The sequence below is a fragment of the Saccoglossus kowalevskii genome, chromosome 3 (assembly GCF_978046115.1).
Source record: "Saccoglossus kowalevskii chromosome 3, keSacKowa6.1, whole genome shotgun sequence".
Lineage (NCBI taxonomy): Eukaryota > Metazoa > Hemichordata > Enteropneusta > Harrimaniidae > Saccoglossus > Saccoglossus kowalevskii.
In genome coordinates this window covers 4304817-4448995 of record NC_140643.1, presented here as the reverse complement: position 1 = coordinate 4448995, position 144179 = coordinate 4304817, and the positions used below count along the sequence as shown (strand labels likewise).

General features: G+C 40.1%; 1 protein-coding gene across 1 annotated transcript; it reads left to right on the top strand.

The window, feature by feature from the left end:
- Window positions 1-53514: 53514 nt before the first annotated feature.
- On the top strand, window positions 53515-143858 carry LOC144353147 (cortactin-binding protein 2-like). The gene is made up of 23 exons (XM_085496645.1): window positions 53515-53833; window positions 54147-54257; window positions 87668-87898; window positions 96309-96416; window positions 100189-101457; window positions 101790-101820; window positions 111834-112004; window positions 112311-112410; window positions 112733-112883; window positions 113662-113949; window positions 114311-114428; window positions 118368-118549; window positions 122354-122474; window positions 122654-122823; window positions 127097-127183; window positions 127324-127423; window positions 132065-132226; window positions 132438-132516; window positions 132897-133193; window positions 133902-134065; window positions 140541-140750; window positions 143075-143156; window positions 143492-143858. The coding sequence occupies exons 1-23, from the start codon at window positions 53780-53782 to the stop codon at window positions 143847-143849; spliced, it is 4644 nt and encodes a 1547-aa protein (XP_085352771.1). The 5' UTR covers window positions 53515-53779; the 3' UTR covers window positions 143850-143858.
- The last annotated feature ends 321 nt before the right edge of the window (window positions 143859-144179 follow it).

Below are 144179 nucleotides of genomic sequence, written 5' to 3'. Positions count from 1 at the left end.
TGTTATTATCCGATCTACTGCCATGAACGCTGTCATTATCCGATCTACTGCCATTCACGCTCTCATTATCCGATATACTGCCATGCATGCTGTCATTATCCGATCTACAGCCATGCACGCTGTCATTATCTGATCTACTGCCAAGCACGCTGTCATTATCTGATCTACTGCCAAGCACGCTGTCATTATCTGATCTACTGCCATGCATGCTGTCATTATCTGATCTACTGCCATGCACGCTCTCATTATCTGATCTACTGCTATGCACGCTTTCATTATATGATCTACTGCCATGCACGCTCTCATTATCTGATATACTGCCATGAACGCTGGCATTATCTGATCTACTGCCATGCGCGCTCTCCTTATCAGATCTACTGCCATGCACGCTCTCATTATCCGATCTACTGCCATGCACGCTGTCATTATCTGATCTACTGCCAAGCACGCACTCATTATCCGGTCTACTGCCATGCACGCTCTCATTATCCGATCTACTGCCATGAATGCTGTCATTATCTGATCTACTGCCATGCATGCTGTCATTATCTGATCTACTGCTATGCACGCTTTCATTATATGATCTACTGCCATGCACGCTCTCATTATCTGATATACTGCCATGAACGCTGGCATTATCTTATCTACTGCCATGTGCGTTCTCCTTATCCGATCTACTGCCATACACGCTCTCATTATCCGATCTACTGCCATGCACGCTGTCATTATCTGATCTACTGCCAAGCACGCTCTCATTATCCGGTCTACTGCCATGCACGCTCTCATTATCTGATATACTGCCATGAACGCTGTCATTATCTGATCTACTGCCATGCGCGCTCTCCTTATCCGATCTACTGCCATGCACGCCCTCATTATCTGATATACTGCCATGAAAGCTGTCATTATCTGATCTACTGCCATGCCCGCTCTCCTTATCAGATCTACTGCCATGCACGCTCTCATTATCCGACCTACTGCCATGCACGCTGTCATTATCTGATCTACTGCCAAGCACGCACTCATTATCCGGTCTACTGCCATGCACGCTCTCATTATCCGATCTACTGCCATGCAGGCTGTCATTATCAGATCTACTGCCATGTGCGTAGTCATTATCTGATCTATTGCCAGACACGCTGTCATTATCCGATGTACTGCCAAGCACGCTGTCATAATCCGATCTACTGCCATGCACGCTGTCATTATCTAATCTACTTACTACCATGCATGCTCTCATTATCCGATCTACTGCCATGTACGCTGTCATTATCTAATCTACTGCCATGCACGCTGTCATTATCTGATCTACTGCAATACACGCTGACATTATCTAATCTACTGCTATGCACGCTGTCATAATCTGACCTACTAACATACACGCTGTCATTATCTGATCTAATGCCATACACGCTGTCATTATCTGATCTACTGCCGTGTACGCTGTCATTATCTGATCTACTGCCATGCACGCTCTCATTATCCGATCTACTGCAATGCACGCTGTCATTATCTGATTTAATGCCATGCACGCTGTCATTATCTGATCTATTGCCATACACGCTGTCATTATCTGATCAACTGCCGTGTACGCTGTCATTATCTGATCTACTGCCATACATGCTGTCATTATTCGATCCACTGCCATGCACGCTGTCATTATCCGATCTACATTCCATGCACGCTGTCATTATCCGATCTACTGCCATGCACGCTATCATTATCCGATCTACTGCCATGCACACTGTCATTATCAGATCTACTGCCATGTGCGTAGTCATTATCTGATCTACTGCCAGACACGCTGTCATTATCCGATGTACTGCCAAGCACGCTGTCATAATCCGATCTACTGCCCTGCACGCTGTCATTATCTGATCTACTTACTGCCACGCACGCTCTCATTATCCGATCTACTGCCATGTATGCTGTCATTATCTGATCTACTGCCATGCACGCTGTCATTATCTGATCTACTGCCATGCACGCTGTCATTATCCGATCTACTACCATGCACGCTGTCATTATCTGATCTACTGCCATGCACGCTCTCATTATCCGATCTACTGCCATGGACGCTGTCATTATCTGATCTACTGCCATGCACGCTATCATTATCTGATCTACTGCCATACACGCTGTCATTATCTGATATACTGCCATGCATGCTGTCATAATCTGACCTACTGACATACACGCTGTCATTATCTGATATACTGCCATACATGCTGTCATTATCTGATCTACTGCCATGTACGCTGTCATTATCTGATCTACTGCCATGCACGCTGTCATGATTCCATCTACTGCCATGCACGATGTCATTATCCGTTCTACTGCCGAGCCTGCTGTCATTATCCGATCTACTGCCATGCACGCTGTTATTATCCGATGTACTGCCATGCACGCTGTTATTATCTGATCTATTGCCATGCACGCTGTTATTATCCGATCTACTGCCATTCACGCTCTCATTATCCGATATACTGCCATGCATACTGTCATTATCCGATCTACTGCCATGCATGCTGTCATTATCTGATCTACTGCCAAGCACGCTGTCATTATCTGATCTACTGCCAAGCACGCTGTCATTATCTGATCTACTGCCATGCACGCTGTCATTATCTGATCTACTGCCATGCACGCTCTCATTATCTGATCTACTGCTATGCACGCTTTCATTATATGATCTACTGCCATGCACGCTCTCATTATCAGATATACTGCCATGAACGCTGGCATTATCTGATCTACTGCCATGCGCGCTCTCCTTATCCGATCTACTGCCATACACGCTCTCATTATCCGATCTATTGCCATGCACGCTGTCATTATCTGATCTACTGCCAAGCACGTTGTCATTATCCGGTCTACTGCCATGTACGCTCTCATTATCTGATATACTGCCATGAACGCTGTCATTATCTGATCTACTGCCATGCGCGCTCTCCTTATCCGATCTACTGCCATGCACGCCCTCATTATCTTATAAACTGCCATGAAAGCTGTCATTATCTGATCTACTGCCATGCACGCTGTCATTATCTGATCTACTGCCAAGCACGCTGTCATTATCTGATCTACTGCCATGCACGCTCTCATTATCCGATCTACTGCCATGGACGCTGTCATTATCTGATCTACTGCCATGCACGCTGTCATTATCTGATCTACTGCCATACACGCAGTCATTATCTGATATACTGCCATGCATGCTCTCATTATCCGATCTACTGCCATGGACGCTGTCATTATCTGATCTACTGCCATGTACGCTGTCATTATCTGATCTACTGCCATGCACGCTGTCATGATTCCATCTACTGCCATGCACGATGTCATTATCCGTTCTACTGCCGAGCCTGCTGTCATTATCCGATCTACTGCCATGCACGCTGTTATTATCCGATGTACTGCCATGCACGCTGTTATTATCTGATCTACTGCCATGCACGCTGTTATTATCCGATCTACTGCCATGCACGCTGTCATTATCTGATCTACTGTCAAGCACGCTGTCATTATCTGATCTACTGCCAAGCACGCTGTCATTATCTGATCTACTGCCATGCACGCTGTCATTATCTGATCTACTGCCATGCACGCTCTCATTATCTGATCTACTGCTATGCACGATTTCATTATATGATCTACTGCCATGCACGCTCTCATTATCTGATATACTGCCATGAACGCTGGCATTATCTGATCTACTGCCATGCGCGTTCTCCTTATCCGATCTACTGCCATACACGCTCTCATTATCCGATCTACTGCCATGCACGCTGTCATTATCTGATCTACTGCCAAGCACGCTCTCATTATCCGGTCTACTGCCATGCACACACTCATTATCTGATATACTGCCATGAACGCTGTCATTATCTGATCTACTGCCATGCGCACTCTCCTTATCCGATCTACTGCCATGCACGCCCTCATTATCTGATATACTGCCATGAAAGCTGTCATTATCTGATCTACTGCCATGCCCGCTCTCCTTATCAGATCTACTGCCATGCACGCTCTCATTATCCGACCTACTGCCATGCACGCTGTCATTATCTGATCTACTGCCAAGCACGCACTCATTATCCGGTCTACTGCCATGCACGCTCTCATTATCCGATCTACTGCCATGCAGGCTGTCATTATCAGATCTACTGCCATGTGCGTAGTCATTATCTGATCTACTGCCAGACACGCTGTCATTATCTGATATACTGCCATACACGCGCTCATTATCTGATCTACTGCCATGTACGCTGTCATTATCTGATCTACTGCCATGCACGCTGTCATGATTCGATCTACTGCCATGCACGATGTCATTATCTATTCTACTGCCGAGCCCACTGTCATTATCCGATCTACTGCCATGCACGCTGTTATTATCCGATGTACTGCCAAGCACGCACTCATTATCCGGTCTACTGCCATGCACGCTCTCATTATCCGATCTACTGCCATGCACACTGTCATTATCAGATCTACTGCCATGTGCGTAGTCATTATCTGATCTACTGCCAGACACGCTGTCATTATCCGATGTACTGCCATGCACGCTGTCATAATCCGATCTACTGCCCTGCACGCTGTCATTATCTGATCTACTTACTGCCATGCACGCTCTCATTATCCGATCTACTGCCATGTATGCTGTCATTATCTGATCTACTGCCATGCACGCTGTCATTATCCGATGTACTGCCAAGCACGCTGTCATAATCCGATCTACTTACTGCCATGCACGCTGTCATTATCTGATCTACTTACTGCCATGCACGCTCTCATTATCCCATCTACTGCCATGGACGCTGTCATTATCTGATCTACTGCCATGCAAGCTGTCATTATCCGATCTACTGCCATACACGCTGTCATTATCTGATATAATGCCATGCATGCTGTCATAATCTGACCTACTGACATACACGCTGTCATTATCTGATATACTGCCATACATGCTGTCATTATCTGATCTACTGCCATGTACGCTGTCATTATCTGATCTACTGCCATGCACGCTGTCATGATTCCATCTACTGCCATGCACGATGTCATTATCCGTTCTACTGCCGAGCCTGCTGTCATTATCCGATCTACTGCCATGCACGCTGTTATTATCCGATGTACTGCCATGCACGCTGTTATTGTCTGATCTACTGCCATGCACGCTGTTATTATCCGATCTACTGCCATGAACGCTGTCATTATCCGATCTACTGCCATTCACGCTCTCATTATCCGATATACTGCCATGCATGCTGTCATTATCCGATCTACAGCCATGCACGCTGTCATTATCTGATCTACTGCCAAGCACGCTGTCATTATCTGATCTACTGCCAAGCACGCTGTCATTATCTGATCTACTGCCATGCATGCTGTCATTATCTGATCTACTGCCATGCACGCTCTCATTATCTGATCTACTGCTATGCACGCTTTCATTATATGATCTACTGCCATGCACGCTCTCATTATCTGATATACTGCCATGAACGCTGGCATTATCTGATCTACTGCCATGCGCGCTCTCCTTATCAGATCTACTGCCATGCACGCTCTCATTATCCGATCTACTGCCATGCACGCTGTCATTATCTGATCTACTGCCAAGCACGCACTCATTATCCGGTCTACTGCCATGCACGCTCTCATTATCCGATCTACTGCCATGAATGCTGTCATTATCAGATCTACTGCCATGTGCGTAGTCATTATCTGATCTACTGCCAGACACGCTGTCATTATCCGATGTACTGCCAAGCACGCTGTCATAATCCGATCTACTTACTGCCATGCACGCTGTCATTATCTGATCTACTTACTGCCATGCTCGCTCTCATTATCCGATCTACTGCCATGTACGCTGTCATTATCTGATCTACTGCCATGCACGCTGTCATTATCTGATCTACTGCCATGCACGCACTCATTATCCGATCTACTGCCATGCACGCTGTCATTATCTGATCTACTTACTGCCATGCACGCTCTCATTATCCGATCTACTGCCATGCACGCTGCCATTATCAGATCTACTGCCATGTGCGTAGTCATTATCTGATCTACTGCCAGACACGCTGTCATTATCCGATGTACTGCCAAGCACGCTGTCATTATCCGATCTACTGCCATGCACGCTGTCATTATCTGATCTACTGCCATGTACGCTGTCATTATCTGATCTACTGCCATGCACGGTGTCATTATCTGATCTACTGCCATGCAAGCTGTCATTATCCGATCTACTGCCATACACGCTGTCATTATCTGATATAATGCCATGCATGCTGTCATAATCTGACCTACTGACATACACGCTGTCATTATCTGATATACTGCCATACATGCTGTCATTATCTGATCTACTGCCATGTACGCTGTCGTTATCTGATCTACTGCCATGCACGCTGTCATGATTCCATCTACTGCCATGCACGATGTCATTATCCGTTCTACTGCCGAGCCTGCTGTCATTATCCGATCTACTGCCATGCACGCTGTTATTATCCGATGTACTGCCATGCACGCTGTTATTGTCTGATCTACTGCCATGCACGCTGTTATTATCCGATCTACTGCCATGAACGCTGTCATTATCCGATCTACTGCCATTCACGCTCTCATTATCCGATATACTGCCATGCATGCTGTCATTATCCGATCTACAGCCATGCACGCTGTCATTATCTGATCTACTGCCAAGCACGCTGTCATTATCTGATCTACTGCCAAGCACGCTGTCATTATCTGATCTACTGCCATGCATGCTGTCATTATCTGATCTACTGCCATGCACGCTCTCATTATCTGATCTACTGCCATGCACGCTTTCATTATATGATCTACTGCCATGCACGATGTCATTATCCGTTCTACTGCCGAGCCTGCTGTCATTATCCGATCTACTGCCATGCACGCTGTTATTATCCGATCTACTGTCATGCACGCTGTCATTATCTGATTTACTGCCATGCACTCTCTCATTATCCGATCTACTGCCATGCACGCTGTCATTATCTGATCTACTGCCATGCACGGTGTCATTATCTGATCTACTGCCATGCAAGCTGTCATTATCCGATCTACTGCCATACACGCTGTCATTATCTGATATAATGCCATGCATGCTGTCATAATCTGACCTACTGACATACACGCTGTCATTATCTGATATACTGCCATACATGCTGTCATTATCTGATCTACTGCCATGTACGCTGTCATTATCTGATCTACTGCCATGCACGCTGTCATGATTCCATCTACTGCCATGCACGATGTCATTATCCGTTCTACTGCCGAGCCTGCTGTCATTATCCGATCTACTGCCATGCACGCTGTTATTATCCGATGTACTGCCATGCACACTGTTATTGTCTGATCTACTGCCATGCACGCTGTTATTATCCGATCTACTGCCATTCACGCTCTCATTATCCGATATACTGCCATGCACGCTTTCATTATATGATCTACTGCCATGCACGCTCTCATTATCTGATATACTGCCATGAACGCTGGCATTATCTGATCTACTGCCATGCGCGCTCTCCTTATCAGATCTACTGCCATGCACGCTCTCATTATCCGATCTACTGCCATGCACGCTGTCATTATCTGATCTACTGCCAAGCACGCACTCATTATCCGGTCTACTGCCATGCACGCTCTCATTATCCGATCTACTGCCATGTACGCTGTCATTATCTGATCTACTGCCATGCACGCTGTCATTATCTGATCTACTGCCATGCACGCACTCATTATCCGATCTACTGCCATGCACGCTGTCATTATCTGATCTACTTACTGCCATGCACGCTCTCATTATCCGATCTACTGCCATGCACGCTGCCATTATCAGATCTACTGCCATGTGCGTAGTCATTATCTGATCTACTGCCAGACACGCTGTCATTATCCGATGTACTGCCAAGCACGCTGTCATTATCCGATCTACTGCCATGCACGCTGTCATTATCTGATCTACTGCCATGTACGCTGTCATTATCTGATCTACTGCCATGCACGGTGTCATTATCTGATCTACTGCCATGCAAGCTGTCATTATCCGATCTACTGCCATACACGCTGTCATTATCTGATATAATGCCATGCATGCTGTCATAATCTGACCTACTGACATACACGCTGTCATTATCTGATATACTGCCATACATGCTGTCATTATCTGATCTACTGCCATGTACGCTGTCGTTATCTGATCTACTGCCATGCACGCTGTCATGATTCCATCTACTGCCATGCACGATGTCATTATCCGTTCTACTGCCGAGCCTGCTGTCATTATCCGATCTACTGCCATGCACGCTGTTATTATCCGATGTACTGCCATGCACGCTGTTATTGTCTGATCTACTGCCATGCACGCTGTTATTATCCGATCTACTGCCATGAACGCTGTCATTATCCGATCTACTGCCATTCACGCTCTCATTATCCGATATACTGCCATGCATGCTGTCATTATCCGATCTACAGCCATGCACGCTGTCATTATCTGATCTACTGCCAAGCACGCTGTCATTATCTGATCTACTGCCAAGCACGCTGTCATTATCTGATCTACTGCCATGCATGCTGTCATTATCTGATCTACTGCCATGCACGCTCTCATTATCTGATCTACTGCCATGCACGCTTTCATTATATGATCTACTGCCATGCACGATGTCATTATCCGTTCTACTGCCGAGCCTGCTGTCATTATCCGATCTACTGCCATGCACGCTGTTATTATCCGATCTACTGTCATGCACGCTGTCATTATCTGATTTACTGCCATGCACTCTCTCATTATCCGATCTACTGCCATGCACGCTGTCATTATCTGATCTACTGCCATGCACGGTGTCATTATCTGATCTACTGCCATGCAAGCTGTCATTATCCGATCTACTGCCATACACGCTGTCATTATCTGATATAATGCCATGCATGCTGTCATAATCTGACCTACTGACATACACGCTGTCATTATCTGATATACTGCCATACATGCTGTCATTATCTGATCTACTGCCATGTACGCTGTCATTATCTGATCTACTGCCATGCACGCTGTCATGATTCCATCTACTGCCATGCACGATGTCATTATCCGTTCTACTGCCGAGCCTGCTGTCATTATCCGATCTACTGCCATGCACGCTGTTATTATCCGATGTACTGCCATGCACACTGTTATTGTCTGATCTACTGCCATGCACGCTGTTATTATCCGATCTACTGCCATTCACGCTCTCATTATCCGATATACTGCCATGCACGCTTTCATTATATGATCTACTGCCATGCACGCTCTCATTATCTGATATACTGCCATGAACGCTGGCATTATCTGATCTACTGCCATGCGCGCTCTCCTTATCAGATCTACTGCCATGCACGCTCTCATTATCCGATCTACTGCCATGCACGCTGTCATTATCTGATCTACTGCCAAGCACGCACTCATTATCCGGTCTACTGCCATGCACGCTCTCATTATCCGATCTACTGCCATGAATGCTGTCATTATCAGATCTACTGCCATGTGCGTAGTCATTATCTGATCTACTGCCAGACACGCTGTCATTATCCGATGTACTGCCAAGCACGCTGTCATAATCCGATCTACTTACTGCCATGCACGCTGTCATTATCTGATCTACTTACTGCCATGCACGCTCTCATTATCCGATCTACTGCCATGTACGCTGTCATTATCTGATCTACTGCCATGCACGCTGTCATTATCTGATCTACTGCCATGCACGCACTCATTATCCGATCTACTGCCATGCACGCTGTCATTATCTGATCTACTTACTGCCATGCACGCTCTCATTATCCGATCTACTGCCATGCACGCTGCCATTATCAGATCTACTGCCATGTGCGTAGTCATTATCTGATCTACTGCCAGACACGCTGTCATTATCCGATGTACTGCCAAGCACGCTGTCATAATCCGATCTACTGCCATGCACGCTGTCATTATCTGATCTACTGCCATGTACGCTGTCATTATCTGATCTACTGCCATGCACGGTGTCATTATCTGATCTACTGCCATGCAAGCTGTCATTATCCGATCTACTGCCATACACGCTGTCATTATCTGATATAATGCCATGCATGCTGTCATAATCTGACCTACTGACATACACGCTGTCATTATCTGATATACTGCCATACATGCTGTCATTATCTGATCTACTGCCATGTACGCTGTCATTATCTGATCTACTGCCATGCACGCTGTCATGATTCCATCTACTGCCATGCACGATGTCATTATCCGTTCTACTGCCGAGCCTGCTGTCATTATCCGATCTACTGCCATGCACGCTGTTATTATCCGATCTACTGTCATGCACGCTGTCATTATCTGATTTACTGCCATGCACTCTCTCATTATCCGATCTACTGCCATGCACGCTGTCATTATCTGATCTACTGCCATGCACGGTGTCATTATCTGATCTACTGCCATGCAAGCTGTCATTATCCGATCTACTGCCATACACGCTGTCATTATCTGATATAATGCCATGCATGCTGTCATAATCTGACCTACTGACATACACGCTGTCATTATCTGATATACTGCCATACATGCTGTCATTATCTGATCTACTGCCATGTACGCTGTCATAATCTGACCTACTGACATACACGCTGTCATTATCTGATATACTGCCATACATGCTGTCATTATCTGATCTACTGCCATGTACGCTGTCATTATCTGATCTACTGCCATGCACGATGTCATGATTCCATCTACTGCCATGCACGATGTCATTATCCGTTCTACTGCCGAGCCTGCTGTCATTATCCGATCTACTGCCATGCACGCTGTTATTATCCGATGTACTGCCATGCACGCTGTTATTGTCTGATCTACTGCCATGCACGCTGTTATTATCCGATCTACTGCCATGCACGCTGTCATTATCTGATCTACTGCCAAGCACGCTGTCATTATCTGATCTACTGCCAAGCACGCTGTCATTATCTGATCTACTGCCATGCATGCTGTCATTTTCTGATCTACTGCCATGCACGCTCTCATTATCTGATCTACTGCTATGCACGCTTTCATTATATGATCTACTGCCATGCACGCTCTCATTATCTGATATACTGCCATGAACGCTGGCATTATCTGATCTACTGCCATGCGCGCTCTCCTTATCAGATCTACTGCCATGCACGCTCTCATTATCCGATCTACTGCCATGCACGCTGTCATTATCTGATCTACTGCCAAGCACGCACTCATTATCCGGTCTACTGCCATGCACGCTCTCATTATCCGATCTACTGCCATGAATGCTGTCATTATCAGATCTACTGCCATGTGCGTAGTCATTATCTGATCTACTGCCAGAGACGCTGTCATTATCCGATGTACTGCCAAGCACGCTGTCATAATCCGATCTACTTACTGCCATGCACGCTGTCATTATCTGATCTATTTACTGCCATGCACGCTCTCATTATCCGATCTACTGCCATGTACGCTGTCATTATCTGATCTACTGCCATGCACGCTGTCATTATCTGATCTACTGCCATGCACGCACTCATTATCCGATCTACTGCCATGCACGCTGTCATTATCTGATCTACTTACTGCCATGCACGCTCTCATTATCCGATCTACTGCCATGCACGCTGCCATTATCAGATCTACTGCCATGTGCGTAGTCATTATCTGATCTACTGCCAGACACGCTGTCATTATCCGATGTACTGCCAAGCACGCTGTCATAATCCGATCTACTGCCATGCACGCTGTCATTATCTGATCTACTGCCATGTACGCTGTCATTATCTGATCTACTGCCATGCACGGTGTCATTATCTGATCTACTGCCATGCAAGCTGTCATTATCCGATCTACTGCCATACACGCTGTCATTATCTGATATAATGCCATGCATGCTGTCATAATCTGACCTACTGACATACACGCTGTCATTATCTGATATACTGCCATACATGCTGTCATTATCTGATCTACTGCCATGTACGCTGTCATTATCTGATCTACTGCCATGCACGCTGTCATGATTCCATCTACTGCCATGCACGATGTCATTATCCGTTCTACTGCCGAGCCTGCTGTCATTATCCGATCTACTGCCATGCACGCTGTTATTATCCGATGTACTGCCATGCACGCTGTTATTGTCTGATCTACTGCCATGCACGCTGTTATTATCCGATCTACTGCCATGAACGCTGTCATTATCCGATCTACTGCCATTCACGCTCTCATTATCCGATATACTGCCATGCATGCTGTCATTATCCGATCTACAGCCATGCACGCTGTCATTATCTGATCTACTGCCAAGCACGCTGTCATTATCAGATCTACTGCCAAGCACGCTGTCATTATCTGATCTACTGCCATGCATGCTGTCATTATCTGATCTACTGCCATGCACGCTCTCATTATCTGATCTACTGCTATGCACGCTTTCATTATATGATCTACTGCCATGCACGCTCTCATTATCTGATATACTGCCATGAACGCTGGCATTATCTGATCTACTGCCATGCGCGCTCTCCTTATCAGATCTACTGCCATGCACGCTCTCATTATCCGATCTACTGCCATGCACGCTGTCATTATCTGATCTACTGCCAAGCACGCACTCATTATCCGGTCTACTGCCATGCACGCTCTCATTATCCGATCTACTGCCATGAATGCTGTCATTATCAGATCTACTGCCATGTGCGTAGTCATTATCTGATCTACTGCCAGACACGCTGTCATTATCCGATGTACTGCCAAGCACGCTGTCATAATCCGATCTACTTACTGCCATGCACGCTGTCATTATCTGATCTACTTACTGCCATGCACGCTCTCAATATCCGATCTACTGCCATGTACGCTGTCATTATCTGATCTACTGCCATGCAAGCTGTCATTATCCGATCTACTGCCATACACGCTGTCATTATCTGATATAATGCCATGCATGCTGTCATAATCTGACCTACTGACATACACGCTGTCATTATCTGATATACTGCCATACATGCTGTCATTATCTGATCTACTGCCATGTACGCTGTCATTATCTGATATACTGCCATGCACGCTGTCATGATTCCATCTACTGCCATGCACGATGTCATTATCCGTTCTACTGCCGAGCCTGCTGTCATTATCCGATCTACTGCCATGCACGCTGTTATTATCCGATGTACTGCCATGCACGCTGTTATTGTCTGATCTACTGCCATGCACGCTGTTATTATCCGATCTACTGCCATGAACGCTGTCATTATCCGATCTACTGCCATTCACGCTCTCATTATCCGATATACTGCCATGCATGCTGTCATTATCCGATCTACAGCCATGCACGCTGTCATTATCTGATCTACTGCCAAGCACGCTGTCATTATCTGATCTACTGCCAAGCACGCTGTCATTATCTGATCTACTGCCATGCATGCTGTCATTATCTGATCTACTGCCATGCACGCTCTCATTATCTGATCTACTGCTATGCACGCTTTCATTATATGATCTACTGCCATGCACGCTCTCATTATCTGATATACTGCCATGAACGCTGGCATTATCTGATCTACTGCCATGCGCGCTCTCCTTATCAGATCTACTGCCATGCACGCTCTCATTATCCGATCTACTGCCATGCACGCTGTCATTATCTGATCTACTGCCAAGCACGCACTCATTATCCGGTCTACTGCCATGAATGCTGTCATTATCAGATCTACTGCCATGTGCGTAGTCATTATCTGATCTACTGCCAGACACGCTGTCATTATCCGATGTACTGCCAAGCACGCTGTCATAATCCGATCTACTTACTGCCATGCACGCTGTCATTATCTGATCTACTTACTGCCATGCACGCTCTCATTATCCGATCTACTGCCATGTACGCTGTCATTATCTGATCTACTGCCATGCACGCTGTCATTATCTGATCTACTGCCATGCACGCACTCATTATCCGATCTACTGCCATGCACGCTGTCATTATCTGATCTACTTACTGCCATGCACGCTCTCATTATCCGATCTACTGCCATGCACGCTGCCATTATCAGATCTACTGCCATGTGCGTAGTCATTATCTGATCTACTGCCAGACACGCTGTCATTATCCGATGTACTGCCAAGCACGCTGTCATAATCCGATCTACTGCCATGCACGCTGTCATTATCTGATCTACTGCCATGTACGCTGTCATTATCTGATCTACTGCCATGCACGGTGTCATTATCTGATCTACTGCCATGCAAGCTGTCATTATCCGATCTACTGCCATACACGCTGTCATTATCTGATATAATGCCATGCATGCTGTCATAATCTGACCTACTGACATACACGCTGTCATTATCTGATATACTGCCATACATGCTGTCATTATCTGATCTACTGCCATGTACGCTGTCATTATCTGATCTACTGCCATGCACGCTGTCATGATTCCATCTACTGCCATGCACGATGTCATTATCCGTTCTACTGCCGAGCCTGCTGTCATTATCCGATCTACTGCCATGCACGCTGTTATTATCCGATGTACTGCCATGCACGCTGTTATTGTCTGATCTACTGCCATGCACGCTGTTATTATCCGATCTACTGCCATGAACGCTGTCATTATCCGATCTACTGCCATTCACGCTCTCATTATCCGATATACTGCCATGCATGCTGTCATTATCCGATCTACAGCCATGCACGCTGTCATTATCTGATCTACTGCCAAGCACGCTGTCATTATCTGATCTACTGCCAAGCACGCTGTCATTATCTGATCTACTGCCATGCATGCTGTCATTATCTGATCTACTGCCATGCACGCTCTCATTATCTGATCTACTGCTATGCACGCTTTCATTATATGATCTACTGCCATGCACGCTCTCATTATCTGATATACTGCCATGAACGCTGGCATTATCTGATCTACTGCCATGCGCGCTCTCCTTATCAGATCTACTGCCATGCACGCTCTCATTATCCGATCTACTGCCATGCACGCTGTCATTATCTGATCTACTGCCAAGCACGCACTCATTATCCGGTCTACTGCCATGCACGCTCTCATTATCCGATCTACTGCCATGAATGCTGTCATTATCAGATCTACTGCCATGTGCGTAGTCATTATCTGATCTACTGCCAGACACGCTGTCATTATCCGATGTACTGCCAAGCACGCTGTCATAATCCGATCTACTTACTGCCATGCACGCTGTCATTATCTGATCTACTTACTGCCATTCACGCTCTCATTATCCGATCTACTGCCATGTACGCTGTCATTATCTGATCTACTGCCATGCAAGCTGTCATTATCCGATCTACTGCCATACACGCTGTCATTATCTGATATAATGCCATGCATGCTGTCATAATCTGACCTACTGACATACACGCTGTCATTATCTGATATACTGCCATACATGCTGTCATTATCTGATCTACTGCCATGTACGCTGTCATTATCTGATCTACTGTCATGCACGCTGTCATGATTCCATCTACTGCCATGCACGATGTCATTATCCGTTCCACTGCCGAGCCTGCTGTCATTATCCGATCTACTGCCATGCACGCTGTTATTATCCGATGTACTGCCATGCACACTGTTATTGTCTGATCTACTGCCATGCACGCTGTTATTATCCGATCTACTGCCATGAACGCTGTCATTATCCGATCTACTGCCATTCACGCTCTCATTATCCGATATACTGCCATGCATGCTGTCATTATCCGATCTACAGCCATGCACGCTGTCATTATCTGATCTACTGCCAAGCACGCTGTCATTATCTGATCTACTGCCAAGCACGCTGTCATTATCTGATCTACTGCCATGCATGCTGTCATTATCTGATCTACTGCCATGCACGCTCTCATTATCTGATCTACTGCTATGCACGCTTTCATTATATGATCTAATGCCATGCACGCTCTCATTATCTGATATACTGCCATGAACGCTGGCATTATCTGATCTACTGCCATGCGCGCACTCCTTATCAGATCTACTGCCATGCACGCTCTCATTATCCGATCTACTGCCATGCACGCTGTCATTATCTGATCTACTGCCAAGCACGCACTCATTATCCGGTCTACTGCCATGCACGCTCTCATTATCCGATCTACTGCCATGAATGCTGTCATTATCAGATCTACTGCCATGTGCGTAGTCATTATCTGATCTACTGCCAGACACGCTGTCATTATCCGATGTACTGCCAAGCACGCTGTCATAATCCGATCTACTTACTGCCATGCATGCTGTCATTATCTGATCTACTTACTGCCATGCACGCTCTCATTATCCGATCTACTGCCATGTACGCTGTCATTATCTGATCTACTGCCATGCACGCTGTCATTATCTGATCTACTGCCATGCACGCACTCATTATCCGATCTACTGCCATGCACGCTGTCATTATCTGATCTACTTACTGCCATGCACGCTCTCATTATCCGATCTACTGCCATGCACGCTGCCATTATCAGATCTACTGCCATGTGCGTAGTCATTATCTGATCTACTGCCAGACACGCTGTCATTATCCGATGTACTGCCAAGCACGCTGTCATAATCCGATCTACTGCCATGCACGCTGTCATTATCTGATCTACTGCCATGTACGCTGTCATTATCTGATCTACTGCCATGCACGGTGTCATTATCTGATCTACTGCCATGCAAGCTGTCATTATCCGATCTACTGCCATACACGCTGTCATTATCTGATATAATGCCATGCATGCTGTCATAATCTGACCTACTGACATACACGCTGTCATTATCTGATATACTGCCATACATGCTGTCATTATCTGATCTACTGCCATGTACGCTGTCATTATCTGATCTACTGCCATGCACGCTGTCATGATTCCATCTACTGCCATGCACGATGTCATTATCCGTTCTACTGCCGAGCCTGCTGTCATTATCCGATCTACTGCCATGCACGCTGTTATTATCCGATGTACTGCCATGCACGCTGTTATTGTCTGATCTACTGCCATGCACGCTGTTATTATCCGATCTACTGCCATAAACGCTGTCATTATCCGATCTACTGCCATTCACGCTCTCATTATCCGATATACTGCCATGCATGCTGTCATTATCCGATCTACAGCCATGCACGCTGTCATTATCTGATCTACTGCCAAGCACGCTGTCATTATCTGATCTACTGCCAAGCACGCTGTCATTATCTGATCTACTGCCATGCATGCTGTCATTATCTGATCTACTGCCATGCACGCTCTCATTATCTGATCTGCTGCTATGCACGCTTTCATTATATGATCTACTGCCATGCACGCTCTCATTATCTGATATACTGCCATGCACGCTGGCATTATCTGATCTACTGCCAAGCACGCTGTCATTATCTGATCTACTGCCAAGCACGCTGTCATTATCTGATCTACTGCCATGCATGCTGTCATTTTCTGATCTACTGCCATGCACGCTCTCATTATCTGATCTACTGCTATGCACGCTTTCATTATATGATCTACTGCCATGCACGCTCTCATTATCTGATATACTGCCATGAACGCTGGCATTATCTGATCTACTGCCATGCGCGCTCTCCTTATCAGATCTACTGCCATGCACGCTCTCATTATCCGATCTACTGCCATGCACGCTGTCATTATCTGATCTACTGCCAAGCACGCACTCATTATCCGGTCTACTGCCATGCACGCTCTCATTATCCGATCTACTGCCATGAATGCTGTCATTATCAGATCTACTGCCATGTGCGTAGTCATTATCTGATCTACTGCCAGAGACGCTGTCATTATCCGATGTACTGCCAAGCACGCTGTCATAATCCGATCTACTTACTGCCATGCACGCTGTCATTATCTGATCTATTTACTGCCATGCACGCTCTCATTATCCGATCTACTGCCATGTACGCTGTCATTATCTGATCTACTGCCATGCACGCTGTCATTATCTGATCTACTGCCATGCACGCACTCATTATCCGATCTACTGCCATGCACGCTGTCATTATCTGATCTACTTACTGCCATGCACGCTCTCATTATCCGATCTACTGCCATGCACGCTGCCATTATCAGATCTACTGCCATGTGCGTAGTCATTATCTGATCTACTGCCAGACACGCTGTCATTATCCGATGTACTGCCAAGCACGCTGTCATAATCCGATCTACTGCCATGCACGCTGTCATTATCTGATCTACTGCCATGTACGCTGTCATTATCTGATCTACTGCCATGCACGGTGTCATTATCTGATCTACTGCCATGCAAGCTGTCATTATCCGATCTACTGCCATACACGCTGTCATTATCTGATATAATGCCATGCATGCTGTCATAATCTGACCTACTGACATACACGCTGTCATTATCTGATATACTGCCATACATGCTGTCATTATCTGATCTACTGCCATGTACGCTGTCATTATCTGATCTACTGCCATGCACGCTGTCATGATTCCATCTACTGCCATGCACGATGTCATTATCCGTTCTACTGCCGAGCCTGCTGTCATTATCCGATCTACTGCCATGCACGCTGTTATTATCCGATGTACTGCCATGCACGCTGTTATTGTCTGATCTACTGCCATGCACGCTGTTATTATCCGATCTACTGCCATGAACGCTGTCATTATCCGATCTACTGCCATTCACGCTCTCATTATCCGATATACTGCCATGCATGCTGTCATTATCCGATCTACAGCCATGCACGCTGTCATTATCTGATCTACTGCCAAGCACGCTGTCATTATCTGATCTACTGCCAAGCACGCTGTCATTATCTGATCTACTGCCATGCATGCTGTCATTATCTGATCTACTGCCATGCACGCTCTCATTATCTGATCTACTGCTATGCACGCTTTCATTATATGATCTACTGCCATGCACGCTCTCATTATCTGATATACTGCCATGAACGCTGGCATTATCTGATCTACTGCCATGCGCGCTCTCCTTATCAGATCTACTGCCATGCACGCTCTCATTATCCGATCTACTGCCATGCACGCTGTCATTATCTGATCTACTGCCAAGCACGCACTCATTATCCGGTCTACTGCCATGCACGCTCTCATTATCCGATCTACTGCCATGAATGCTGTCATTATCAGATCTACTGCCATGTGCGTAGTCATTATCTGATCTACTGCCAGACACGCTGTCATTATCCGATGTACTGCCAAGCACGCTGTCATAATCCGATCTACTTACTGCCATGCACGCTGTCATTATCTGATCTACTTACTGCCATGCACGCTCTCAATATCCGATCTACTGCCATGTACGCTGTCATTATCTGATCTACTGCCATGCAAGCTGTCATTATCCGATCTACTGCCATACACGCTGTCATTATCTGATATAATGCCATGCATGCTGTCATAATCTGACCTACTGACATACACGCTGTCATTATCTGATATACTGCCATACATGCTGTCATTATCTGATCTACTGCCATGTACGCTGTCATTATCTGATATACTGCCATGCACGCTGTCATGATTCCATCTACTGCCATGCACGATGTCATTATCCGTTCTACTGCCGAGCCTGCTGTCATTATCCGATCTACTGCCATGCACGCTGTTATTATCCGATGTACTGCCATGCACGCTGTTATTGTCTGATCTACTGCCATGCACGCTGTTATTATCCGATCTACTGCCATGAACGCTGTCATTATCCGATCTACTGCCATTCACGCTCTCATTATCCGATATACTGCCATGCATGCTGTCATTATCCGATCTACAGCCATGCACGCTGTCATTATCTGATCTACTGCCAAGCACGCTGTCATTATCTGATCTACTGCCAAGCACGCTGTCATTATCTGATCTACTGCCATGCATGCTGTCATTATCTGATCTACTGCCATGCACGCTCTCATTATCTGATCTACTGCTATGCACGCTTTCATTATATGATCTACTGCCATGCACGCTCTCATTATCTGATATACTGCCATGAACGCTGGCATTATCTGATCTACTGCCATGCGCGCTCTCCTTATCAGATCTACTGCCATGCACGCTCTCATTATCCGATCTACTGCCATGCACGCTGTCATTATCTGATCTACTGCCAAGCACGCACTCATTATCCGGTCTACTGCCATGAATGCTGTCATTATCAGATCTACTGCCATGTGCGTAGTCATTATCTGATCTACTGCCAGACACGCTGTCATTATCCGATGTACTGCCAAGCACGCTGTCATAATCCGATCTACTTACTGCCATGCACGCTGTCATTATCTGATCTACTTACTGCCATGCACGCTCTCATTATCCGATCTACTGCCATGTACGCTGTCATTATCTGATCTACTGCCATGCACGCTGTCATTATCTGATCTACTGCCATGCACGCACTCATTATCCGATCTACTGCCATGCACGCTGTCATTATCTGATCTACTTACTGCCATGCACGCTCTCATTATCCGATCTACTGCCATGCACGCTGCCATTATCAGATCTACTGCCATGTGCGTAGTCATTATCTGATCTACTGCCAGACACGCTGTCATTATCCGATGTACTGCCAAGCACGCTGTCATAATCCGATCTACTGCCATGCACGCTGTCATTATCTGATCTACTGCCATGTACGCTGTCATTATCTGATCTACTGCCATGCACGGTGTCATTATCTGATCTACTGCCATGCAAGCTGTCATTATCCGATCTACTGCCATACACGCTGTCATTATCTGATATAATGCCATGCATGCTGTCATAATCTGACCTACTGACATACACGCTGTCATTATCTGATATACTGCCATACATGCTGTCATTATCTGATCTACTGCCATGTACGCTGTCATTATCTGATCTACTGCCATGCACGCTGTCATGATTCCATCTACTGCCATGCACGATGTCATTATCCGTTCTACTGCCGAGCCTGCTGTCATTATCCGATCTACTGCCATGCACGCTGTTATTATCCGATGTACTGCCATGCACGCTGTTATTGTCTGATCTACTGCCATGCACGCTGTTATTATCCGATCTACTGCCATGAACGCTGTCATTATCCGATCTACTGCCATTCACGCTCTCATTATCCGATATACTGCCATGCATGCTGTCATTATCCGATCTACAGCCATGCACGCTGTCATTATCTGATCTACTGCCAAGCACGCTGTCATTATCTGATCTACTGCCAAGCACGCTGTCATTATCTGATCTACTGCCATGCATGCTGTCATTATCTGATCTACTGCCATGCACGCTCTCATTATCTGATCTACTGCTATGCACGCTTTCATTATATGATCTACTGCCATGCACGCTCTCATTATCTGATATACTGCCATGAACGCTGGCATTATCTGATCTACTGCCATGCGCGCTCTCCTTATCAGATCTACTGCCATGCACGCTCTCATTATCCGATCTACTGCCATGCACGCTGTCATTATCTGATCTACTGCCAAGCACGCACTCATTATCCGGTCTACTGCCATGCACGCTCTCATTATCCGATCTACTGCCATGAATGCTGTCATTATCAGATCTACTGCCATGTGCGTAGTCATTATCTGATCTACTGCCAGACACGCTGTCATTATCCGATGTACTGCCAAGCACGCTGTCATAATCCGATCTACTTACTGCCATGCACGCTGTCATTATCTGATCTACTTACTGCCATTCACGCTCTCATTATCCGATCTACTGCCATGTACGCTGTCATTATCTGATCTACTGCCATGCAAGCTGTCATTATCCGATCTACTGCCATACACGCTGTCATTATCTGATATAATGCCATGCATGCTGTCATAATCTGACCTACTGACATACACGCTGTCATTATCTGATATACTGCCATACATGCTGTCATTATCTGATCTACTGCCATGTACGCTGTCATTATCTGATCTACTGTCATGCACGCTGTCATGATTCCATCTACTGCCATGCACGATGTCATTATCCGTTCCACTGCCGAGCCTGCTGTCATTATCCGATCTACTGCCATGCACGCTGTTATTATCCGATGTACTGCCATGCACACTGTTATTGTCTGATCTACTGCCATGCACGCTGTTATTATCCGATCTACTGCCATGAACGCTGTCATTATCCGATCTACTGCCATTCACGCTCTCATTATCCGATATACTGCCATGCATGCTGTCATTATCCGATCTACAGCCATGCACGCTGTCATTATCTGATCTACTGCCAAGCACGCTGTCATTATCTGATCTACTGCCAAGCACGCTGTCATTATCTGATCTACTGCCATGCATGCTGTCATTATCTGATCTACTGCCATGCACGCTCTCATTATCTGATCTACTGCTATGCACGCTTTCATTATATGATCTAATGCCATGCACGCTCTCATTATCTGATATACTGCCATGAACGCTGGCATTATCTGATCTACTGCCATGCGCGCACTCCTTATCAGATCTACTGCCATGCACGCTCTCATTATCCGATCTACTGCCATGCACGCTGTCATTATCTGATCTACTGCCAAGCACGCACTCATTATCCGGTCTACTGCCATGCACGCTCTCATTATCCGATCTACTGCCATGAATGCTGTCATTATCAAATCTACTGCCATGTGCGTAGTCATTATCTGATCTACTGCCAGACACGCTGTCATTATCCGATGTACTGCCAAGCACGCTGTCATAATCCGATCTACTTACTGCCATGCATGCTGTCATTATCTGATCTACTTACTGCCATGCACGCTCTCATTATCCGATCTACTGCCATGTACGCTGTCATTATCTGATCTACTGCCATGCACGCTGTCATTATCTGATCTACTGCCATGCACGCACTCATTATCCGATCTACTGCCATGCACGCTGTCATTATCTGATCTACTTACTGCCATGCACGCTCTCATTATCCGATCTACTGCCATGCACGCTGCCATTATCAGATCTACTGCCATGTGCGTAGTCATTATCTGATCTACTGCCAGACACGCTGTCATTATCCGATGTACTGCCAAGCACGCTGTCATAATCCGATCTACTGCCATGCACGCTGTCATTATCTGATCTACTGCCATGTACGCTGTCATTATCTGATCTACTGCCATGCACGGTGTCATTATCTGATCTACTGCCATGCAAGCTGTCATTATCCGATCTACTGCCATACACGCTGTCATTATCTGATATAATGCCATGCATGCTGTCATAATCTGACCTACTGACATACACGCTGTCATTATCTGATATACTGCCATACATGCTGTCATTATCTGATCTACTGCCATGTACGCTGTCATTATCTGATCTACTGCCATGCACGCTGTCATGATTCCATCTACTGCCATGCACGATGTCATTATCCGTTCTACTGCCGAGCCTGCTGTCATTATCCGATCTACTGCCATGCACGCTGTTATTATCCGATGTACTGCCATGCACGCTGTTATTGTCTGATCTACTGCCATGCACGCTGTTATTATCCGATCTACTGCCGTAAACGCTGTCATTATCCGATCTACTGCCATTCACGCTCTCATTATCCGATATACTGCCATGCATGCTGTCATTATCCGATCTACAGCCATGCACGCTGTCATTATCTGATCTACTGCCAAGCACGCTGTCATTATCTGATCTACTGCCAAGCACGCTGTCATTATCTGATCTACTGCCATGCATGCTGTCATTATCTGATCTACTGCCATGCACGCTCTCATTATCTGATCTGCTGCTATGCACGCTTTCATTATATGATCTACTGCCATGCACGCTCTCATTATCTGATATACTGCCATGAACGCTGGCATTATCTGATCTACTGCCATGCGCGCTCTCCTTATCAGATCTACTGTCATGCACGCTCTCATTATCCGATCTACTGCCATGCACGCTGTCATTATCTGATCTACTGCCAAGCACGCACTCATTATCCGGTCTACTGCCATGCACGCTCTCATTATCCGATCTACTGCCATGAATGCTGTCATTATCAGATCTACTGCCATGTGCGTAGTCATTATCTGATCTACTGCCAGACACGCTGTCATTATCCGATGTACTGCCAAGCACGCTGTCATAATCCGATCTACTTACCGCCATGCACGCTGTCATTATCTGATCTACTTACTGCCATGCACGCTCTCATTATCCGATCTACTGCCATGTACGCTGTCATTATCTGATCTACTGCCATGCACGCTGTCATTATCTGATCTACTGCCATGCACGCACTCATTATCCGATCTACTGCCATGCACGCTGTCATTATCTGATCTACTTACTGCCATGCACGCTCTCATTATCCGATTTACTGCCATGCACGCTGCCATTATCAGATCTACTGCCATGTGCGTAGTCATTATCTGATCTACTGCCAGACACGCTGTCATTATCCGATGTACTGCCAAGCACGCTGTCATAATCCGATCTACTGCCATGCACGCTGTCATTATCTGATCTACTGCCATGTACGCTGTCATTATCTGATCTACTGCCATGCACGGTGTCATTATCTGATCTACTGCCATGCAAGCTGTCATTATCCGATCTACTGCCATACACGCTGTCATTATCTGATATAATGCCATGCATGCTGTCATAATCTGACCTACTGACATACACGCTGTCATTATCTGATATACTGCCATACATGCTGTCATTATCTGATCTACTGCCATGTACGCTGTCATTATCTGATCTACTGCCATGCACGCTGTCATGATTCCATCTACTGCCATGCACGATGTCATTATCCGTTCTACTGCCGAGCCTGCTGTCATTATCCGATCTACTGCCATGCACGCTGTTATTATCCGATCTACTGTCATGCACGCTGTCATTATCTGATTTACTGCCATGCACTCTCTCATTATCCGATCTACTGCCATGCACGCTGTCATTATCTGATCTACTGCCATGCACGGTGTCATTATCTGATCTACTGCCATGCAAGCTGTCATTATCCGATCTACTGCCATACACGCTGTCATTATCTGATATAATGCCATGCATGCTGTCATAATCTGACCTACTGACATACACGCTGTCATTATCTGACCTACTGACATACACGCTGTCATTATCTGATATACTGCCATACATGCTGTCATAATCTGACCTACTGACATACACGCTGTCATTATCTGATATACTGTCATACATGCTGTCATTATCTGATCTACTGCCATGTACGCTGTCATTATCTGATCTACTGCCATGCACGCTGTCATGATTCCATCTACTGCCATGCACGATGTCATTATCCGTTCTACTGCCGAGCCTGCTGTCATTATCCGATCTACTGCCATGCACGCTGTTATTATCCGATGTACTGCCATGCACGCTGTTATTGTCTGATCTACTGCCATGCACGCTGTTATTATCCGATCTACTGCCATGAACGCTGTCATTATCCGATCTACTGCCATTCACGCTCTCATTATCCGATATACTGCCATGCACGCTTTCATTATATGATCTACTGCCATGCACGCTCTCATTATCTGATATACTGCCATGAACGCTGGCATTATCTGATCTACTGCCATGCGCGCTCTCCTTATCAGATCTACTGCCATGCACGCTCTCATTATCCGATCTACTGCCATGCACGCTGTCATTATCTGATCTACTGCCCAGCACGCACTCATTATCCGGTCTACTGCCATGCACGCTCTCATTATCCGATCTACTGCCATGAATGCTGTCATTATCAGATCTACTGCCATGTGCGTAGTCATTATCTGATCTACTGCCAGACACGCTGTCATTATCCGATGTACTGCCAAGCACGCTGTCATAATCCGATCTACTTACTGCCATGCACGCTGTCATTATCTGATCTACTTACTGCCATGCACGCTCTCATTATCCGATCTACTGCCATGTACGCTGTCATTATCTGATCTACTGCCATGCACGCTGTCATTATCTGATCTACTGCCATGCACGCACTCATTATCCGATCTACTGCCATGCACGCTGTCATTATCTGATCTACTTACTGCCATGCACGCGCTCATTATCCGATCTACTGCCATGCACGCTGCCATTATCAGATCTACTGCCATGTGCGTAGTCATTATCTGATCTACTGCCAGACTCGCTGTCATTATCCGATGTACTGCCAAGCACGCTGTCATAATCCGATCTACTGCCATGCACGCTGTCATTATCTGATCTACTGCCATGTACGCTGTCATTATCTGATCTACTGCCATGCACGGTGTCATTATCTGATCTACTGCCATGCAAGCTGTCATTATCCGATCTACTGCCATACACGCTGTCATTATCTGATATAATGCCATGCATGCTGTCATAATCTGACCTACTGACATACACGCTGTCATTATCTGATATACTGCCATACATGCTGTCATTATCTGATCTACTGCCATGTACGCTGTCATTATCTGATCTACTGCCATGCACGCTGTCATGATTCCATCTACTGCCATGCACGATGTCATTATCCGTTCTACTGCCGAGCCTGCTGTCATTATCCGATCTACTGCCATGCACGCTGTTATTATCCGATCTACTGTCATGCACGCTGTCATTATCTGATTTACTGCCATGCACTCTCTCATTATCCGATCTACTGCCATGCACGCTGTCATTATCTGATCTACTGCCATGCACGGTGTCATTATCTGATCTACTGCCATGCAAGCTGTCATTATCCGATCTACTGCCATACACGCTGTCATTATCTGATATAATGCCATGCATGCTGTCATAATCTGACCTACTGACATACACGCTGTCATTATCTGATATACTGCCATACATGCTGTCATTATCTGATCTACTGCCATGTACGCTGTCATTATCTGATCTACTGCCATGCACGCTGTCATGATTCCATCTACTGCCATGCACGATGTCATTATCCGTTCTACTGCCGAGCCTGCTGTCATTATCCGATCTACTGCCATGCACGCTGTTATTATCCGATCTACTGCCAAGCACGCACTCATTATCCGGTCTACTGCCATGCACGCTCTCATTATCCGATCTACTGCCATGAATGCTGTCATTATCAGATCTACTGCCATGTGCGTAGTCATTATCTGATCTACTGCCAGACACGCTGTCATTATCCGATGTACTGCCAAGCACGCTGTCATAATCCGATCTACTTACTGCCATGCACGCTGTCATTATCTGATCTACTTACTGCCATGCACGCTCTCATTATCCGATCTACTGCCATGTACGCTGTCATTATCTGATCTACTGCCATGCACGCTGTCATTATCTGATCTACTGCCATGCACGCACTCATTATCCGATCTACTGCCATGCACGCTGTCATTATCTGATCTACTTACTGCCATGCACGCTCTCATTATCCGATCTACTGCCATGCACGCTGCCATTATCAGATCTACTGCCATGTGCGTAGTCATTATCTGATCTACTGCCAGACACGCTGTCATTATCCGATGTACTGCCAAGCACGCTGTCATAATCCGATCTACTGCCATGCACGCTGTCATTATCTGATCTACTGCCATGTACGCTGTCATTATCTGATCTACTGCCATGCACGGTGTCATTATCTGATCTACTGCCATGCAAGCTGTCATTATCCGATCTACTGCCATACACGCTGTCATTATCTGATATAATGCCATGCATGCTGTCATAATCTGACCTACTGACATACACGCTGTCATTATCTGATATACTGCCATACATGCTGTCATTATCTGATCTACTGCCATGTACGCTGTCATTATCTGATCTACTGCCATGCACGCTGTCATGATTCCATCTACTGCCATGCACGATGTCATTATCCGTTCTACTGCCGAGCCTGCTGTCATTATCCGATCTACTGCCATGCACGCTGTTATTATCCGATCTACTGTCATGCACGCTGTCATTATCTGATTTACTGCCATGCACTCTCTCATTATCCGATCTACTGCCATGCACGCTGTCATTATCTGATCTACTGCCATGCACGGTGTCATTATCTGATCTACTGCCATGCAAGCTGTCATTATCCGATCTACTGCCATACACGCTGTCATTATCTGATATAATGCCATGCATGCTGTCATAATCTGACCTACTGACATACACGCTGTCATTATCTGATATACTGCCATACATGCTGTCATTATCTGATCTACTGCCATGTACGCTGTCATTATCTGATCTACTGCCATGCACGCTGTCATGATTCCATCTACTGCCATGCACGATGTCATTATCCGTTCTACTGCCGAGCCTGCTGTCATTATCCGATCTACTGCCATGCACGCTGTTATTATCCGATGTACTGCCATGCACGCTGTTATTGTCTGATCTACTGCCATGCACGCTGTTATTATCCGATCTACTGCCATGAACGCTGTCATTATCCGATCTACTGCCATTCACGCTCTCATTATCCGATATACTGCCATGCATGCTGTCATTATCCGATCTACAGCCATGCACGCTGTCATTATCTGATCTACTGCCAAGCACGCTGTCATTATCTGATCTACTGCCAAGCACGCTGTCATTATCTGATCTACTGCCATGCATGCTGTCATTATCTGATCTACTGCCATGCACGCTCTCATTATCTGATCTACTGCTATGCACGCTTTCATTATATGATCTACTGCCATGCACGCTCTCATTATCTGATATACTGCCATGAACGCTGGCATTATCTGATCTACTGCCATGCGCGCTCTCCTTATCAGATATACTGCCATGCACGCTCTCATTATCCGATCTACTGCCATGCACGCTGTCATTATCTGATCTACTGCCAAGCACGCACTCATTATCCGGTCTACTGCCATGCACGCTCTCATTATCCGATCTACTGCCATGAATGCTGTCATTATCAGATCTACTGCCATGTGCGTAGTCATTATCTGATCTACTGCCAGACACGCTGTCATTATCCGATGTACAGCCAAGCACGCTGTCATAATCCGATCTACTTACTGCCATGCACGCTGTCATTATCTGATCTACTTACTGCCATGCACGCTCTCATTATCCGATCTACTGCCATGTACGCTGTCATTATCTGATCTACTGCCATGCACGCTGTCATTATCTGATCTACTGCCATGCACGCACTCATTATCCGATCTACTGCCATGCACGCTGTCATTATCTGATCTACTTACTGCCATGCACGCTCTCATTATCCGATCTACTGCCATGCACGCTGCCATTATCAGATCTACTGCCATGTGCGTAGTCATTATCTGATCTACTGCCAGACACGCTGTCATTATCCGATGTACTGCCAAGCACGCTGTCATAATCCGATCTACTGCCATGCACGCTGTCATTATCTGATCTACTGCCATGTACGCTGTCATTATCTGATCTACTACCATGCACGGTGTCATTATCTGATCTACTGCCATGCAAGCTGTCATTATCCGATCTACTGCCATACACGCTGTCATTATCTGATATAATGCCATGCATGCTGTCATAATCTGACCTACTGACATACACGCTGTCATTATCTGATATACTGCCATACATGCTGTCATTATCTGATCTACTGCCATGTACGCTGTCATTATCTGATCTACTGCCATGCACGCTGTCATGATTCCATCTACTGCCATGCACGATGTCATTATCCGTTCTACTGCCGAGCCTGCTGTCATTATCCGATCTACTGCCATGCACGCTGTTATTATCCGATGTACTGCCATGCACGCTGTTATTGTCTGATCTACTGCCATGCACGCTGTTATTATCCGATCTACTGCCATGAACGCTGTCATTATCCGATCTACTGCCATTCACGCTCTCATTATCCGATATACTGCCATGCATGCTGTCATTATCCGATCTACAGCCATGCACGCTGTCATTATCTGATCTACTGCCAAGCACGCTGTCATTATCTGATCTACTGCCAAGCACGCTGTCATTATCTGATCTACTGCCATGCATGCTGTCATTATCTGATCTACTGCCATGCACGCTCTCATTATCTGATCTACTGCTATGCACGCTTTCATTATATGATCTACTGCCATGCACGCTCTCATTATCTGATATACTGCCATGAACGCTGGCATTATCTGATCTACTGCCATGCACGCTCTCCTTATCAGATCTACTGCCATGCACGCTCTCATTATCCGATCTACTGCCATGCACGCTGTCATTATCTGATCTACTGCCAAGCACGCACTCATTATCCGGTCTACTGCCATGCACGCTCTCATTATCCGATCTACTGCCATGAATGCTGTCATTATCAGATCTACTGCCATGTGCGTAGTCATTATCTGATCTACTGCCAGACACGCTGTCATTATCCGATGTACTGCCAAGCACGCTGTCATAATCCGATCTACTTACTGCCATGCACGCTGTCATTATCTGATCTACTTACTGCCATGCACGCTCTCATTATCTGATCTACTGCCATGCACGCTGTCATTATCTGATCTACTGCCATGCACGCACTCATTATCCGATCTACTGCCATGCACGCTGTCATTATCTGATCTACTTACTGCCATGCACGCTCTCATTATCCGATCTACTGCCATGCACGCTGCCATTATCAGATCTACTGCCATGTGCGTAGTCATTATCTGATCTACTGCCAGACACGCTGTCATTATCCGATGTACTGCCAAGCACGCTGTCATAATCCAATCTACTGCCATGCACGCTGTCATTATCTGATCTACTGCCATGTACGCTGTCATTATCTGATCTACTGCCATGCACGGTGTCATTATCTGATCTACTGCCATGCAAGCTGTCATTATCCGATCTACTGCCATACACGCTGTCATTATCTGATATAATGCCATGCATGCTGTCATAATCTGACCTACTGACATACACGCTGTCATTATCTGATATACTGCCATACATGCTGTCATTATCTGATCTACTGCCATGTACGCTGTCATTATCTGATCTACTGCCATGCACGCTGTCATGATTCCATCTACTGCCATGCACGATGTCATTATCCGTTCTACTGCCGAGCCTGCTGTCATTATCCGATCTACTGCCATGCACGCTGTTATTATCCGATCTACTGTCATGCACGCTGTCATTATCTGATTTACTGCCATGCACTCTCTCATTATCCGATCTACTGCCATGCACGCTGTCATTATCTGATCTACTGCCATGCACGGTGTCATTATCTGATCTACTGCCATGCAAGCTGTCATTATCCGATCTACTGCCATACACGCTGTCATTATCTGATATAATGCCATGCATGCTGTCATAATCTGACCTACTGACATACACGCTGTCATTATCTGATATACTGCCATACATGCTGTCATTATCTGATCTACTGCCATGTACGCTGTCATTATCTGATCTACTGCCATGCACGCTGTCATGATTCCATCTACTGCCATGCACGATGTCATTATCCGTTCTACTGCCGAGCCTGCTGTCATTATCCGATCTACTGCCATGCACGCTGTTATTATCCGATGTACTGCCATGCACGCTGTTATTGTCTGATCTACTGCCATGCACGCTGTTATTATCCGATCTACTGCCATGAACGCTGTCATTATCCGATCTACTGCCATTCACGCTGTTATTATCCGATGTACTGCCATGCACGCTGTTATTGTCTGATCTACTGCCATGCACGCTGTTATTATCCGATCTACTGCCATGCACGCTGTCATTATCTGATCTACTGCCATGCACGGTGTCATTATCTGATCTACTGCCATGCAAGCTGTCATTATCCGATCTACTGCCATACACGCTGTCATTATCTGATATAATGCCATGCATGCTGTCATAATCTGACCTACTGACATACACGCTGTCATTATCTGATATACTGCCATACATGCTGTCATTATCTGATCTACTGCCATGTACGCTGTCATTATCTGATCTACTGCCATGCACGCTGTCATGATTCCATCTACTGCCATGCACGATGTCATTATCCGTTCTACTGCCGAGCCTGCTGTCATTATCCGATCTACTGCCATGCACGCTGTTATTATCCGATGTACTGCCATGCACGCTGTTATTGTCTGATCTACTGCCATGCACGCTGTTATTATCCGATCTACTGCCATGAACGCTGTCATTATCCGATCTACTGCCATTCACGCTGTTATTATCCGATGTACTGCCATGCACGCTGTTATTGTCTGATCTACTGCCATGCACGCTGTTATTATCCGATCTACTGCCATGAACGCTGTCATTATCCGATCTACTGCCATTCACGCTCTCATTATCCGATATACTGCCATGCATGCTGTCATTATCGGATCTACAGCCATGCACGCTGTCATTATCTGATCTACTGCCAAGCACGCTGTCATTATCTGATCTACTGCCATGCATGCTGTCATTATCTGATCTACTGCCATGCACGCTCTCATTATCTGATCTACTGCTATGCACGCTTTCATTATATGATCTACTGCCATGCACGCTCTCATTATCTGATATACTGCCATGAACGCTGGCATTATCTGATCTACTGCCATGCGCGCTCTCCTTATCAGATCTACTGCCATGCACGCTCTCATTATCCGATCTACTGCCATGCACGCTGTCATTATCTGATCTACTGCCAAGCACGCACTCATTATCCGGTCTACTGCCATGCACGCTCTCATTATCCGATCTACTGCCATGAATGCTGTCATTATCAGATCTACTGCCATGTGCGTAGTCATTATCTGATCTACTGCCAGACACGCTGTCATTATCCGATGTACTGCCAAGCACGCTGTCATAATCCGATCTACACCCTGCCATGCACGCTGTCATTATCTGATCTACTTACTGCCATGCACGCTCTCATTATCCGATCTACTGCCATGTACGCTGTCATTATCTGATCTACTGCCATGCACGCTGTCATTATCTGATCTACTGCCATGCACGCACTCATTATCCGATCTACTGCCATGCACGCTGCCATTATCAGATCTACTGCCATGTGCGTAGTCATTATCTGATCTACTGCCAGACACGCTGTCATTATCTGATCTACTGCCATGTACGCTGTCATTATCTGATCTACTGCCATGCACGCTGTCATGATTCCATCTACTGCCATGCACGATGTCATTATCCGTTCTACTGCCGAGCCTGCTGTCATTATCCGATCTACTGCCATGCACGCTGTTATTATCCGATGTACTGCCATGCACGCTGTTATTGTCTGATCTACTGCCATGCACGCTGTTATTATCCGATCTACTGCCATGAACGCTGTCATTATCCGATCTACTGCCATTCACGCTCTCATTATCCGATATACTGCCATGCATGCTGTCATTATCCGATCTACAGCCATGCACGCTGTCATTATCTGATCTACTGCCAAGCACGCTGTCATTATCTGATCTACTGCCAAGCACACTGTCATTATCTGATCTACTGCCATGCATGCTGTCATTATCTGATCTACTGCCATGCACGCTCTCATTATCTGATCTACTGCTATGCACGCTTTCATTATATGATCTACTGCCATGCACGCTCTCATTATCTGATATACTGCCATGAACGCTGGCATTATCTGATCTACTGCCATGCGCGCTCTCCTTATCAGATCTACTGCCATGCACGCTCTCATTATCCGATCTACTGCCATGCACGCTGTCATTATCTGATCTACTGCCAAGCACGCACTCATTATCCGGTCTACTGCCATGCACGCTCTCATTATCCGATCTACTGCCATGAATGCTGTCATTATCAGATCTACTGCCATGTGCGTAGTCATTATCTGATCTACTGCCAGACACGCTGTCATTATCCGATGTACTGCCAAGCACGCTGTCATAATCCGATCTACTTACTGCCATGCACGCTGTCATTATCTGATCTACTTACTGCCATGCACGCTCTCATTATCCGATCTACTGCCATGTACGCTGTCATTATCTGATCTACTGCCATGCACGCTGTCATTATCTGATCTACTGCCATGCACGCACTCATTATCCGATCTACTGCCATGCACGCTGTCATTATCTGATCTACTTACTGCCATGCACGCTCTCATTATCCGATCTACTGCCATGCACGCTGCCATTATCAGATCTACTGCCATGTGCGTAGTCATTATCTGATCTACTGCCAGACACGCTGTCATTATCCGATGTACTGCCAAGCACGCTGTCATAATCCGATCTACTGCCATGCACGCTGTCATTATCTGTTCTACTGCCATGTACGCTGTCATTATCTGATCTACTGCCATGCACGGTGTCATTATCTGATCTACTGCCATGCAAGCTGTCATTATCCGATCTACTGCCATACACGCTGTCATTATCTGATATAATGCCATGCATGCTGTCATAATCTGACCTACTGACATACACGCTGTCATTATCTGATATACTGCCATACATGCTGTCATTATCTGATCTACTGCCATGTACGCTGTCATTATCTGATCTACTGCCATGCACGCTGTCATGATTCCATCTACTGCCATGCACGATGTCATTATCCGTTCTACTGCCGAGCCTGCTGTCATTATCCGATCTACTGCCATGCACGCTGTTATTATCCGATGTACTGCCATGCACGCTGTTATTGTCTGATCTACTGCCATGCACGCTGTTATTATCCGATCTACTGCCATGAACGCTGTCATTATCCGATCTACTGCCATTCACGCTCTCATTATCCGATATACTGCCATGCATGCTGTCATTATCCGATCTACAGCCATGCACGCTGTCATTATCTGATCTACTGCCAAGCACGCTGTCATTATCTGATCTACTGCCAAGCACGCTGTCATTATCTGATCTACTGCCATGCATGCTGTCATTATCTGATCTACTGCCATGCACGCTCTCATTATCTGATCTACTGCTATGCACGCTTTCATTATATGATCTACTGCCATGCACGCTCTCATTATCTGATATACTGCCATGAACGCTGGCATTATCTGATCTACTGCCATGCGCGCTCTCCTTATCAGATCTACTGCCATGCACGCTCTCATTATCCGATCTACTGCCATGCACGCTGTCATTATCTGATCTACTGCCAAGCACGCACTCATTATCCGGTCTACTGCCATGCACGCTCTCATTATCCGATCTACTGCCATGAATGCTGTCATTATCAGATCTACTGCCATGTGCGTAGTCATTATCTGATCTACTGCCAGACACGCTGTCATTATCCGATGTACTGCCAAGCACGCTGTCATAATCCGATCTACTTACTGCCATGCACGCTGTCATTATCTGATCTACTTACTGCCATGCACGCTCTCATTATCCGATCTACTGCCATGTACGCTGTCATTATCTGATCTACTGCCATGCACGCTGTCATTATCTGATCTACTGCCATGCACGCACTCATTATCCGATCTACTGCCATGCACGCTGTCATTATCTGATCTACTTACTGCCATGCACGCTCTCATTATCCGATCTACTGCCATGCACGCTGCCATTATCAGATCTACTGCCATGTGCGTAGTCATTATCTGATCTACTGCCAGACACGCTGTCATTATCCGATGTACTGCCAAGCACGCTGTCATAATCCGATCTACTGCCATGCACGCTGTCATTATCTGATCTACTGCCATGTACGCTGTCATTATCTGATCTACTGCCATACACGGTGTCATTATCTGATCTACTGCCATGCAAGCTGTCATTATCCGATCTACTGCCATACACGCTGTCATTATCTGATATAATGCCATGCATGCTGTCATAATCTGACCTACTGACATACACGCTGTCATTATCCGATCTACTGCCATGCACGCTGTCATTATCTGATCTACTTACTGCCATGCACGCTCTCATTATCCGATCTACTGCCATGCACGCTGCCATTATCAGATCTACTGCCATGTGCGTAGTCATTATCTGATCTACTGCCAGACACGCTGTCATTATCCGATGTACTGCCAAGCACGCTGTCATAATCCGATCTACTGCCATGCACGCTGTCATTATCTGATCTACTGCCAAGCACGCTGTCATTATCTGATCTACTGCCATGCATGCTGTCATTATCTGATCTACTGCCATGCACGCTCTCATTATCTGATCTACTGCTCTGCACGCTTTCATTATATGATCTACTGCCATGCACGCTCTCATTATCTGATATACTGCCATGAACGCTGGCATTATCTGATCTACTGCCATGCGCGCTCTCCTTATCAGATCTACTGCCATGCACGCTCTCATTATCCGATCTACTGCCATGCACGCTGTCATTATCTGATCTACTGCCAAGCACGCACTCATTATCCGGTCTACTGCCATGCACGCTCTCATTATCCGATCTACTGCCATGAATGCTGTCATTATCAGATCTACTGCCATGTGCGTAGTCATTATCTGATCTACTGCCAGACACGCTGTCATTATCCGATGTACTGCCAAGCACGCTGTCATAATCCGATCTACTTACTGCCATGCACGCTGTCATTATCTGATCTACTTACTGCCATGCACGCTCTCATTATCCGATCTACTGCCATGTACGCTGTCATTATCTGATCTACTGCCATGCACGCTGTCATTATCTGATCTACTGCCATGCACGCACTCATTATCCGATCTACTGCCATGCACGCTGTCATTATCTGATCTACTTACTGCCATGCACGCTCTCATTATCCGATCTACTGCCATGCACGCTGCCATTATCAGATCTACTGCCATGTGCGTAGTCATTATCTGATCTACTGCCAGACACGCTGTCATTATCCGATGTACTGCCAAGCACGCTGTCATAATCCGATCTACTGCCATGCACGCTGTCATTATCTGATCTACTGCCATGTACGCTGTCATTATCTGATCTACTACCATGCACGGTGTCATTATCTGATCTACTGCCATGCAAGCTGTCATTATCCGATCTACTGCCATACACGCTGTCATTATCTGATATAATGCCATGCATGCTGTCATAATCTGACCTACTGACATACACGCTGTCATTATCTGATATACTGCCATACATGCTGTCATTATCTGATCTACTGCCATGTACGCTGTCATTATCTGATCTACTGCCATGCACGATGTCATTATCCGTTCTACTGCCGAGCCTGCTGTCATTATCCGATCTACTGCCATGCACGCTGTTATTATCCGATGTACTGCCATGCACGCTGTTATTGTCTGATCTACTGCCATGCACGCTGTTATTATCCGATCTACTGCCATGAACGCTGTCATTATCCGATCTACTGCCATTCACGCTCTCATTATCCGATATACTGCCATGCATGCTGTCATTATCCGATCTACAGCCATGCACGCTGTCATTATCTGATCTACTGCCAAGCACGCTGTCATTATCTGATCTACTGCCATGCATGCTGTCATTATCTGATCTACTGCCATGCACGCTCTCATTATCTGATCTACTGCTATGCACGCTTTCATTATATGATCTACTGCCATGCACGCTCTCATTATCTGATATACTGCCATGAACGCTGGCATTATCTGATCTACTGCCATGCGCGCTCTCCTTATCAGATCTACTGCCATGCACGCTCTCATTATCCGATCTACTGCCATGCACGCTGTCATTATCTGATCTACTGCCAAGCACGCACTCATTATCCGGTCTACTGCCATGCACGCTCTCATTATCCGATCTACTGCCATGAATGCTGTCATTGTCAGATCTACTGCCATGTGCGTAGTCATTATCTGATCTACTGCCAGACACGCTGTCATTATCCGATGTACTGCCAAGCACGCTGTCATAATCCGATCTACTTACTGCCATGCACGCTGTCATTATCTGATCTACTTACTGCCATGCACGCTCTCATTATCCGATCTACTGCCATGTACGCTGTCATTATCTGATCTACTGCCATGCACGCTGTCATTATCTGATCTACTGCCATGCACGCACTCATTATCCGATCTACTGCCATGCACGCTGTCATTATCTGATCTACTTACTGCCATGCACGCTCTCATTATCCGATCTACTGCCATGCACGCTGCCATTATCAGATCTACTGCCATGTGCGTAGTCATTATCTGATCTACTGCCAGACACGCTGTCATTATCCGATGTACTGCCAAGCACGCTGTCATAATCCGATCTACTGCCATGCACGCTGTCATTATCTGATCTACTGCCATGTACGCTGTCATTATCTGATCTACTACCATGCATGGTGTCATTATCTGATCTACTGCCATGCAAGCTGTCATTATCCGATCTACTGCCATACACGCTGTCATTATCTGATATAATGCCATGCATGCTGTCATAATCTGACCTACTGACATACACGCTGTCATTATCTGATATACTGCCATACATGCTGTCATTATCTGATCTACTGCCATGTACGCTGTCATTATCTGATCTACTGCCATGCACGCTGTCATGATTCCATCTACTGCCATGCACGATGTCATTATCCGTTCTACTGCCGAGCCTGCTGTCATTATCCGATCTACTGCCATGCACGCTGTTATTATCCGATGTACTGCCATGCACGCTGTTATTGTCTGATCTACTGCCATGCACGCTGTTATTATCCGATCTACTGCCATGAACGCTGTCATTATCCGATCTACTGTCATTCACGCTCTCATTATCCGATATACTGCCATGCATGCTGTCATTATCCGATCTACAGCCATGCACGCTGTCATTATCTGATCTACTGCCAAGCACGCTGTCATTATCTGATCTACTGCCAAGCACGCTGTCATTATCTGATCTACTGCCATGCATGCTGTCATTATCTGATCTACTGCCATGCACGCTCTCATTATCTGATCTACTGCTATGCACGCTTTCATTATATGATCTACTGCCATGCACGCTCTCATTATCTGATATACTGCCATGAACGCTGGCATTATCTGATCTACTGCCATGCGCGCTCTCCTTATCAGATCTACTGCCATGCACGCTCTCATTATCCGATCTACTGCCATGCACGCTGTCATTATCTGATCTACTGCCAAGCACGCACTCATTATCCGGTCTACTGCCATGCACGCTCTCATTATCCGATCTACTGCCATGAATGCTGTCATTATCAGATCTACTGCCATGTGCGTAGTCATTATCTGATCTACTGCCAGACACGCTGTCATTATCCGATGTACTGCCAAGCACGCTGTCATAATCCGATCTACTTACTGCCATGCACGCTGTCATTATCTGATCTACTTACTGCCATGCACGCTCTCATTATCCGATCTACTGCCATGTACGCTGTCATTATCTGATCTACTGCCATGCACGCTGTCATTATCTGATCTACTGCCATGCACGCACTCATTATCCGATCTACTGCCATGCACGCTGTCATTATCTGATCTACTTACTGCCATGCACGCTCTCATTATCCGATCTACTGCCATGCACGCTGCCATTATCAGATCTACTGCCATGTGCGTAGTCATTATCTGATCTACTGCCAGACACGCTGTCATTATCCGATGTACTGCCAAGCACGCTGTCATAATCCGATCTACTGCCATGCACGCTGTCATTATCTGATCTACTGCCATGTACGCTCTCATTATCTGATCTACTGCCATGCACGGTGTCATTATCTGATCTACTGCCATGCAAGCTGTCATTATCCGATCTACTGCCATACACGCTGTCATTATCTGATATAATGCCATGCATGCTGTCATAATCTGACCTACTGACATACACGCTGTCATTATCTGATATACTGCCATACATGCTGTCATTATCTGATCTACTGCCATGTACGCTGTCATTATCTGATCTACTGCCATGCACGCTGTCATGATTCCATCTACTGCCATGCACGATGTTATTGTCTGATCTACTGCCATGCACGCTGTTATTATCCGATCTACTGCCATGAACGCTGTCATTATCCGATCTACTGCCATTCACGCTCTCATTATCCGATATACTGCCATGCATGCTGTCATTATCCGATCTACAGCCATGCACGCTGTCATTATCTGATCTACTGCCAAGCACGCTGTCATTATCTGATCTACTGCCAAGCACGCTGTCATTATCTGATCTACTGCCATGCATGCTGTCATTATCTGATCTACTGCCATGCACGCTCTCATTATCTGATCTACTGCTATGCACGCTTTCATTATATGATCTACTGCCATGCACGCTCTCATTATCTGATATACTGCCATGAACGCTGGCATTATCTGATCTACTGCCATGCGCGCTCTCCTTATCAGATCTACTGCCATGCACGCTCTCATTATCCGATCTACTGCCATGCACGCTGTCATTATCTGATCTACTGCCAAGCACGCACTCATTATCCGGTCTACTGCCATGCACGCTCTCATTATCCGATCTACTGCCATGAATGCTGTCATTATCAGATCTACTGCCATGTGCGTAGTCATTATCTGATCTACTGCCAGACACGCTGTCATTATCCGATGTACTGCCAAGCACGCTGTCATAATCCGATCTACTTACTGCCATGCACGCTGTCATTATCTGATCTACTTACTGCCATGCACGCTCTCATTATCCGATCTACTGCCATGTACGCTGTCATTATCTGATCTACTGCCATGCACGCTGTCATTATCTGATCTACTGCCATGCACGCACTCATTATCCGATCTACTGCCATGCACGCTGTCATTATCTGATCTACTTACTGCCATGCACGCTCTCATTATCCGATCTACTGCCATGCACGCTGCCATTATCAGATCTACTGCCATGTGCGTAGTCATTATCTGATCTACTGCCAGACACGCTGTCATTATCCGATGTACTGCCAAGCACGCTGTCATAATCCGATCTACTGCCATGCACGCTGTCATTATCTGATCTACTGCCATGTACGCTGTCATTATCTGATCTACTGCCATGCACGGTGTCATTATCTGATCTACTGCCATGCAAGCTGTCATTATCCGATCTACTGCCATACACGCTGTCATTATCTGATATAATGCCATGCATGCTGTCATAATCTGACCTACTGACATACACGCTGTCATTATCTGATATACTGCCATACATGCTGTCATTATCTGATCTACTGCCATGTACGCTGTCATTATCTGATCTACTGCCATGCACGCTGTCATGATTCCATCTACTGCCATGCACGATGTCATTATCCGTTCTACTGCCGAGCCTGCTGTCATTATCCGATCTACTGCCATGCACGCTGTTATTATCCGATGTACTGCCATGCACGCTGTTATTGTCTGATCTACTGCCATGCACGCTGTTATTATCCGATCTACTGCCATGAACGCTGTCATTATCCGATCTACTGCCATTCACGCTCTCATTATCCGATATACTGCCATGCATGCTGTCATTATCCGATCTACAGCCATGCACGCTGTCATTATCCGATATACTGCCATGCATGCTGTCATTATCTGATCTACTGCCAAGCACGCTGTCATTATCTGATCTACTGCCAAGCACGCTGTCATTATCTGATCTACTGCCATGCATGCTGTCATTATCTGATCTACTGCCATGCACGCTCTCATTATCTGATCTACTGCTATGCACGCTTTCATTATATGATCTACTGCCATGCACGCTCTCATTATCTGATATACTGCCATGAACGCTGGCATTATCTGATCTACTGCCATGCGCGCTCTCCTTATCAGATCTACTGCCATGCACGCTCTCATTATCCTATCTACTGCCATGCACGCTGTCATTATCTGATCTACTGCCAAGCACGCACTCATTATCCGGTCTACTGCCATGCACGCTCTCATTATCCGATCTACTGCCATGAATGCTGTCATTATCAGATCTACTGCCATGTGCGTAGTCATTATCTGATCTACTGCCAGACACGCTGTCATTATCCGATGTACTGCCAAGCACGCTGTCATAATCCGATCTACTTACTGCCATGCACGCTGTCATTATCTGATCTACTTACTGCCATGCACGCTCTCATTATCCGATCTACTGCCATGTACGCTGTCATTATCTGATCTACTGCCATGCACGCTGTCATTATCTGATCTACTGCCATGCACGCACTCATTATCCGATCTACTGCCATGCACGCTGTCATTATCTGATCTACTTACTGCCATGCACGCTCTCATTATCCGATCTACTGCCATGCACGCTGCCATTATCAGATCTACTGCCATGTGCGTAGTCATTATCTGATCTACTGCCAGACACGCTGTCATTATCCGATGTACTGCCAAGCACGCTGTCATAATCCGATCTACTGCCATGCACGCTGTCATTATCTGATCTACTGCCATGTACGCTGTCATTATCTGATATAATGCCATGCATGCTGTCATAATCTGACCTACTGACATACACGCTGTCATTATCTGATATACTGCCATACATGCTGTCATTATCTGATCTACTGCCATGTACGCTGTCATTATCTGATCTACTGCCATGCACGCTGTCATGATTCCATCTACTGCCATGCACGATGTCATTATCCGTTCTACTGCCGAGCCTGCTGTCATTATCCGATCTACTGCCATGCACGCTGTTATTATCCGATGTACTGCCATGCACGCTGTTATTGTCTGATCTACTGCCATGCACGCTGTTATTATCCGATCTACTGCCATGAACGCTGTCATTATCCGATCTACAGCCATTCACGCTCTCATTATCCGATATACTGCCATGCATGCTGTCATTATCCGATCTACAGCCATGCACGCTGTCATTATCTGATCTACTGCCAAGCACGCTGTCATTATCTGATCTACTGCCAAGCACGCTGTCATTATCTGATCTACTGCCATGCATGCTGTCATTATCTGATCTACTGCCATGCACGCTCTCATTATCTGATCTACTGCTATGCACGCTTTCATTATATGATCTACTGCCATGCACGCTCTCATTATCTGATATACTGCCATGAACGCTGGCATTATCTGATCTACTGCCATGCGCGCTCTCCTTATCCGATCTACTGCCATACACGCTCTCATTATCCGATCTACTGCCATGCGCGCTCTCCTTATCCGATCTACTGCCATGCACGCCCTCATTATCTGATATACTGCCATGAAAGCTGTCATTATCTGATCTACTGCCAAGCACGCACTCATTATCTGGTCTACTGCCAGGCACGCTATCATTATCCGATCTACTGCCATGCAGGCTGTCATTATCAAATCTACTGCCATGTGCGTAGTCATTATCTGATCTACTGCCAGACACGCTGTCATTATCCGATGTACTGCCAAGCACGCTGTCATAATCCGATCTACTGCCATGCACGCTGTCATTATCTGATCTACTTACTGCCATGCACGCTCTCATTATCCGATCTACTGCTATGCACGCTGTCATTATCTGATCTACTTACTGCCATGCACGCTGTCATTATCCGATGTACTGCCAAGCACGCTGTCATAATCCGATCTACTGCCATGCACGCTGTCATTATCTGATCTACTTACTGCCATGCACGCTCTCATTATCCGATCTACTGCTATGCACGCTGTCATTATATGATCTAATGCCATGCACGCTCTCATTATCTGATATACTGCCATGAACGCTGTCATTATCTGATCTACTGCCATGCGCGCTCTCCTTATCCGATCAATTACCATACACGCTCTCATTATCCGATCTACTGCCATGCACGCTGTCATTATCTGACCTACTGCCATGCACGCTGTCATTATCTGATCTACTGCCATGCACGCTGTCATTATCAGGTCTACTGCCATACACGCTGTCATTATCCGATCTACTGCCATGCACGCTGTCATTATCTGATCTACTGATATACACGCTCTCAATATCCGATCTACTGCCATGCACGTTGGCATTATCCGATCTACTGCCATGCACACTGTCATTATCTGATGTAATGCCATGTACGCTGTCATTATCCGATCTACTGCCATACACGCTGTCATTATCTGATCTACTGCCATACACACTCTCATTATCCGATCTACTGCCATGCACGCTGTCATTGTCAGATCTACTGCCATGCACGCTCTCATTATCTGATCTACTGCCAAGCACGCTGTCATTATCGGATCTACTGCCATGCACGCTGTCATTATCTGATCTACTGCCATGCACGCTCACATTATCCGATCTACTGCCATGCACGCTGTCATTATCTGATCTACTGCCATGCACGCTGTCAATATCTGATCTACTGCCATACATGCTCTCAATATCCGATCTACTGCCATGCACGTTGTCATTATCCCATCTACTGCCATGCACGCTGCCATTATCTGATTTAATGCCATGCACACTGTCATTATCTGATCTACTGCCATGCACGCTGTCATTATCTGATCTACTGCCATGCACACTGTCATTATCTGATCTACTGCCATGTACGCTGTCATTATCCGATCTACTGCCATGCACGCTCTCATTCTCTGATGTACTGCCATGCACACTCTCATTATCCGATCTACTGCCATGCACGCTCTCATCATCCGATCTACTGCCATGCACCTTGTCATTATCCGATTTACTGCCATGCACGCTGTCATTATCTGATTTAATGCCATGCACGCGGTCATTATCTGATCTACTTCCATGCACGCTGTCATTATCTGATCTACTGCAATGCACGCTGTCATTATGAGGTCTACTGCCATACACGCTGTCATTATCCGATCTACTGCCATGCACGCTGTCATTATCTGATCTACTGCCATATACGCTCTCAATATCCGATCTACTGCCATGCACGCGGTCATTATCTGATCTACTTCCATGCACGCTGTCATTACCTGATTTAATGCCATGCACGCTGTCATTATCCGATCTACTGCCATGCGCGCTCTCCTTATCCGATCTACTGCCATGCACGCCCTCATTATCTGATATACTGCCATGAAAGCTGTCATTATCTGATCTACTGCCAAGCACGCACTCATTATCTGGTCTACTGCCAGGCACGCTCTTATTATCCGATCTACTGCCATGCAGGCTGTCATTATCAAATCTACTGCCATGTGCGTAGTCATTATCTGATCTACTGCCAGACACGCTGTCATTATCCGATGTACTGCCAAGCACGCTGTCATAATCCGATCTACTGCCATGCACGCTGTCATTATCTGATCTACTTACTGCCATGCACGCTCTCATTATCCGATCTACTGCTATGCACGCTGTCATTATCTGATCTACTTACTGCCATGCACGCTGTCATTATCCGATGTACTGCCAAGCACGCTGTCATAATCCGATCTACTGCCATGCACGCTGTCATTATCTGATCTACTTACTGCCATGCACGCTCTCATTATCCGATCTACTGCTATGCACGCTGTCATTATATGATCTAATGCCATGCACGCTCTCATTATCTGATATACTGCCATGAACGCTGTCATTATCTGATCTACTGCCATGCGCGCTCTCCTTATCCGATCAATTACCATACACGCTCTCATTATCCGATCTACTGCCATGCACGCTGTCATTATCTGACCTACTGCCATGCACGCTGTCATTATCTGATCTACTGCCATGCACGCTGTCATTATCAGGTCTACTGCCATACACGCTGTCATTATCCGATCTACTGCCATGCACGCTGTCATTATCTGATCTACTGATATACACGCTCTCAATATCCGATCTACTGCCATGCACGTTGGCATTATCCGATCTACTGCCATGCACACTGTCATTGTCTGATGTAATGCCATGTACGCTGTCATTATCCGATCTACTGCCATACACGCTGTCATTATCTGATCTACTGCCATACACACTCTCATTATCCGATCTACTGCCATGCACGCTGTCATTGTCAGATCTACTGCCATGCACGCTCTCATTATCTGATCTACTGCCAAGCACGCTCTCATTATCGGATCTACTGCCATGCACGCCGTCATTATCTGATCTACTGCCATGCACGCTCACATTATCCGATCTACTGCCATGCACGCTGTCATTATCTGATCTACTGCCATGCACGCTGTCAATATCTGATCTACTGCCATACATGCTCTCAATATCTGATCTACTGCCATGCACGTTGTCATTATCCCATCTACTGCCATGCACGCTGCCATAATCTGATTTAATGCCATGCACACTGTCATTATCTGATCTACTGCCATGCACGCTGTCATTATCTGATCTACTGCCATGCACACTGTCATTATCTGATCTACTGCCATGTACGCTGTCATTATCCGATCTACTGCCATGCACGCTGTCATTATCCGATCTACTGCCATGCACGCTCTCATTCTCTGATGTACTGCCATGCACTCTCTCATTATCCGATCTACTGCCATGCACGCTCTCATTATCCGATCTACTGCCATGCACCTTGTCATTATCCGATTTACTGCCATGCACGCTGTCATTATCTGATTTAATGCCATGCACGCGGTCATTATCTGATCTACTTCCATGCACGCTGTCATTATCTGATCTACTGCAATGCACGCTGTCATTATGAGGTCTACTGCCATACACGCTGTCATTATCCGATCTACTGCCATGCACACTGTCATTATCTGATCTACTGCCATATACGCTCTCAATATCCGATCTACTGCCATGCACGCGGTCATTATCTGATCTACTTCCATGCACGCTGTCATTACCTGATTTAATGCCATGCACGCTGTCATTATCTGATCTACTGTCATGCACGCTGTCATTATCTGATTTAATGCCATGCACGCTTTCATTATCTGATCTACTGCCATGCACACTGTCATAATCTGACCTACTGCCATACACGCTGTCATTATTTGATCTACTGCCATACACGCTGTCATTATCTTGTCTACTGCCATGTACGCTGTCATTATATGATCTACTGCCATGCACGCTGTCATTATCTGATCTACCTTCATGAACGCTGTGTCACCAATCTGACGTGGTACCCGCATACACGTATGACATGGCAATGGCATTCAATTGTCTATGTCAATACGTGTTAACTTTCCCATGCTTATTACTTTAATGTTCACATTCCTACACCTATATGTAATATCTAATGTATTGTTTAAAGCCTAAACCATATTAACACTTTTATACACGCCGTGTCAAACGTCACCATGACTGTCTAGCACTCCTTATTTGGCATGTTAGTAAGTTCTAACCAATCACGTTGACTTGTGCTAGGCGTCGTAGTGACGTCACGATATCACGTGGTTTCACTTATAAACAGGGGGAGCTGAGGTTATACGTGAGGTTATACGGGAGGTCTGTCTCTAGGCGTGGCTGTAAAGCCATCGCCTGGAAACCAAGTTTACACTTCACTGTATTATCACTGTATCTGATGTCTCCACGAATAAATATCCTGATTGTATCACCACTACCCTCATCAGTTTAAAATATGAGTCTGTTACAGCTGTCATTATTCGATCTGCTGCCATGCACACTGTCATTATCCGATCTACTGCCATGCACGCTGCCATAATCCGATCTACTGCCATGCACGCTGTCATTATCCGATCTACTGCCATACACGCTGTCATTATCCGATCTACTGCCATGCAGGCTGTCATTATCCGATCTACTGCCAAGCACGCTGTCATTATCCGATCTACTGCCATACATGCTGTCATTATCGATCTACTGTCATGCACGCTCTCATTATCCGATCTACTGTCATGCACGCTGTCATTATCTGATCTACTGCCATGCACGCTCTCATTATCCGATCTACTGCCACGCACGCTGTCATTATCTGATCTACTGCCATGCACGCTGTCCATATCTGATCTACTGCCATACACGCTCTCAATATCCGATCTACTGCCATGCACGTTGTCATTATCCGATCTACTGCCATGCACGCTGTCATTATCTGATTTAATGCCATGCACGCTGTCATTATCTGATCTACTGCCATGCACGCTGTCATTATCAGGTCTACTGCCATACACGCTGTCATTATCCGATCTACTGCCATGCACGCTGTCATTATCTGATCTACTGCCATACACGCTCTCAATATCCGATCTACTACCATGCACGTTGTTATTATCCGATCTACTGCCATGCACACTGTCATTATCTGATTTAATGTCATGCACGCTGTCATTATCCGATCTACTGCCATGCACGTTGTCATTATCCGATCTACTGCCATGCACGCTCTCATTATCCGATCTACTGTCATGCACGCTGTCATTATCTGATCTACTGCCATGCACGCTCTCATTATCCGATCTACTGCCACGCACGCTGTCATTATCTGATCTACTGCCATGCACGCTGTCAATATCTGATCTACTGCCATACACGCTCTCAATATCCGATCTACTGCCATGCACGTTGTCATTATCCGATCTACTGCCATGTACGCTGTCATTATCTGATTTAATGCCATGCACGCTGTCATTATCTGATCTACTGCCATGCACGCTGTCATTATCTGATCTACTGCCATGCACGGTGTCATTATCAGGTCTACTGCCATTCACGCTGTCATTATCCGATCTACTGCCATGCACGCTGTCATTATCTGATCTACTGCCATACACGCTCTCAATATCCGATCTACTGCCATGCACGTTGTCATTATCCGATCTACTGCCATGCACACTCTCATTATCTGATTTAATGTCATGCACGCTGTCATTATCCGATCTACTGTCATGCACGTTGTCATTATCCGATCTACTGTCATGCACGCTGTCATTATCTGATTTAATGTCATGCACGCTTTCATTATCCGTTCTACTGCCATGCGCGCTGTCATTATCCAATCTACTGCTATGCACGCTGTCATTATCCGGTCTACTGCCATGCACGCTTACATTATCCGATCTACTGTCATGCACGCTGTCATTATCTGATCTACTGCCATGCACGCTGTCATTATCTGATCTACTGCCATGCATGCTGTCATTATCCGATCTACTGCCATGCACGCTATCAATATCATATCTACTGCCATGCATGCTGTCATTATCTGATCTACTGCCATGCGTGCTGTCATTATCCGATCTACTGCCATGCACGCTGTCATTATCTGATCTACTGCCATGCACGCTCTCATTATCCGATCTACTGCCATGCACGCTGTCATTTTCTGATCTACTGCCATGCACGCTGTCATTATCTGATCTACTGCAATACACGCTGTCATTATCTGATCTACTGCCATGCACCCTGTCATAATCTGACCTACTGCCATACACGCTGTCATTATCTGATCTACTGCTATGCACCCTGTCATAATCTGACCTACTGCCATGCACTCTGTCATTATTCGATCTACTGCCATGCACGCTGTCATTATTCGATCTACTGCCATGCACGCTGCCATAATCCGATCTACTGCCATGCACGCTGTCATTATTCGATCTACTGCCATGCACGCTGTCATTATCCGATCTACTGCCATGCACGCTGTCATTATCTGATCTACTGCCAAGCACGCTGTCATTATCCGATCTACTGCCATACATGCTGTCATTATCGATCTACTGCCATGCACGCTGTCATTATCCGATCTACTGTCATGCACGCTGTCATTATCATATCTACTGCCATGCACGCTGTCATTATCTGATCTACTGCCATGCACCCTGTCATTATCTGATCTACTGCCATGCACGCTGTCATTCTCCGATCTACTGCCATGCACGCTGTCATTATCCGATCTACTGCCATGCACGCTCTCATTATCTGATCTAGTGCCATGCACGCTCTCATTATCCGATCTACTGCCATGCACGCTCTCATTATCCGATCTACTGTCATGCACGCTGTCATTATCTGATTTACTGCCATGCACTCTCTCATTATCCGATCTACTGCCATGCACGCTGTCATTATCTGATCTATTGCCATGCACGCTGTCAATATCTGATCTACTGCCATACACGCTCTCATTATCCGATCTACTGCCATGCAGGCTGTCATTATCTGATCTACTGCCAAGCACGCTGTCATTATCCGATCTACTGCCATACATGCTGTCGTTATCGATCTACTGTCATGCACGCTGTCATTGTCCGATCTACTGCCATGCACGCTGTCATTATCATATCTACTGCCATGCACGCTGTCATTATCTGATCTACTGCCATGCACACTGTCATTATCTGATCTACTGCCATGCACGCTGTCATTATCCGATCTACTGCCATGCCCGCTGTCATTATCCGATCTACTGCCATGCACGCTCTCATTATCTGATCTACTGCCATGTACGCTCTCATTATCCGATCTACTGCCATGCACGCTCTCATTATCCGATCTACTGTCATGCACGCTGTCATTATCTGATCTACTGCCATGCACGCTCTCATTATCCGATCTACTGCCACGCACGCTGTCGTTATCTGATCTACTGCCAAGCACGCTGTCATTATCCGATCTACTGCCATGCACGCTGTCATTATCTGATCTACTGCCATACACGCTGTCATTATCTGATCTACTGCCATGCACGCTCTCATTATCTGATCTACTGCCATGCACGCTGTCATTATCTGATCTACTGCCATGCTCGCTGTCATTATCTGATCTAGTGCCAAGCACGCTGCCATTACCTGATCTACTGCCATGCACGATGTCATTATCTGATCTACTGCCATGCACGCTGTCATTATCTCATCTACTGCCATGCACGCTGTCACATTATCTGATCTACTGGCATGCACGCTGTCATTATCTCATCTACTGCCATGCACGCTGTCATTATCTGATCTACTGCCATACACGTGAAAGATATTACATATGGACAATATGTTGCTCTTTAAGGTATTGTGATTGGTAGAGTTGTTTTCAACCGTCATTTGACAATTATATAAAAATTTGTTGGCTCTTTATCGATAGCATAGATAGCATAGATTTTCTTCTATGCTATCGATAAAGAGCCATTGCTCGAAATGTCTAGCTATTTTTAATAGTTATTTAGGACTACGATTACCAAATATTATCTTCTAATCTTAATACACACGCGCAAAAAACTCGTTCGCTTTATAGTTTAGTACATGAAAGGAGACGTGACTTGTTGTGATTAAAACAATTTAACGATATTTGCATTGATTTTGAGAAGAAGAATTGCATCATGATTGTGTTAACCGCAAAGTTCGCAAAACCGTTCAATTCGGTCTCAGTTGTACTGCACTTGATATGCACCATCGTTTCTACTACAATACTGAACGTAAAAGTCGTCGACCTTATTGACAGCACTGAACTATTAAAAGTCTCTATTTCAACAAATCTCCCTCAAATCTTTCAAGTATCTGAATATAAAGAAAACTAGTATTTATATTTTAAATCGAGTAGTGTGACGTGCGCAGTTCGTCGAAGGTCGGCGAGAAGTATTTTCGTAAGCTGTAATCAATTGTTTTTATTTGAAATTCGTACTAATGATGTAATTTAAATAAATGAAACAATTAAATTCGTAGACATAGGAAAGGTGCTTTGCTTTATCTGTAAAGTGTAAAAACCTTTTTTTTTTACAGTAAATGGAACTTTCATTTTATTTTCTGTAAAAACGTACAATGCCGTTTTTAGTTCATGTAACCTGTACCAGCTACCCCCCTTCCCTCCCTCTAGTAACTCAAATATCATTTGTAGTCTTGTGGAAGCAGTTCTGTTTTTTGAAAACCATTCAAGTTGTTGTACTGGTATTTTTCGAGCAACCCATCTGAAAAATGTCTCTACATTCCCGTGTGCGATGTTTACAGTCAAAAACTAGTGAAGTACTTATACCAGTATTGTGACGGGTTTACTGTGACTGGGAGTTAAATTGTAAAACATTTAACACTACAAAGTAAACATATGTTGTTTTATTGCAATGAACATGTATGTTTTGAGCTTTTCACTAATAGTATCTGAATAGGCGAATGAGACCCCTGGAAATATCACTTAAACGAAAAGGTTTTAATACTCCATAATATGACTTGTTTTTGACTGTATGTATGCGTATTTTGGTCCGACTTGCCATGGATATCACGTCCATCTATATAATGGACTGCGTTTTTAGCATTCATACACTATAACAGTTCTAAATCGTACAGGAAGACTAGACTACCTTGATTATGGAGAAATTCGCGTGTGTTGTCACGGCCGGCGACAGCTGATTTACGAACCAACAAGATGCAACTTTTGTTGACAAAATCCAACTACGTATCACATGGCGTAAACTTTGCCTGTCAAAGTATTATTATCACTGATTATACAATAATTCACGAAGACAAACATACGTTTCAAATTTAAATGATAGAGAATGGGATATTCTAATCACAGAATGTAAACTTTAAATACAGGAAAGGCAGACAATATATGCAAAGAATGAAGATAATAAAGAATAAAGATAAACTTTTGGTGCTAATAAGACTTAAACAGAAAGCTTTAGAAATTAAAAAAAAAAGAAATCTAATCCACAATGTGGAAATATTCGCCATTTCCGGTTTTCTTTTTTAAAGCTTTAATTGGCCATAGAATCAAAAAATGGCAATTAATCTTCACGGTGTAAATACAGCAAACATTCCACTCCGTAATACGCTTTCCCTGACTGCATTCGTTAAACAGCGCCACCATATGACCAATATAAGTAAGAAAACTTGGTATTCCTGTGTACAATATTTACATTACGCTTATAGAATTTATCATATCTGTGTTTATATGTTTTGTGCTAGGCAACAGTTCTGGACAGTGAATGTCACTGTTGTCTCTCCTGACTTTTTTTTCTAATGTGCAATTTTCAAATGCCGATGCTGGCGTTTTGCCACAGACTGACCATATTCATTTGGGACCACGTAAAAAGGTTCCGTGAAAATCTTTGTGAATCATATAAACCCTAGTCAAATAGTAGACCGATACTGTATTTTAGCTAAAAACGACTATGAGCATCCTAGACTATGTTAACCATATTGTTGTAAAAGCATATGTATTTATGTTAGGCCATGGAACTAATGTTTAGTTCCATGGTTAGACCGGCACCCTAAAATTCACGTAAAAAAAAACCCTAAAATCAACGAAATAGTTGTTATATGGTAGACCTTGGTGTGACATGGTTATATTGAGTATTTGTCACAAACCATAATTTGAAATTGTTATTTCAAGGACAATTCCCAGTTTATTTTAAACCTATTTTATAAACTGTGATTTTAAAATAATAAAGGTAGTCATAATATTCGACAAACGTATTTCAATCTTTATTTGCAGATATAACAACAAAACCGACACATTGCTACAATATTATTAATTTATACTTGGTTGGTTGAATATAGCGCCCCCATTTATACGTAAAATTATATTGTGATGACAAGTTCGCTATACTAGACATGGTCTAATTGAAATTTATAAGAAATAAATGGAAACGAGTGTCAGTAATCTAATTGTTGCTGCAGATGTCCACATTCATTTGTTTAACGTGCACCACGCGAATGCAAATGTGATTGATCGTTGTTTACCTTAATTGTCACGTGATCTCCCTGATGTAAACAACCTGGAAGTCGCCGCCATTTTGTGCAGACACTCAAAAAAGCTTTCAATGGAATTTGCGAAGTTGTATATATTGTCCGTTTCAAATTCCTAGACAATTTTGATGGATTTTTCCCAGAGATTTTGGACGAGCTCGCCTAGATGACGAACCCATGTTGTATAGTCAAAGAAGAAAGACTGGAAAGTGGCTGTTGGTGGTGATTTGGTGTATTTTTTAGTGCTACGACTACCCGCCGCATATTTGCGGCATATTTTGATGCCAACAACATGGCTGAGCTCGGGTTAGCAAATAGAGAAATGCGGAAACCGAAAGTTCAGAAGGTATTGTTATTTTGAGTTTTGACTTAAGTTAAACAAACTTTTTACAATTAATTGATTGCGATGTTATGTGGAATTTAGTCGACATTGTCGTTTTTGCTGTATACTTATCTGTATACTTATATGCGTTTGTTGATGCACGGACAATATTTTGAACTCGATGACAATCTTGGGCGACCATTGATTTTGACAGTTCATTAATTTTTCATTGGTCTCATCATGTGTTCAGTGTCCATTTAACTTTGATTGAAATGACAATAACTATGATGCTTCTTTGTCTAATTGATCCCTCTTTGTTTTATTCTGCGTGTTACAGAGTGTAATATCCAAAATACCACAAAACTTGACGAAAGAAGACTTACTAAAGTTACTCAGTTTGTTGGAAGGGGAACTACAAGCTAGAGATATCGTTATTTTGAACATGAAGGTAAGATTGTATGTCTTCATGCAATTGTTACGTTCTCTGGTGATAATATGTACATCCCTTGCCATATATACTAATCCTATTTTTATGTAGATTCGATCTTGTTTTAACACTTTGAGTACGTATGTAGTTTATTTCAGCTCCATTCTCTGAAATATAAACTAAGAACTGTGTTTTCATTGGATTTAGGACAGATACTACTGAAATATTGCATTCACTGGATGGCTGGCTTATGCCAATTGGACGGACACAGTCCTTAGTGATCCCACTGGTCCACTAGTACATGTATAACATATATCTCACAAGCACATTTAGTTTAAAATAATTACAATGAAAGATCACTTTGGCTAAAATATGAAATAATGCTTCATTTTGCTCTGCAGTTTACTGATTGCATTGTATTTTTGATTATTTGACTTTCATTAAAATTTATCTTTGCTGAAAACAAGTATTAAAATTAAGACCTCTATTTTTTAGCTGATTTGTCATAAATTACATCAAGATAATTGTATTTTCCCCTTGCAAGTTATTTGGCTAATTTATCCCTTTATTGAAAATAATTTGACAGTTTTTAGTTGTTCATACTGAAGCACAGTTTTTGGTTTCGTACTGGCATTCCATCGTAATACTTGACCTGTTGGTAGAGTTATACTACTGCACGTGGCTTGAACTGAACCCTTTTGTGTAATCAAAGTTCACAATATATAAATTGGTGGATTCTTGCACGTTCTCTTAGTGTATGATATGGAATATTGAATTATATGCTTTTCTATTTGTACATGATATGGAATAGGGTTTGACTTGTAAACTCACTTGTCCCAAATGTTTATTGTCTGTATCTATTGTAAAAGGCAAGTGACTTACTGTTCAGTTGTCTGAATGCTAGTTTTACTTGTCTGGGGCTATAGGACTAAGTGTAAATCCCTGTGAAGTATTATGCGCTTCCTAAAGCTTGTGCCTGAAATCATCACTGTAAGAAACACTAAATAGTTCAACAAAATGTCCACTAATTTAGTTATAGTACTTACACACATGTAGGACTTGCTGTGAATAAGCATGACAATTCTTCTGTGCACTGTTCTTGAGATTATGGGCTTGGGTGTTATACAATCAGTAGGGCAGAAGAAACAAACAATTCCAACAACCATTCCTCTTTTTATCAAAACTATTTTTTTTTATTTAATGCAAATTACTCCCTAGAATTTTTGCATAGAATCGCAGCTAATTTGCATAAATTAACACATTGTTTGGCATAAAAAATAGGGAAATAAAACAAAACCAGTTTTTTCTTTTTTTTTACTATTTATTTTATGTACAATCTATCACTCTTGTATCCAACAAAAGTGCACTGCATGTTTAGTATTGCAAATGTCTTACAGAAATACTGAGTTTTCTGTTTCTTTGCTTGGCTCATAAATCAGCAACGTTATAAAACCCTGTTCGACCCCGGTAAATTAAACATTGGGTTGATAATTCTCCCTGCTTGTTTTCCGTTTCTGTTGTTTTCCGGTTAAGTACAACAACTGTTATGAGTCACGATACTTATGCTACTATGTTCGAGCATGGATATACATGTACATCCATGGTTCGAGCATGGATATACATCCATGGTTCGAGCAATAATAGTTTTTTCTGGCTGAAATTATCCATATTTATGTCATTTTTTTATTCATTGATATTGTTCAACACAATTATGAACAAGTCAGACAAGGAGGTCTTAATTACGAATCGTCGCCATTGTTATACCACGTGAAAATTGAGGCCTTTCCTCCAAGAAATAACACTCCAAGTTTTACGTTTTTTGATTAGAATTCCTGGTTTCTTGATAAATATATTATTTTCCATTATGCTTCACTTAATTCATTCTGATCTGAGCATGATATGCGATCCGAGTGGGAAGTTCACGCTCGCTGGATCTTACGTGGGTGATGTCATTTTGAATTCACGATCACGAGGTCAAAATTGTTTACATCATAAATATATATTTTTTCACATTTTTATCTCAAAAAACAAATACATTATCAAAAATACTGACAAAAATCAAAACCTAGAATAATAGTACAATTACATTTCTAAAACACTGGAAACATGTTTCTTTTGACCCCAAGTGTGACTGTATCATTTGCATATGAATATACGTTTGGCAAAGTACGTTTGTCACCGGGGCTTACGGCTTTGTCTTTATAGAACTGCTTTGTTTTTTAAAATGATATCCAACCAATGAGAAACAACAAGGAATCCTGGGAAATTGGCGTTAATACCATGCATTTGTGGATTTAAACCATAGACCTTAGAATGAGAAGGTCTATGACTTAACTAGTTAGCCAGAAAACTTTACAGTCTGTGAGAGACTGAAGAAATCAGATAAATAATAGCATCGCGGAGGAAACGCATAGCGTCACGGGCAAATCCCATAGCGCCGCGGGCCGCGACGCTATTTTGGCCTGGGGAGAACACTGACTACTTGTATGTTCTACTCAAAAAAATGATTTTATTCATTTATTCATGACTGCTAGGAAATCCACTATAATGACAAATCTGCAAATCTTAAGTCTTAAGTGGATGATTGTGATGAAAATAAATAAATTAAAAAATATAAAAAATAGTTTGAAAAATTACCTGCCTACACAGTATTTTGTTACTGGAAACATAGGGCTTAATGAGTGTTATTCTAATCCTTATATGAGTTTATTATAGTGGACAGAACCAAAATTTAATCTGTTTAAATCAAGATACCAATGAGAATAGGATTTTGAAAAAAATATACACAAAATAAGTAAAATTTTGTAATTTTGTATGTTATATATCATGGGTTTCATTGTGTGTTTGTCAGACCAATAAAACCTGTGGTCATATCTGACTGTTAGCAAATCATAAAAGATTTGCTATTACAAGAATACTCAAGTGCAGTGTAAGCAAACATGGCAAGATAGATGTTTATGCATCAAACAAGTAAATTCTTGCCAGAGGTTATCTTGATGTCTGCTAAGGGTAAAATTGGTTATTACTATATTGGCTTTTTCAGCTAATTTCAAACTGGTTTAGCCAATAGGAAGATGAAAAATCATGAATTTGTCAGAAAATGCATTACTCTTAATATACACTTTACACATGTACATGTACCAAGCAATATGTTTTCCAGATGTTCAAGGTACATGGTAATGACATGTTTTAAAATTACTATTTTATCAGAATAATTCATGGTTTCAAACTAGCCATTGGTGATGAAAGTTGCCCAATCTTGCAGTCAAATCTAAATAAAATTCACCATTGGTGACTGGCGAAAGGTTAGCTAAAAACCAACTTATCATGTACATATTAATTTTTATTTGACACAGACAACACTGTTTTAATTCCTACCAGTAATATAGCACATGAGCATGAATAGAATATGGCCGTCACCTGTTGTCAGTATTTGTGGGCTTTGTTTTCGTCATCCAAATAGAATGGTATGTTCAGTAAGCTTTGGGTGAAGTTGAATGCTACTGTAATTATTGTATATCTTCAGTCAACCATAATGACTTAGCTGAGCTCTGATCTCTACACCAGTTTCTACTACTCTAATGTATAAATGTACTTTCTAGATATGGTTTTGAAGTTACCGTACTCGACCGTGTTAGCGCCCATGCCCGGGCAAGCGCCCCCCCCCCACTTTTGTGCAATTTTTGACTCCCATGTGCGAAGCACATAATGGGAGTCTTTGCAGTTAGTGTGTCTGTATGTGTATGTATGTGTGTGTGTGTGTGTGTGTATGTGTTTCCAACTGTTCCACTGCTATCTCAAGAACCATACATTGATGAAACTTGGTGCATAGATGCTCTGGGTCGATGCGCAGATTTGATTAGGTTTTGGTAAAAATTCATGCTCGTTAATTACCTAATTTGCATGATAATTAGCTATTTTTTAGTGGTTCCATGACTGTTCCACTGATATCTAAACAACCACTCATTGGATTTTGATGAAACTTGGTACATAGATGCTCTGAACTAATGCTAGGTTTTGATTAGTTTTTGGTAATAATCCGTGGATACTAATTACCTAATTTGCATAATGATTAGTCAATTTTTGGTTTTTTCACTGATATCTCAAGTACTAATCATCACATTTCAATGAAACTTGGTACATAGATGTCATATGACACTGCACAGACCTGATAGTTTTTATGGTAATATCAGTACATATAATTACCTAATTTGCATAATTAATTAATTTTCAGCTTTTGATATAAGTAGTGAGCATTACATTTCAATGGTACTTACATACTCAAAGACTATGCAGAGATTGATTGTTTCGGATAAATATTTGTGCATATTAATCACCTAATTTGCATAATTAGTTAATTTTCAGCTTTTCCACGGGTATCTCAAGTACTAATCATCGCATTTCAATGAAACTTGGTACATAGATCCTTTAGGACTATGCAGAGATCTGATTAGTTTTAGGCTAAATAATTGTGCATATTAATTACCTAATTTGCATAATTAATTTTCAGTTTTCTACTGATATCTCAGGTACTGATCATCACATATCAATGAATGTTTGTACATGGATGCTGTAGGACAATAGACAGACCTTGATAATTGTGTGTTAAAATCTGTACATATTAATTACCTAATTTGCATAATTAACCAATTTTAAGCTTTCACACTGATATCTAAAGTACTAATTATTCCATTTCAATGAAACTTAGTACAAAGATGCTCTAGGACAATGTACAAACCTAATTAGTTTGGGGTAAAAATCTGTTCATATTAATTCCCTAATTAGCGTAATAATTCATAATTTGTTGGTTCTAATCAAATTTCAATTAAACTTGGTACATAGATTTTCTGTTACATTGTGCAGACCTCATTAGTTTTACACTAAAATCTGTTCATATTAATTTTCTGATTTGCATACTTAGTTTTCAGCGAAGTAATTCAGAATTATTTTTAATGTGTTACAATACTCTCAGCACATGGGAGTTCTTTCTAAGCTTTCTTTGATTATATTTGTGGTCACATTCGGCAAAGTGCCCACCCCTTCAAAATGCAACTAATTTAAAACTTGGTCTTGCGTAACGAATCTTGGTAATCGTTTTTATATGATACAGCGTGGATATCGACTGCTGTGAACATGTTGTGAATGCGTAGAACACAGTAACCGTGAGTAAACTACGCTTCGACAATGACCTGTTAATACAAAAGAGGTAAATATTTCATGCCATATTCAGTTTACCTCTCAAAAATGGCTAGTTACTAGTTTTTTGGGAAAAACCATGTTGTTTATTTCGCTGAAATCAATTCTCACAGATCGTACTTCGACATCGAAGAATTGCGTCAGTACAACACAGCATTCTGATTGGTTAATAACCAACTTGACCCATTAGGTCAAAGGACGCTGCTGCAGGTCAAATCTGCAAATGCATCGTGGCGGAAAGTTTGCGTACAATCCAACACCTTCGTCAGTGGAGATAATATGACAATTTTGACTTGACTGTGTTCCAACAGACTCAAATGTTTTTAATTTCATAAATTCTGGTGGTACGTAATTAATATTGTAATAAAATGTGCATATTTTTTGTGATCATTTCTGTTTCTTCATTGTGAAAATCAATGACGACTCAACTAATTTCGTAATTTGATTTTCCCTCAAAGACGTAATCTGTCACTTGATGAATCAAATTTTTCATTTGCACTCTTTTTCGGGGGGGAGGGGTGCTCGGGTAAGCGCCCACCTCAAAAAAATCGTGATTTTCTGAGTTGAGGCCTCTGGGCGCTAACGCGGTTGAGTACGATATTATCATTGATCATTCAAATAAATATACATTATCTGCAATGGCATGGCATAGTGGTGGTGGTGGTGGGGGCGGCCAGCCATGGCATAGTGGTGGTGGGGGCGGCCAGCCATGGCATAGTGATGGTTGGGTAGTCAGCCATGGCATAGTGGTGGTGGGGCAGTCAGCCATGGCATAGTGATGGTTGGGCAGTCAGCCATGGCATAGTGATGGTTGGGCAGTCAGCCATGGCATAGTGATGGTTGGGCAGTCAGCCATGGCATAGTGGTGGTGGGGCAGTCAGCCATGGCATAGTGATGACGGGGATTTTGATGATTTTTATTATCACATATTTGTATCGGAGTAATCATTTTAATATTATACTTTTAGTAGTTTTGTTATTGTAGTAACAGCTACAAGGTTGATGCTACTCTGTTCTATCCATTGTTTGTACTGCCCATAGATGAAAGCACTGAAATGTTCATTCAAGCATTCCTATAAAGTAGGGTTTGTTCATCAAATCACTAACATAAATTCTAGCATACAAGTTGTTCAATTATCTCTAATTTCCTGTGTGCTAGCTGTGAAAGCCTTTATGTCCTTGGAGTTGTACAGCCTGACTCCTGACCTTTTAACTGCAAATTGATAATCCAGATTATTGTATATAAATGACCCGATCTGATGGTTGGAGAATGTGAATACCGGTACTGAGGTCAATGTGTGAGTCAGCTGTAGTCATTGTTGACTGGTTACATAGATTTATAAGATACGCTCATGCAACTTTATTATTCATGTATAGTGATTCACAATATAACAAGGACTTGTAAGGACATGTAACATGATGTGATGTGCGATATAATTGCCAAAAAAATAATCTGTTTCGGGTCCAAAGTTTCTATTATAAAATATCAATAAAGTCAGTCTTTTGAGTTCCATGTACTTGTCATTGAATGTATGTTTACTAATGGCATCCCAGAACACAGCGAAAATGTTTACAGAAATGTGCTTATCGGTGCATTTCAAAATAAAATACACATGCAACACATGCATTGCAAATGAGCAAATACTTCAGCTGAACAGACTGAGAAAAACATTAACTAGTTCATTGACAGACTCACTCATTTGAATTAATATTTTCATTTATGTCTTGCAATTTGGATCCTCATCTCGCATCATTCCACATGTAATCATTTTACAAATCCTTGATATTACAGATATGTATCTTGAGTTATGTCAAAGCATGATAAAATCATATAGCAACTAGTAAATGCTCAACAATTTTAATATGGTAATTCTCTCAATAATATGCTTCAACACTAATAGCTGACAATAAATGCTTTGTTTACACTAGTGGTAAGATAGTTGCCACATCCATGTTTACATTGGGTTATTTTAGCTAAATAACTGAAAGTTTGTTACATTTTTTTCACTAAAAAAACACATTATTTTCGCTGAATCGAAATGGTAATTGCTCAAGATGTTCCCAAACAACCACTGTAAAAAAAGTAATGATTTTCATTGTTCTCCCCAGTAATTTAAACCACTGTGGTGGACTAATTTGCATATCATTTGCATACCATTTACATAATAATAATAATAATAGAGATTGACCAAAGCACATTTACACCCACACAACAAATAACATATATTTTCAAAAACAAAGTGGCACATATTTATTTGCTTCATACAGTATTATAAACACTTTTCTTTTGTAATATTAATTAGTTCGGTCACAGTGCAAATATTTCTACGTTTCAGCCGGGAATATGTTCACGACTTTCATGATCTTATTTATTACAAAAACATTCTTCTTCAAAAAATTGTTGTTCATTATTCGTACCATCAGTTTCTACAACGTTTACCGTATTTATCCGGGTATAAGCCCAGGGTCCTGAACATGGAAAATTGCCAAAAAGAAGGGGTGGGCGTTTGCCAGGAGATCCCCGGCAAAAATTAAAGGAAAATTCGCGAAAATTTACAACACGCAGATCAAACTGCGGCAGGGAATAGAACGGCAAATGAAAACATGCAACGGAAATAAATGAACAATATGCAACACTAGAAGTAAAACAAAAATAATGTATTGCTTATAATGTGACAAATAAACCAGAAATAATAAAAATCGACAGTGAGGAATCATTTGAATTAAGATTTTCCCGCCGACAAACACGCCCAATACGCGTGAACTCAAAATGAATTAAAATGTCAGGGGTTAAACTGCGTAAAATGATTTCCGGTCTCGACAAATTATGAATCAACCGTCATACAAGATCAATAATAATTTACAAATTTACACAGTAAAAATTATAAAAATTCATAGCTGTTTGAAAAAAACTTCTCAGATCTTTATTTGTACGTTCATTGCCATCTTCGTCAAACTCAAAACCTTCAAATGTCCAAGTCGGCGTCACTGTAGCCGTCGAACAAAATCCCTACAACTTATTCCTGAAGTTCGTCGATATCGTCCCACACAATTTGGACTTAGCATTTTTAATCCATGGATTTCGCAGTCTGCCAGCTTGGCACTTTTCATTCATGTCTAATCATAATAAAGAGACAAGAAAAATGGGGTCGCTCTGCTGCGATGGCACACGATGCTTTTGTTTACAGTCTAGCAATCATCTTTGACCTTTACGCATCTGCTTGGCTAAGAATGACATCTGCTTATCTGATTGGCTAAGAATGACATCACTACTAGTATTTCATCATAAAGGTCAAATCGTGACATTGCTTTCTTATCAGACTCGACGCTTATTAATCACGGTGAAAGTTATCATTCAGCAATTTCCGGCGGTTGGAATGTCTCACTATATGGATATCGCGGTGGACTTGAAATAGAAAGGTTTTTTTTTATCCAACGACAGAAGAATAGTTTTCATGACAGAAATGCAATAGCGGTGATAAAAGATGGTAAAAAAGTTGTCAGTCATCGGCGTGACATTGCAAAATTGCTGGCCCCAGTTATGGATTGGCAAGCTGCTACAAAATATTTATAAAGCCAAAATAACGTGATTTGAACCATTCTCCCAGGTACGGGTTGCTACAATATTGCAACATTGTTTTCATTGTCGACGACGCCAAAGCTAAACGAGTGCGACACTTGCTTAGCGGTTCTCCTTATACGATTTGCTTGAATCGTTTCTAAGGAAGCACAAACCAAACGGTCGTCCCTTTTTAGGGCCACGACATATTTTAAAAAGAGAACTATCGTTTCTGCTTTAATATTTTTTATAGACTTGCTGACTGTTATGATTTTGAAAAAAATCAGCGGTGAACGAGCTGCCCTGAAGGCAGAGTAAGTCACAATGTGACATATAACTCAATTCACTATATTCAATTACCCACTATAGACTCCAGTCAGTCAAAATGACTATTTTGAAATGTAGGCATTAATCAGCGATTCTGCCAATGACGGAGAGATAAAATCTAGGTCAGGGGAAACCCCATGACCTCAAGATTTGTTTTTCTCTTACGTCACGAAGCACGTGACCGAGGTAATGTGGCCGCGCCATCTTACCCTGATATTCACTCTTTTGTTATCTCCGCACCGATGGGGATGAAGTCTACTAGTAGCGACTCTGCCTGGAAAGCCTGCCTTTTCCTGTCCAGGTTTCTGGCTTGGGTTGGCCGCGGGAGCCGACACTGTGGCTGTGGCCCATTTCGATTTCCCCCTTTGTGTGTATAATTTTTCACAACAAAGAAATTAAAACCTGGCGACACAGGTTAACCACGATGTTTGTTTTTTCTGCATCACCTTTACCAACTGTATTTCGCTTCCCTCATGCATGTTGTGTTCATTTTATGCTTTACCAATGTATTTAGAAATGGATAAATGTAATGACAGCAACTGAGGCTCGCCGCCAGTTTTGTCTCCTTGTTTTTTCGAGGCGGCTGTGCAGTGGTTATAATCAGAATTTACCAGCATAGAACCCGCATCCGAAATACTATTTTTGCCGTGACTGTATGCGGGGTTCAAGGTTTTTGCCTTGAAGGCACTTGTTTTTCACTGGAGTTCTGAGGCCTGGAATGTTTTCCAGAGCCATGAAAAATTGCTGAGACTGACCGTGTCGCTCGTATTTTCACAGCAAGGTAAAAATCGGTTAAAGTGAGTTGTGTGTTGGTATGAGTGGAAAGTCCTCACGCTCGACTACCGGAGATGTCGAGTAGGAGGCCTGACGGTGGAGGTACCGAGTGGGACGCAGGGCGCGCAGACGGTGTTGATGGGCGAACGTTAATCAGCCGAGGAGGAGGTAACACTTAAGGCCTCTGGGTGGGGGAAATCTTATTCAACGCTTTCCGTTGGACCAAGCGCTACCCGGTCGGTGTAGTTTCGGGATCAGACCCCAAAGGGTGGGATGAGACCAAACGCCCCCAACTGGATCCCAAGGCTCCTTCCCCAGACCCCGGTACCACAAATTTCTGTTTGGCAAACCGGATAAAGGAGGACGGCCGTGTTCCATGAGCCTTCTTGAGTTGCCAGCTCAGTCTGAGAAGATCCATCACGCTGCTGTAGTTGCTGGAGCGCATTATTGTGCACGCCCAGGACTCTCAGACCTCAGAGGCAGAGCGCACCAGCCTCCTAGACCTGGCAACACATTTACTGGTGGGTCACCGCACAGCTACGTGCGACATCCCCCAGTGTCACCTGGCTCTTCTGGCCGTGGCTACTACTGTGCAACGAGATGCAGTCTTAGACACGTGTGAGTCTGGGAGTACATCACCACCTCAGTTACGCAGACTGGAAATCTTCCACCCTATTTCATGGGGAGATAGCGGGTGCAGTCTCGGAGCTTCGGAGTGCAACGAACCAGATGGTTCAGACCGAATCCGCTAACCAGTTGGCCACTGCCAAGGGTAAACAGAGGGCGCCCCAAGCACAGAACACAGAGTCAGCCAGGAGGCAAGTGCTCATACCCTTCCGCGGGAGGGTAAAGTAGCGGCGCGACCCCATGGCAGAAGGAACCAGGTGGTGGCTCCTCATCCTCCTCGGTCTATCGTCCACCCCGGCAGCGGGGGAAGCATATTTGCTGATAGCTACGTATTTCGTTCTTTATTTTCGTAATACAGTTCATATGATAAACAGTCGTCACCCTTGCATATTTATGTGCTGCTGCAACAGGGTTTTTTTTGCAACGTTCATGTGTACGATGACCTGTAATAAATACCATAACAGCAAATAGATATAATTTCAATATAGTAATTCTTATCATCATCATATGCGTATAATTTTTCATGTTTGGATCATACATTGTATATCAGATCATTAAATGAGGGCTTGATTTTGACACAAGCCAAGTCGGTCTCAAGTGGGTCCCGACTAACATAAACGCAAGTGCTGTAAATGTGCTGCACGTGCAGAGATCCATAACATGAATGTAGCAATCGTTTCAGGTTATGGAATTGAAAAAAAGTAATCTCAAGATGATATAAAAACCAGTGGTAATTCTAAATGAATTCTGAAAACAACATTTTGAATTGCAATGAAATCGAGCAAGATAAAAGCAAAGCATGGTTGTTTTCTTAGTTTGCTCAACTGTTGATAACAGTAGACAGAAAGTCTGCAACTATTGTTTTGTGTATGTGTATTTTGAATAAAAAATGCACTAACAAATGTTCAATTCGATCTAACCAAATATACATATATGCTATGTTCATTTTTTATCCCAAACCTGGGTCTCGCATCCTTAATATTTTACTTTATCAATCCCTATAATGTATTTCAGTTACCCGAAATAAATAATTAAAGGGAACCTCAATCCAAACAACATAATGACCCCTAAAGAAAAAGCTCCACAAATGTAGGAGAATGCAATTTACAGTTTTGTTGTATCACTTCTCATTCTCTAGATATTCCATTTTTCATCAGTATTACGTAGTCAGCCATCTTGATTTTCGAGCAAAGGATTATTGGTAAAGTATGACATCATAGAATCTGTTGTCAGAAATTGAGAAAATGATTTCATCTATAAATTCAAAAGTTGAACTTCAAATTGGCTGAAAGTTTAGAAATTGGTAGCATACATGTACTGGTGCCATCCATGCTTATAAAATAGTTGTCATGGAAACAGAACTGAAAATATTTATTTTTATGTTTTTCTACCAAATGCTAAAATTTCCTTATATTGTATACAATTTACCAACGTGAGTAGGTTATATAGGTGATATATCACATGTTGAGTACAAAAGAGGACAAAAAAGTGACATTCTATATTTCACAACTAAAATATTGATTTTTATTTTTTTAACGTTTTCAACAATATCTTCACTTTATGTGTATTTGTAAAATTCCCATTTCCATTACTATATTTATATACATGAGTAATATGTACAACGAAAATTTGAACTAATTCGCATCAGTATTTCTCTTGTTATAGATGAAATAATTTTCTCAATTTCTGACAACAGATTCTATGATGTCATACTTTACCCATAATCCTTTGCTTGTGAATCAAGATGGCTGACTACTTATTAACGATGAAAAGTTGAATATCTAGAGAATGAAAACTGTTATAAAAGAAGTGTAAATTGCATTCTCCTACATTTGTGGAGTTTTTTCTTTAGGGGCTATTATGTTGTTTGGATTGAGGTTCCCTTTAACATGCAAGCACTAACTTTAGTTAAAGTTTAAAGAAAAAAGCTTGTTAAATTAACTAACCCATTTATTATTCTTAAGTTCCGGACATTGAAAGTCACTGTTCTCTCTCCTGACTTTTTTTTGTAAGTGCAATTTGCAAGTGCTAGTGCTGACACAGAAGTCAGTTCTTGTTTGGGACTACATGACAGGGCTGTGTGGCCATCTCCCTATCAAATGGCAATTTTAATGCGCTGTCCTGGTGTCAGCCAGGCTCGGTCGAACACGAGCACCTGTGGACCTTACCAAGGTTCCCCCATTCGTTAGTAAATGAATCTCAGCCAGTGGAATTGGCCTTCCCATTGAGTCTGTGGCACACTCACCCAGGGTAAGGGTTGATCCTTTGATGTTCAGCCTAAGCTAGGATTTGAACTTGGGTCTATTGTTCTTAAGTTGGTATTTTGGCTGTCACCTTGCATGATTTTGTATACGATGGTATAAAAAGGAAAAGACGAAAAGAGCAAACGCAATAAATAATTACATTGTGCCATATTTTATTAGCTAAAAAACATTGTATAGTTGGTAACACATAGCTTGGATAAACATTTCTTTTGACTTTTTTTGTAATTTTCATGTTTTCCTTGTTAATGCTGTTGGTACATGTATAGATGTAAATGTTGTGTATGAAGTGTCAGTGTTTATATACAAGCTATACTGGTACCTCACAAGCTCACATCTGTTTTGTTTCACTCATCCTGTCAAACCACCATTATGGATATATATCCTTGGGATATCAAATGATGGTACTCTTGTACATGTATATCACACCCAAAGGCATTAACCTCCAACATACCAGCCAACAAATTGCACCAAAATAGAAAGAAACATCATAATGTCCCAGGGTAGCCCTTATTAACAAAAACGGTGCATTTAAACTGTAGTCTGTTCTAATTAATTAAAAATTAATTTAAAAAACAAACAAATTTTATATTTCTCGTAACCTTACTATGATTGGACAAATTGAAATGTTTATTTTATGAAAATAAGCTCAAAATAATTTATTTCTACTTAGCTATGGTCATTCTACCAATGTTGTGTTTTTTAGCTCTGCTGTCGACTTTGTCGAGCGGAGCTTATCATATGAGTGATTGTCCGTCGTCTCCGTCGTCGTCGTCCGTGTCAATGTTTTACTTTTTCGACTTCTTCTTGAAAACTACAAGCCTGAATGCTTTGATACTTGGTGTATATGTACCTTGGGTAGACCTCTCTCAGATTTGTTCATTTCATGATGATATCTTCAATTCTCTAATTTTGGTGAATATTTTTGTCATTTTTAGTAAAAAGTGATATTTTCGACTTCTTGTTGAAAACCGCAAGTGCAATTGCTTTGATATTACATATATAGGTACTACATGTGGACCTCTCTCAGATTTGTTCATTTTGTAATGATATCTTTAATTCTCTAATTTTGGTGAATATTTTTGTCATTTTTGGTAAAAAGTGATATTTTCGACTTCTTGTTGAAAACCGCAAGTCCAATTGCTTTGATATTACATATATAGGTACTACATGTCGACCTCTCTCAGATTTGTTCAATTTGTAATGATATCTTCAATTCTCTAATTTTGGTGAATATTTTTGTAATTTTTGGTAAAAAGTGATATTTTCGACTTCTTGTTGAAAACCGCAAGTGCAATTGCTTTGATATTACATATATAGGTACTACATGTGGACCTCTCTCAGATTTGTTCATTTTGTAATGATATCTTTAATTCTCTAATTTTGGTGAATATTTTTGTAATTTTTGGTAAAAAGTGATATTTTCGACTTCTTGTTGAAAACCGCAAGTCCAATTGCTTTGATATTACATATATAAGTACTACATGTGGACCTCTCTCAGATTTGTTCATTTTGTAATGATATCTTTAATTCTCTAATTTCGGTGAATATTTTTGTAATTTTTGGTAAAAAGTGATATTTTCGACTTCTTGTTGAAAACCGCAAGTCCAATTGCTTTGATAATACATATATAGGTACTACATGTGGACCTCTCTCAGATTTGTTCATTTCATAATGATATCTTTAATTCTCTAATTTTGATGAATATTTTTGTAATTTTTGGTAAAAAGTGATATTTTCGACTTCTTGTTGAAAACCGCAAATCCAATTGCTTTGATATATTATACATATAGGTACTACATGTGGACCTCTCTCAGATTTGTTCATTTTCTAATGATATCTTCTGTTCTTTAATTGCCATGTGCATTGCTAACAGTGGAGCTATCTCAGCCGACAGGCTGCTTGTTTGATTTTATGCTCTTACTTCCAGTACTAACTTAGATGTCATTTTTCATGTCTGTAAGTTAAATGATGATTAGTCCATCAGGGCCATGTCAGCCACTCATATCTCGTAGTCTGACCAATAACTCTACAGGGCCATGTCAGACACTCATATCTCACGCTCTGACCAAGAACTCTACCAGGGCCATGTCAGGCTCTCATATCTCACGCTCTGACCAATAACTCTACCAGGGCCATGTCAGGCTCTCATATCTCACGCTCTGACCAATAACTCTACCAGGGCCATGTCAGGCTCTCATATCTCACGCTCTGACCAATAACTCTACCAGGGCCATGTCAGACACTTGTATCTCGCACTCTGACCAATAACTCTACCAGGGCCATGTCAGACACTCATATCTCACGCTCTGACCAATAACTCTACCAGGGTCATGTCAGACATTCATATCTCACGCTCTGACCAATAACTCTACCAGGGCCATGTCAGACACTCATATCTGACGCTCTGACCAATAACTCTATCAGGGCCATGTCAGACACTCGTATCTCGCACTCTGACCAATAACTCTACCAGGGCCATGTCAGACACTCATATCTGACGCTCTGACCAATAACTCTACCAGGGCCATGTCAGACACTCGTATCTCACGCTCTGACCAATAACTATCAGGGCCATGTCATGTTGTGAACATATAATTGGCTGTTTCTTTTGCTGGTTATGACTGGTTATGAACATAGAATTAGCTATTACTTTTGCTGGTTATGACTGGTTGTTAACATAGAATTAGCTGTTTTTTTGCAGGTTATGAACATGGAATTGGCTATTTCTTTTACTGGTTATGACTAGTTGTGAACATAGAATTGGCTATTTCTTTTGCGGGTTATGACTGGTTGTGAACATAGAATTAGCTATTACTTTTGCTGGTTATGACTGGTTGTTAATATAGAATTGGCCATTTCTTTTGCTGGTTATGACTGGTTATGAACATAGAATTGGCTATTTCTTTTGCTGGTTGTGAACATAGAATTGGCTAATTTTTTTGCTGGTTATGACTGGTTGTGAACATGGAATCGTCTTATTTACATGGTGGTGAATGAGCGGTTGTGAATGTGCAACACAATGTGCTTCTGTGTGTTCGTGCGTGCGTCCAAACCTGTTTCTTAGAAATGCCTGGACCAATCACAATCAAACTTCACATATACATGTCATCATACACGATATTATTTATATGCACATCAATTGTTTTCACGATCAGATTCAAGATGGCCGAATGGCTGCCATTTTTGTTCTAAAAATCATCAAAATCACATTATAGGACCTTGACATACATCATTTTGTTTTCAGATAAAATTCAAGATGGCCGACTGGTGGCCATTTTGTTTTAATAAATGTGGGTCTAGTGCCATATCTCCGACTTGCTGTGACTGATTATGTTCAAATTTTAAATATTAATTATACATCATGTCATAGATATACAGATATATTGGTTTGAAGATCCCATTAAAAATGGCCAAATGGTGGCCATTTTTGTGCCAAAAAAACATCAAATATCAAGCATTTCTGGCATTTATAGATGGATTTTGTTCAAACTTGGTACATACATTAGACATTAAGGGTTCCTGATGCTCGTTATTTTATTTTTTAGATCGGATTCAGAATGGCTGACTAGTGGCCATTTTGTTTTAATGAATGGGCTTCTAGAGCCATATCTCTGACATGCTTTGACTGACTATGTTCAAATTTTATATATTCATTATACATGTATTCAAAATGGCTGATTTTGTTTGCTGTTCCAGAGTAATATCTCTCAATACTCGTTTGACGATCAGATACAAATGTAATCATATTCCTGACATCTTTATATGTCAGCTATATTACTATAAACAAAACTATATATCTTAAATTTGATAACTAACTGGGAATGTGCCATGCATGGCTTGTTTTATAATTAATATGAATTTGTATAATGTGATTAGTCATGTAGAATGACAGTTCTTACCACCTGTTAAAAATACAGAAATGGAATTGTTCTTATCAATAGTTCCTTAGCAACTCCTGTTGCTAATGGTGGAATGTTCATGAGGTCACAATTGAAGAATGTTTATATAGTAACACTTAACATTATAACAGTCACCCAACAGGGATGTTTGTACAGTGTGTGTATGGAAGGGGGCTGAGCAGGGTACATGTGAGTGTTTGTGTTGAATATTACTGTCATGCATTCATAGGAGGTTAACATAGATACATAAATTATGCATTCACCAGCTGCTTGTTAATATGTCAACTAAATGTCAGTATAATATGATCTACAATATAAGCATCCATGTATATGCCTAAATCATGTTTATTATTCTGAATATATAGCATTCAACCATGGCTCTGATAAATACAAAGTTATCACCTGTCATGATCAACGTCATGATGTAACCACAGAGCAAGATGACAACTTTTAAACTTTAAAATGAATGTTGCTATAGTCTGTTAAAACAAGTAAATTACTATTCAGTTCCAGTCAAAATGGCAGTTTTACTTGTACATGTACTACCATGTACTGCTCTCATTTCATTAATATCACTAGCTTTTCTGGACAGTGTTACAATGTACCATTCTCATTTGTATTTCACTTAATTAACAACCAGTTTACCAGTATTATTGGTGTTGTCATATGTAGTGGAAGCGTTAAATGGAATATTATACTATGACATGTATATGCACACAGTTTAAAGAATTGCTGGTAGCCTTTAAATATTTCTGTACCATGTCAGAGATGTCTGTGGATGACATGCATACGTATGCAAGACAACATTGCAATTCTATCATTCTCTGTGTTGACATCATTATTGTTGCAGTCTGAAAACATGGACTTATGGATTGACCTTTGTGTGTGTACAAAATGTATGTGTGTGTGAATATCTCTACCACATTCAAAATTCACAGTTACATCATACAGCTTGGGATACATATGCATGTGTATTCATTTCATGATCTGATTCAAGATAACAGAATGGCAGCCATTTTAATATTAAAATTCATCAAAATCGAGCATTTCTGCCATTCTGGAGCCGGGTCTCAGTTGTGTATGGATGGATTCATTCAAACTTAGTATGTACATTAGACATAATGAGACATATATGCAAGTCATTTTGTTTTTCACAGATGGGCATCCATTGACATGCCTTGACCAATAATGTTCAAACTTTATAGGCACATCACTCATTTGTTTGAAGATCAGCTTTAAGATAGCCAATTAGTCCACATTTTAATGTTAAAATTCTTCAAAATCAAACATTTCTGCCATTTTGGATCCAGATCTTGGTTATACATGGGCTGGTATTGTCCATCGTGGTACGTACAATGAACATACATGTATATATAACAAGACCATATTTTTCAGATAGGATTCAATATGGCTGAATGCAAATTGTGTTCTAGAGCCGTGTCTCTGACATACATGTACATTGACTGATTGCTATCAAACTTTACAACAACATGACATGAAAAGAAAGAAATAGAATTTTCTCATCCTCTTACTTCCTTACTCTCATGTAATTTTGATTCAAAATGGCTGACTTTTAGTTTTTTAGCTCCGCTGTCGACTTTGTCGAGCGGAGCTTATCATATGAGTGATTGTCCGTCGTCTCCGTCGTCGTCGTCCGTGTCAATGTTTTACTTTTTCGACTTCTTCTTGAAAACTACAAGCCTAAATGCTTTGATACTTGGTGTATATGTACCTTGGGTAGACCTCTCTTAGGTTTGTTCATTTCATGTTGATATCTTTAATTCTCTAATTTTGGTGAATATTTTTGTCATTTTTGGTAAAAACTGATATTTTCGACTTCTTGTTAAAAACCGCAAGTGCAATTGCTTTGATATTACATTTATAGGTACTACATGTGGACCTCTCTCAGATTTGTTAATTTTGTAATGATATCTTTAATTCTTTAATTTTGGTGAATATTTTTGTCTTTTTTGGTAAAAACTGATATTTTCGTCTTCTTGTTAAAAACCGCAAGTGCAATTGCTTTGATATTACATATATAGGTACTACATGTGGACCTCTCTCAGTTTTGTTCATTTTGTAATGATATCTTTAATTCTCTAATTTTGGTGAATATTTTTGTCATTTTTGGTAAAAACTGATATTTTCGACTTCTTGTTAAAAACCGCAAGTGCAATTGCTTTGATATTACATATATAGGTACTACATGTGGACCTCTCTCAGATTTGTTCATTTTGTAATGATATCTTTAATTCTCTAATTTTGGTGAATATTTTTGTCATTTTTTGGTGAAAAGTGATATTTTCGACTTCTTGTTAAAAACCGCAAGTCCAATTGCTTTGATACTACATATATAGGTACTACATGTGGACCTCTCTCAGATTTGTTTATTTCGTGATGATATCTTCAATTCTCTAATTTTGGTGAATATTTTTGTCATTTTTGGTAAAAAGTGATATTTTTGACTTCTTGTTAAAAACCGCAAGTCCGATTGCTTTGATATTACATATATAGGTACTACATGTGGACCTCTCTCAGATTTGTTCATTTTGTGATGATATCTTCAATTCTCTAATTTTGGTGAATATTTTTGTCATTTTTGGTAAAAAGTGATATTTTCGACTTCTTGTTGAAAACTGTAAGTCCGATTGCTTTGATATTACATATATAGGTACTACATGTGGACCTCTCTCAGATTTGTTCGTTTTGTGATATCTTCAATTCTCTAATTAATTTATTTTGGTGAATATTTTTGTAATTTTTGCTAAAAAGTGATATTTTCGACTTCTTGTTAAAAACTGTAAGTCCGATTGCTTTGATACTATTCATATTGTTCATTTTCTAATGATGTCTTCAGTTCTTTAATTGAAATGTGCATTGCTAACAGAGGAGCTATCTCAGCCGATAGGCTGCTTGTTTCATTATTTAAGGTAGAGATGCAGTTTATTTGGCTTGCTTTTTAATTGAGTAATTAGACAATGAAGATGGTATTATATATCCAGCATGTTATATATTTTCTGAAAGCTTATTATACAAACTTTGTAAAACTTGTCTTTATTTTAAATATCCAGAATGCGTTTTTGATTTTGGGTCAAAAATATGCTTTTTTGGACAAAAGTGGTTTAAAAAAAATTAGCTCAAAAACTTCAAGTCCGGTAAAATTACATCACTGGATACCTTGGTATACTACTAATTCAAATGCGTCCACTCATCTCTCTAACGGCTTTCAAAGTCGCACAGCATGACCTCAAAGTTCACTCTTTTCTATTTTTGCATAATTTATATATCCATGTTAATTGCGGACTTGTTATTTTTGTTCCACTCGCAGTAATAAACTGTCCGGACGCATTTTGAAGGGGGAACACCTTGTCAATAATGTGTGAACATTTCGAGGCAAATGGCCAAAGCGTCTATCAGCTATTTTAATTTAAACCCCAAGAATTCATCAAAAATAGAAGACGAGAAAAGGGCTAATTTGCATATTTGCGCGTTAAACCGGGAATTACTGCTTTGTCATACTTTGTCATACTTTCTAGACTATTGAAATTGAAAGTTAACGTATAGACATAGACATTTTATGTAAATTTGTTGGACCAGAACAACTGCTCTTGAATATATAAATCAGAAACACGTCATTTATACATTTGTACCAGTGTTTTGATGGGGTCGGTAAAAACACGTGTCAATGCCCAGTAAACATGACGTCATCTCATGAATAATTAAACAGGGGGCGGTCCTAGGAAGGTGACTTTTTATCACGATCAAAACAGCATGGCTTCTCTTCGATGTATTTTCAATAACAAATCTACGAGTATTTCAGAGCCTATGGTTTACCGTGAAGAGTACAAAGTGGGATATTAAATTAATTATCCTTGATGATTTTTATGTAGTATTTAGAACCAACTCCAGGAAGCGAACGCACAATAATGAATAATTGCGTAATCCTCGAATCGAAACGCGAGGCACAGAAGTTTTGTTCAGCGTTTCCAATCCCATTTTCCCACTGCAACATATTTGTTAAAAGAAATATTTGAATTCTGTTCGTTTTTTAAGGAGGCAATTTTTTTTTTTTTTTTCCGATTTTGGTAACGCCTTATTCAGGGATTTTCTAAGACAGTCGCAGGCAATCAGCGCACGGATGTACGTACTAGTACAAAACATGCTGTTGTACTACCGGCGACGGTCGCTGCAAGGAGAGAGCTCCAGTTTTAAAATTTCGACCGGTTTTAAATAATTTGTGTTGGAAATCTGACATGACATGAGTGCAAAATTAAGGTGCATTTTCGAGCGGTCGAATTTTTCTGAATAGAAATCAGCAAATGAAAAAAAATAGAAGTGCTAAACAGTGTGCTCGTTAGTTTAAAAAAAAATGGAATGTCCGTCAAATTGACGTAAACTTCCCCATTTTTCACGGAAAAAGCAAAGGTCGTGGTTGAGTTGCAGGCTAAAGAACTCAAAAATCAAAACAAAATCATCAATCAGTAAGTATTATGACAAGGAAAACAAAACATCAGACGCGGAGAAGCGTCAGCGAGAAGCGTCAGCGTGTCAAAAGAGTTGTTAATGTATCAAGTTACCTCTCTCTGTGATTTATTTTTCATTGAAATTATTTGGTTGTTTTCAATTAATTTTAGCGTACCTCTGCAATTTATTTTAGCATTGTCAGTTGTTTGTTTCATTGAATTAAACGGAGTTCGTCCGGTTGCAAACAAAGCTGTCTCGCACCACCTAGCACCTAGCATTGGACAAAAGATACACGAAAGTTTGTATCTCCCTGACCCAGTGCAATATATCCGGTTAGAATCAAAGCTCACGTGTCCCGTATTTGAGGGACCAGATTCTGCCGTAAATTCGGGATGGGATTTAGAAAAAAAAAATAGGACTTTTAATGTGTATTTTGGCGCCATTTTCGGACATTTCAATCATTCCTGATGCCTAGCTAATATAGAGTCTAAGTTTTACCGTAGTCATTGACGCCTATTCAAGAGTATGATGTTTATTGTGACTAGCGTGAATGGGTAAGCTTCGTTTCGACAATGAGCTGTTATCACTGTGAACAATGTTAAATTATTCTTCACATGCTCAGTTTATTTTTTGAGAACAATTATTTAAAAATAAAATCTCTCAGTCAATCAGAAACTCGGATTCACGCCTTCAGGGAAAGTCACGTTTAGACGCTCACATCGATTTTGTTTTTCGTTCGGCGGGCTGATGCCTTCAGTGTAGCTTTTGCCTCTTCCGACATAGAAATCATCTGAATCTTCTTTCTACCTCTCTTTCTTTTCACACCACGCATAATGTAATGATAAAAATTAGGAAAAAACGCTGAGGAAATATAATGTTTGGTTTGCTAGCGAGCGATAACTGATTCGAGAATAATTGCACATGCGCGTGAATTGAATGAACTATGACCCGTACAATCTCGATATGCATATTGTCAATCAAAGGTCCTGTTATTTGCTTACTCATGCAAATTAGGCAATTGGACATAAACATTGCCACGTGTGAGTGTTTTTTATTTTTAACCAGAAAATAAACAGCAATTTTAATGGTGTTCCAATAAGAATTCATTGGTCAAATTTTCACAGAATGTTCTTTAGATAAAAATCTATATAAAAAACGAAAAAAACTATTTTTGATTGAAATTCACAAATAAACTGCATCTCTACCTTAACTAACAGGGTCTGACTTGTTATATATACCAGTTAGTACTGTATCTGCTCCATTGGTATATTATAAGTAGGACAAATAAGTCATATTTTAACGTTTTAGAACACAAGCAATGTTCGGCTTTTATGCACTTCTGTGCCTAAAACATAGCAAATACTGTTTGCGTATTTGCTTTCTCTGGATCTGATCTTGTAGTTTAGTGAGTAGCATACAGGTCAGAAAATAGTATCCCTTAATACCAACTCAAGTATATATCCAACTTTGTAGTGTAGCTATAATGGCAGTAATCTTAGAACTCTTCTATGATTTATGATATTTAGAAGATTTTGGCACATCACAAAATAAAGAACTGATCAAAATTGGTCAAATTTGTATTCTGTCCACTTTACTGAGTGGCTGTTATAGCATATTGCTGGCTGGGTCCTATGTCACAGGGTACCGAAAGCAGACTCTTCTTTCATATCTACTGTCTTTGCTTTATACTGTTAATGGTTTTGGTGAAGAGGTTAAATCCTCTGCACTATAGAGATTGCATCTAAACATTACTAGTCATCGTCCGAATCGCACAGTTTCGCTAAAAGCCGGTCATTCATAACCGGTCCAGGAACCCGTCTGTGATCGTGTTAGGAAAAGCTGTATTTCACTGCAGCTAAACTGAGTCATTTGATTGGACTCGCCAAGGTGCTGGCGCCACCAATCAGAGTTGCTGTATCATAAATGTGAAGATCGGGGAGCTCATCACAGATTAAAACAATGGCCGCGTGTACGCTTTGCGCTGAGTCAAGAATACATGTAGGTCTATATTTGTTGACACGTTTCCAAAATTTCTTATTCCAATGTTGAATATTGTTTGTGGCCAAGTGATCGAATGAGGACGATGGAATGTCTAAATATTTGTGCAAACTGTGTTTTAGTAAACTAACAAAACTGTCGAAACTGATAACATATCGACTTGCCCGATTCGATCTTCGTTGCAACACAGTCGAGGGACTGTGTTTGCAACAACCACGTCATTTTCCTCAGATACAGCACTAAGCGCTTTCTTTTGATGATCAGTAAGCTCGATCAGAGAAAAGCTAGCAACACGTTTATTTGATTCCGCCATTTTAATTTTACCAAGTAATGTGTAGTTTCTTTCATGAGTTCTGATTGGGTGATGCAAATGAGCCGAAGTGAATATTATAATCATTCTGAGGGTGTGCGACATACAGTAAATCGTGGTGAAATCTGCCAAGGGTTAATGTTGAGGCTTCAGCCGATTAAATTGTCGAAGATGATTACTAGTATGTATTGTTGTTTTCAAGCTAAAGGAAAAATGGAAATCTTGGTGATCCCTAAAATATTGGAAAGCTACTGTCTGTTCTGATGGAACTGTTTTTAATTATGCAATCAATTGAAAAATACATCATACTGTATACTACGGTTTTCTATGTTCAAATGTGAATAACACACAATAGGGGTAATATTTTGTGAAACAAACAGAATAAAGAACATTGCAACCCTGTGGTATTTTGGGTTCAAATGGGATGCATTGGAAAATTTATTTTTCTTGGCTCACTCAAGAATCTGGAAGTTTTGTTTATTCTCAAAACATAATCAGGCACAGTTGCAGTATAGCACTAGTTGGTTTTTAAATGATATCCATTGAGACTATTTTACACATAGCAACACTGTCGCAAACAAGAAACTACTTGAATACCAGTAAACCTCACAAAGTCAAAAGGCATGGGGAAATTTTCTCCACTGCTTGATGTGTCTATAATTGCTGTATGCCTGTTCTAGGGCCATTTTTTACATTTTGGGTGCTTTATCACATACATGTACATGTATGGACATGGTTTTTGATGCTCTACAGTTATTTGCATGTCTCAGAATTACATTTAGTGTAATATAATGGTAATAAACCATCATCCAAGTCAGATACATGTATACCACAAGATTTTGCACAATCTATGACATATATACTCAGCGTTAGTATATATCCAGGTCGTGGGGTCAGTTACTGATATTACATTTCAAATTCATACATATGGTAGGCTGCGGTGATTATTATTCACCCACATAGGGATTTCATTATCTAAAAATAGTCTGGTTCCGATGGTACATGTACAAACAGTCACAATTATAATATGATACCCTGATCTCATTTTACGTTGTTTATTTTTCCCAATGATTATACTTTCAAGTGTCTTCCCCGTGTATCTCAAGAATGTTTATTTATTATGTTCTTTTAAAATTACAAAACTAGGACAAAGAATATGCTCTTTTGGCCATGCAATATTGCGTTTTAACATTTCTGAATTTAATTTGTGCTGTTTTGTTGTATTTGAGCCAGATGTTTATGCAATATTACATGGTTGCATGCATATTCAGTTTTACTTGCAATTATCTGTCAATGTTTTGGAGTTTACACAGTTATATCTGGTGATGTTTTGCATTGTGTCTTGCCCTTTGTTTTACTCATTGATTTGATAGACTTCATATTTTCTCAAAATCTGTATGTCTAAACTGAATCTGTATGTGCAAGAGGTACGTTTGCAGCTTGTGATAGTGTAATCATATTCATAGCATATACATGTGAGATGGAAGAAATCTTGCAACTCAGCTTTGCAATGAAATTGCAAGGTCTGCTGATCCATCACCATTGTTAAGTCTTATCAGAAATGACTATGGAAACCAAAATGTACTGTAGTGTATGCACCTTTGGTTTCATTCTATGTATTTCCTTCTACAGTGTATGAAGTAAATGACTAGGAAAAATATGAAAACTAACTTATGTAATTTGTCATATCTGCAGTTAAAGCATGATAATGGTCTCACAAAATCCTAATAGTACAACTCATTGGAAAAAATGAAATTAAAAAAGTAAAACATTATAACAATTTTTTAAGATCATTACCTGAAACAGCAAGTTTTATTTATTTGGCCTTATATCTGTGCTATGGGGAGCTGGGAATTTCAAGAGATTGATCTAAAGACAGCTGACAGTTTTCCATTGACTTTTAAACTTGCCTTAACCTAGCAATGAGTGATATCACACAGCAGGAATTCTGGCAAGACACATTAAAGTGAATACCACACCCTTGTAAGTAGTTTATTAATCTGATAACACCATACAGAGTTACCAGCATATTCAGTTTCATAGTGGGCTTCTGATGGTGCCTCATACAAAAATGTAATCGCAGTGTTACAGATTCAAGTATTAAATTTAAATATAGTTCTGTAACATACTTTTATTTAACAGTATATTTGGCATTATCGTAATAACTCGATTAATTTGTGGTCTCTATTATTTCGCACACCCATTTTATTTTCGAACGCTAATTTTTAAATGTATTCTTTTAATTCGCAGCATTCGAAAACATGTTTGAAATTGTATCCTATTAATTCGCGGGCCAGAATAAAGTGGATAGCTCTGAATATATTGCATGAAGACATTAAAAATATACATTTTGTGTTTGAGTTTTTATGTTATCAGTATTTGGTGTAGCCGCAATCGCAGACGATCTCCCTCATCACAGCCTTTCAGTTAGCAAGCAGTTTAGGTTCGGTAAAGATTTGACCTGAAAACAATCATTCCCCCATGACACTACAGATGGGCAATTTATTACTTTGATAAATATTCATCGGTTAGCACATCGATTACGAATTTCTGTGATGGAAAGCTTAGTACAGGGCTATTCGTTGCTGGTCCACAGGGTTGCATTGACCATGTGTTCGCCATTTTGGAAAGTGATTTTATTCTGTGGCATAAACCGCCTTATGCATAAATTGACGTTTTTGATTGGTCGGGCGATTGACCTCGTGTCACATTTTTATTTTAGATGAAAGTGCTTGACGAAAAAAACAACAACAATCAGGTAAACAATGGCTACAAAGTAGCCGTTAGCTTGGGCTGTTTTTATTTCTTGGGCAGTACCTGATTCTGCCGTAAATTCACCCATCCACATTGGTGGGCTCGCATTTGGGGTTCAAATTTTCAAAAAATGATCATAGGATATTTTTAGGGGGCTTATATTTTCATTGAAAAATTCACCTACACCTATTTTCAACGCCGGCAGTTGGACCACCCAAAACGAAAGAAACTATTGCAGAAGCTAATCTAAAATTTTATACATTTTTTTTCTTGCTGGATTAAAAAGTAGAACGCGCATCTTTCTCCTACAAAATCACATTAACGAACCTCATGCGCCAAATACAATTATTTGGTTTCATTTTATTAGTGACGAAAGTATATTCTAAAAGAAGTTTCAAATAAAAAAAAAACCCAACTGCATTCAAGTCGCTTAGTAGCAAATGGTCGCCTCCGGTCATGCTGCGTTTCACAATTGTTGATTATTATCTAGTAATGATTGTAATAACGTGCAAAAAATAAATTCGTTGAATTGTTATGAAATGCAAATAAATTTCAACTTAGTTCCATCATAAGCGAATGACTCCGATCACATTTCCAATGCTCGATGCTGTAGAAATGAATATCCACCATGTTTTGACCTGGACGGTGTTTTTTAACCTGACAGGTCAAAAGTATCCAATTCCAAATGTAATTGGCCATTGCTGACTGAATTTAATTAAAGTAAAGTCTCGTAGGGAACATGTGTGAACTGCACTCTTTGTAAAGCACAAACTACTAATTTAAAATGAACGTATTTACATAGGACTACATAACTCATGTACAAAATGACCATTTAACAGAAATCCTTTCTCAGTCAGTCCATGTCATGTTCCCTATACTTGTACAAGAAACAAATCGAGTTGTAGTATATAAGAGAAACTAAAACTGTCTTTATGTATGATGACAGTGTGAATTGAATATGATGAAAACTAAATGTACATAAAGTAGAGAAATTTAGTTGAATTAATGCTATTTTGTCTGTTACTGAAACCCTGCAACACTATTATTTTACATCTTCACACCCACACAACACTAGCACATTCCTACTCCCACATTACATAAATGGTTATGTATAGCAGTACGTGTGAAAGATAACTAAACTATTGGTACTACAGCTAGGTAAAGGTGGAAGGCCTTGCCAAATGCTAATGACTTTTTGTATATGATGGATTGAGTGAGTGCCTCTGATAAACTGGGAAAATAGTTACCTTCAATAGAATATTAAGTGCTTTCCTGATTGCCAGTATTAGCTCTGTTGAGTGTTGACAGGAGGGCTAAGATCAGTTGTGCAATCTACATGTTTTATTATCTATAGATTGTAGTTCCCTGCAGATGGAGGGTTTATTAAATGATGATTCATCAACATTGATTGTATACATTGCCTTTTATTTTTGAACTGACCACAACTCATATTTCATACATGTGTATGTAGCCTACATGTACTGACAGTAAGTAGACTGGCATAGTGACAATCAGGTATTCACTGCATGTACCAGTTATTGAAAATACATTTTTAGTGTAGATTCATTATATGTAAAATGTCATTTCAAGATTTGCCAAATGTGTATTTTTTGGGTATTTCCATGTCTAACAATGTGTACTATACACATTTAATGATTGTCAATTTTGTATGCTATATTCTCCTCCAAAAGCCCAGCAGTTTAATATTGAGCTATAAAAAACAAATTCAAGTTCAAAATGAAATTATTTGATTTTTGCAGCAGATGTTTGGTGCCTTCCATCTCACAGTAGAAAATAACCTATTGTGCTAGTTGTGAATTATGTGCGCTTGAAAATATGTGGAAACAGAATAGCCTTTTCACTTGTTTGTCAACTTTTTACTTTTTCAACTTCTTGGAAACTACAAGCCTGAATGCTTTGATACTTGGTGTATATGTACCTTGGGTAGACCTCTCTTAGGTTTGTTCATTTCATGTTGATATCTTCAATTCTCTAATTTTGGTGAATATTTTTGTCATTTTTGGTAAAAAGTGATATTTTCGACTTCTTGTTAAAAACCGCAAGTGCAATTGCTTTGATATTACATATATAGGTACTACATGTGGACCTCTCTCAGATTTGTTCATTTTGTAATGATATCTTTAATTCTCTAATTTTGGTGAATATTTTTGTCATTTTTGGTAAAAAGTGATATTTTCGACTTCTTGTTAAAAACCGCAAGTGCAATTGCTTTGATATTACATATATAGGTACTGCATGTGGACCTCTCTCAGATTTGTTAATTTTGTAATGATATCTTTAATTCTCTAATTTTGGTGAATATTTTTGTCATTTTTGGTAAAAAGTGATATTTTTGACTTCTTGTTAAAAACCGCAAGTGCAATTGCTTTGATATTACATATATAGGTACTACATGTGGACCTCTCTCAGAATTGTTCATTTTGTAATGATATCTTTAATTCTCTAATTTTGGTGAATATTTTTATCATTTTTGGTAAAAAGTGATATTTTCGACTTTTTGTTAAAAACCGCAAGTCCAATTGCTTTGATACTACATATATAGGTACTACATGTGGACCTCTCTCAGATTTGTTCATTTTGTGATGATATCTTCAATTCTCTAATTTTGGTGAATATTTTGGTAATTTTTGGTAAAAACTGATATTTTCGACTTCTTGTTAAAAACCGCAAGTGCAATTGCTTTGATATTACATATATAGGTACTACATGTGGACCTCTCTCAGATTTGTTCATTTCATGATGATGTCTTCAATTCTCTAATTTTCGTGAATATTTTTGTAATTTTTGGTAAAAAGTGATATTTTTGACTTCTTGTTAAAAACCAATAGTTCAATTGCTTTGATATTACATATTTAGATACTACATGTAGACCTTTCTCAGATTTGTTCATTTCGTGATGATATCTTGGATTCTATAATTTTGGTGAATATTTTTGTCATATTTGGTAAAAAGTGATATTTTCGACTTCTTGTTAAAAACCAAAAGTTCAATTGCTTTGATATTACATATATAGATACTACATGTAGACCTTTCTCAGATTTGTTCATTTCGTGATGATATCTTCAATTCTCTAATTTTGGTGAATATTTTGGTCATTTTTGGTAGAAAGTGATATTTTCGACTTCTTGTTAAAAACTGTAAGTCCAATTGCTTTGATACTATACATATTGTTCATTTTCTGATGATGTCTTCAGTTCTTTAATTGAAATGTGCATTTCTAACAGCGGAGCTATCTCAGCCAATAGGCTGCTTGTTTACCATCTTTCATCACAGCTATTGCATTTCTGTCATGGAAATTATTCAAGCCCACCGCGATATCCATAGTGAGACATTCAAACCACCGAAACTTGCTGAATGGTAACTTTCACCATGATTGATTAACGCCTAGGCTAATAAGGAAGCGGTGTTGAGTTGACCTCTATAATGGAACACTAGTAGTGATGTCATTCTTAACCAATCGGTAAAGCGAATGCTTAAAGGTCAAAGATGATTGCCAGAAGGTAAACAAAGGCATCGTGCAACCCCATTTTTCTTGTCTCTTTATTCTGATTAGACGTGAATTAAAAGTGCCGAGCTGACAGATAGCGAAATTCGTGGATTAAATATGCTAAGTCCAAATTGTGAGGGACGACATTGAAGAACTCAAGACAAAGCTGTAGGGATTTTGTTCGTTCACCAGAGTGACTCCAACTTGAACTTTCAAGGTTTTCACTTTTACGAAGATAGCAATGAACATACAAATAGAGATCTGATATGTTTTTTTCAAACAACTATGAACTTTCGTGATTTTACTGCGTAAATTATTATTGATCTTGTATGGCTGTTAATGCAGTATTTGTCAAAACCGGAAATAATTCACGCATATGGGGCCGTGTTTGTCGGCAGGGAAATTGAAATGATCCTTCACTGTCGATTTTTATTTTTTTTGGTTTATTTGTCACATTCTAAGCAATAAATTATTTCTTGTTACACTTCTAATGCTGTATATTGTTCATTTATTTCTGTTGCATGTTTTCATTTGCCGTTCTATTCCCTGTCGCAGTTCGATCTGCGTGTTGCCAATTTTCTCAATTTTTCGTGTTTTTTTTGCCGGGGATATCCAGACAAACACCCACCCCTTCTTTTTGGTGATTTTCCTTGTTCAAGACCCTGGGCTCTTACCCGGATAAATACGGTATAATAAAAGCCAATGTGGCTTAAACTGTTTTATCCTTAGCGTCAGCCCAGCATTGGTAACTACTAGTAGAATAGTGTTTTGGTTTGTCATGTCTGACTCATATTTGATATTACCATGAATCATCATGACCTTTATGATGTTGGAAGCAAACGTGAAAGATATTAACATTAATTACGATCTCACCTCTCGCCTCTCAGCCTCTGCATTCTTCCTGTTCTTTTTGTGTTCATATTTCAAAGACTGCATTTGCTTAAAAAATTGCATTAAATTTAATTTTATTCTATGCTAGATCATTTAAATATGATTTATTTTGACCAGAGACGCACATGTATCTTATTTGCATGCATTGTTGTAAATATGTATGTTATACAAAAAGTTGCAGTCTGTGTCTATTCTATTAAAATGCTAGTTACTCATGCTGTGGAAGTGGGAGGGGTATCATCACCTGCACAATTAGGTAATAGTATGGTGGCATAAAAACAGATGTAAAAAAAAAAAAGAGGTTTGAATGTAATCTTAATACATATACATGTACAATTTTAATACATATATCATAGCTGATTGAATGTGTTTTATCTGTTAATGCTTGGTTTACTGATTATTCATTTGTTGAAGTCTTAATTCATCAGTATAAATAGAACTATAAGCATGAGTTTGTGGGTATGTCAAGGTCTCAATTCCAGTGTGTCAACCAAGAAGGTGTTGAAGAGTTAATATTGTGAATAAAAATTGAGACAATGTATTAAATCTTTACCATAGTATGGTGTGTTACATATAGATGCCTAAACGGTCAGTTAACCATAGTGGAAAAAGAAGTCAGTCTGTGAATGGGGAATATAAGTATTGTGTAGATGAGTGTTTGTAAACGTTACAATCATTGGGTATATTAGACTAAAAGATGTCTATAATTGGCTAATTAACAACCTTAAAGTCCTCCAACTGTTTTGACAAATATGTGTGGTATTTAAAGTGTAGGACTAATATCTACTTCAATCTGTTATGACTTGTTGGAGTTCATATCTTTCTTTGTCTATGAATTAAAGGATTTCACCTCAAATGGCCTTAAGTTGACTGATCAGCAGCTGTTTGCCATAAATTGATGTATATGTGGAATGGGCGGTTTAACATAAATGTGTAGAGACTGCACATGTGTGCTTGATTATCCAAGGACACACATTTTGATTTACATTGTCTTCTCTGTGCTGAAAATAATTCATGACAGCGAGATAGCTCATTTGATTTTTGTACATAATTTTCTATTTATGTACATTATATTAGATGTCGGTGTATAATTCCAAATATGGAATGATTACGCACGTAAAAACAAACATGGCAGCCACCAGAGTTTGACCGGACTCCACACAAAGAAATTTGCTGATTCTGTTCTAAACTTTTTGGATTTCAGCATTCTCATGATATATATTAATAAGATGTATAATAATAATAATACCTCAAGTATGCACTCAGACAGTACGTCGTCGCATCGACCTCAGCTGCGCATCAGTTGGTACTTCCTCTGTACTGTCTTTATGCATACTTTGAGGTATCCTCGCAATAACCTCATATTTATTTCATACCAAGCACTAAAAATAATACAATTTACCATTTCGTAAAAATCTTTTCTGCATTCATACAAATTTTTGGGAGTAAACTATGTTGCCAACTGGAACATATTCTTGGTATTGGCATCAGTAAGGTAAAACTGACATATTTCATAATTGTCTAAACATTTTGTTTGTTTTCATTTGACACAGAAGCTCTGTAGAATCCCACAATTGATCACAAGTATGATAGTATTTTGCGGTATGATACTGGTGTGCTGAAAATGAAGTTTTCTCTTGCATGCATTGAGCATTTTTGGTCAAACCATGTACAAAGGATTGGAATATATATTCTACTTTCATTTTATGGTGGTCCATGCATTTGTAGGTTGTATTTTTGACACACCACAAAATGACTGTACTATAATTCAGTTTGAGAATGACTCATAATATCATCATAACCTGTGACTTGGATTTTAATAAAAAATATCCTGTAAGCAGTATACCGGTAGATTACATATGTTAGATGATCAACCTACTCATGATCTAGCAGGCGTACGTGCTATAGCACACATTAATTAAATGCTAGTGTATTGCACAATATTAAAAATGTTTTGTCCTAAAGTACGCGCACTGTGCTCTCTGATGTTACTAACCTTGGCCTTCTAATTTTCATGTTTTCATGGTCAGTATAAAGATTTACTTGCTGATACCCTTGCATGTATGATAAAGAGGTCATTTGCATTATTATAAGAGCATACATGTAGTTCTATATGTGTTCTATTCTTTTGAGTGCTTAAGGCTAAAGTCAACCTTAGGCACCATCCACAAAATAGTTAGTATAATATATTATATTTCCGTTATATTCTGATTTTGACATGAACATTTGATAGAAACTTTTCATCACTCCCCATTGAATTATTTTTACCATGGAAACCAATGATAAATTGCTCAAAAATCTCTATTTCCTACTGATATGACCTGTGTCTTGTAATAGTAGTTTGCTGATCATATTATGATTATGGTGCTAATAATTTCCAGCTGCGAGACGTATTTCCCATATATGCTCTGACAACCTAATGTAGAATGCTACTCGCAAGTTTTTTACATGTCCGCATATTTTATATAAATATGGCATTATTCTATTTAGTATTAGTCAGTCAACAGTACGTACACTTTTTTTGGTTCACTGTCAATCTGCTTTTTGAGAAAAATGGTAAAATAATATGCATAAAATGTTATTTTAGCAGCGGTTTCCATAATGATAAATTAGTTAAAACTTCTAGTACATGTCACTGTGCTAAATTTTGATATGTATTAGTTTCCTAGAAAACAATGGTAAAATGCCCTAAAACAGAAAAAAATCCATTTTGTACATTGATTTGTCTGAACAGAGTATGGTGACCCCATATTTTTATTCCATATATATAAATGTGAAGAAAATGACAATATTTTTACTTCTGTGTTGCATTCTACCTTAAATACAATGTGATCCATTAATTATCTATCCATATATTTCAGGCCGATAAAGAACGCCTATCACAAGCAAAACTGAAATATGGTAAATTTAGCTTTGGCAACCCATTTACTGCCTTACAAAGAGACACAGATGAGGGCGCTGTTGCTGGTACTAAGAATACCAATATGCCATGCAGTCCTATGGTACACCTAGAAGCACTGATGGAGCAACACCAGAAAGCAAAAGATAAAATGGTAAAACAGCTAAAGGAACTTGATGAAAGCCATGCTAAGGTACACATCTTTGGTATAGTGCTCATTATTATTTGTCATGTCTAGTGTTTATAAACTAAATTCAAATACTTTTACTGGAATGCTAAAAAATGTGCTCTATTAGTGTATAGCACATATTTATGTGAATTACGAAACTGTTTCTATAGTTAAATAGTAGTATTATACATCTGTCACCATAACGCCATAAGTTACAGCGTGCCGTAATTTTGCGGTATTGCACTGTGTAGTTTCATCCTACTTAATTAGGAAACGCACATTCCAAATATGGAACGGTTATGCGCGTAAGCGTCTTGTAATTCTAAAAAAAATCATAGCTACCCCATAGGTTTGACCAGGCTCCACATAAAGAAGTTCGCCGACCAGGACTATTGTCCCATTGTTATTATAATTACGCAGCGACCAGCAAAGGTCCTGCTGGTCGCGTTAGGTGTTGTAAACACTGGACAAGTCCCTCTACGTGGACAGTATGCATGTAATTAAAATGATAATAAACACAACAAGGTCAAAATTAGCACCTCATTGTTCGCTAGAAAAAGCTTTCAGACGATCACTGTTGGCTGTAACTTTCATCTTTGCCGGCATACACCGCGGTAATCACCAGCCAACGACATGCTAAATATATGACCGGCAGCGTATATTATATATGCCGATGCTGGGGTTCACTGATTCAGTCAAAATAATAAGTCAAATTCACACCATAAGAGTATAAATAAAATCAAAATCGGCTCAGAGCATCACTTCTCTTGTGTCTTCTTGAGATAAAGTGCATATATTCCCTGCTGCAGGAAATTTTAATTCAACAGTTTTTCGCGAAGTTATCATATCACGACCATGTCTCTGTCAAAGATTGGTGTCACGGTTACACCAAAACGCAAGCTCGATACTAGTAATCAAGAAAACCAGCTACCAACTCCAAAGAAGTCAAAACCAGATGCTAGTATCAACAGTCCTATTCGTCAAAGCAAGCAGGCATTGAAGTTTCGAAAAGAGTGGACACAAGGCCGAGAATGGTGGTTGATTTATCAAAGTGGAGAAGGCAGGTTCTGTAAATTATGCCAGAAATATGACAAGCGCCCATTCGATCGCGAAAACTTGGAACAAGGCTCCCTGTACACGGCTTTGTCTGTGCAGCGTGAAAGATCACGAAGCGACATCTGCTCATCAGTTAAACTTGAGTTATTGATGGAAGCCAGTCAAAATATCGCTACAGTTATCCAGCCTGAAGTCAACAGAGACGCCATAACATTGGCTTTCAAGTGATTATATTTTCTGACCAAGTGACGCGTCCCACACATAATTAATTCTGAGCTGCTATTAGACTTGCTGACGCAAATTGGATTTTCTGTAAAAGATGACCTGCACATTGCAAAGAATGTGACCTATTGTAGTGATGATTCAATTCAAAAATGCTAAATTTAATTTCTGAACAGCTCGAAGAATCCACACTATTGCAGATGAAGAAATCAGACTTTTTTCTCTGTGTTATTGCTGTGTGATATTTTACCACACATTTCCGGTCTATGTAAATTGTTTCAGGCTCGGGAGTTTGAACATAGTTTGATTTAATCGCTTGAATCAATCCAGCATTTGAAAACCAATGATGGCCAGTATTTCCAGCAGCTGCCAGAAATTATTGCAGAACTGGAGGTCTGCAACATTGCCGTTAAAAAACGAGTCGACGATGACAATTTCATTAACAACCATGTTCAAGTAATGTATATCGACACACTGATTGCCAATGTGGAACGAAGATTACCAGCTGAAGACGTCTGCACACTAACTTCAGTATTTTCGACCCTGATCACTTACGCAATTGCAATTCAACATATGGCAATGAAGCAGTGAAATCATTTGTACTTAATTTTTTACAGAAAGCAACCGAACCAGATAAAACAGCAGTGGCCGTCAACGAATGGAATAACTTCAAGAATTACCCGCGCGAATCAATCCTGAAGCAAGACGTAAAATCTGATTTGATCATCAAAATTCTTTGCAAAACCACACTCGTCCAAGAAGTCCCTCAGGGCTTCCTGAAAAAAAAAGTAACATAAATTGTTAAATTGGGCAAGGCATGAAGAACGGGCACTCAGCCGCCTCAATAAGATGCTGCTATAATTTTAAAGCACTCATTTATGGGGCCAAAAACCTACTCAGATAGTACGGAGTCTTGCTGTTTGCACGGCTGAATTTTCGTAGTAGTTATACAACATTTAAAGTGTGTCGTTAAACATCTTACCTTAAGGCACGGTTTTCGCAGAGCTGCCCATAGCCAATGCCAAACGATGAGCCACACAGTGACTTCTGACTGTCATGGGGGAAACCTGAAATTGATTAGTAAAATTTTTTCAATGATTATGCAAAATGCAATGATTTGCCATTTATTGCGTTCATGGCTTTTGAGCCTTAAATCAATGTTACTATGCGATGGGTGGAACTTGCGCGTTTTAGTTGTGTTGCAACTCCTTTATTACGGCCGACCATGACCCTGTCACTGCCAAATCCGGCTAGTTTACTCGTGTCAAGTTTATTGTAATTGGCAAAGGACAAAAATTTGGCCGTGATGCCATCGGCATTTGCGGACTTGATCTACAAAACAAAAATGAAAATTTGACACCCACTGCGTATACTTGTTGAGTAATTATGAATAGCGCAATTACTATGTTGAAAAAGAAATAAATATTTCATAAAAATAATGATTATTATTTACAAATCATAATAGCCTATACAGAAACAAATAACGTACCACTTCTGTTCTCATGAAAGTGGCCGTTGGTTCTCCTTCCTTGAGGTACATGTACTTCCCGTAGATGAGAAGCTGCTCAGTTACCGATATATCGGTTGATTCATCTATCAACATGACAAACAACGATTTCTGCAGCTCTTCCAGCTTTGCCTCTGATAGTTTGACCTACAAAAATTATATATCATCTTAAAAGACTAGAGCGTTGGAGAACAGCAGGCCATGATATCCACTTCAAAATTTGGTACCATGAAATTTATTTTGTGATTGGTTATCAATGGGATGGGGAGAGTGGTGAAAATGCTTACCTAGACACCAGACGATCTCATTCATCGTCCTCTTCGAGGTGTACGACGAATCCGCATCCAAGTTCAGGGAATCAAAGTATGTGCATCCCAGATCCTTGACCAACGATAACAATAGCTTGTAATTTGTAGTATCTCCCGCTTTATAAGCCAGTACATACATTGCGGCAATGAAGGCAATCTGTTGTACTGTCACCATTGATGTCACGGCAGCCTCAATCCCAATGTTTTCTCACACTCTCAGCTTGTCCTTCCAGGCTGACAGCAACGTCATGAAAGGTACTCTTCTGATGTTCTTAAATTTGGTTCTCTCTCTGACTGACTTACAAGGCACCTCCGTCCACACCTTCACCTCAGTCCTTGCATGCTGCCTGTGCTTAATGCAGAACTTACACAGCATCCCTTCTGAAAGAACAAATAAATCATCAAATGACGACATGCAGGTGACCCTATTGTACATTGCTGGATTGCTTGTGGTCAATACGATTTATAAGTATATCATAATAATTATTGGAGTTATTTTTGGCCACATTGTTTTTAATTGTCGGATGTCAGGAGAAATAAAGAATCTGGAAAGTACTGGAAAATTATAGTCGAACCAAGGAACTACCGTACTAATGGATCGAAAAAGATATTTTGATATAATGTAAAAGGCTAAGGGGTTAATGGTCTTAAAGCCGTTAATACAAGCCTACCTGCACGAAAGTAGCGCTTTCGCCTTCGTTCGCGGTCCTTTGATGAACGCCGCTCGTAAGTGAATGAAGTCAATCCAATAACGCACCTGAATTCACGAAATGGAGGTGTAAGCACGAAATCACCCTGAGTGGTTTATTCTGAAGGAAATGTACTGTGAATTGCTATTAAAATTCATAAATGCATTATATATTGTATAATGAGGTCAACATGGTAAAGGTCACACTGCAGACCTAACTTGGTGGCACATTGAAATTTGAGTTTGTCGTCGTTGCAAAAAGTAACTCGTAACCGGTCACTGGTAGCATAGTGGTTGTCGCTCCAGACTCATGATCGGTAGACCCAAGTTCAAATCCTACCTTAGGCTGAACATCAAAGGGTCAACCCCTACCCTGGGTGAGTGTGCCACAGACTCAATGGGAAGGCCAATTCCACTGGCCGAAATTCATTCACTCACGAATGCGACTTTGGGGGAACCTTTGTTAAGGTCCGCAGGTGCTTGTGTTCGACCGAGCCTGGTTGACGCCAGGATAGCGCATTAAAATTGCCATTTGACAGAGAGATGGCCACACAGCCCTGTCATGTAGTCCCAAACATGAATATGACTTCTGTGGCAAAATGCACTATGTGTCAGCACTAGCACTTGCAATTTGCACATACAAAAAAAAAGTCAGGAGAGACAATGGTGACATTCAATGTCCAGAACTGTCGCCTGGCACAAAAATATTTAAAAAAAAAAAAAAAAAAAGTAACTCGTACTAGTCGTAAAATAAAAAAAAAAAATCTGCTGCTACAATCAGCTGAAGTCTTCTCAAATCAGAGGTCAGTTGAAGAGATGTGTGATTGGCTTAGATGATTGTCAATTAAAACACTCATAAACATAATTACCCATTGAAAAATTGACGGGTTCTTGCAGTGTCGATAGAGGGCCCATGCAGAATAAAACGGTCGGGGTGATTTTGCGTTTTTTTTAATTTTATTTAAACTGCAAAAACAAATTAATCGACTACACCAGTCTAACCTGGGGGCTGAGGCGTCCACACATGCGCGGTGACGAATGAACGTTACATACATGTAGGCTAGTCCGAAATTTTGCATTAGGCCCTCACTGAGTCAGTATAGGGTTAGGGTTTAAAGTGGAAAAATAAAATCTTACCTTTCTCTCATTCATAGAGTAGCCATGTGTACCGCTTTGTCCATGCAGGGTCAAATCCTGCGGTGTTGTTTCGAATTCGAAGCTTTTTTTGCCGGTGGCTCGTCATCTGCATCCGAAGAATAGACATCGGCAGCAGACAAAGCTGAAAGAACCATCGACTTGCTTCATTGGCTGGATGTTTAAAGAAATATTTCAGAAGACCGCGTCCTGAACCTATCGTGTGTACAGCGAGTTCACAAATAAACCAGATTATCGACAAGCGCTTTGAAGATCGTAGTCCTACAGCGAAAATCAACGCAGCTTGACAATTGGGTTCTGACAGCGTTTGTATTTTTAATTAAATGGGCCAAAATAAACATGAATCTTGACATAACAGCTCACTGACTCAAAGGAAGATAGATACAATGTAGCCGAGCATTTACTACGTTCGCGGCTGAAGTGAATTATCTTAAATACAGGAAGTCACAGAAGGCACTCCACAAATAAAATTTAAAAAATCATAATTATTTTATAAATTTTCAGCCACACACGTTTTTATTCATAGAATAACACAGCCGGTTATTGATTACCAGCACATTTCATACACGGATACTTTTTCAAACAGTCACTTGATTTCTGTAAGTTGTAATAATCAGACACTAATATATTTTTTCTTTTTTTAATCCTGTAGTATAGTGATAAAAAATGTATCTAATTATTTATATTTTCTATGTATTTATTAATTAAATACGTTATTTTCAGACATCATCAACACCCCAGCCATTTTAATATTCTTATTTTTAATACATGAAACATACGTCAACAAACAACTAAGAATTGTTTCTTGACGACAATATTTTCGGGTTCTTGTCGACTTTACCCATGAATCAGTACACGAAATATACCGGCGCAGCCTTTGATAAGATTCTATTCATTGATTCAGTAAAGCAACAAAATAAACAAGAAGTTGCACGCGCCTCGCATCAAACTGTCGAGCTGTAATTACCGCCGCCAGACCACGCAGACAGGACGGTGCTTCGGCAAGAAAACTGAGGTCGCCGCTCCTAATAGATCGCACCTGTAGGGTCACGGTTTCATACTACAACGATCTGGAACGGCCATGAGCCATTTAAATTGCACAAATGTATTTTGAAGCAGAGCCGTTGTTTTTTTTTAGGAATGTTTTTTAGCATGGCGCTGAAGAATTTTACCCTGGCGGCGCGATATTTAGCCTGGCCGTGTATGATTTTACCATGGCAGCCCTTATTTTTGGTTTATGCATATCTATCGAAGATACACTTCTAATAGAGTATATACGGTATGACCTTGACTAGTGTCTTAGAATAAAAATTGTCCTGAAGTGTTTTTCTTAAATTTTATTCATCACTTGCTTTTTTCTCATTCGTGTGTTGGCAGTTTGGTTACCTGATATAACTAGTGATGGTGGGATCATGATAGTATATAATAAGAATTTGTTCAGATTGATCAGATCAGTGAAATCTGAGACTCTTGTGAAGCTCTCACTGATGCCAATAAAATTTAAAACAACATTGATTTTTACATCCTTTAACTGATACTGCCACATAAACATACATGTAGCAATAATAGTGCAGTCTAGAATAGTGGGTTGGTTAGCCTCTAATCATGTCATTATATATCTTATCCTGAATTCCAATATTTAGTTTAGAAACTTCTATAACATGGTTATATTTAAGTATTTTGGCTAAGCTATTTCGGTAGTGACACAAACTGGAAATTTAAGTCAATTGTTTTGGTGTTATCATTTCATATCACTAGTTTTCCCATCCTGTCATGCCATGTTTTCAGTCTATTTTCAGGTCTCTATAATTAACTTAGAATGCTGGGTAAAATAAAACATTCCAATCCCATGAGTTCACCCAGTGCTATTGTGTGAATCTTAGTAATTATTATCTAATACTTATACTGACGCCCAATTTTCATGTAAAAATGCTAAATCATCATTATTACATGTCCGGAGCTGTTTCTCAGATATGACTGAGCCAATTTTGATCAAAGTTGGTATGATGATCATACATATTGGGTTATAGTTGCATGTCATATTTTTTGTGCGATTCAAACTAATATGCCAGACTGGTGGCCATTTGGTTTTTCATGATACCCATGCCTACTTTCCCATGAATGCAATGAACATTTCTGTTTAAATTTGTTATAAGATAATTTTGATAGTACAAAAATGCACTTTCTAAAGTGCATTAAGGTGATTTAAGTAGCATTATTTCTACGAATACAGAGAGATGAATTTGTTCTGTTTTGTAGTGAGTAGTACTCCACAATTTGCGTTGACTTCACTGTGAAATGTCACAATCCAGGCACAATTTGCATAAACAAATGAAAGTATCTGTGTTCTTGGGTGTTCCCATCCCTACGTAGTTGATCCAGCTGGTCCACAGCAGCGATCTAGCGTAGTGTAGTGCAAGGCTGTGACGGACACCTTGGCACGTACCTGTCACGGTGTGCCGTTGGTTCGTCGATCACTACAATGCTAGTCCACACCACACATCAGTCACTCGTCCACTCGCAATGTAAAAAAAAAAAATTACAATAATATTTAATGGATTAATAGTTTTTTTCTTAGTTTGCCATATGAGATTGTGGAAGCAATTTCCAGAAAGACATTAAATTTATTCAGATTCACGGGCTGTTAAACTGTTCCGTTTTTTAGAGCCAGAAAATCCACTGGTAAAGTATTGACAACGCTACAAAATAATAGCAATAATGAGGCACTTGTTATTAATAGCTGTGTTGCACAGCAATATTGCCACACTGGCTTCATAAACGTGTATTTAATTTTAGCAATTTTGAATGATTTATCTGACAATTTTAATGGTTTTGAGTCAGCCAGGTTCAACATCAGAGTCTGTCATGTTTGACGTCTGTCGCCGTCAGGTTTGAAATCCAAGGCAGTTTCAGTTAGAGTAGACTTCTATATAGATGTAAAATAAATATATACATTTTAATACAGTGCTTTTTCCACACTGTCAGTCATTATTTGCACGTTTGCAATATGCATTCTTATTCAGGTCAGGCATGTATTGTACTCCTATGATGCTGAAGTCGCATATTTCATCATGTATTCCAATTTTTGCACTCAAAATCTAAACTTAGCCTGACTTTTATGCTTGCCCATTTACAGTTACATTTTTGTCAGAACCAGAGAATTAGCAAGTTATTTCTTGAACAATCCATTAAAATGAAGAATTACCACAGTGGAGTCAGACTATTTAATATCAAGTGTGTTACACAAAGAAAACTTATGATGAATGTTGTAAATGTTGTAAATGAGCAATGCAAATGGTGATGTGAATGTGATAAATATGTTAATGTGGTGTGTAAGTCATACTGTGATTGCTTATACTTTTAAATTAACAATGAGAAGATGGTCCACACATCTGTCAAGACGTAATAGAGTTGCCACAATATTGTTGCATAAGAAGGAGGTACAGCATTGACATTGTGTGTAACACATATTAAATTTTCATATGTCCATGTTTACAGGTTGTTAGAGAATATGAAGAGGAGAAGCGAAAACATGCTCAGGATACAGCTCAAGGTGATGATGTTACTTACATGCTTGAAAAAGAGAGAGAAAGGCTTATACAACAGGTATGTAGTATGTAGGCTAACACAACAGGTATTCAGGCTAACACAACAGGTATGTAGGCTAACACAACAGGTATGTAGTATGTAGGCTTATACAACAGGTATGTAGTATGTAGGCTAACACAACAGGTATGTAGTGTGTAGGCTTATACAACAGGTATGTAGTATGTAGGCTAACACAACAGGTATGTAGTATGTAGGCTAACACAACAGGTATGTAGGCTAACACAACAGGTATGTAGTATAACACAAACAGGTACATGTATGTAGGCTAACACAACAGGTATGTAGGCTAACACAACAGGTATGTAGGCTAACACAACAGGTATGTAGGCTAATACAACAGGTATGCAGGCTAATACAACAGGTATGTAGGCTAATACAACAGGTATGCAGGCTAACACAACAGGTATGTAGTATGTAGGTTAACACAACAGGTATGTAGTATGTAGGCTAATACAACAGGTATGCAGGCTAACACAACAGGTATGCAGGCTAACACAACAGGTATGTAGTCTAATACAACAGGTATGCAGGCTAACACAACAGGTATGTAGGCTAATACAACAGGTATGTAGGCTAATACAACAGGTATGTAGGCTAATACAACAGGTATGCAGGCTAACACAACAGGTATGTAGTATGTAGGCTAATACAACAGGGATGTAGTATGTAGGCTAATACAACAGGTATGTAGTATGTAGGCTAATACAACAGGGATGTAGTATGTAGGCTAATACAACAGGTATGTAGTATGTAGGCTAACACATCAGGTATTCTGGCTAACACAACAGGTATGCATGCATGCTAGCACAACAAGTATTCAGGCTAACACATCAGGTATGCAGGCTAACACAACAGGTATGCAGGCTAACACAACAAGTATGTAGGCTAATACAACAGGTATGCAGGCTAGTAGAACAGGTATGCAGGCTAGTAGAACAGGTATGCAGGCTAGTAGAACAGGTATGCAGGCTAATGTAACAGGTATACAAGCTAATGTAACAGGTATACAAGCTAATACAACAGGTATGTAGGCTAGTACAACAGGTGTGCAGGCTAACACAACAGGTATGTAGGCTAACACAACAGGTATGCAGGCTAACACAACAGGTATGCAGGCTATTACAACAGGTATGCAGGCTAATACAACAGGTATGCAGGCTAATACAACAGGTATGCAGGCTAATACAACAGGTATGCAGGCTAACACAACAGGTATGCAGGCTAATACAACAGGTATGTAGTATGTAGGCTAACACAACAGGTATGTAGTATGTAGGCTAATACAACAGGTATGCAGGCTAATACAACAGGTATGTAGTATGTAGGCTAACACAACAGGTATGTAGGCTAACACAACAGGTATGTAGGCTAACACAACAGGTATGCAGGCTAATACAACAGGTATGTAGGCTAACACAACAGGTATGCAGGCTAATACAACAGGTATGCAGGCTAATACAACAGGTATGCAGGCTAATACAACAGGTATGCAGGCTAATACAACAGGTATGCAGGCTAACACAACAGGTATGCAGGCTAACACAACAGGTATGCAGGCTAATACAACAGGTATGTAGTATGTAGGCTAACACAACAGGTATGTAGTATGTAGGCTAACACAACAGGTATGCAGGCTAATACAACAGGTATGTAGTATGTAGGCTAACACAACAGGTATGTAGTATGTAGGCTAATACAACAGGTATGCAGGCTAACACAACAGGTATGTAGGCTAATACAACAGGTATGCAGGCTAACACAACAGGTATGTAGGCTAACACAACAGGTATGTAGGCTAACACAACAGGTATGTAGGCTAACACAACAGGTATGTAGGCTAACACAACAGGTATGTAGGCTAACACAACAGGTATGCAGGCTAATACAACAGGTATGCAGGCTAATACAACAGGTATGCAGGCTAATACAACAGGTATGTAGGCTAATACAACAGGTATGCAGGCTAATACAACAGGTATGTAGTATGTAGGCTAACACAACAGGTATGTAGTATGTAGGCTAATACAACAGGTATGCAGGCTAACACAACAGGTATGCAGGCTAACACAACAGGTATGTAGTATGTCGGCTAACACAACAGGTATGTAGGCTAACACAACAGGTATGTAGTCTAATACAACAGGTATGCAGGCTAACACAGGTATGTAGGCTAACACAACAGGTATGTAGGCTAACACAACAGGTATGCAGGCTAACACAACAGGTATGTAGGCTAATACAACAGGTATGTAGGCTAACACAACAGGTATGTAGGCTAATACAACAGGTATGTAGGCTAATACAACAGGTATGCAGGCTAACACAACAGGTATGCAGGCTAACACAACAGGTATGTAGGCTAATACAACAGGTATGCAGGCTAATACAACAGGTATGCAGGCTAACACAACAGGTATGTAGGCTAATACAACAGGTATGTAGGCTAATACAACAGGTATGTAGGCTAATACAACAGGTATGTAGGCTAATACAACAGGTATGCAGGCTAATACAACAGGTATGCAGGCTAATACAACAGGTATGTAGTATGTAGGCTAACACAACAGGTATGCAGGCTAATACAACAGGTATGTAGTATGTAGGCTAACACAACAGGTATGTAGTATGTAGGCTAATACAACAGGTATGCAGGCTAATACAACAGGTATGTAGTATGTAGGCTAACACAACAGGTATGTAGTATGTAGGCTAATACAACAGGTATGCAGGCTAACACAACAGGTATGTAGGCTAATACAACAGGTATGCAGGCTAACACAACAGGTATGTAGGCTAACACAACAGGTATGTAGGCTAACACAACAGGTATGCAGGCTAATACAACAGGTATGTAGGCTAACACAACAGGTATGCAGGCTAATACAACAGGTATGCAGGCTAATACAACAGGTATGCAGGCTAATACAACAGGTATGCAGGCTAATACAACAGGTATGCAGGCTAATACAACAGGTATGCAGGCTAATACAACAGGTATGCAGGCTAATACAACAGGTATGCAGGCTAATACAACAGGTATGCAGGCTAATACAACAGGTATGTAGTATGTAGGCTAACACAACAGGTATGTAGTATGTAGGCTAATACAACAGGTATGCAGGCTAACACAACAGGTATGCAGGCTAACACAACAGGTATGCAGGCTAACACAACAGGTATGTAGTATGTCGGCTAACACAACAGGTATGTAGGCTAACACAACAGGTATGTAGTCTAATACAACAGGTATGCAGGCTAACACAACAGGTATGTAGGCTAACACAACAGGTATGTAGGCTAATACAACAGGTATGTAGGCTAATACAACAGGTATGTAGGCTAATACAACAGGTATGCAGGCTGATACAACAGGTATGCAGGCTAATACAACAGGTATGTAGGCTAATACAACAGGTATGCAGGCTGATACAACAGGTATGCAGGCTAATACAACAGGTATGTAGGCTAATACAACAGGTATGCAGGCTAATACAACAGGTATGTAGGCTAATACAACAGGTATGCAGGCTAATACAACAGGTGTGTCAGTGTAGGCGGATGTCGGCCCCGAGGATACTCTACAGAAACTGGTTTCTTACTTATATTGTGTGAGGGCGCTATTCAGTTGTATGTTTTGCTGTTTGCTTCATTTAGATGGAAGCTTATTTCAAAACAAATGATAGAATCAATGACAGCTTGAAAATATATCTTCTGCCTACATGTTGATGCTCAGATGAACTGCCTATTAAACAAGATTTTTGATTCGTAGGTGGATTTTGAAAAAGCCCAACAGAAGAAACTGGAAAAGGATACTAAAAGAACACAGACTTTGCTAAAAGAAGAAAAACTAAAACATCAACAATTTGTTGTATTGCTTGTGAAAGAAAGAAAAAGACTTGCTTCTAAGCTTATAGAAGAGAGACAGAAAAACAGAGAACTGTCACAACAGCTGGATATGGAGAGAGGTGAAGTGAGAAGCATGGCAGAGGGATTGATGCAAGAGGGTAAAAAATCACTCAAAATGGAGGCAGAGATGGAGAAATATCTGTCAGAGTTTGACATTGAGAGAGAACAATTAAAAGCTAAGCTTCATCGAGAGGAAAACAGGACTAAAGAGTTACGTGATGAAGTCAGTAAATTGAAACATCAAATTCTTGAACTTGAGGAACAGTTGAGGAAAAGTGAACATCGGATACGAGGGCGTGACAATCAAAAAAGCAGTGTTACCAGTATTAGTATGGTTAGTAGTGTAAAGGACCAAGGAAAAAGCAGGTCAGACCCAGGAATGACTGATAGTAAATGTGATAAGAGATCAGTTGGTGCAACCTCACCACGTCCTTCAAAAACGTCGTACACACCTACAAAACCAGGTAGTTCCTATAGTATACGTACTGTTGAGGATGAATCAGGCAAGATTGAGGTCAAATTCACCCCTAAATCTGGCAAGACTGGAATACCAGTGAAACATGAAGGAAATTCCACTAATGCAGCAGTTGCACAAGGGAAACCAACTGTCCCTGTCCGGTTAAATACATCACCTACATCACCAACTAACCCAAGCTCAGGGAAGAAAAGTCCTGTTAATCCTCGGGGAACTCCTCCCCCTGTTCCACCGAACAAACCTGTGTTCAGCCCTCTTAGCTCTTTTAAAAAGGATGCTAATAAAAACTCACCACCTGCTGCAGTTCGCCCAGATTCTCTTGTAGAAGCCCGTAAACAGTTTTATGCTAGTAAATTTGGTGCTGATGGTAATATTGATAATAGACAACTCAGCAATGCTAATGACAGTATCGGGGAAGGTGATCATAGCCCGGTTTCAAGCCCAGACAGTACATCCTCTGGCAGTTCAACATCATCTGTTGTAATGCGACCCTCCAAATCGACAAGCCCTGGGAGTGAAACTGGCTGGGAAGCTGCCAGTTTAACCAATGCAACTGCCACAATGTCTGATACTGAAAATAGAAATGATACCAATGTGACTGACATCGAGCAGATCCTAGTCAATATGACATCAGGTAAAATACAGAAAACAACTCTAGCTTGAGTTTCAATGTTCTCTACACCCCTCCTCTACATCTACATCAACTAATACCATCATATTAAAATTAGCATTATACAGTTTACATATAGCACCAACCAAGTCCACTATGATTTTTTTTATTGGATACTGATCTCCCAGAGGTTACCTTTTTTTCCCAATTTATTGATTTCTTTGATGACTATTTTAAAATCAGTCAGATGGCAATAATGCTTCGTGGCAATGAAGTGAACTGAATACAAATTTCACATACCACCAAATTGTGCAAGGTGGAGTGTAGCATTCAAATTGCACTTTTTATACTTCATGTTGTGTAAACCATCATTATTCAGCTACTGAAATCAATCTCTTTATTGCAATTGGGTATGGCATATTGTCAAGTACACCATTCATTCAATGCGATGTTTAAGCTACTGGTAAATTATTTGATTCATAGATGTGGGATGTCTATATTTTATGGCTAATATATAGTTATTTCTTTATCCCATTCCATTGTTGAATTTCTGAAAAATGACTTCAAGATGATTTGTTTTTATCCTTTAGAAAGCATGGGCATGAGGGGAAAACTCCATCCTTGAGTTGATAATTTGCATGGTATTGTTTTCTATGTTTCCTACAAAGAAGAATGCACATGTCATCTGCCAACCTGTAACATTTCAATATTGATAATAATAATGCATTTTGGGTTCAACTTTGAGATGATGCTCAAGGCTCCAAATTACTGTGAAATAAAAAAACAAAAACAGAATCATTGCAATATACAGCTCACTGTTTTGATCAAAAATAACAATATTACAAACTGTTATTTTTGAACTATCAATATAGCTACATGTATTTTGTTTGCAAAACAGTGAGCTATATTGCAATATGGATTTGCTTTTTAGTTCACAGTAACAGTAGCCCAAAGTGCATACAGCTTGCAAAATGTTATCCTGGGGTTAACCATGTTACAAAATGTGTAGTTCAACTGGACTGATCAAAATTTACAATTTACTTGTGTTTTCACATAAAAATTTTTTTTTCAAAACTATTAGTACTCGCACTTTAAGTACCTACTTAACTACCAGCTTGTAAAACCAGCAGACTGACTAGTTTGAAGCCCTTATTCTTGTAGGTTTGTTGGTGTTGATGGTATGAGTAAACTGGAATTGTGAAATATGTAGAATATATGGAGTATATTTCAACAATAGTTATATCAAAATATTTGCCATTATTGTGGCTCATTATCAGAATTTTTGTTTGAATTTCATTTGTGGTAACTTAGTGACAAGCCAACATAGTCTTTTCAGAAATTGTCAGTAAATATAAATGTGATCAGCAAAGGTGCCTGATCAGCCAATTTTTCCCATTTATGTCACTCTTAATATCCTTCCTAGATACAGTAATTACTTAAGAACAAAGATGAGTCTATGGATATTTCACGCATTAGAAGTATATTCATACCATCAAACAGGAGGAAAACAAAAAAATTTCTACATATGGTGCTGAGACTCTTAGAAGAAATGTGATCAGTAGCTTTATATAATTATTGCTTGATTTGTTTGGTGACAATTTATCTACTCCACTGTACATGATGTAGGCTGGAGCATTTTGTCAGTATGAAATCAGATAAAGCTACTGCTCAAATTTCTAAATAGATTTCAAAATTTCAGCAGGGACAATTAGGATATAATAATAATAATTATCAGACATTATTGTGACAGCAGTCTCTGTTTGACAAATACAGACAATGTCTGGAAATGGCTACATAAGTGATGTCAGGCATGTACATGTAGTGTTCATGCAGACTTCAATTAATAGAAACTATGTTGATTTACTGATACAATGTCTGACGTACGTATTACAGACACATCTTGTATGATTACATGTAAATTCTATATTATGTCCTGTGAATGAAAGTGCATCTTTACTATATGTTGCATTCCTTGCCTGTGTGTAGCCATGCCATCAGTGTCTTCATCATCAGTCAAATGAGGCAACACATCATTCTACCTTATGCTCCATGCATGTGTTTGTTACCTAACAATCAGTGTTTTAGATTTAGAGTGTCCTGCTTGCAGCCTACCTTTCTCCATGTTTGGGTCTCATTCTTTATGTGCCTACTAAATTATAATATATAATTACAAAATAAATAATGTTATTTATATTGTTAAAACCATATTTCCAACATTTCACAGTTGTTTTTGTTTATTGTGATAATGTACTTTTTCAAAAATTAATTCTGTTTTTTGATTCGCAGCACCAGCTCTTTGAAAACAATGGTGTAATAGTGAAAAACTATAGTTACAGTGTTTTTATTCTTGTTGCATTTTGCCAGATATAACTTAGTTAAAATATGTTTCTCATCACATATCAGAATTTTTACCTGAATCAAATGTATTTCCTTTTCATGGCTTTGGAAGATTACCCAAATGTGCTGTTTGTACTGAATTTCTATTGGCTACCTCATAGTTCCATTCTATATTGCAATTACAATTTGGTGATGGAGTTTAAAAATAAAGCACAAGCCGTGATTAATCACATGGCAATTATACAGCTCCCTGATTGGCTATGGCTTGTGTCTTGTGATGAGTAACTCTGTTTGGCTAATACAGAGGTGTAATGTCTAAAAGCTTGGTGGCAGTCATTTCAAATGCTTGCTTAGAATTGAATGATTACCTGTGGACATCGCTTCAATATTTATTTTCCCTCTCCTCTTTCTCATATTTAATCAGACTAATATTGTAGAGTGCAGTCATGTATCGTTTTATAATCACAAACTAACTCTGACATTACCACATTGCAAGGACAATTAAAATGCTACATTTGTCACCAAGAAATAACGTGTGTGGTGTTTGTTTCTTGTCTTGTTCTTACATTTTCTGCCTAACACCATCATCTGTTTGGTGCAGCATGTGAAGGGTCATCTGTACACTCCATCCTTCATACCCACTGGTGCAAGGATGTTATGTAATTAAAAAAAGGTACCTGGTATGTTTCCTACCATTCTGATGTACATCACATCTTTGCTGGTGACTGGTTTTGGGGCAGCATGTACATGCAGTTCATGTATGAATGTCTATTATATAAAAATGCAATCCATTGTAGAGTTCCCAGAATAGTTGCTTCATGCAACACATCTGGACCTCTATCATCTTGTACGTGGCCAGCCAGTGTTATTTTACTACTACTAGTATTGGTTAAAAAAGTACATGCCCTTTCTGAATTCAACAAAGAACTATTTGAATACTCTTGACATAAAATATAAGATGATTGCTCTGATGACTATGAGTTTCCGTAATGTTACTATTTGTCCCATCAATAAACATGTTAAGCGATTGACTAATTTAAATACCAATTATCACTTAACCAACCATGCATGTCACTTTGAATGACAGTGCTTTTACCCATACATGCCACTTTGAATGACAGTGCTTTCACCCATGCATGTCAGTTTGAATGACAGTGCTTTCACCCATACATGTCACTTTGAATGACAGTGCTTTCACCCATACATGTCACTTTGAATGAGTGCTTTCATCCATATATGCCACTTTGAATGACAGTGTTTCGACCCATACATGTCACTTTGCATGACAGTGCTTTCATCCATACATGTCACTTTGAATGACAGTGCTTTCATCCATACATGCCACTTTGAATGACAGTGCTTTCACCCATACATGCCACTTTGAATGACAGTGCTTTCATCCATGCATGCCACTTTGAATGACAGTGCTTTCACTCATACATGTCACTTTGAATGACAGTGCTTTCACTCATACATGTCACTTTGAATGACAGTGCTTTCACCCCTACATGTCACTTTGAATGACAGTGCTTTCACTCATACATGTCACTTTGAATGACAGTGCTTTCACCCCTACATGTCACTTTGAATGACAGTGCTTTCATCCATACATGTCACTTTGAATGAGTGCTTTCACCCATGCATGCCACTTTGAATGACAGTGCTTTCACTCATACATGTCACTTTGAATGACAGTGCTTTCACCCTTACATGTCACTTTGAATGACAGTGCTTTCACCCATACATGTCACTTTGAATGACAGTGCTTTCACCCCTACATGTCACTTTGAATGACAGTGCTTTCATCCATACATGTCACTTTGAATGACAGTGTTTTCACCCATACATACCACTTTGAATGAGTGTTTTCATTCATACATGTCATCTGAATGACAGTGCTTTCACTCATACATGCCACTTTGAATGACAATGTTTTCATTCATACATTTCACTTTGAATGACAGTGCTTTCACCCATACATGTCACTTTGAATGACAGTGCTTTCACCCATACATGTCACTTAAATGACAATGCTTTCACTCATACATGTCATCTGAATGACAGTGCTTTTACCCATACATGCCACTTTGAATGGCAGTGCTTTCACCCATACATGCCACTTTGAATGCCAGTGCTTTCATCCATACATGTCACTTTGAATGAGTGCTTTCATCCATATATGCCACTTTGAATGACAGTGCTTCGACCCAAACATGTCACTTTGAATGACAGTGCTTTCACCCATACATGCCACTTTGAATGACAGTGCTTTCACCCACACATGCCACTTTGAATGACAGTGCTTTCACCCATACATGTCACTTTGCATGACAGTGCTTTCATCCATACATGCCACTTTGAATGACAGTGCTTTCACCCATACATGCCACTTTGAATGACAGTGCTTTCATCCATGCATGCCACTTTGAATGACAGTGCTTTCACTCATACATGTCACTTTGAATGACAGTGCTTTCACCCATACATGTCACTTTGAATGACAGTGCTTTCACCCCTACATGTCACTTTGAATGACAGTGCTTTCATCCATACATGTCACTTTGAATGACAGTGCTTTCACCCATACATACCACTTTGAATGAGTGTTTTCATTCATACATTTCACTTTGAATGACAGTGCTTTCACTCATACATGTCATCTGAATGACAGTGCTTTCACTCATACATGCCACTTTGAATGACAAGGTTTTCATTCATACATTTCACTTTGAATGACAGTGCTTTCACCCATACATGTCACTTTGAATGCCAGTGCTTTCACCCATACATGTCACTTTAAATGACAATGCTTTCACTCATACATGTCATCTGAATGACAGTGCTTTTACCCATACATGCCACTTTGAATGACAGTGCTTTCACCCATACATGCCACTTTGAATGACAGTGCTTTCATCCATACATGCCACTTTGAATGACAGTGCTTTCACCCACATTCAGACCCAATCAACCCACATGGAAGAAAATGGCCACATTCAGGCCCAATCAACCCACCTCAAAAGAAATAGCCACATTCAGACCCTATCAATCCACCTGGAAGACAATAGCCACATTCAGACCTAATCAACTCATCTTGAAGGAAATAGCCATATTCACGCCCAATCAACCCACCTGGAAGGAAATAGCCACATTCAGGCCCAATCAACTCACCTGGAAGGAGATAGCCACATTCAGGCCCGATCAACTCACCTGGAAGGAAATAATCACATTCAGACCCAATCAACTCACCTGCAAGGAAATAGTCACATTCCAGACCCTTTCAACCCACCTGGAAGGAAATAGCCACATTCAGACCCAATCAACTCACCTGAAAAAAATAGCCACATTCTGGCCCAATCAACCCACCTCAAAAGAAATAGCCACATTCAGATGTTATCAACCCACCTGGAAGGAAATGGCCACATTCAGGCCCAATCAACCCACCTCAAAAGAAATAGCCACATTAAGACCCTATCAACTCACATGGAAGGAAATACCCATGCACATTCAGACCTAATCAATTCACCTCAAAAGAAATAGCCACATTCAGACCCTATCAATCCACCTGGAAGGCAATAGCCATATTCAGGCCCAATCAACTCACCTGGAAGGAAATAGCCACATTCAGGCCCAATCAACTCACCTGGAAGGAAATAGTCACATTCCAGACCCTATCAATCCACCTGGAAGGAAATAGCCACATTCAGGCCCAATCAACCCAACTGGAAGGAAATAGCCACATGTATACCCTATTAACCAACCAGAAAGGCAATAACCATATGTATACCCTATCAACTCAGGAAATAGAAAATAGTCACATTCCAGACCCTTTCAACCCACCTGGAAGGAAATATCCACATTCAGACCCAATCAACCCACCTGGAAAGAAATAGTCACATTCAGACCCAATCAACTCACCTGGAAAGAAATAGCCACATTCAGGCCCAATCAACTCACCTGGAAGGAAATAGCCACATTTAGGCCCAATCAACTCACCTGGAAGGAACTAGCCACATTCAGACCCAATCAACTTACCTGGAAGAAAATAGCCACATTCTGGCCAAATCAACCCACCTCAAAAGAAATAGCCACATTCAGATCTTATCAACCCACCTGGATGGAAATAGCCACATTGAGACCCAATCAACTCACCTGGAAGGAAATAGCCACATTCAGGCCCGATCAACCCACCTCAAAAGAAATAGCCACATTCAGATCTTATCAACCCACCTGGAAGGAAATAGCCACATTCAGGCCCAATCAACCCACCTCAAAAGAAATAGCCACATTCAGACACTATCAACCCACCTAGAAGACAATAGCCACATTCAGACCCTATTAATCCACCTAGAATGCAATAGCCACATTCTGACCCTATCAACTCACCTGAAAGGAAATAGCCACACTCAGACCCAATGAACTCACCTGGAAGGCAATAGCCACATTCTGACCCAATCAACTCACCTGAAAGGAAATAGCCACATTCAGACCCAACCAACTCACCTGGAAGGAAATAGCCACATTCAGACACTATCAACCCACCTAGAAGACAATAGCCACATTCAGACCCTATTAATCCACCTAGAATGCAATAGCCACATTAAAACCCTATCAACTCACATGGAAAGGAAATTACCCATGCTTGGTCAGACCCTATCAACCCACCTGGAAAGAAATAGCCACATTAAAACCCTATCAATCCACCTGGAAGGCAATAGCCATATTCAGGCCCAATCAACTAACCTGGAAGGAAATAGCCACATTCAGGCCCAATCAACTCACCTGGAAGGAAATAGTCACATTCCAGACCCAATTAACCCACCTGGAAGGAAATAGCCACATTCTGACCCTATCAATCCACCTGGAAGGAAATAGCCACATTCAGGCCCAATCAACCCAACTGGAAGGAAATAGCCACATGTATACCCTATTAACCCACCAGGAAGGCAATAACCATATGTATACCCTATCAACCCACCTGGAAGGAAATAGCCACATTCAGGCCCAATCAACCGACCTGGTAGGAAATAGCCACATGTATACCCTATTAACCCACCAGAAAGGCAATAACCATATGTATACCCTATCAACTCAGGAAATAGAAAATAGTCACATTCCAGACCCTTTCAACCCACCTGGAAGGAAATATCCACATTCAGACCCAATCAACTCACCTGGAAAGAAATAGCCACATTCAGACACTATCAACCCACCTAGAAGACAATAGCCACATTCAGACCCTATTAATCCACCTAGAATGCAATAGCCACATTCTGACCCTATCAACTCACCTGAAAGGAAATAGCCACACTCAGACCCAATGAACTCACCTGGAAAGCAATAGCCACATTCTGACCCAATCAACTCACCTGAAAGGAAATAGCCACATTCAGACCCAATCAACTCACCTGGAAGGAAATAGCCATATTCAGACCCAATCAACCCACCTGGAAGGAAATAATCACATTAAAACCCTATCAACTCACATGGAAAGGAAATTACCCATGCTTGGTCAGACCCTATCAACCCACCTGGAAAGAAATAGCCGCATTCAGACCCTATCAATCCACCTGGAAGGCAATAGCCATATTCAGGCCCAATCAACTCACCTGGAAGGAAATAGCCACATTCAGGCCCAATCAACTTACCTGGAAGAAAATAGCCACATTCTGGCCAAATCAACCCACCTCAAAAGAAATAGCCACATTCAGATCTTATCAACCCACCTGGATGGAAATAGCCACATTCAGACCCAATCAACTCACCTGGAAGGAAATAGCCACATTCAGGTCCAATCAACCCACCTCAAAAGAAATAGCCACATTCAGATCTTATCAATCCACCTGGAAGGAAATAGCCACATTCAGGCCCAATCAACCCACCTCAAAAGAAATAGCCACATTCAGACACTATCAACCCACCTAGAAGACAATAGCCACATTCAGACCCTATTAATCCACCTAGAATGCAATAGCCACATTCTGACCCTATCAACTCACCTGAAAGGAAATAGCCACACTCAGACCCAATGAACTCACCTGGAAGGCAATAGCCACATTCTGACCCAATCAACTCACCTGAAAGGAAATAGCCATATTCAGACCCAATCAACCCACCTGGAAGGAAATAGCCATATTCAGACCCAATCAACTCACCTGGAAGGAAATAGCCATATTCAGATCCAATCAACCCACCTGGAAGGAAATAATCACATTAAAACCCTATCAACCCACCTGGAAGGAAATAGCCACATTCTGACCCTATCAACTCACCTGGAAGGAAATAGCCATATTCAGATCCAATCAACCCACCTGGAAGGAAATAATCACATTAAAACCCTATCAACTCACATGGAAAGGAAATTACCCATGCTTGGTCAGACCCTATCAACCCACCTGAAAGGAAATAGCCACATTCTGACCCTATCAACTCACCTCAAAAGAAATAGCCACATTCAGATCTTATCAACTCACCTGAAAGACAATAGCCACATTCAGGCCCAATCAACCGACTTTAAAGAAAATAGCCACATTCAGACTGAATCAACCCACCTCAAAAGAAATAGCCACATTCAGGCACAATCAATCCACCTGGAAGGAAATAACCACATTCAGGCCCAATCAACCCACCTCAAAAGAAATAGCCACATTCAGACACTATCAACCCACCTAGAAGACAATAGCCACATTCAGACCCTATTAATCCACCTAGAATGCAATAGCCACATTCAGATCTTATCAACCCACCTGGAAGAAAATAGCCACATTCAGACCCAATCAACCTAGCTGGAAAGCAATAGCCACATTCATACATTATTAAGGTAGCGAGACTATTATTTGTGTTGAAAATTATGATTTTCATATTTATTTATTAATTGATGAAATGCACTATAAACTTTCATGTGATAAAGTCAACATAACATAGAATGTCATGTAAGTTGGTTAAAATGTAGATTTTCTGAAGGGAAGCAAAGCAGCCTCAGTAGTGTTTTCCAAAATCAACAACACAGGTTTAATCTGTGTGCCTATAAGTTTCAAAGATAAAAACTCAAGACAAAGCAATGTTAGGATGTGTTATTAGTAGCTATCTGACACACAAATAGTGTTTCCAAACATTTGAGTGGTTTGTCTCCGCCCCTATTTGTTTCACAGATTAGTCATTTGCATATGAATGTGTCAGACACAAGGTCACACAGCCACTGAAAAAAATCATTGATTTTAGTGTTTTCATATGCCGAATTTATCCAATTATAGCTATCCCATTCCTTTATTTTTTTGGTTTCCAATAGCCTTACACATTTGGATGTCCCTACACATGTTAAAACAAACTTCGATGGGAAAACAAATTGATTGTGCCGATAAACAAGCTTGAAAATCTTTGCTGTTACTTCATGGACGTTTTCTAGGAGTTTATGTTTTTCAAAATACAAGGTCTTTAACAAAAAATAACGTATACTTATTATCGTCGGATTAACACCAAATTTTCACAGCTTTAAGGTGACAGTGAGAGGAACTTGAATGTGTCCAGACAAACTATTTCATGGATTATTTACCAATGTGTTGTGGTTTGAGTTGGAGGCAATGCGACTAAAACAGTAATTGAAATTCAACACACTATTTTTTAAAACGCGTTGCTTAAATAAAACTGACCAGACACATTCAATTTACCAGACTATTGAACAACTAGGAAAAATGAAAAAAATACTTCTTATCGCCAGCATAAATGCGTAATTATTTTTTTTACAGAAAAAGTAATTTTTCACCTTTGGCTGAGTAACGCGTCGTAGAATGCAGATACGGGCATGCAAAATACACTTGTGAAAAGCTTGAAGTCTGGCGATTCTAAAAATATATACTTTCCCGGGTCTATTTGTAGTCATTTAGTCACAATTCGAAGATGAAAACAAGTATGCAAATAATAGTCCCGCTACCTTAAGCCACCTGGAATAAAATAGCCACATTCAGACCCAAGCCACAAAGCTTGAAGGCAATAGCCACACATGGTTTAACACTATGGTTTGCGACCAACCCTAAACATCAACTATCTCCCAATTACACAGCATTCTATGCCATCCTCTTTATTGCAGATGATACAAGTGAAACGAAAGACTCAGCCATGCCACCTGTCTATGCTGCTGCAGCTGGCGGTAAAATTGATGTGTTGAAAAAGTTATTATCAGATGACAAACTCGATCCTAATGTCAGCATTAGTGATGGCATCACACCTTTACATGCTGCTGCAGAAAGTGGATTTCAAAGTAAGCTTTGAGTGATTGTTGTATGGGACCCTGCACTTTCTGCTGTTGTTGTGTTTATGGACAATGTTATCACAACAACTCATGAGCTAGTTCTGATCAGTGAGCATCATTAATTGTCAACATACATTGACATGCTTGTTAGCAAAAATCTAAACAAATGATGTTACAGTGCATTGATCATTAGTTTGGATTTTAGTGTTGTAATGTTTGTATCTTCCTTTGCTTGTAATTTAGTAACACTCTTCACAAGCATGTGGACATTTCTGAATTCACTAGTAAGGTTTTGAATGTATTTTATCCATACAGATTGTGTGGAGCAGCTATTAAAGCATAAAGCTGATGCCAATGCTACCAGGCAGGGAAATTTTACACCATTACATGCAGCGGCTGGTGAAGGGCATCATGGGTAAGTGTTTTTGTCACCTGAATACACATTGTAACAATTGATTATCAGATGATAGATGCTGTATACTTTGAAAAATGTGTTGTTTAGATTGATGACAAACCATGACTGACCATGAAGACGGACCACACAGATCTCCAAAACAAAGTGATTCCAGCATGCATGTTATTTTCAAATGACACATACCTGCCAAAACCAAAAACAGAAGTGGAACAAGTATGTCTGTAACCTTTATTGATTGCAAGCACACAGCACCATGCATAGATACACTAAGCTACCCACTCCACGTCCTGTGATGTAATGCGCGGCTTTGTTTTTTTCATAGGTGTGTTAAATGTCTATTAGAGTATGGTGCTGATGCCAGTAAAGCTGATAATTCAGGCTGGCAACCATTGCATTGGGCAGTGTTTAATGGACATAGTAAATGTGCTAGATATCTAATAGATTATGGAGCCTCTAGGAATGCTACCACTAAGGTAACAACAAGTCACTCATTGAAAAAACACAACTTTTGATGGAATTAATGGCAGGCAAGGAAGGTGCTAAATATTTATAAACACACATATGTTGAAAATACAATTGATATGAAGATATTCTAATTCCAAGTGGTCTCAGTCATTCTGTTCTCAAAAAAGAGGTAGTCTTAATGAGTACTATGAAGCTGTAGGAACAACCAATGATTTGCTGAAAGTTTTACCAACTGTTCATTTTGACAGTGAAAATGTCAGTAGTGTGACTTTGTATTTCACTATCGACTGTTGTAAAAAGTGTATTTGATACAAAAACTTTTCCCCTTTAAGGGAGCTCGTAGTTTCCACACAATGAGGTCCAATCTGATTAAAATCTGATGTAGTGTACGGGCTTTAATTATTTTGGCTATAAACTTATTTTAATTTTATTTTTTATTACTTTTGTTATTAATGCCTTTTTATTTTATTATTTTACTTTGATTTTGATTTTTTTTAATTCCGCCCTACATATGTAAGGCGGAATTTAAAAAAAAAATCACAAAATCAAAATCAAAGTAAAATAATAAAATAAAAAGGCATTAATAACAAAAGTAATAAAACATAAAATTAAAATAAGTTTATAGCCAAAATAATTAAAGCCCGTACACTACATCAGATTTTAATCAGATTGAATGAGGTCTTGCTCCACTGAGCTTTCTTTCCTGTTGTTGTCACATAATATAATAACGATTTATATTTTGTTTAAGAAAGTAAATAAAAATAAATTGTTGTGTTTGTCACTCAGGATGGTTGGACACCTCTTCACAGTGCTGTGCAGGCAGGTCATGTACATTGCCTTGCTATATTGCTCAATCACAAACCAAAAACAAATACACCTGTAAAAGAGAATAAAGAAACTGAGAGCAGTGACATGGTTGATAAACTCTCACCTGATTTGGATAAATTACTCAGTGAATCAGAAGAATCATTGGAGATATATGAAGATCATAGTTTGGTTACGGCTGATTTGTTGAATGCTGGCGATAAGGATGGCTGGACTCTTGTTCATTTTGCTGCATCTAAAGGCTTCAGGGTGTGTTTCAAATCATACTGCATCGATCTACTGTAAAATACTTTATTTTTGCTTGGAATTTATTTTCGCTGAAGTGATGATTCAGTGAAAATAAAATCCAGCAAATATACCCTTTTTCCTATATTTCACCTTCAGCTTATCAAAAATCAGTGAAAATAAATTCCATACACAACACTCCAAAAAGCCCTTTCAGTGAAAATTATTTTACAGTATGTTTGAATGTTGACAGCCAGGTTTCAAATCATTTATATTGTATCATTAATAACATTGAAAATATAGAGGCAATTTTGGTTTTAATGAAAATAGTGACACCTGTACCCAATTATATAATGATCAAATCTATTATATTGGTTTATTTAAGGATTGTTTGGAAATGTTGTGTAATAACAATAAAGTAAATGTCAAGAAACGTGATAAACAAGATCGTGTACCATATGATGTAGCCACTGACGTTTGTAGAGAACTGCTGGATAATTTAGGTAAGTAACCCATTAATTGAGAGGGTGAGTAAGTCAAAGTTGTAATTTTTTTGTCAGCATCCGTGACAGAATTCATATTAACATCATTAAGTACATGTTAATAATATGCATGACCTCATTGTTTGGGACTACGCATGCGTTGAGTGGTTGTGATGTTCCCCCCCCCCCCCCCCCCCCCCCCCGCTGGAGGCGGCCTTATTGTTTTAGTTAACGGAAACGTGAGTAGACACTTCTAGTTACCGATCAGTAAATTCACATGGTAGCAGAGCAATGGCTTCAAATACGAATTATAAAAATCCCCCGGTGTTGGGGAAGGATACGGTCTATGAAGACTGGAAAGCGGAACTTGAGATGTGGCGTTTGGTGACGGACATAAAGAAAGAAAAACAGGCACTTGCAGTGGCGCTAACTTTGAACGGGCAAGCAAAGGCGAAAGCCCTAGAGATTTCCAGCACACTACATGACGAAAACGGCATGACTATATTGATTAATGCATTGGATGAGTTATTTTCGAAGAGCAATATGGATCTAACATATGAAGCACATCTTAACTTTGAAGGATTTATTAAATCGCCAGACATGTCCATCTCGGACTTTGTCGCAGAATTTGAACGGAGATATCAAGTTTGCAAGAAATACAATATGACTTATCCAGATACCGTATTATCACTCAAATTAATGGGAGCAGCGGACTTGGAACGAAGAGAAAGACAGATGGTGATGACAGCAGCCGGTGAGCTGACTTATGCCAACATGAAAAAGGCACTGAAACGTATATGTGGTGACGATGTAGGGAGTCAACTTGGCAAGATGGAGGAAGGCATCAAAATCAAACAAGAATCAGCATTTATGACCCAAAACTATCAGAGATCCGCAACAAGAAAAGGACATGTACAAGATTTTCAAGGTCAGAAATTTAAAAATAATCCCCAGAGAGGCACTAATCCTCTAGATAAATTTGGAAGACATAGCAGATGTGTTATATGTCAATCAACATACCACTGGGCAAGGGACTGTCAACACAAAGATCATGTAGCTAAAGTTAATTACCCTCAAACTGAGGGAAGTGACAAATACACAAGAGAACTGGAGAATACAGAGACATGTGATCTGACCTATTTAACCAAAGAAAATGTGACAACGAGTGCTATACTGATGACTGAAGCTTATGGGTGCGCAGTTATCGATACTGCATGCACTAGTACAGTTTGTGGTAGGAAGTGGTTTGAAAATTACTTAGAGAAATTGGATGAAACGCAAATAACTTCAGTTGAGCAACGAAAGAGTGAAAAATCTTTCAAATTTGGAGATGGGGTTTGCATAAGTGCCATAATGAATGCAAAGATACCAGCAAAATTTGGCAACACAGCATGTAATATTAATACTGAAGTGGTAGGAGTAGACATTCCATTATTACTAAGTATTAAAGTCGTCATTAAAAAAAGCAGAAACAAAGTTAGATATGATGAATGATAAAGCAGAGATGTTAGGTAAACCAGTGGAATTACAGTTAACAACCAGCGGACATTACTGCATCAGTTTACAACCCAATAATACATGTACCATTAATAATCAAGAGAGTCATAAACTGATTACAGAAGAAGAGAAGTATAATAACAGACATACTGATAACACTGTAGAGGAAGATGAAGCATTAATAATAGATGTGAATACAAGTAAAGAAGACAGAGAAAAGATATTGATAAAATTACACAGACAATTTGGCCATGCTTCGGCTAGTCGTTTATACAAATTAGTTGAAAGTGCTGGAACACAAGACCCTGATATTAAGAAATCATTGGAACGTATAATTGATAGTTGTGAGACTTGCTTTAAGTATTCCAAGCAGACACCAAGACCAGTTGTGGGGTTTCCACTAGCGTCAGATTTCAATGAAACTGTTGCTGTTGATTTACATGAAATAGAGAAATCCCTATGGTACTTACACATAATTGACGAGTTTACCAGGTTTAGTGCTGGAGTAATCATCACCAGTAAGAAGCCAGAAGTGTTTGTTCAGAAATTTATTCAGGTATGGATTGGACTATATGGAGCACCTAAGAGACTCTTTAGCGATAATGGTGGGGAGTTCAATAATGGAGAAGTGAGAGACATGTGCGAAAACTTTAACATTGAGTTTAAAACCAGACCGGCATATAGTCCTTGGAGTAACGGGTTGTTAGAAAGATACAACCAGTCCCTTACAGACATCCTAACAAAACTGAAGGGTGACAGAAACCAAGACTGGAACACAACACTTAGCTGGGCACTGATGGCAAAAAACAGCCTATGTAATATACATGGGTACAGTGCGTATCAATTAGTTTATGGGAGAAACCCAAATCTGCCCTCAATATTAGTGGATGAACCACCAGCACTAGAAGGCACAACATCCAGTAAAACAGTTGCTAAACATATACTGTCAATGTATGCAGCTAGGAGGGCTTTTACCGAGTCGGAATGTTCGGAAAGATTACGAAGAGCCTTGAGAAAAAATATCAGGCCTATAACAGAAGACTGCACAATAGGGGACAAAGTGTACTACAAGAGACCCGACAGTAAAGAATGGAAGGGACCCGCCACAGTAATTGGCCAAGATGGTAAGGTTATATTTGTACGACATGGAGTGGTACAGACAAGTTGAAAACTGATGTTATTGACATAATTAGGGCCAAATTTAACATTGGAACAGAAAATTCTGATGCTTTCCAATACCTGAGAATAGGACTTAGAACAGATGAAAATCATATTTACCTGCAACAAGCAGAATATGTTAATAGCTTGATGTCAATAGAGATCTCCAAAATGCGATCAAGTCAGAAAGAATCAGAATTAACTGACAATGAAAGAGATAGTCTTAGAACAAAGCTTGGTCAAATACAATGGGTGGCACATCAGAGTCGGCCAGATTTATTATTTGATGCCTGTAGATTGGCCAGCAACATGAAGAGGAGTACGGTGAGAAATCGTACAGAGATAAATAAACTGATACTGCGAGCAAAAAGTGACATCACATTGAAATTTCAGCCAATAGGAGAACAGCTTAAGTTAGCGGTATTCAGCGATGCCTCCTTCGGAAATTTACCTGATGGAGGAAGTCAGGGTGGCCATATCATTTTCCTGGTAGGGGAAGATGGTATGTGTTCGCCAATAAGTTGGAGTTCAAAGAAGATCAGAAGGGTAGTGAGAAGCACATTAGCAGGAGAAACACTCTCCATGGCAGATGGCATAGATAATGCTATATATATTGCAACATTGTTTGAAGAGATGGAGAGTACCAAATTACCCATCATATGTATAACTGATTGCAAATCATTGTTTGATGCTTTAAAATCAGTAAAACTAGTCAAGGAAAAACGACTGAGAATGGAAATAAGCAGTATCAAAGAATTGATCGAAAACAAACAGATTCAAGAAGTCATATGGCAAGACGGACAGAAACAACTAGCTGACTGCCTAACGAAGAAAGGTGCTTCGCCACAAATGCTATTGAAAACTCTAGAAAGGGGAGCCTTGCATCTATAACTTTAATTGTTGTTGCTGTTGATTAATAGACTCTTACAGTTATTTGGTGTTGTTGACTTTCGTGTTAAAGTTTTTGGTTGAACATAATGTCATTTTATTTGAACATTGTTCCTGTATTAATATTTTACTGGACTCTTCCACACAAACTTTTATTTAGAGAAAAGGGGAGTTTGTTAATAATATGCATGACCTCATTGTTTGGGACTATGCATGCGTTGAGTGGTTGTGATGTTTTCCCCCTGCTGGAGGCGGCCATATTGTTTTAGTTAACGGAAACGTGAGTAGACACTTCTAGTTACGGATCAGTAAATTCACAGTACACACATTTCAGGTGACGCAATGTTAAACTCCAACACTGGGTCATTTTGTAAAATTGTGTTTTTGTTTTTTTTCTGACTTGTTTATAATGCACAGATGCCAGAAAGGTGAAGATAGTGATTGATATGAAAGGTGATACAAATATTTCATCAACTACACCACCACCTTCCCCAAAAGAAGGTGATGAGTACATTATTGGTGTAGTTGTAGTTAAACCAACTTTATCATGGCTCCAGTTTGATGAGTTGATTGCAAATGCTCTCATTGTGCATTCCAAGGTATGGATTGCTACCATTTCTACTTTTGTATTTGTTTTCAAACAGTGGGAAAAATAGAATATAATTCAAATGGTTTGTGATTTTACCACTGTTATAATATACAGAGACCATCCTAGAAACTTCCAGATAGTCCCTGATAATGTTCTAGTGTGGGAGACAAGGTGTTAATCTCCACATATAGCTATGTTTCAATTGCATCATCAACAAGTATATGACAAATCTGTATTTCTATGAGCATTTCTCAATTAATATTAACATGATTGTCTTGCACTACAGTCTCCATGCACTTGAATATCATGTAGAGCATGTAAAACTACAGTAAGTTAAAATTTATAAACAGCAGGAAAACGCCATTCTCGATTTCAAAAAGTGTAAGCGATCATAATTTGTTGCCTGGCAACCCCAAGACATGAAATGCACTAAAAGTTTCTTGATAAAATACATTGTAGTTACAACTAGAATTAACTAAGACTAAAATAACTTTAGAACTTTTTAGTTGGTTACATAACTAATGACTACAATTATTGTACAACTCCCTTAATTGGTTAATCTCTTGACTAAAAATATATTACAGTGTCATAGCAGGCCACATAACTGATGCTGTACTGATTGTAAAGCGGCTTAAGGTAGCGGGACTATTATTTGCATACTTGTTCGGGGCCCAAGCCCAAAGGGCGAGGCCCCTATTCTTATTGTTCGGTTTTTTGTTCTTCTTTCTTCTTCTTCTTCTTCTTTCTTCCGTAACTTTTTTCGTCAAGCCGTTTGAGAAAACCCCTGAACGGAATGGTCTGATAATGCTCTATACTGATAGTCCCTAATGTAAACTGGTGCAACATGCTTTCAGAATTTTGATTGGTCAATTAGTTTGGCAGCCATATTGAATTGAATTAAAACCGGAAGTGGCTGTTTGACCACTTTCTGAGGGTCTAGATTTTTTTATGGTATATAGTACAACTCATGTGATAAATATCAGCAATAAAAACTTTAGCGGTCATGTGACTTTTCCCTCCATTTTGTTTTTCCTAAAAACAGCAAAAAACACTTAAAAATCTTCTTCAGAACCACCAAGCAGAATGCTCTCATATGTAGTATTTAGCTTCTATATATGAATCCCATTTATGTTTGAAAAAATTATTACAATTGGTCACGTGGTTTGGCCATCATTTTGGATTTCTTCTAAACAGGAAGTAGTTTTTTACTCTGGCAACACTTGAGGGATTATTTTCAATTTTGCTTCATGGCATCTGTATATCAAACCCTTTCAGAAACCTAAAAAAGATTTCAGATCAGTCACATGGTTTGGCCGCCATCTTGGATTTTATGCAAAATTGACCAAAAGTTTGGGCATTTGTTTCTCAGAGGTGATTCAACCAATCTACTAGATGTTTTTATATTTACCATGCCTAGCCTTAGCTCCATATGAGAAAAATAATATTATTTTGATCAGTCACATGGTTTAGCCGCCATCTTGGATTTTATGAAAACAAATCTTGTGCATTTACATGTGTTTTATTGGTCCGATTTGGCTAAAATTGTATATGTGCATTCTACTCTTGAGATGCATTCTTTCAACCGAATGGCACGTGGCTGGGTTTTGTCGCTGGGCGCCTAAGGGGTGGGGGCTTCTAACCTCATTAATATGCATAACTGATATATCTCAAGCACTGTTGGAGTTAGGAAGATGAAACCTATGTTATTATGACAACATTTAACAATTGATTTCATTAAAATAACAGATTACCATATATGGTCATGTGAACTCATTAATATGCATAACCATATCTCAAACACTGTTGTAGTTAGGAAGATGATTCCTGTGTTATCATGACAACAGTGAACCTGAGATTTGATTAAAATAACAGATGACCATATATGGTCATGTGAACTCATTAATATGCATAACCATATCTCAAACACTGTTGTAGTTAGGAAGATGATTCCTGTGTTATCATGACAACAGTGAACCTGAGATTTGATTAAAATAACAGATGACCATATATGGTCATGTGAACTCATTAATATGCATAATCATTATATCTTAAACACTGTTGCAGTTAAAAAGATGAATCATGTGTTATGACAACAGTGAACAAAAGATTTGATTAAAATAACAGATGACCATATATGGTCATGTGAACTCATTAATATGCAAAGCAGTCAATCTAAAACACTGTCGCAGAGCAGGACATGTAACTAGTGTCATTATGAAGACATTGAATGAAAGATGTAACTGACATTAGAAATGGCTATATATGATTATGTAATCTCATTATTGTGCATAAGAACATGGCTCATTATATATCCTGAAAACCATATTTCGATAACCAAACCAGGTAAATACATGGTACCAACTTCATTTCGACCTCATGTTACTGATAATACAAGCTACCTGATTGTCTAACATGTGACCACATTAATTATGAAACAGAATCTTGTCAGCTTGGGCCCCGGTGACGCTGCTTGCGGCTTTAATTTTCATCTTCTAATTGTGACTAAATGACTACAAATAGACCCGGGAAAGTATATATTTTTAGAATCGCCAGACTTCAAGCTTTTCACAAGTGTATTTTGCATGCCAGTATCTCCATTCTACGACGCGTTACTCAATCAAAGGTGAAAAATTACTTTTTCTGTAAAAAAAAAATTATGCATTTATGCCGGCGATAAGAAGTATTTTTTTCACTTTTCCTAGTTGTTCAATAGTCTGGTAAATTGAATGTGTCTGGTTAGTTTTATTCAAGCAACGCGTTTTAAAAAATAGTGTCCTGAATTTCAATTACTGTTTTAGTCGCATTGCCCCCAACTCAAACCACAACTCGTTGGTAAATAATCGATGAAATAGTTTGTCTGGACACATTCAAGTTCCTCTCATTGTCACCTTAAAGCTGTGAAAATTTGGTGTTAATCCGACGACAATAAGTATACGTTATTTTTTGTTAAAGACCTTGTATTTTGAAAAACATAAACTCCTAGAAAACGTCCATGAAGTAACAGCAAAGATTTTCAAGCTTGTTTATTGGCACAATCAATTTGTTTTCCCCATCAAGGTCTGTTTTACCATGTGTAGGGACAGCCAAATGTGTAAGGCTATTGGAAACCAAAAAAATAAAGGAATGGGATAGCTATAATTGGATAAATTCGGCATATGAAAACACCAAAATCAATGATTTTTTTCAGTGGCTGTGTGACCTTGTGTCTGACACATTCATATGCAAATGACTAATCTGTGAAATAAACAAGGGCTGAGACAAACCACTCAAATGTTTGGAAACACTCATTGTGTGTCAGATAGCTACTGATAACACATCCTAACATTGCTTTGTCTTGAGTTTTTATCTTTGAAACTTATAGGCACACAAATTAAACCTGTGTTATTGATTTTGGAAAACACTACTGAAGCTGCCTTGCTTCCATTCAGAAAATCTATATTTTAACCAACTTACATGACATTTTAGGTTACGTTGACTTTGTCAGATGAAAGTTTATCGTGCATTTCATCAATTAATAAATAAATGTGAAAATCGTAATTTTCAACACAAATAATAGTCTCGCTACCTTAACTGGTTGGATAATGAGTGACTACAATGGTTGTAGGACTCCCTAGCTGGCTATATAACTATTGATTGTAGGACTCCCTAGCTGGCTATATAACTATTGATTGCAGGGCTCCCTTGCTGCGCTAGTTACATAAAAAACATGACTAAACTACTTGCGTCCAATTTAACTACAGAAGATAGTAACATGTGCAAAACCTGAATGCACCAATTGACTATCATTGAACATGACAGTGTGTTTAATTTGTAGGATGTTGGCATTACTGGCCGGGATTGGGAGGACACTGAAGTTGAAGCAAGTGATGAGAATTGTAACTTCTCAGAGCGAGGATTAGGACTTACTGGAGACAGTATATTATGTTATAATGCAGGTAAACATTCTGTTTAGGATGAAGTAGTAACATGGGTTCGGTGGTGGTGGTGATTAGGGTTCCTATCTTGTTGTAATTGCATGCTACATGTTTATGGCAACAGTCTCTCAATATCTCTATTGTTCTTTCAATACCTCATACGAATTGTCATGTAATATTCAAATATATATATTTCACAGGTGCTGTTACTTGGTATCCAGAAGAGGATAATGATGAGAGTCCATTTGAGTTTTTCAGTGATGAACACAGAGTTACTATACAGTTGATGGGATTAAGTGAAGGATGTTTAGATAAATTAGCATATGAATCATTAATACCAATACAAACATTACAGAATTATCATAGATTGGTAAGTCACAACTAATAACTACAATAAAAGACTATAGTTGTGTTCACGTTACACGAAGTATGGGCTAAGATTTAAGCTGATTTAGGCTCATCTAGCATATTTGCATTTCGGCTAGACCCAATTGCGTCCACGCACAGGGAGGGCCAGTCGTTAGCACGGGCTAAGGGGTGCCATCAGTCGGTGACCTTTGGTAAGCCGTTATTTACGAACGAAAAATGGATGACACGCGCGAGGTTCTATTTCTGCTGCTGGCATGTTTCGTTCTAATTTTGAAGTGACGTGCACAGGAACGCGAGAGAAGACGGACCACTTATTTGGATGCACATAAACAGTATACAACGGGCGTAACAGAATACAGAGTTTTATTGATGCATGTCGTAGACAGCGAACCAAATTTATTTTGTCTACAATTGGAGCTGCTGTACGCTCTACTACAGTGACCCGATTAGTGTGGAAGTGAGCGCAGAGTAATGACTGGTGGAATAGTGTCGTTATACGAACATGGGACAATTTTCACACCCAAAGGTCGCCGCAGAGGGAGTTTAGCCCTGGGCTAAGCGTTCGCGTATACTTCGTTAGCCCGTGCTAAGGTCTAGACCGCGTCTTAAATTCGGATCAGATTTAACCCGTACTTAGCATTCCTTAGCCCGTGCTAAGCGTTCACGCACGTTTTCTTAGCACGGGCTAAGGAATTTGACCTCTTAGCCCGTGCTAAGGAGCTGTGCGTGAACGCAACTAATGAGTACCTGACTGAATAAGACAATGCTTAGCTGTGTTATCATGTTAAATTGAACCTGCTGTGTTTATTCATACAATACATACTTCCAGTCAGTCAAAAAACAGTGTCTTTCTGTCCGTTCGTCTGTTCGTTCACATCTGTAACTCAGATATTCCTTGGCTGATCACATTCAACCTTCAAACACGTATCACATATCATATTATATGTATACACATCTATTTGTTTCATGATCTAATTCAAGATGGTCGAATGGCAGCCATTTTAGTACTAAAAATTAATCAAAATCAAACATGGACATATTTCATTCATACTTGCTATGTGAACATAATGGGTCTGTGATGTATTCATCTTTTTAGTCCCCGTTTCAGGCGCAGGCGTTTTCGTATGTGTAACATTTTCTCAGAAATTCTGCAGCAGATATCGCTGAAACTTGGCAGGTTGATGAACAAGTCTCCTAATTGTATTTTTTAGCTCCGCTGTCGACTTTGTCGAGCGGAGCTTATCATATGAGTGATTGTTCGTCGTCCGTCGTCGTCGTCCGTGTCAATGTTTTACTTTTTCGACTTCTTCTTGAAAACTACAAGCCTGAATGCTTTGATACTTGGTGTATATGTACCTTGGGTAGACCTCTCTTAGGTTTGTTCATTTCATGTTGATATCTTCAATTCTCTAATGTTGGTGAATATTTTTGTCATTTTTGGTAAAAAGTGATATTTTCGACTTCTTGTTAAAAACCGCAAGTGCAAATGCTTTGATATTACATATATAGGTACTACATGTGGACCTCTCTCAGATTTGTTCATTTTGTAATGATATCTTTAATTCTCTAATTTTGGTGAATATTTTTGTCATTTTTGGTAAAAAGTGATATTTTCGACTTCTTGTTAAAAACCGCATGTCCAATTGCTTTGATACTACATATATAGGTACTACATGTGGACCTCTCTCAGATTTGTTCATTTCGTGATGATATCTTCAATTGTCTATTTTTGGTGAATATTTTTGTCATTTTTGGTAAAAAGTGATATTTTCAACTTCTTGTTAAAAACCGCAAGTCCGATTGCTTTGATATTACATATATGGGTACTACATGTGGACCTCTCTCAGATTTGTTCATTTTGTGATGATATCTTCAATTCTCTAATTTTGGTGAATATTTTTGTCATTTTTGGTAAAAAGTGATATTTTCGACTTCTTGTTAAACACCGCAAGTCCGATTGCTTTGATATTACATATATAGGTACTACATGTGGACCTCTCTCAGATTTGTTCATTTTGTAATGATATCTTCAATTCTCTAATTTTGGTGAATATTTTTGTAATTTTTGGTAAAAAGTGATATTTTCGACTTCTTGTTAAAAACCAATAGATCAATTGCTTTGATATTACATATATAGATACTACATGTAGACCTTTCGCAGATTTGTTCATTTTGTGATGATATCTTCAGTTCTCTAATTTTGGTGAATATTTTTGTCATTTTTGGTAAAAAGTGATACTTCTTGTTGAAAACTGTAAGTCCGGTTGCTTTCAAATTGATATTACATATATAGGTACTACATGTGGACCTCTCTCAGATTTGTTCATTTTGTAATGATATCTTTAATTCTCTAATTTTGGTGAATATTTTTGTAATTTTTGGTACAAAGTGATATTTTCGACTTCTTGTTAAAAACTGTAAGTCCGATTGCTTTGATACTATTCATATTGTTCATTTTCTAATGATGTCTTCAGTTCTTTAATTGAAATGTGCATTGTTAACAGCGGAACTATCTCAGCCGATAGGCTGCTTGTTTTTTCATGATTTTCATCCAAAACTATCTCTCCCAACACCACTGAGAGAACAACTGAGCATGCTCAGAATAAATAATTAGCTTAGATTGTAATGCTAGGGTTTTTTGTGATGTCATGACCTAGTTAAAAATCAGTGACAGATTGGTCGTACCATTACCAATCTCAGTGGAAACTGTCAGGACTACATTATATTTTGATGGGAATTATAGTGGTAATACTGAAACAAACCCAGGTCCTGGTAATATACAAAGACCTGAATTAACAAAGAAGTCAAATTGTTATTAAAGGTACATCAAGGTTTACTCAGATTTATGAATGCAGTTTTTAAGCATGTATGAGACAGTTTGGTTGCACTTGTGTACTATGAGGTTTTGGACCTGGGTCAATGAAAGTTTCCAGTTATCAGATTAAGGCAAATCACTTTATAATGAGTTTCACCCGCATAGATTGCACCCACAATTGTTTGCAGATGTTCCATGTATTATTTTAACATGAGTATTTTATTAGCTCCGCTGTCGACTTTGTCGAGCGGAGCTTATCATATGAGTGATTGTCCGTCGTCGTCGTCAGTCTCCGTCGTCCGTGTCAATGTTTTACTTTTTCGACTTCTTCTTGAAAACTACAAGCCTGAATGCTTTGATAATTGGTGTATATGTACCTTGGGTAGACCTCTCTTAGGTTTGTTCATTTCATGTTGATATCTTCAATTTTCTAATTTTGGTGAATATTTTTGTCATTTTTGGTAAAAAGTGATATTTTCGACTTCTTGTTAAAAACCGCAAGTGCAATTGCTTTGATATTACATATATAGGTACTACATGTGGACCTCTCTCAGATTTGTTCATTTTGTAATGATATCTTTAATTCTCTAATTTTGGTGAATATTTTTGTCATTTTTGGTAAAAAGTGATATTTTCGACTTCTTGTTAAAAACCGCAAGTCCAATTGCTTTGATACTACATATATAGGTACTACATGTGGACCTCTCTCAGATTTGTTCATTTCGTGAAGATATCTTCAATTCTCTAATTTTGGTGAATATTTTTGTCATTTTTGGTAAAAAGTGATATTTTCGACTTCTTGTTAAAAACCGCAAGTTCGATTGCTTTGATTACATATATAGGTACTACATGTAAACCTTTCTCAGATTTGTTCATTTTGTGATGATATCTTCAGTTCTCTAATTTTGGTGAATATTTTTGTCATTTTTGGTAAAAAGTGATATTTTCGACTTCTTGTTGAAAACTGTAAGTCCGATTGCTTTGATACTATTCATATTGTTCATTTTCTAATGATGTCTTCAGTTTTTTAATTGAAATGTGCATTGCTAACAGCGGAGCTATCTCAGCCGATAGGCTGCTTGTATTTAAATAACGGGGACTATGACATTCATGTCTTGTTTATCATGTCTTGTCATGTTTGAGTTCAAATATAAATAAACACTGTGCTATTCAGTTAATCAATGCAGTATGGAATACATGGGATAGCCCTTCATGTCGTTTTCTATTGTAATTTGAGTTTAATTAGTAAATTTCTAGTAATCATTTTGAAGACAGTTTTCAATATGGACATGTGTATTGTTCAACTAGAATATATCCAGCATGGTAAAACCAGGGAGTTTGTAATCATCATTCTATTAATTACAGCAAGGTATTCTACTCAAAAGCTAAAGTAGATGAATGTATTTATTGTGTAACTATTCAGTAATATCTTAACCAAATTTTTATTAATGCCTTACAGATTGAACAATATAAAAGTGTTGTATTTTATGGTCCACCTGGTACTGGTAAGACATATGTAGCAAGAAAATTAGCAGAATGTATAAAGGTAAGAATCATAAAATTGAATGCTATTCATTATAACTGAATAAACCTTGGATTATTTAATATTGAAAGAGTAATCTTCTATGTATATCTATGAATTGTATTAAATTGTATTTTTTACCAATAATGATATTATTTTTGCAGCACAAACAGAAACAGAATGGTGTTGATAGCGATATTAGTCATGTAGCATTGAATCCAAAATATACTAGAGATGATTTATTTAAATTACTTCATTCCAAAGGTATGAGTACACAATGTTACATATAACTGACCTTTTCTGCTCAACACCAACCGAGTTCATCATAGTGAGCTAGTAAATGTCCCAGCACCAACCCAGTTCATCTTAGTTACCTATAGAATTTCCCAGCATCAATATAGTTCAACCCAATGAGGTAGGGAATGTCCCAGCACCAACCCAGTTCATCCCAGTTAGTCAGTGAATGTCCCAGCACCAACCCATCCTAGTTAGTTAGTTAGTAAATGTCCCAGCACCAACCCAACCCAGTTCATATCTTAGTTAGTTATAGAATGCCCCATCACCAACCCAGTTAATGCTAGTGAGATAGTGATTGTCCCAGTACAAACCCAGTTCATCTTAGTTATAGAATGTCCCAGCACCAACCCAGTTCATCCCAGTGAGTCAGTGAATGTCCCAGCACCAACCCATCCTAGTTAGTTAGTTAGTAAATGTCCCAGCACCAACCCAACCCAGTTCATATCCTAGTTAGTTATGGAATGTCCCAGCACCAATCCAGTTCATCCCAGTGAGTTAGTGAATGTCCCAGCACCAACCAGTTCATCACAGTGTGTTAAAAAATGTCCCAGTACAAACCCTGTTCATCCCAGTGAGTTAGTGAATGTCCCAGCACCAACCCAGTTCATCACAGTGTGTTAGTAAATGTCCCCGCACCAACCCAGTTCATCTTAGTTACCTATGGAATTTCCCAGCACCAACCCAGTGAGTTAGTGAATGTCCCAGCACCAATCCATTCTAGTTAGTTAGTTAGTAAATGTCCCAGCACAAACCCAGTTCATCCCAGTGACTTAGTGAATGTCCCAGCACCAACCCAGTTCATATCTTAGTTAGTTATGGAATGTCCCAGCACCAACCCAGTCGATCCTAGTGAGTTAGTGAATGTCCCAGCACCAACCCAGTTAATCCTAGTGAGTTAGTGAATGTCCCAGCACCAACCCAGTTCATCCCAGTGATTTGGTGAATTTCCCAGCACCAACCCAGTTCATCCAAGTGAGTCAGTGAATGTCCCAGCACCAACGCATCCTAGTTAGTTAGTTAGTTAGTAAATGTCCCAGCACCAACCCAACCCAGTTCATATCTTAGTTAGTTATGGAATGTCCCAGCACCAATACAGTTCATCTTAGTTAGTTATAGAATGTCCCAGCACCAACCCAGTGAGTTAGTGAATGTCCCAGCACCAATCCATTCTAGTTAGTTAGTTAGTAAATGTCCCAGCACAAACCCAGTTCATCCCAGTGACTTAGTGAATGTCCCAGCACCAACCCAGTTCATATCTTAGTTAGTTATGGAATGTCCCAGCACCAACCCAGTTAATCCTAGTGAGTTAGTGAATGTCCCAGCACCAACCCAGTGAGGTAGGGATTGTCCCAGCACCAACCCAGTTTATCACAGTGTGTTAGTAATGTCCCAGTACAAACCCTGTTCATTCCAGTGAGTTAGTGAATGTCCCAGCACCAACCCAGTTCATATCTTAGTTACCGGTAGTTATGGAATGTCCCAGCACCAACCCAGTTAATCCTAGTGAGTTAGTGAATGTCCCAGCACCAACCCAGTGAGTTAGTGAATGTCCCAGCACCAACCTTGTTCATCCCAGTGAGTTAGTGAATGTCCCAGCACCAACCCAGTTAATCCTAGTGAGTTAGTGAATGTCCCAGCACCAACCCAGTTCATCACAGTGTGTTAGTAAATGTCCCCACACCAACCCAGTTCATCTTAGTTAGTTATGGAATGTCCCAGCACCAACCCAGTCGATCCTAGTGAGTTAGTGAATGTCCCAGCACCAACCCAGTTAATCCTAGTGAGTTAGTGAATGTCCCAGCACCAACCCAGTTCATCCCAGTGATTTGGTGAATTTCCCAGCACCAACCCAGTTCATCCCAGTGAGTTAGTGAATGTTCAAGCACCAACCCAGTTCATCCCAGTGAGTTAGTGAATGTCCCATCATCAACCCAGTTCATCTTAGTTAGTTAGTGAATGTCCCAGCACCAACCCAGTTCATCCCAGTGATTTGGTGAATTTCCCAGCACCAACCCAATTCATCCCAGTGAGTTACTGAATGTCTCAGCACCAAGCCAGTTCATCCCAGTGAGTTAGTGAATGTACCAGCACCAACCCAGTTCATATCTTACCGGTAGTTAGTTATGGAATGTCCCAGCACCAACCCAGTTCATCCCAGTGAGTTAGTGAATGTTCAAGCACCAACCCAGTTCATCCCAGTGAGTTAGTGAATGTCCCATCATCAACCCAGTTCATCTTAGTTAGTTAGTGAATGTCCCAGCACCAACCCAGTTCATCCCAGTGGTTTGGTGAATTTCCCAGCACCAACCCAATTCATCCCAGTAAGTTACTGAATGTCTCAGCACCAAGCCAGTTCATCCCAGTGAGTTAGTGAATGTACCTGCACCAACCCTGTTCATATCTTAGTTAGTTATGGAATGTCCCAGCACCAAGCCAGTTCATCCAAGTGAGTTAGTGAATGTATCAGCAGTAAGCCAGTTTATCCCAGTGAGTTAGTGAATGTACCAGCACCAACCCAGTTCATCCCAGTGAGTTAGTGAACGTCCCAGCACAGACCCAGTTCATCCCAGTGAGTTAGTGAACGTTCCAGCACAAACCCAGTTCATCCCAGTAAGTTAGTGAATGTACCAGCACCAAGCCGGTTCATCCCAGTGAGTTAGTGATTGTCTCAGCACAAACCCAGTTCATCTCAGTGAGTTAGTGAATGTACCAGCACCAATCCAATTTATCTTAGTTAGTTATGGAATGTCCCAGCACCAACTTAGTTCATCCCAGCGATTTAATGAATTTTCCAGCTCCAACCCAATTCATCCCAGTGAGTTAGTGAATGTCCCAGCACCAACCGAGTTTATCCCAGTGATTTGGTGAATTTCCCAGCACCAACCCAATTTATCCCTGTGAGTTAGTGAATGTCCCAGCACCAACCCAGTTCATCTTAGTTAGTTAGTGAATGTCCCAGCACCAACCCAGTTCATCCCAGTTGTTTGGTGAATTTCCCAGTACCAACCCAATTCATCCCAGTGAGTTACTGAATGTACCAGCACCAACCCAGTTCATATCTTAGTTAGTTATGGAATGTCCCAGCACCAACCCAGTTAATCCTAGTGAGTTAGTGAATGTCCCAGCACCAACCCAGTTCATCCCAGTGAGTTAGTGAATGTCTCAGCACCAAGCCAGTTCATCCCAGTGAGTTAGTGAATGTACCAGCACCGAGCCAGTTTATCCTAGTGAGTTAGTGAATGTACCAGCACCAACCCAGTTCATCCCAGTGAGTTAGTGAACGTCCCAGCACAGACCCAGTTCATCCCAGTGAGTTAGTGAACGTTCCAGCACAAACCCAGTTCATCCCAGTAAGTTAGTGAATGTACCAGCACCAAGCCGGTTCATCCCAGTGAGTTAGTGATTGTCTCAGCACAAACCCAGTTCATCTCAGTGAGTTAGTGAATGTACCAGCACCAATCCAATTTATCTTAGTTAGTTATGGAATGTCCCAGCACCAACTCAGTTCATCCCAGTGATTTAATGAATTTTCCAGCTCCAACCCAATTCATCCCAGTGAGTTAGTGAATGTCCCAGCACCAACCGAGTTTATCCCAGTGATTTGGTGAATTTCCCAGCACCAACCCAATTTATCCCTGTGAGTTAGTGAATGTCCCAGCACCAACCCAGTTCATCTTAGTTAGTTAGTGAATGTCCCAGCACCAACCCAGTTCATCCCAGTTGTTTGGTGAATTTCCCAGTACCAACCCAATTCATCCCAGTGAGTTACTGAATGTACCAGCACCAACCCAGTTCATATCTTAGTTAGTTATGGAATGTCCCAGCACCAACCCAGTTAATCCTAGTGAGTTAGTGAATGTCCCAGCACCAACCCAGTTCATCCCAGTGAGTTAGTGAATGTACCAGCACCGAGCCAGTTTATCCTAGTGAGTTAGTGAATGTACCAGCACCAAGCCAGTTCATTCCAGTGAGTTAGTGAATGTACCAGCACCAACCCAGTTCATCCCAGTAGTTAGTGAGTGTCCCAGCACAAACCCAGTTCATCCCAGTGAGTTGGTGAATGTCTCAGCACCAACCCAGTTCATCCCAGTGAGTTAGTGAATGTACCAGCACCAACCCAGTTCATCTTAGTTAGTTATAGAATTTCCCAGCACCAACCCAGTCCATCCCAGTGAGTTAGTGAACGTCCCAGCACAAACCCAGTTCATCCCAGTGAGTTGGTGAATGTATCCAGCACCAAGCCAGTTCATCCTAGTGAGTTAGTGAATGTACCAGCACCAACCCAGTTCATCTTAGTTAGTTATGGAATTTCCCAGCACCAACCCAGTCCATCCCATTGAGTTAGTGAACGTCTCAGCACAAACCCAGTTCATCCAAGTGAGTTAGTGAACGTCCCAGCACCAACTCAGTTCATTCCAGTTAGTTAGTGAACGTCTCAGCACCAACCCAGTGAATTAGTGAATGTCCCAGCACCAAGCCAGTTCATCCCAGTGAGTTAGTAAATGTCTCAGCACCAATACAAATGACAAATAAATGTTCATTGGTTCTGACTAACTCAATCAACACGCTATTAAATAATACAATTTTTTCTTTTCATGTATTTTTTAGGATTTTTAATATCAACCAAAGAAAATAATATAGATGATAAAAAGACAATTCCTATTCTAGTATTGGATGATTTAAGTCGTATATCATTATCTGAAGTTTTAAGTGAGTTGATATATGCTGTAGAATATAGAGGTCCAGCGAATACAATAAATATGAAAATAGGTGAGGAATTGAACAATATTGACCCATCCATCAAAATATGCTTATATTTGTCCCTAAGGTGAAGACAATGCTCTCATTATGCCTGTACCCCACCTGATTAGTGTTCCTAGTCAATTCACAGACAAGACTGGAAAAATCATCTGTGTATATTTTAGGTTATATATCCATCTTAACGACTCATTGTAATATAAATATATGTGTATATCTTCAGATGATTCTAAAGATGGAGAGAATTCTTCTTATTATCTTCAAGAGGATTGCTATGTCTTGGGTACAATGGATAAAGCTAGGTAATTATTTGATAGTCATCCATGTATTTTTAGTTTCATGCATTCCTATTAAATGCATGTGTCAAATTTACCGGTGCACGCAGGGTGCCATAATTCAAGAAATATTTGTGGATTTCCCAGAATTCACTTGTTTTACCACAATTCATAACTGAGTCACATTTTAATGAATCATCAAAACATGATTAAAAAGATTAGCAAGTAAAGACCAAATAAAAAATTCAGGAAGCAGAAACAAATGTTGACATTGAAAACTGAAAGTATGCTTATAACTATCATTCTCACAAATTCAGACAATTATCTATTTTGCATTAAAGTTTAACGTTCACAATAGAGCTTTGTGAATGATCTCATAATTTTAAATATGATTCCTCTTCCTGCAGATCTACAGGTCTTGATTTGTCAGTTCAACAGAAATTCCGATGGGTTAATCTAAAATGTGACAATGAGCCAGTGAGAGGACTGCTACAGAGACATCTACGAAGAAGACTTATTCACAAATACGGTGGAAAACAGCCACCCACGGCAGATCCTGTGTATAAAGCAGTAGAGTGGATTGGAGGAGTTTGGCAGCGACTTAATGCCTGTCTTACAAAGCTAGGATTATCAGAGTTGGTTCTTGGTCCAAGACATTTCTTTGCATGTCCTATTGAAGTCAACAAACCAAAGGCCATTTTAAGGTATGCTTTTATGAGTAGTGTGTGTCTGAGTGAATTAGTGTATTGTACCAGCACCATTTATGTTCCAACCAAAGTATATATTCAAAGATGGCAATGGCAGTTCCTTACTTGCAAATAAACAGAAATAGAAACACTGCAACACTCCTAGTATAGGAACATATATTTTGTAAAGAAATGTAAATACCAAAATGTTAAATTTGTTCTGATATTCCACACAGTAAAGAATCTAAAAAATACAGGTATCATGTGTTCAATATTTTGTGATGAATGATTTTTATTTTCACATGGAGAACTGTAGAAATATGCAGATTTGACAATACCATGTATGAAATATGAGGTTATCATGAAAATATGCATTCAGGCAGTATAGGAATGCATGAAGGTAGTACTGCAACCATATGGGCCGACCGTTGTGGAGGTTGATGCATGCCTGTACTGCCTGGGAGCATACTTTGCATACTTTACTAACACAGTGTATAATTTGCGTACATCTATTTCCTAATTGTTTTTGTTTGCATTCATTTCTGATTCGGTTGAAAAGAAAGTGTTGAATTAGACGTCAATAATCTTGAGTATGCCAATGTTAGTGACATTGTTTACCCAAAAAAAGACAACATTCAAATGTTAGAACAAGTGCAAATACAGTTATTACAGGACGATAAATTGTGTTTGATTCTAGATGTATATTAATAATGTATGTATTTGTAGGTGGTTGAGTTTATCATGGAATCATGCTATAGCACCTGGAGTAGAAGATGCAGTGTTAAGAGGTTGTACATCTGTCATGCAGGGGCACCATAAAGTGGCTACTACAGCTTTGTTTGTGTTATTACAAAGAGCGGTTGTTCCTGGATGTCCGTTATCACAACAAGGTATAATATTACCTTACATTTGTAACTCATATGTGTCTGAATTGTCTTTAACATTTTTTGTTTTGAAGTAATTTGTATTAAACCAGATGTTGATAATATTGTCTCCTAGATCTGTTATGTAGATACCGGTAATGTTATTTTCATTAAGTAATACAAATAATTGTTCTCATCAAAATTTCGACCCGTTATTTTCTGGTCAACATTATACTAATATATATTGTCCCAAGTGGGTGTATTATTAGTCATTTGTGAGCTTGGTACAAGCATCAGTTTCTCACTTGACTACATATATGTGCATATTGTCACTAGACATTTCTCACAAACTTTCATCACTATGTCACCTTTTTAGCTTCGCTGTCGACTTTGTCGAGCGGACCTTATCATATGAGTGATTGTCCGTTGGCGTCCGGCGTCCGTGTCAATGTTTTACTTTTTCGACTTCTTCTTGAAAACTACAAGCCTGAATGCTTTGATACTTGGTGTATATGTACCTTGAGTAGACCTCTCTCAGATTTGTTCATTTCATGATCATATCTTCAATTCTCTAATTTTGGTGAATATTTTTGTAATTTTTGGTAAAAAGTGATATTTTCGACTTCTTGTTAAAAACCGCAAGTCCAATTGCTTTGATATTACATGTATAGGTACTACATGTGTATCTCTCTCAGATTTGTTCATTTTGTAATGATATCTTTAGTTCTCTAATTTTGGTGAATATTTTTGTCATTTTTGGTAAAAAGTGATATTTTCGACTTCTTGTTAAAAACCGCAAGTCCAATTGCTTTGATATTACATATATAGGTACTACATGTGGATCTCTCTCAAAATTGTTCATTTTGTAATGATATCGTCAATTCTCTAATTTTGGTGAATATTTTTGTCATTTTTGGTAAAAAGTGATATTTTCGACTTCTTGTTAAAAACCGCAAGTCCAATTGCTTTGATATTACATATATAGGTACTACATGTGGACCTCTCTCAGATTTATTCATTTTGTAATGATATCTTTAATTCTCTAATTTTGGTGAATATTTTTGTCATTTTTGGTAAAAAGTGATATTTTCTTCTTGTTAAAAACCACAATCATTTATGGTGAAAAATGATATTTTTGAATTCTTGTTGAAAACAGCAAGTGCCATTGCATTGATACTATGCATATTGTTCATTTTCTAATGATATCTTCTGTTCTTTAATTGAAATGTGCATTGCTAACAGCGGAGCTATCTCAGCCGAGAGGCTGCTTGTTTACACTATAAATAAAACAAATTGTTTGTTTTAACAATAATGAACTGCCAACCTATAATGTATGAAAAGCATATCTCAGGGTACATATGGGGTGGACAGAATTTCAATACGTTCTAATGATCTTCAGTGGACAAGCAAGTAATATGTTTTCAGTGCTCCCTTGTGGTATCAACTAATAAAAATTTAAATAATGTTTTTACCTTGCCCGTAGCATCACATATGGAAGGGAAAGGTATATTAAGGGAAAAATTTTGTCTGTCGTTGTTGTTGTCATCGTCGTCGTTAATAATTGTTATTGTGTGCATAATAACTTTACTAATTCTATTCCAAACTTCATCACACTTGGTCACCTTATTCATCAGTATAAAGTCTTCCCTGAGTTTGAACAACAGATGTCCTGTATGAAAATATCATACAAAAATTGAAAAATCTATAAAATATTTTGACTGTTTCTACTTGACTGGTGTAACACATCAAAGGTCACTGATCTCAGTGGAAATATGCATTGTTGTATGTGTTCAATGAAGCAAATCATTTATCTTGCAATAATATCCTTGGTAATGTATCCCCCAAATCCCATGGGAATACTATACTTGGTTTCAAAACCAACTCATGGAGAGCTTGCACAGTCTGATACACATTTGCAAACCTACCAATAAAATCTTTACAGAAAACAAGATGTCAGAAAATCAATATAAGCACTTCTATGAACTGGGTGCCAAACTTTGATCAAGATCTGAAGCTAATAGAAAATCTGTTTAGTTCAAAATTATCAAATCAAAAACAATACATAAAAAATACATAAAAAGCAAAACGTTTCATCCACATTTTGAAAAGAAAATTGTACTAAAATATATGTATTCTGTATTTGACAAACAATTCATTCGACAAATGAAAATTCACAGGAATATGTTTCAGCTATTAGAACAGAATGATAGTTTTTATAATACTAGTATAAAAAGGCACTTCAAAAACAAAGATTGCCATGTTTGAAGATGTGGATTCTCAGGAGGCAACAGTGCTGTTGACTTCTCCCTCCACTGGACACCAACTAACTATTTAAGTTGATTTGCATACAAAGCAGAGCTTGCAACATGATAACTATTCATAGAGGGTGTTTTTTTTTACTTTTCATATAATACAGTAGTCACACAATGAGGCAGTTCATATTTGTCTCAGTGAATCTTTACAAAATATTTGGACAAAAGGCAACTAAGATTTTCTGTTATCTTGCATGTTTTATGAAGCTACAGTACTAATTTCGCCCAGCCTCCCGCCCGCTTCCGGATTTCGATCGCTTTTTTTTCGCTCGCTTTGTTCAATTCGACCGCGCAATTTCCGCTTTTTTTCCGACCGCGCAAATCCGGAAGTATCCGCTCGCGCAATCGCTCGCTCGCTCGCCTGACAGAGCAACCGCCCGCATTTACAGTTCATTACCTACTGTTTCATGTACAAGTGTGTCATTTTTGTTTTTATGATGTTAAAATAAGAATAAATACAATCAAAAATTTATAGAACGACCGTTGAAAAAATACGGTAGATCACACGGCCATATAAAATTGGTAATAATACATACGCGTAGCAATAATGTCCACCATAAACAAGATCGAACCAAACATGTGAAATCAAATACGACACTGACACAGACACAACTAATATGAAATAAAACCATTCAATTTTTGGTGGAGAGCTAAAAATGTCTACTGTAGAGTATGGTATTCATTGAGTAACCGTGTATAGGGTGACGGTTGTCATGCACGCATGGTTTGGGTTTAACACGGGTCAAGTTGTAGATATGTAAATCTATGGCACCTATAACAATTGAAGAATATCTGCAGGAATAGTAAGACTGAAAAAAAAACGACCAATCGATTGTTATAGAATGACAGCAGTGTAAAATTTGTCAAACAAATACAATACTTGCAAATGTAATGTCGGCCAGCGCCCATCTTACTTGTCCGAAGTTGTCGAAGCCGACATCAATGGAGATCGCGTTTTTTAACTAGGCGGCTGGCAAGCGGACTAACACGTTACATAAACTTGTTGAATTACAATTATGGTTTTTATTTTTGCGCCCAATGTCTCGTTATAAAATAAAGGATTCAAAGTTTGCAGGGTATTCCGTTTTTTGCGAACTCTGGGCGAAATACTTTCAGGAGCTGTACGTAGTTCACTTACAGCCAAAACAAAGTCAGCTTGGACATTAAGTTGTGAGACGCGACAAAACAAACGCTGCCAGTGATAGATTACTTGAATAAAAAAAAATAAAATAAACGCAATCAAAGGCGCCGACCACACGCTTTGGAAATGAATAGAACGCGTTGCTAAGAGGAATCGCACCTGCATCTCGACGACGTCTCCGGTCATGAGCAGGGTTTGCCGCGTCTTAGAAAAATTGAAAGTTAAAAAGGAATCAGTGTCGGGGAACCATTCACAATGTTTGCATGAAAAATCCCCCGCGAAAACCTTTTTTTTTTTCTGTTACAAACACTATGGTACCTGAATCCCGATTAATGATGAATCGTTAAGGGTCAATTTCCTGCAATCCTTCAAGATTAAATTTGCCTCCGAAAATCTTTCTGACGATGACCTATAAGATTGCCATGATTGAGTGCCACCATTTCTGTTCTAAGATTTATTCAGTATAATAATACAAATGTTCACCCCAACAGAGGTGCACATACAGTTTTAGCGACCCGAAGAGCTCATCGTCAACCGAGGCGGAGCACTACGATAAAGACTTTCCGTTCCCAATAAATAATAATAACAACAACAACAAAAACTTCTCGTTCCCGACATTATGAAATTCTTTCGTTTTGGGGGGAAAACCCTGAAAAAAAACTGATTTTGACAAGATAATTTAGAAATTGATATTAAGAATAATTCATAACGAAATGTATTCCATATGTACCCATAATTTTTTTTTTCATAATTACTGATTACACACGAATATTACAGAAAAAAATAATTTGCTATATTATCTATATTTGTGCCTTTTATTTGTCTTGAATCGTGACTGAAAGGAGCTGGATGAAATTACAAACTATGTAGTGTGTTCGACAACTCATGTATGAACAACAATTTTAATAAATATGATTTTACTTGGTAAAATTACTGTATTTTTCTACATAAAAACAAAATAATTTCACAATGTCTTTATTATCATAGCGTTGTTGGTAAAAGTTGAAAATAATACATCCACGTGAACCTGCTTATATGAGAACGAAGGAGTCTCTGTTTTCAACAGCCGTATACATCTAAAACTGCGTCATCGCTAAGTTTCCTTGGTGGACCACGAGCTCTGTTCCTTGTTTGCACGTTATCATGTTCACACAATCACAGACATTATTTGTAAGGGTGCCCTTTGAAATGACACATTTTCTCGATGTTTTAGCGAGTACTCCGTGGGTATATGGCTTGTTCTCACATCAGCATAATTTTTCTCGAATTCACTCATTGCGTTCGAGTAGAGTTACTTGTAATTATAAGCCTGATTTACATTTTTTCTTGCGGTGTTTTTCGTCAATGTATTAAATATAAGTGCTTTGGGAAATAACATAATTATATTGCGCGAGTAAAAGAGTTTGGTGAGACTGTCACAACATACTAAAACAGATGTTTTATTTATTTCTAACGCGCGTGGTCGGCGCCTCTGATTGCCTCTGATTTCCTCTGATTTTTGTTTTCAAAATGTATCACTGGCTGCGTTTGTTTTGTTTTCCTCAACAAATTAACCGTTCCGAGATCTCTTTCATTTTTCGTCCGGCTGCTGCCAATCCAATAATTCGTCGTCACATGTAATCAGACAAGCGATTAATCGTCACAGTCATTATACTAGTAGTTTAAGTCCAATTGATTTGTAGAAATTCAGCTATGCGATAATTATATGTGCAGTTTTGTTTTGCGCACCCAGACACGATCAAAAGTTAACCAATAGATTTTCTGAACTACAGCATTTGTATTACTTGTGCAAATTGAGTAAGAGTCATAGTGTGAGTTGCGTTCGCAAATAACAAAGTGTCAAATTATTTTGAGCGCCGTTCGGAATAAATTTAGTCAAAATCACACAGAAACACACAACCACAACACACAAATACTAGTACTCAATAATATCGCGATTGACCAGTTATATAGCTGCTTGAACTACACACACAAGGACGTAAATATGTAAATACAGGTCACAGTTCGACTTGCGTAGCAAACGTTACAATGTGTCAAGTGATTTGAAGGCGTCTTTTTTTCCAAAACAGAGAAGCAATAGGCGTTGTATTTTGAATCGTCATTAAAACCTAAATTTATTACGAATAAAAACTTAAGTTTATACATACAATGTACGATCATTGTTACTCCAGCGGTCGGTTGGCAAGCGGACGGTGTTTCTGAAGCCAGTCATAGCAGGAGCGAGCGAGCGAACAAAAGCGAGTGAGCGAGCGAACAAAAGCGAACGCGAGCGAGCGGAAAAAAAAGCGGTCGGTTTCCGGTCGGAAAGCAGCGAGCGGTCGGAAATTAAGCGATAAGCGGTCGGAAAAAAAGCTATAAAAGCGGGAGGTTGGGCGGAATGAGTACTGTATTCATGTCTAAATGCAGCACTTTTTTTCTGCAATGAGGCATTTGTTTTTATACTAAAATATCTGAATTACTTTGAATAAAGCTGGAAACTATGCCCCTTAAAATAATTAAACAAATAAGGCACCAATGTTTTTGTAAGATATTTACATCTTTTAAGGACATTCGGTAGACTGCTTCCCCACTGTTGGTTTAACCCCAAAACTTGTTTGTATTCAAAATTAATTATGACAATGCATATTTATATTGAAACAAACCATGATAAAGGGAATTATATTATATAACAAAGGGCAACGTCACCAGAGTTCAACTATGTTTTTAGCTCTGCTTTCCACTTTCAGAGGTGCTAATCATATTACTGATTGTCAGTGGTTATCCACGTCAACTTCTTGAATACAGCAAATCTGATTACTTTGATACTTGGTGTATATGTACTTTGGATAGACCTCTCTTAAATTATTTATCTTTAATTCACTAATTTTGCTGAATATTTGTCATTTTTGGTAAATATGGAAATTGCTTTTTGTTATTGAATATATATGCACCTCAGGTTTATGTTTTCATTTGTGGATCACAAGAATTGCAGAATTATGTTTAATCTAACAGACTGTATGTTTGCTGTCTTGTACTAGAATACTGATCACTCATACATGTATCATTACAGAGGCAGAGAGGTACTTGTCTAGTTTCCGTGGTGGTAATATCGGCTCCTTTCATCTATCCATTGCAAAGAAAAACATCAAAAGCTCAAAGAAAACTCAAAACTTTGGTTGGAAACATGGCTCAGCCAAAGAAAGTAAAAAGAAGGAACACACAAGAAGTAAAGACAGTGATGTTAGTGCACGTGGTACAGACACTGCAGACAGTGATGATGGTAAGTAGGGGTATGTGTAATGGTATGCATGGTACAGACATTAGACAGTGATGATGGTAAGTAGAGGTATGTGTAATGGTATGCATGGTACAGACATTACAGACAGTGATGATGGTAAGTAGAGGTATGTGTAATGGTATGCATGGTACAGACATTACAGACAGTGATGATGGTAAGTAGGGGTATGTGTAATGGTATGCATGGTACAGACATTACAGACAGTGATGATGGTAAGTAGAGGTATGTGTAATGGTATGCATGGTACAGACATTACAGACAGTGATGATGGTAAGTAGGGGTATGTGTAGTGGTATGCATTGTACAGACATTGCAGACAGTGATGATGGTAAGTAGAGGTATGTGTAATGGTATGCATGGTACAGACATTACAGACAGTGATGATGGTAAGTAGGGGTATGTGTAATGGTATGCATTGTACAGACATTGCCGACAGTGATGATGGTAAGTAGGGGTATGTGTAATGGTATGCATTGTACAGACATTGCCGACAGTGATGATGGTAAGTAGGGGTATGTGTAATGGTATGCATGGTACAGACATTACAGACAGTGATGATGGTAAGTAGAGGTATGTGTAATGGTATGCATGGTACAGACATTACAGACAGTGATGATGGTAAGTAGGGGTATGTGTAATGGTATGCATTGTACAGACATTGCCGACAGTGATGATGGTAAGTAGAGGTATGTGTAATGGTATGCATTGTACAGACATTGCAGACAGTGATGATGGTAAGTAGAGGTATGTGTAATGGTATGCATGGTACAGACATTACGGACAGTGGTGATGGTAAGTAGAGGTATGTGTAATGGTATGCATGGTACAGACATTACGGACAGTGATGATGGTAAGTAGGGGTATGTGTAATGGTGTGCATGGTTACAGACATTACAGACAGTGATGATGGTGAGTAGTGGTATGTGTAATGGTATGCATGGTACAGACATTGCAGTCAGTGATGATGGTAAGTAGAGGTATGTGTAATGGTATGCATGGTACAGACATTACAGACAGTGGTGATGGTAAGTAGAGGTATGTGTAATGGTATGCATGGTACAGACATTACAGACAGTGATGATGGTAAGTAGGGGTATGTGTAATGGTATGCATGGTACAGACATTACAGACAGTAATGATGGTAAGTAGAGGTGTGTGTAATGGTATGCATGGTACAGACATTACAGACAGTGATGATGGTAAGTAGAGGTATGTGTAATGGTATGCATGGTACAGACATTGCCGACAGTGATGATGGTAAGTAGAGGTATGTGTAATGGTATGCATGGTACAGACATTACGGACAGTGGTGATGGTAAGTAGAGGTATGTGTAATGGTATGCATGGTACAGACATTACGGACAGTGATGATGGTAAGTAGAGGTATGTGTAATGGTATGCATGGTACAGACATTACGGACAGTGATGATGGTAAGTAGGGGTATGTGTAATGGTGTGCATGGTTACAGACATTACAGACAGTGATGATGGTAAGCAGAGGTATGTGTAATGATATGCATGGTACAGACATTACAGACAGTGGTGATGGTAAGTAGAGGTATGTGTAATGGTATGCATGGTACAGACATTACAGACAGTGATGATGGTAAGTAGAGATATGTGTAATGGTATGCATGGTACAGACATTGCCGACAGTGGTGATGGTAAGTAGAAGTATGTGTAATGGTATGCATGGTAAAGACATTACAGACAGTAATGATGGTAAGTAGAGGTATGTGTAATGGTATGCATGGTACAGACATTACAGACAGTGATGATGGTAAGTAGAGGTATGTGTAATGGTATGCATGGTACAGACATTACAGATAGTGATGATGGTAAGTAGAGGTATGTGTAATGGTATGCATGGTAAAGACATTACAGACAGTAATGATGGTAAGTAGAGGTATGTGTAATGGTATGCATGGTACAGACATTACAGACAGTGATGATGGTAAGTAGAGGTATGTGTAATGGTATGCATGGTACAGACATTACAGATAGTGATGATGGTAAGTAGAGGTATGTGTAATGGTATGCATGGTACAGACATTACAGATAGTGATGATGGTAAGCAGAGGTATGTGTAATGGTATGCATGGTACAGACATTACAGATAGTAATGATGGTAAGCAGAGGTATGTGTAATGGTATGCATGGTACAGACATTACAGACAGTGATGATGGTAAGCAGAGGTATGTGTAATGGTATGCATGGTACAGACAGTGATGATGATGATGGTAAATAGAGATATGTCTAATGCTGATGAGAAATTAAATTTGTTGTTCTTTCATTTCATTTCCAGCAACTGATAACATTGAAATAACCAAAGATTTACAAGAAGAGATAGCAAGAAAGGTTTTAGAGGCTTTGAATCAACCATCAACGTAAGTTAATTTACAGAAATATAACCTCTTTATCATAAATGATTACATTAATGCTCACTGGATGTGCTATTGGCAAATAAAGATGTTTTTGGAGTGGATCTTCCCATTTTGCAGTGGATCTAGATGCAGAACTGAAGGCGCATGTAACACAGGCATTCATGTTCTACTCATTTATTTCTTCAAATCATTTTTTCCCCGACAGAGACATTTCCTTTACCCGATAGATTCATGGCTTCTACAACAGAAACAATGACAACACATTAAATACAGTACAAATATTTAACCACATCTATTATCAATTGACAAATTAAATTAATTTGTTTTATTTTCCATAGTACATCTGAAGATACTAAGACCACTAGTCTAACCCATTTACAGAATACTGATGAAGTAATGAAAGCTTTGCTGACATCTGAAACAAGTAAATCAGACTCGGAAGTGGACAAAATTATGCAACTCCATGACCAATTATTTGGACAAGTGTCATCAGTTAGTAAACCAAGCAAACTAAAAATATCAAATGGAATGCCAGATGTACCAACATCAAGCTCATTGTCAAAAATAAGTGATATTTTATCGAGAGAACGAGCTGAAGTAGAAAAAACAGAACCACAGCAGACATCTTCAAGCTTGGAGGAGTTGACGTCAGTTAAGAAGACAAAACAAGAAACTAAAAAGCCATCACTAAAGTAAAGATTAAAAGGAGAGTACAAATATTTTACCACCCCACTGTATCCACTTGTAATCCTATTGTGTTTAATTCAGCTAGGATTAAACTTAAGTGGTGGAAATGACTTACCAATTGTGATCATTCATACCCCAGTTTTATTTGCTACTAAGACATGTGCTACATTTATGTAGTATAATTACAATATTTATAGAAAACTCGGCTAACTTATATGCCAAGCTCAGTACTGCCTCTAATATTTATTAGTAACATTATTATATTTATGCTTACGTTTTTTATATTTTGTATGTGTATATATCATAATAACTAAATAGGAGTAGATTGTTTTCACTGTG

Excerpts from the sequence above, each read along its gene's own strand:
- LOC144353147 (XM_085496645.1), top strand. The coding sequence starts at position 53,780 with ATGGCTGAGCTCGGGTTAGCAAATAGAGAAATGCGGAAACCGAAAGTT. Across the intron at positions 53,834-54,146 it reads GGAAACCGAAAGTTCAGAAG|AGTGTAATATCCAAAATACC; the intron begins GTATTGTTATTT and ends TGCGTGTTACAG. Across the intron at positions 112,005-112,310 it reads TGCAGAAAGTGGATTTCAAA|ATTGTGTGGAGCAGCTATTA; the intron begins GTAAGCTTTGAG and ends TTATCCATACAG.